General features: G+C 42.4%; 7 protein-coding genes across 8 annotated transcripts; 2 read left to right on the top strand and 5 right to left on the bottom strand.

The window, feature by feature from the left end:
* Positions 1-5,424: 5,424 nt before the first annotated feature.
* ANAPC7 (anaphase promoting complex subunit 7) lies at positions 5,425-22,307 on the bottom strand. 2 transcript variants are annotated; one of them, XM_016203063.2, is made up of 11 exons: positions 22,108-22,307; positions 20,488-20,674; positions 18,525-18,644; positions 15,439-15,550; positions 14,979-15,132; positions 14,074-14,216; positions 12,510-12,627; positions 11,607-11,803; positions 9,183-9,407; positions 7,974-8,124; positions 5,425-6,285 (listed from the first exon to the last, which is right to left on the bottom strand). In XM_016203063.2, the coding sequence occupies exons 1-11, from the start codon at positions 22,305-22,307 to the stop codon at positions 6,096-6,098; spliced, it is 1,797 nt and encodes a 598-aa protein (XP_016058549.1). In that variant the 3' UTR covers positions 5,425-6,095. The 2 variants fall into 2 exon arrangements, with proteins under 2 accessions (XP_016058549.1, XP_016058551.1); XM_016203065.2 differs by lacking the exon at positions 22,108-22,307 and adding an exon at positions 21,794-21,858.
* Positions 22,308-27,852: 5,545 nt separating this feature from the next.
* Positions 27,853-35,246, bottom strand: ARPC3 (actin related protein 2/3 complex subunit 3). Its single transcript, XM_016203066.2, has 7 exons — positions 35,144-35,246; positions 33,496-33,595; positions 31,688-31,764; positions 30,220-30,288; positions 29,302-29,428; positions 28,862-28,956; positions 27,853-28,573 (listed from the first exon to the last, which is right to left on the bottom strand). Exons 1-7 carry the CDS (start codon positions 35,147-35,149, stop codon positions 28,511-28,513), a joined length of 537 nt encoding a protein of 178 aa, XP_016058552.1. The 5' UTR covers positions 35,150-35,246; the 3' UTR covers positions 27,853-28,510.
* A 1,023-nt stretch (positions 35,247-36,269) lies between these two features.
* GPN3 (GPN-loop GTPase 3) lies at positions 36,270-42,054 on the bottom strand. The gene is made up of 8 exons (XM_016203067.2): positions 41,963-42,054; positions 41,341-41,449; positions 40,640-40,807; positions 39,491-39,615; positions 38,800-38,915; positions 38,554-38,650; positions 37,902-38,030; positions 36,270-36,822 (listed from the first exon to the last, which is right to left on the bottom strand). The coding sequence occupies exons 1-8, from the start codon at positions 42,008-42,010 to the stop codon at positions 36,760-36,762; spliced, it is 855 nt and encodes a 284-aa protein (XP_016058553.1). The 5' UTR covers positions 42,011-42,054; the 3' UTR covers positions 36,270-36,759.
* A 717-nt stretch (positions 42,055-42,771) lies between these two features.
* On the top strand, positions 42,772-51,370 carry FAM216A (family with sequence similarity 216 member A). The gene is made up of 5 exons (XM_087828713.1): positions 42,772-42,889; positions 44,256-44,296; positions 48,635-48,818; positions 49,377-49,459; positions 50,661-51,370. The coding sequence occupies exons 1-5, from the start codon at positions 42,798-42,800 to the stop codon at positions 50,774-50,776; spliced, it is 516 nt and encodes a 171-aa protein (XP_087684839.1). The 5' UTR covers positions 42,772-42,797; the 3' UTR covers positions 50,777-51,370.
* A 678-nt stretch (positions 51,371-52,048) lies between these two features.
* VPS29 (VPS29 retromer complex component) lies at positions 52,049-58,898 on the bottom strand. The gene is made up of 4 exons (XM_016203069.2): positions 58,870-58,898; positions 54,563-54,754; positions 52,421-52,656; positions 52,049-52,171 (listed from the first exon to the last, which is right to left on the bottom strand). The coding sequence occupies exons 1-4, from the start codon at positions 58,870-58,872 to the stop codon at positions 52,054-52,056; spliced, it is 549 nt and encodes a 182-aa protein (XP_016058555.1). The 5' UTR covers positions 58,873-58,898; the 3' UTR covers positions 52,049-52,053.
* Positions 58,899-59,163: 265 nt separating this feature from the next.
* Positions 59,164-71,730, top strand: RAD9B (RAD9 checkpoint clamp component B). Its single transcript, XM_016203071.2, has 11 exons — positions 59,164-59,200; positions 61,117-61,187; positions 61,688-61,837; positions 62,049-62,163; positions 64,120-64,219; positions 65,004-65,110; positions 67,220-67,326; positions 67,413-67,477; positions 68,009-68,131; positions 69,110-69,332; positions 71,602-71,730. Exons 1-11 carry the CDS (start codon positions 59,164-59,166, stop codon positions 71,728-71,730), a joined length of 1,227 nt encoding a protein of 408 aa, XP_016058557.2.
* A 2,027-nt stretch (positions 71,731-73,757) lies between these two features.
* PPTC7 (protein phosphatase targeting COQ7) lies at positions 73,758-107,021 on the bottom strand. Its single transcript, XM_016203026.2, has 6 exons — positions 106,790-107,021; positions 89,284-89,463; positions 84,004-84,202; positions 80,743-80,866; positions 78,887-79,016; positions 73,758-77,551 (listed from the first exon to the last, which is right to left on the bottom strand). Exons 1-6 carry the CDS (start codon positions 107,019-107,021, stop codon positions 77,493-77,495), a joined length of 924 nt encoding a protein of 307 aa, XP_016058512.2. The 3' UTR covers positions 73,758-77,492.
* Between the last annotated feature and the right edge of the window lie 9,112 nt (positions 107,022-116,133).

Raw genomic sequence — 116,133 nt, 5'->3', positions numbered from 1 at the left:
TCAGCCCTGAAGCAGGCAAGATCCGCCCTGACCTCGGTGCAGAAAACCCCGCACCCCAGAGGCAGCGAGGGCCGTCCTGGGGAAGGGGCACCAGGTCACGAAGGCCCAAGAAAGCGAAGGCAGGAGGGCCCGCCGCAAGCTCACAACTCCAGCAAGAGCGCGTGAAGTGCGAGCTTCCGAGTCTGGGAGCCCCCGGCTTCCCCTGACCCGCAGCCAGTGGAGGCTCCCCGGGCAGACCGGGCGGCCGGGGGAGGCCGGAGGGCAGCCTGGGCTTACGGGAGGGACCGCAGGGAGGGCCGCCAGCTCCCCTGAAAGCTCCAAAACAGATCATCGTCCCCTTTCACTCAGGTCCCCCTCCTGGGAGTTTACCCAAAGAAGGAAAAAGCTGTGAGCACAAAGGTCACCAGAGGGTTGTTTATAAGGAGACAAAACGGAGGTTTACACGGCCAGCGAGGGCTGTGTCCTGATGGTGCTGCCCTTGCCGGGTGGCTGGGCAGCCTTTAAATCCAGCAAACCCAAGGACACAGACCTGTGCCTAGGGCGGCCGCTTGCCCTTTAACAGACTATGGAGTTCTGCAGAGATCACACTTCAGGGCATGAGAAACCCCGGACAGATGAAAACAGCCAACGTGTCCCAGTCTCAGTTTGCTCATCTATAAAATGGGGCTAATTCCACCCACGCTTCCGGGGTGTGAGGCTAAGGATGTGATAACATAGGCAAAGGGCTCGCCTCCAGGGCCCGACCCAGAGGAGTGCTCAAGAAATAGCTCGATCAAGTCAAAATGATGGCGCCCTCATCGCATCTAAGGCCGGGAAAGAACAAGAATGGCGACACCAGCGTTGGCGAGGCTGTTGGACAGCCGCCTCAGCATCCTCGGAGCACGTGCTCTGAGACCCAGAGACTTCACCACAGGGAACTGGACCTGTGCGTGTCTTTGGAATATTAAGCCAGCATGTGTCTGTGACAGTGCAAACGAATGATCAGGTGCCAGCAACACCGGAAACAAATGCCCACCGAAGCAGACGGGTTACCGAAACTGCGCCATCCACAGAACGAGACTGGGAAATTGCCAGAACAAGCTAGAAAGAGCACATATGCATATCATTAGTTCAGAGCTCAATACCCTTTTTCTAAGGATAGTCTGAGAAGCTCCTTTTGCAGAGACACGGATTCGGTAGAGATGGGCAAGTAGATATGTTTTGAATTTCACGTGTTCATTTTGCAAAGGGAAAAACCACAGGCCCAAACATCACTTGCGCTAAAAGCCCATGATACTAAACCTAGATTTAATACCTGATCTACCTGCGGTTTCAGCCTCTCCCAGAATCATCATCTTACGCAGTCCGGGATTTTCTGGTTGAACACCAGTAATCGGTCACGTGGGCCCTGAACAGGAAATCTACATGATAAAATCCTTCCCCTTCTTTTCTCCCAAAGAAGGATGTCCCAGCCCTCAAAATAATCCTGTTTTCTTTTGTCAGTAGCCCCCTTGCCCCCCTTTCTGTCTATAAAAACCTTCCATTTTGCCCAGCCAGCAGCCAGTGTGGCTCAGTTGCTGAGTCATCAACCCATGAACCTGGAGGTAACGGTTGGATTCCGGGTCAGGGCACAGGCCCGGGTTGCAGGCTCGGTCCCCAGCAGGGGGCGTGCAGGAGGCAGCTGAGGGATGATGTTTCTCATTGTTGTTTCTATCCCTCTATCCCTCTCTCTCTAAGAAAAACCACAAAAAACCCTTCCATTCTGCACAGCCCTTCCGGGTGCCCTTCTGGCTGCTAGATGAGATGCTGTCCAATTCATGAATCGCTTAATAAGCCAATTAGATCCTCAAATTTACTCAGTTGGATTTTGTTTTTTAACGGTTTATATAACATATATATTACAAATATCTGTGTTAACAGGGTTATTTGGATGGCAGAATTACAGGCCATTTCTTTTTTAAAAAAAAATATATTTTTATTGATTTCAGAGAGAGGAAAGGAGAAACATCAATGATGAGAGAGTCATGGATCGGCCGCCTCCTGCACGCCCCCTGCTGGGGATCGAGCCCACAGCTCGGGCCTGTGCTCTGATGGGGAATCGAACCGCGATCTCCTGGATCCTAGGTCGATGCGCAACTGCTGAGCCACGCCGGCTGGGCTACAGGCCATTTCTTTACTGGTTTTTAAAGTATTTAACAAAATTTACCATCTTAACCTTTTTTCCTTTTTTAGAAATAGATGACTTATTTTTTAAAAAAATCCTCACCCAAGGATATACTTTCCATTGCTTTTCAGAGAGTGGAAGGGGGGGAGAGAGAGACATCAATTGGTTGCCTCCCGTGTGTGCCCCGCCTGCAACCGAGGTACATGCCCTTGGCCAGAATCGAATCCAGGACCCTTCAGTCCACAGGCTGACGCTCTCACCGCTGAGCCACACCTGCTAGGGCCCGTCTTAACCATTTTTAAGTGCATTTCAGTGGCATCAAGTACACTCACACTGTCGTGTCACCACCACCCACCTCCAGAGGGCTTCAGCACTCGCGGTGGGAACTCTGCCCTGTTCAACACTAGCTCCCCTTTCCTCCCGCTCCTTCCGGCCCCCCCTCCATGTCTGAATCTGACCCCGCGAGGGCTCTCACAGGAGTGGAGTCATACAGTATTTGTGCTTCTGCAACCAGCATATCTCACTTCGCATGATGTCCTTAAGGGTCATCCTTGCCGTTGCACGTGACAGGATTTCCTTCCTTTCTAAGACCAACCACATGCCATTGTGCGGAGAGGCTGCGCCTCGATAGCCATTCACCCCGCGACAATGGGCCTGGGGTGTTTCCACCTTTGGGCCGCCGCTCCGAGCGGGGGTGTGCAGTCCCTGTTCAGGACCCTGCCTCGGTTCCTTTGGGTGTTGCCAGATCACGTGGTAATTGTTTAAATGTTTGAAGACCTGCCAGACTTTTCCACAGTGGCTGTATCATTTTGCGTTCCCACCACTCTATTTTAAAATTGTTTTGTTTTAGTGGCTGCTAAGGAGACTGACTTGAGGGCTTCGGACTTGTTCCCGGTGCTGCTGTGCGGTTTCTAAAACCCGGGAGACGTTCTGTGCTGGCACCTGACGTCTTCCACAGCGACCTGGGGAACCCCTGGACTCGGCCCCAGCTGGTGGCGGCCCAGGTGCCGCGGGGCCAGGTCAGGAGCTGCCCCGGGTAGAGTGGCTCCTGAGAAAGTGGAAAACGTCACGAGGGCACTTACCTCCACAGGCCCTGCCAGCGCCAGGGATTCCTGGCGGCAGACGCGACCACTGTCCCCCGAGGCTGAGGGGAGGCGCCTGCTGAGTCAGGCCTCACTGCCTGTCAGCAGGGAATGCGGCCCTGGGCAGCAGGCGGTGCCTGCGGCTTGGGAGCTGCCTGAGCAGGCCTGGGCACGGGCTCCAGGGCCCTGGTCATGGGAGCGGTGCCCAGCCACAGGCAGCTGCAGAATGGGGCCTCCAGGAGCCCTTTGAGGTCAGGCCTGCAGCTTCTGGGGCCCTCAAACCCCCTCCCTTAGGTCTCTCATTTGGGCCAGGGAACACCTGTGCTGGGAAAGGAAGTCAGGGTGGGAGTGATAAAAGATGCAGATCCCTGGGCCCAGGTCCTGGATTTGGGTTAAGATGTGGTGCTGGGCCTGGAAATCTGCATTGCTGAGCACGCTCAGGTTTGGAGAGAGGATTTGTGAAACAGTTGGCCTCATTCTCTGAAGAATTCAGAGGTAGGGGTGTGGCCCCCCAACTAAGGCTGGCTAGGAAAGCTCCCGACATCAGCCCTGCAGGGGTCACGTCTGCCAAGCCCCTGGCACGAAGAAGGGGTTCGGAACTGGAGTATGCAGGACCAACGGGAGGGCAGGGAGCACCCTCCTTCAGGACCCTGCCTGCCTCCCTGCTCTGCCGGGGGGCCTCCAGGAGGAAAGGACAAGGCTTCAGTGATGCCGCCCGTCTCCAGTCCCCCAGGGAGGATGGACCGGCAGTCGGGCATTTACCCCGATGCCATTGGCGACGGGCGTCACGCTCAACTCCACTCGGGCTTTTTATCCAGCCCTCAGGCCAGAGGCAGATGCGGGGCGGCCGCGAAGGGAGGTAACCGCCCAGCCTGAGCCACAGTGCCAGGGTGGGAGAGCCGGGACTTAGCACCCAGCCCGGCCGGTTCCAAACCCGCACGGCGAGCAGCTGGGGGGAGGGGGGCAGAACGACAGGAATCAGTTAAAACACCCCCGTATTAGCTGTGTGAAGCTCCAGGCGCCAGAACGTACCCGGGAGGCCACGCCTTGTCAGGCTGCTTGGTCCCCTAGCAGGTGGCTCTGTGGGACAGCCAGGGAGCTGGGAGCCTGGCCCTCTCCCTGCCCCCAGGAGGTGGGTCTGTGGGAACCAGTGAGTGGTCGCACCAGCTGGGATCTTCAGCACCCGAGTCAAACCCCCCATCCTCTGATGCGGACAAGTGCTTTCAATTGTCAGGTGCTCTAAAAGCGGAGCCTGTTTGCCTCTTCCACCCGAACGCGGCAGTGGCAGCGCTGGAGCCGCAGGAGGGAGGGCCCGAGGGATCAGCCCAGGGGGACGCTGGGGTGGAGGGGCTGCAATCGGCAGATAACCCCGAGGGACTCTTCGGGGTCTTGGTGACGGGCCTGACAGGCAGACAGAAGATTGGGAGGCGGGGCGGGGCCCCCTCCCCGAGTCGGGGGAATGGCTGCTCAGAGGCAAGCTGAGGCTGCATCCCGGAGTGAGCACTAAGGCCAATGAGCCGTGTCTCCCCCAGGCCACACGGTCACCTGCCATGGCCCCGACAGCTTGCTGGGCTCTTTAGAAACTGCTCTATCAAAGGATGCTCCCCAGGCTTTGGTTTTCATACTGAAAGATACTTTAACAGTAACTTTTTGTCCATTTAAAATTGCAGTTATCAGATGTTCTGAGCTCCTAAACTATACACTTCCATTGTTTTACTTTAGAACTTTCCATTTACATCAAATTCACATTTTGTACCACCTTTGACTAATTTTGCTTAAATGAGAATTTGGGGTTAGTCGTGCCACCATCACCCCACTTCACTTCCTGGTTAACTACATTGTCAAAAGCATCACCTCTTAAACAAGGGGGAGTCTGAGAGCATCCAAGCCCAGGGAATGAACCCCCTGCTGACCCCACAGCAGATGCCAAAACCAGACACGGACCTCAGAGCTCCTGACAGCCAGACAGAAACAGTCTAAAATCTGGCCAAAGGCTCTTCCCCCAGGGAAATTACCAATAAAAATGCAAATGGATGAACCAGCTTAGTGTTACCTGAGGTTCCCAATCCTACTGGCTCCCAACAGTCTGAGAAGAAAGGGAGTCTATGGCAAATAATTCTGGGGTTGAATCAATGCATTGTGAGAGGAGGAAAAAAAAAGAACCTATAAAGAGCTTCCATTCTGATCAACCCAACACCATTACTGTGCAAAAAACAGTTTTATTAGTTAATTACCCAGGTGTACCTCTGGTTCATGCTCTAGGTCACACCTGTATCTCAGATCCGGCCCAGGCTCATAGGCAAGTTACCAGATTAGCAAATAGGAAAACTGTTCTGCAAAATAGCAACTGTCAGCTTAAGGCATTACTAACATTGCAGAAGGAAGCAAGGTTACTAGGGAGGTTTGGACAGCCCAGGATGATTTCTGGGACAGGAAACCCTCTCTGAAAGGGCCAACCCAGGCTGCTGTCCCGATTAGGAGCTGACACTCTTGCTCTGGGTGACAGGTCACTCCTTTCAAACCCATCCACATCACAGACAAAAACACTATTCCTTGGGCTTTCAGATTTGGAAATTAAGTTATATAAAAAGTACTCTGTCCCAGAAGTCCCAGCACATTTGTGGGCCTCCCAGGGGCTCACTCAGGCCTCCCTGGCTGGAGCGGGGAGGGTGGAGACATGTGGAGGTTGGTCAGGCTGTTCTAGAAAATGAAGTCAATACTAGAAATATGGAGCCAAGGGGCAGAAGGCCCTGCTGCAGTCACATGCTGAATCCTTGTCCTCCCAGAGAGCGGGCTCCTACGGGTTCTTTCGGTCCACAGAAGTGCTCAGGGCAGGGCAGGCCAGTGTGGCCACGGAGCTGCCGCCCGCCTCACTGCATGCCGAACCACTGCTCCTGGTCGGCCCACTGGGCCGCCTCACTGTCGCTGCCCTCCAGGTCCCCTTCTTCCCCACTCCCTTCCATGTCGTCCACATCCTCCTCCTGAGTGGCGTCCGTGGGACTCTCCTCCTTCTCCATCTTCTGCATCCCCTCTAGAGACTTCTGGTCATTGGGGTCCAAACTAGGGGACAACAAAACAAAGGAGAGGCCTGAATCTCTGTCTTGCTTCTTGCGGGCTGATGCGTCACCTCCCTGGCACAGCAGTGAAATGACCGCCCAGTCACAGAGAAACTGCTAATGCCTGGCCTCTCCGAACAACTCCAGTTCCACAGGCGGGATCAGGGGAGTCCACCACTAGAAGGAAAAACAGGCGTCTTGTCCCTAATTTTTAGAATCCTCCATTTGGGTTTTTCTCCATTTATTTCTTAAATCTTTCACACATTACCCCTGATGTTATGCTAGAGGAAGCTGTCAGATAACACAAATGAAAAAGTAGTAAACAATCATTAACAGGAAAATTCAAATGTAATTTCTAACGATATTGGGTTTTTAAGCTACAGGGTTACAAAAAATGCTTCTTCGAGCAAAACTGTTCCATGTTCTTAGGATATAATTAAACATATCAGCATTTCAGTAGTTAATCAAAACCATGCTTACCATGGAACAGATCTGTCAACTCTTAGGTTAAACCCCAGGACCCAAAGCAACCCCTACCTGGGCATTCAAGTCTAACAGCTAAGAGCCATTACACATGCAAAAGCCCCCAAAGTTCAAAAGCTCAAGAACATTTATTTACTTGGCTCCTAAGCAATCTTTCCTCTTTTCTTTGTGACCACCACCCAGGCCAGCAGGTATCCAGTCTCTAACAAATCCCACCTCTAATGAAAGTCTGGCATTTTATTTTCTCACTTGTTTCTGGGCTTCCTAAAAGCAAACAAAATCCACATGGGAATCCTGTTCCTACTTATGTAACTGTAGATTGACCTGTAGCATCTCCTCTTCTCTAAAACCTTCCATACAGCTCTCACCCACACCCGGGGCTCCCCACCCTCTGCACTCCCACCTTGCCTTCTAGGGACTGCTATGAAAGCGCTTAGCACGTGGTATCCATCAGTCTGTCCGTCTGAGACTGAGAGCAACTGGAACCGCAGCATCCCCAGTGGTTACTGAGATGCCAGGCACAGGCGTGGTCACGCTCAACTGCTGAGTAAGTGAATGAATGTGATCAGATTCAGTCAGAGACAGGCCTTTACCATGGCCTTAGACACACAGACGACCCTCAAAGAAATCACTTCTGCACTAAGCAGTAAGAATGCCACTATTTATTTAGTATTTACTATGTACCAGGCACAGTGCTAAGAGCTTTACATGGAATAATCATTTAATCCTCATTTAATCATTTAATACCTAATAAGGTAGGTAGATATAGACAAGGAAATCTGTTAGTAACTTGCCCAAGATAACAGGTGGTGAAAGTAGTATTCAAACTTCAAAGTGTAAGTTCTTAACTACTACAGTAGGTAGAAACATGGGAAAGTACTTATAATACTTTGATTTGAAAAAGCAGCATATAAAATATATACATTTAACCCTATAAAAATATGTATATGTGTGGTCAAGGCCAGGAAGATGACTTACACAAATGAAAACAGATGTTATAGTGGTGTGAGCTGGTTATGAGTGAGACGATTCTTTAATGTTGTTAATATACTTAAGAAAAATTTTTTAGAAGTCATAAATTCACAAATTCCTTTTCTAATATTTCTGTTTTCAACTGTGGGCACAATGTGTGTGTTTTCAGAATTCCTGTGACAGTGCCCTGCCTTCTCTACCCATCAGCCTTCCCCCCGCGGGAGGCTAGGTGCCTACCTTAGTGCTATACTATACTGGTCCATTGCTTCCTGATACTCATTGACAGCTACAAGGAAATCTCCTAGGATCCGATGCAGGACACAGTCACTCTGATTAGCTAGTGCGTTCCTCAGCAGCGCAATTCCATCTTCGTATTTCTGCTCTCTGCCTAAAAAAAAAAAATAACCCTCATTTCCCTACTTACACATTTTGAAGATATATTCCCATCTCAAGTCTTATATACAAAACCACAACACGGATCACAATCTGATAATCTATTTGTACATGTCCTCAAGAAACAGTGGTGTGGTAGGAAGTGAGAATAAGTGCATCTGAATTCTTATTCCATTAGGAAGTCTGGAGTTTGGGTTCTGATTTTTTAAAAAATATATCTTTACTGATTTCAGAGAGAGGAAGGGAGAGAGAGTTGAAACATCAATGATGAGACAGTCATTGATCGGCTGCCTCCTGCAGGCCCCCGACTGGGGATCGAGCCCACAACCCGGGCATGTGCCCTGACCAGGAATTGAAACGGGATCTCCTGGAGCCTAGGTTGATGCTCAACTGCTGAGCCACGCCAGCCAGGCTGATATCCCCCCCAGATATTATTCATCTAAATTCAAATAAAAAGCCAGCATGCATTTTATTTGCCAAACTAACCCAAACCCAGGAGTTCATCGTAAATTGGAAACAGACAAACAAACAAACAAAAAACAAGGCTGGCCTTGGTCGTCCCGGTCAGGGCACATATCCAGGTTATGGGTTTGCTATCCAGTTGGGGTGCATGTGGAAAGCAACCTCTCTCTCCCTCTCTCTCTCTCTAATCAAGAAAAACATGTCTTTGGGTGAGGATTAAAAAATAAATAAAATAAAAACCAAACAAGGCTAAACGGGAGATCGTAAAGAGTATACAGATGGGTCAAAACAGCTCAAGTTGGCTCAAACCAGTTATATTCAGTCCAAACTGGTTCAGGACAACTAAACCTGGTCAAAGTGAGCTGAACAGGTAGCAACCAAGTACAGCTCCACAACAGTCAGTTACTGCCAATCCAAGCAGGTCTAAGCCAGCTACATTTGGCTGTGCGAAACCAATTCACCTGGGCTCAGACCTACTGCCAAAGGAACACACTTGTCTGATCGCCTGTAACCAGCAGGACTGGGGAAGCCAACTGAGATAAGCTTTTATACAATGAAAAATGAACAGGGAAGTAAACGAAGTACACTTACTAAGTAGTTCTGCTTTTTTCACCACAGCCTTAATGTAATCCGGCCTTTGGTTCAGGGCTTTATCCAATAAAGTTTTAGCTTTTTCCTGTGTCACTGGGTCTTCGAGACAAACAGTGGCTAACAGGGTAAGGGTCTGTGCATTTGCTCCTAGAGTTTTGTAAACGTTGTTAGCCATTACCATTGCTTCACGAATACTGTTGGAAGCTAAGTAACACTCGATGAGACCTAAAAAAATAAAACACAGAAAGCTCAACCATATTACCATTCCAAGCCAGGCTTCCACTCTGACAGCCCTCCAAGTTATAAACCTTCAACGTTTCAGACAAGAGACAGGCCAGGGGAAACTGATGGTGAGATTAGACTGGAGGGTATGTTGATGGAATAACTAAAAGTGCTCCTCCTCACAGCACTATGGAGATGGACAAAGCCCACAATGCAAAGGCACCTGCCTGATAAACCAAAGCATGCATGCAGCTCAGCTGACTATTAGAGGAAAGAGCACTACACTAGTCATTAGCTGAAATAGTGACAGATGTTTCCAACAAACCGAGGTTTCACTGCCTCTTCACAAGCTGTTAATTTCCAGCTGCGTTCCATCACTGTTAGTTCTAGTTTTAAGCTCCTGTAGTCCAAAGTGAGTGTCCAGTCCTACAAACTAAATGCCCTTGGAAGCAACCCAAGGAGAAAGGAAGACTTTTTTCATTTGAAACATAAAGTTCTCTCCAAAAGCATTTGCTGAGGACTTCCCTAAACTAGATGAAAGCACTTCATCAGATGGACCAAATATACAGAGATTGGCAGCTCCTGCCTCTTTTCATACCCACAGCAAGACAGGCGCCCTATGGGGACACTTCAAGTAGTCAGCTCTCAATTTCTCATGCCAACAAGTCGAGGAGAACAGAGGAAGTACTTTTTGGCACAAAGCACTCATCAAAACAGAAAAACAGCTTAAACCCCAAACCCACACAATCCCTGGCAGATTTTCTCTCCATAGTCCTCCACCCTCGCAGCATTTATAACGTTTGTGCACATTCCACCACACACTATGGTTACTTAACCAGAAATTACCTAACTCTTAAGGGCAACGTGTTGGAGTCAGAATATGGTTGTTTGCAACTACTTACTGAGAAGTTCTACTTCCCTGCTAAAGCCCCACCGGAATGTCAGAAGGAAATGGAAAGAATGCACTTCAGTATCCAGGGGCCCCATCAGTAAAAGAAGCTGGGCTGGAGGTTGCAGGGAGCACCAGAAGGCACAACCAGAGTTACCCTGATCCAGTCTCCAAACAGTAGCTTGAGTGGTGGCAGCTCTTGAAGCCTCACTGATAGCCAGCTAGGGAATGGCCTATGCCCCCAACAACTGGAACCAGTCCGCGTCCAGCACTGTGTAGTGGAGAGATTCAACTGCACCCTTGGGCTCCGGTGAAACAGGCATGCAGTGCAAAGGAATTAGCATGATAAAAGCATCTGGGAGGTAGGAAGTTATGGTTTCAGGATTAAGAATTTAATTTGAAACCAAAAGCTTGGTTTGCTGGGGTTTCTTTTGGAATAAATCCACCATGGGCATAGCTTCTGGCTATCTAAGCAGGTTTGTTCTTTACCCCAACTTACAAATTTTATTTTTCAAATGTGAACTCATCTTCCTTTAACAGCCAATCACTCCTCGACGCCTGGGTTTATTTTTAAATTCTTATAAAAAAATGCTCTGGAGGAACTGCATCTTGTAAGATCTATTTTAAAGTCTGTGACTGAGTCACCAAGTATTCCTGAAGCTGGCACAGCTCCTTTGAACTCCTAGGGTCAGTTCACATGAACAGTACATAACCAACAAAACAAAGTCTGACCCTGAAGGTGCCGCTCTGGAGGTCACAATTAACCGACCAATTCCCACAACCAACACCATCACAGGAACACGGAATTACCCCATGAGTAATGTTGCTCGCCCAAGGTAAGGCAATTGTGAAGAATAAAGACATATAATAACCAAGTGATTCAGCACAGTGCCAGCAAAGGTTCTCATTACTGAGTGGGCCACGTTTGAGAAACCAAAGAAAGGGCCAAAGACTACCTCAACTACTTACTCCCTCACCAAAAACAAAGAATGAGCAAATGAGTTCTGAAAGTACAAAGTGAAAACTCCAGTGAAAGCCCCAGAGTCATTTAAAATGTCGAATGCAGTGATTCTCAAACTTGTCTGCACATTAGCATTACCTGGGATCTTAAAAAACCAGATGCCTATCTCCCACTCCCAAATATTTTGATTTAAATGGTACTGGAGTGCCTTAGCATCAGGATTTTTAAAAGTTCCCCCAGCGGACTCTAATGCACAACCAAGTTTGGGAACTGCCGGCCTAACAAAACCTTCCCTCTCAGTGCTGCAGCCACACCTACAGATTCACACTGTCATCTATAATTTTTATCTTACCTTCATAACAGTCTAAGCGACAAGGTGCAAGCCGTATAGCCTCCCGAAAGTGGATTATTGCTTCTTGGACTCTGCCCATGTTCCTGAGTGCTGCTCCCTTAAGCAGCAAAGCCTGAACACTATTACTGTTCAGCTGAATGGCCTTGGCTCCTAAATAGAGGGCCCGGGAGTAGCGTTTGCTATAGAAGCTATGACACCTGAAGAAGAAAACAACCAAAAGTCATCTGAGAGAAGACTAAAGGCATGCCATGTTTTCATTGTGCTTTGTTGTTCTTCACAATGCTGCGTTTTTTGCAAACTGAAGGTAAGACCCTCCACCAACAAAAATGTTATGGCCCACTTTACTGCAGTAGTTGGAACCGGACCTGCAGTATCTCCGCGGTATGCCTGTATAAAGAAACTGCATCCAAAAATCAGAGAAGGCCCTCCACACAATCCTTATTACAAACCACACTTAACCTAAGATATTAGTGAAAGAGCAGAACAAAAAAATCTACTAAATATTTATTTTTAAGGGGGAAATCTTGATATGGAAGGAGAAAACTATGGTAAAGAACCTGATGATCTGGGTATGTTATCAGATTAGAGACATTCAGAGAATTTATAAAGCCAGGTCAATAACAAAGCAGCAGCTCCTGCGTTGAGCACGAGCACTCACTATCTAGGTTAATACCTACCCCATGAAGCAGGGGCGTCACCCCCATTTTCCAAAGGAGAAAAGACTCAGGTAAATCACGTGTTCAAAGTCAAAGACCATAATTTGAGTCCAAGTCAGATTATCTCTTAAACCTGTCTGATTATCTCTTAAACCTGTGTTTTCAAGCTATATTCTATTCAAGAAGAACCACAATTTCCTAAAGAATCTGCTCGAAACTGGGGAGAAAAGGGAGTGCATAAACATACCCAGAGACTACCCAAGGTTCTGCATGCTGATCAGAAATATTGAAAAGGCGGCAGCCAAGATTCTCCACATCTTCCAGCCGCCCTTCTCGTGCCAGGAGGTAGCCATATACATCCATTCCTACAAAGGAAGAGGCCCTTTAAACAAAGCAGCAGGGGTCCTTATAAAGGAGCAGCACCATCCTCAGAGCCCACACTGAGCTCCTTCAGGGTCTGAGCCCTTTCCACCATCATGAGCGCCTTCCATCAGCATTCAAGTTCCCAACAAAATGACTTATAAAAAGAAAAAACACATCCAAAACTAAAGAAAAAGCAAAGGAGTAGGACCTACCTCACAATTGGAAAGCCTGTTATTTTCAGGAACTGTTTGTCCCTACATCCTGTGGCGTGATATACAACTATCCTAACTCATAACTAGAAAGGCCCAAAAAAGGTATCAAGTAAGTCTCTCTTCCAAGAGGTCTAGGCACAGTCAGGAATACACACTTAATATGCCAGTTGGTCTTGGAAAAATGTTAGTCTATTCCAGAAAAAGCATCTAGTTCTTTCTGGAGTCTAGAAAATCATCCCCCTCCCCCTTTATTCTCTTATGCTCTATAAAAAGGGCCCCATGCTCACCGTCACGTGTCTCTTACCACCATTTCCCTCCATTCCTTGCTACCCCTTCCGATTCCCAGGAAAATGTGTCTCAAGCCAAGATTACTGCAACACTCCCTGCCGGCCCTGACTCTGGTCTGAGCTTCTAATTCCAAGCTGCTGACAACTGCCAGACTAGTATTTCTAAAACACCATTTTCATCATGGGCATGGGTCACTTGGAGAAGAGAAATAAGCACTGGGCAAGAGCCCTTAAGCAAACAAACTCGTCTTTCTGAATCTGTTTCCTCCTCTCCGTGCTCTGGCATTCTTGTGGCTTAAGAGTCTACAAGACCATTTATTATAATAACAAGGTCATTCTGATGGCCTTTTCTGGGCCTTTACGAGCAGACCTCAGCCTTTCTGTCTGACCTTATTTCCCACGTTAGTCCTGAGCACACACCTTCACTTACTGCCCATCACCCAACAGTCACCCTTTAAGTCCCTGTGGCTTACCCCTTCAACTACCATCTTCTTTCAGATCAGTAATTTGTGTTATTTCCACTCTTAGTTACTTCCCTTAATTACCTTATCCCTTTTTCAGTATCTGTTCATTTACTCCCTTTTAACTATACTAAGGACACAGTAAAGCTAAATCCCCTAAAAGGGTATTATGGTTCTGGGGATGCCATCCAAACTGTCAGGCACATCATAAATCCATAAATCTATAAATCACAAGGAGAGGCTACGACTCCTTGCAAAAGAAAAAATGCTAAATAATGACCTGTGGTGAGATGACACTGGAATGAAGCAAAAACAACTGCTCAAGTGGAATTACAAGCGTTAGAGACATGTAGGGACCTACAGGCTACTGTAATACACTTACAAACGATTTCCATGAAAACCGGTATCAGATCATGCTACATTTTCTTCCTATTTTCTCTAACCTGCCCCTCTAGCACTACTTCCACCCTGCCCCGAGAATTACTTACCTTTTATCAGATAAGGATCCAACATCTGTGCTTGTTCAAATTTGAGGACAGAGTTTTTATTGTCTCCAGCTCTGAAGTACAGATCTGCTAAGCTTCCCAGTAGATCCACGTTATCTCGCAATAATGACTTTTTCTCTAGAGAACTTTAAGATATTAAACATTGAACCTTAAAAAAAATCTGTTATAAATCCTCAAAGTTGTTGAATCTATGGGTGACAGGCATATAGGCACTACTTTCTTTTGTGTATCTATTAAATTTTTCATAATAATAAAAAAAAAAACCTTTAAAAACAAACTGTGCACACCAGAGTTTCTTATTCTGAGCTTAAGATTTTAAAAAAAGTTATACAGGATAAGATAGCAAATATACAGAATAAAGCAGCAATCTCTCATTACCTAGAGAGAACTTTCTGGTTGCAGTTTTTCAATGGACAACATATGCTATATGATGTTAAATGTACGTTATTCAAGAGTGATAGCTCCTTGTTACTCAACCAAATGCCTGGTAACACAAATCCTAGGCTCTTGTCCTTGATTTTACCTGCCTAGAAAGAAAATCCCAGTCCTAGGGACACAACTCAGATCAGATGCTGCAATAAACTATGCTTCTGGGGTGTGCAAAAAGATGTCTTCCAGATTTAGACATGACACACTAAGGCAGTCTGCTTTGCAAGGGTCACTACTTTTGCAAGTGCAGAGCCAAACTCGGTCCAAGTTTACATTTAACAGGTGCTTAGCAGAGATTATTACATTTGGTACATTAAGAGACTAACAAAGCCCAGGGACAACTGGCTGCAACACCAAGAAATAAGCATCTAATTTTTCTGTTTTGCTAATTTAGATACATCAGATCTCCTTACAAGCAAAGGGCCTCAAGAACATTTAATTAATTTTGTGACTCTCACCAGATGGTATTGATTGCTCTTGAATTGTCACCAGTATGCACAAAAGCATATGCTTTGATCCACACAGAGAGCCAGTCCAAGTTAGGCACGGTCTGGATCACGTTCATGGTCATTGATGCCACCTCTGCACCTTTTACCGATAGCGACAGCAAACCTAACCCAACAGAAAGCAGAAGAAAGAAGGTGAGGCACGGCATCTGTCTTCCACAGTGCAAGCAGAACAGGCTGCTCTTTCACAGGCTACGAGGCAACCACTCCCCTATTCGAATCAAGACGCATATGACAAACATAACTTAATATTTCTTGATCAGTGAAATACATGACAACAGTAATCTATTAAATCACTCTCTAAAGGTGAAACTTTTAAAAAAATAAAGTTATTCTTATGTACTTCCAAGACTGAGAACTATTACATTAGAGAGTAAACACTCCATGAACGTAGGCAGAGAATGACGTGTACCCAGAATGGCATCGAGAGCTAATGGGCATTGCCTCAGCACTTCCTTATAGCTGGTGACTGAAGGGCGCTCCTGACCAGCTTTCTTGTACAAGTTTGCCAGCATCATGTTTATCTGTAATAAAAAAACAAAAGACAGTAAGATTAAGTGCATATTGCAAAGAAAATAATTCACCATCAATTTAAGTCCTGATTTTTATTACCAGCTAGTATTTTATTTTTAATGGAAAATCTATGCACAGCCCCATGGAAATAAACAAAGACCAACCCCATTCTTCAAACAGAAAATAACTACCTTTGCTTTTCCTATGTCCTCCCATTTCTAAAGGGAAAATCAAATTCCTTTCACTTACCCAACCAAAAGGTCCCATAATATCTGGACCAAAGATGCTGCCTCTGGAAATGGCAGTAACATTCATTTGAAAAATGTTACAGAATTTGAATTACCTTGATTCTTTCTTGATCTTAAGACAGAAGATGAACTACCCTAGAAGTGCTCAAGTTTACATATTTTAAATGCAATTAACATCAAGCCATAGAAAGTGAGGAATTCTTAACATAGCTAGTTAAAAAAGATCAGATGCATTTTCCCCAAAAAGGAAACGACAGACACAAAAGCACAATACTTGTCTTCTGACAATTAGCCTAGCAGCTAGACTCTATCTAGCCTTTCTCATGCTTAAAGCTTTGACCGATAGGTACTATCTGACTCATCAAAGTTATGCTACAAAAATCAAACCCTAACTGAGCTTTAGAGATGACAACAACCCAGAGATTAATTACACTATTTAAATAGCACAATTCAAATATGCAACTCCGGAAAGCTCTATTAAAATAACCTTTTCAAAAATGCAACAGGGAAAACTTGAAAAAAACTAAAAGTTCCAAAGACTGTAGAAGTTACAGGGAAGGTATAAATAATCTTAAAAGTTCAAAGGAAAAAACATATTAACCTAAGGAAGCAATCAACATGAGGGTACAAAAGAAAAAAAGCCAATCCCAATCTCTTCAATTATCTGTAGCTTCGTACACCAGATATTTACTCAAAAAAGTGGCTCTGAAGAGGAAGAACATGTTCCAATTATGGATGTACAGCATATAAAACAATCTAGTATGGCATAAGTCCATACTGATTCAAACAATGAAATAATACAATACTAGAAATAAAACTATTTTTCATTTGGCCTCAGGTTTTTCCATTTTAGGCTATGTTGAAAATGCGAAAGAAGGTACTTAAAGGAAAACTCCAGTATTAGTGTCAATACTTAAAAAGAATAAGAGCTTTAAGAACCTTTCCTGACCGCTTGTTATTAACAAACCATGACTGATGGGCCAACAAATATTAAAATTCCCTTTAAACTACCTGGCACTTCAAAAGAATGAGTTTTAAGTACTACCTAGTGAGAAAGTCAATTCTTTTTAAAACAGATACTGGGAACATCGCAAAGTCACCTTCCACCAGTTATAAACACAAGCAGTCATCATTTTCTAAAAACTGAGTGAGAAACTGGATGTTGGCATATTTGCTCTTGAAGTTTAAGATTTACCAAGATATAATAATCTCACACTGGAATTTTCCTTTAAAACGTGAAGGAATGTGTGGCGATGTTTACCATACATTAACAGACGTTCATTTAGACGTATTCTGACTCACTTCCTTGTCCTGTACACAGACTGAGAAGCCAGTTAACTCCCTAACGGACAAGAAAGAAAAACTGTAAATATTATAGGTTTATGTTTGAGGCACACATCTTTGTTTGCTCCTGGCTACAACAGCTCTACAGATGAAGGATATGTACTCCTAATAAATGCGGATTCCTCTTAAAATGACAGCAGTAAACACCAAAGTGCTGGATACCACAAAACTGAGCTTCTCTGTCATTACTCATTGCCCCCAAACTCCTTGAAGTCATTTTTCCTCCTTGAGGAAATAATGGTGTATTTCCAATAAGATAATGAACAGGTATAATTCAAAGTTTATAATCAAAACAGCAGCTTCCAAAAGGAAGGTATTCTTCACATACGCAAAAAATTATTTTCCGGGCAAGTCTTTCATAGGGAACCAGAACACAACTTGGTGTATAACATTCAAGCTTATTATGAGGCAGGATAGTCTATAATATGCTCCCAAATGTTTTTAATAGCAGCCACCACCATAAAATATACTGAGGAAATAGCTTAACTGTAAAAATTCAGAAAAAAGTAAATACATTCTCATTATGAGGAGATAAACACATTCTCATCAAGTTTGGTTACTTTTCAAACTCAGGAACATTTAGGTGGAAAAACACTAAATACACTAGGTCCTTACTGCTTAGATTCCTTTTCTTTTAATGATAGCAGGATGAACACAGCCATCTTATAGATAAAATTCCTCACTGTTAAGCACAAGTTACACAGAACAGTTTTTCAATGAAGTGAGACAGGTGAGAGTATAAGGCAGAATATTAAACACTGATAGGAATTCAATCCTAAGAGCAAGGATTTGCATTGGTCCCCTAAACTGGATTTAAAAGAAAAAAAAGTTCAGATTGGTAACTTGCCCAAGTACACATTACACGCCACTTGTACGCCCAAAACTCAGACAAGACACCAGGTCTTTTGATTTTAGTTAAAGGTGTTCTATTCACTATAATGTGTTGCCAAATCTAACACAAATACGTATCTCACACACAAATAAGTACAAAAGGCTCTTGTAGACTTGATTTTGAAATGAAAGGATTAATAAAACCACTCACATTATCAAATGGATACACCTACAGAATGAAAAAATAAGGGTCTAAAACAGTCTTGTTGACACCTGGAAGTGCACTGCAACTCATTCTTTTCTACAGTAAGAAAGACCAAAGACTAAGCACTTGTAGTATTCTCCAACTACCATTTTCATCAGCTGAATTTTCAGGGTCCCATCAGAAACTCACTCTTCTATCTCTCTGAATCCCTAACTCCATTAACAAGGGATCAAACTGAAAATTAGAGGCAAGAGTAAAATGTTCAGATGGACTCCCTAATGTGTAAAGAAAATGGAAGAAGAGTGGTGGAAGGAATGGGAGTTGAAAATGATGTAACAAATGGTTAATTCAACTTACTTTGGGAGTTCTTTGTCTTGAAGGGATCCCATCAAGTATAGCAATGGCATCTTTATCTTGTTTTAGCATTGTGTAACATTCAGCCATTTTGTATTTCACTTCAATTTCAGATGGAAGACACTAAGAGGGAATGAAAACATCTCTTCAAAATATTATTTAAACAGTATGGCGGTTCTTCAAAATGTTAAACATAGGGTTACCGCATCACCCAGCAATTCTGCTCCTACTTATACAGCCAAGACAACTGAAAGCACATATCCACATAAAAACCTACACACAAATGTTCATAACATCATTAATTATAAACAAAAAATGAAAACCCAAATGTCCAACAGATAAGATATGGCATACCCATATTTTATGGATATGCCATATTATTTGGCAATAAAAAGGAATTAAGAACTGATTCATTCTATAACATGGGTCAACCTTGAAAATATTATACTAAGAACCAGACACAAAAGGCCACATATTGTATGGTTCGATTCATATGGCATGTCCAGAATAGGTAAATCCATAGAGACAAAAAGGTTAGTGATTCCCAGGGGTTGGGGAAATAATGGGCACTGGGTTTTTCTAGGGTGATGAAAATACTCTGGAATTAGACAGTGGTGATGGTTGCACAATTTTGTGAATATACTAAAACTCACAGAATTGTGAATTTTATGAGAATTATATATCTCAATTTTTAAGAAAGTTCTTAACTAAATGTAGTTAATTCAGACAAAAGGTTTAGCATGGTGCTTGGCATACTGAGTGCTAAGAAAGTTGGCTACTTATGAATGATCCTATGTGGATGATTATGACTTCCATTCAGTGTCAGAAAACAGAAAATCCTGGCAATGAGCTCTTTAATAACAAAACAATAAAGGTTTTACATAAAGAGATATTAAACAAGATGAAGATCTACATGCTTTAAAAAAGCAAATACATGAATCTGTCTCTTTTTAATGTGGAAAAATACAAAGTAGAAAAAAAATGACTTATAGTTTCACTCCCAGTTCATTCTACTGACATTCCTTTTAAATATAAGTTGCATGTATAATTTAAATTTAAAGACAGGTTTAAACTGAAAAGTAAAAGTTCCCCTCTCCCTAAAGCTTTCAACCGCTAAATTTATTTCCTTCACACACAAAATCTTTCATGTATATTATCATATATATTTTAGGCATATTCCAGGATATATTTATGTCTCTATAAACCATCCCCCCTTTAAATAAGTACTGAACACACTGCTTCAAACTTTATTTTCTTTACTAATATGTACGGTTCTTTCCAAACCAGCACATACACTTCTATCTCATTTTTCATTTAATAGTTCCATTATATTCCATCTTATGGCTAAACTATAATTAACTAGACCTAACCAATGAACACTTTTGCTTCCAGTTTCTTACCATTATAAACAATGCTGCAATAAACAGCCTTAAGTATATATCCTGTAAATCTTTTGTGAGTCTACTATTAGGGTTAATTTCTAGCAATGGGATGGCTCCATCAAATGGTGAAATTACAAAACCCCCTTCATTTATTTAACTAATTATTAAGCAACTATCAAAACTGGCAGTAATTCTTAGATTTCCCATATATTTCCCCAGGTACTCAGTCATAAAATTTGAGTTACATTTTAAAGTTGTACTTTCATTAACATTCTAAAGACACTTCAGATTTTGAGTTCTGTTTGTATAAAACGGAGGAACAATGCATGACTGTGGTAAAAACCCAGATAATTCATGGTTCATTCCATTTTTAGATTTATCCAGAGTGAATTTTGCTTTTAGCCCTTAATGCTTGGTTGGATGCATTCTTTCACCTAAGTAGTTTTTCATCTTTGTTTCTCCAGTCAAGTTCCCTTTAAAATTACATTTTATTTTACCATCTTCTACATCTAATCATCAGTCTTGTAAATTATTTCAGTCTCTCTCACTGCCCCTCCCCCATCACAGTTCTTGTCTCCAATTACCTGACTTTGTGGAGTGGATGTAGAATTGCCAGTTGAAGGCCTCACTTTTGAAGTTTTACTTAGGGCTTTCTTCTGCTGTAAAGCCATGGTATACTTACTCACAGCATTGCGATACTCCTTATCATGGAACAGAGAATCTGCGTGATACACCAAAAGCTGGTACTTCTGAGATGGGGAGAATAACTCACTAGAAGACAAAGAAAGTATACCCCCTACGTGGGTTGTTTTGAAATGTCAGAAAGCACGTGCCCGCCCTTAATGTCCCTTCTTAGCGTCCAGCCTAGCACAAAGCCTATGTAATGACAGTTTACAAAAACGTAAAACGTACCAGACATCGGGGCCCCTCCGCTCCCTAAACGCCGCCTTCAGGGTGCGGGCACGCCTTTAGCACGCTCCACAAGCGCGCGGGCGCTTTCTGAACACAGGCGCCGGGCGCACTTCGCTGGGAGTTAAGAGTGATGGAAAATATAGACCTTAAACGTTCTCACCAGTGAGAAAAAACCAACACAACAAAAAACTGTAACTGCGCCCATAGTGAGGGGCGTTAACTAGACTTACGGTGGCGATCATTTCACAATAGACACAAATATTCGATCGTTACGGGTGTTCACCTGAAACTAATGTAACGTTCCATGTCAACTGCACCTCGATTTTTAAAAAATTCAGTGATGCCGACTATAAAACAGGGCAAAGGGGGCAGGAGAGTGAGGGCTGAGGGACAATCCCGGTGAGCGGAGGCGAGTTGAGCGGGAGAGACGCCGGCGTGGGAACCTGGGCACGGAGGCGGCGGGGCGAGCGCGAGCGCCCCGAGCTGAGCAGCAGCGGGCGGGGTGCGAGCACCGGACAGGACAGGCCGGGAGGGAGGCGGGAGGCCAGCGAGCAGAGGACACGGGAGCCGACCGGGGAGAAAAAGATGCCTGGCCCCGCAGGCCAAGCGATGGGGCTTTAATTTCAGCACAACGGAGGCGACGTTTAGGCCGCAGAGCGACCCGCCCGCAGGGCTGCCCAGAGCCCTGCGCCCCTTGGCTCGTGAGACCCGACAACGCGAGAGGGGCGCTCGCGACTCCGCACAAAGGCGCCACTCCCACCCATCGGGGTGTCTCCCGTGTCCAGGGCTTTGCCGAGGCGAGAGCGCGGGCCCTCCTAATACCCTCCGAGGGGAAAACGCGCCTCAGATGCGGGACGAAGGAATAAAACCAGGAGACGGCGCCTCTGAGGGAGGGAGAAAAACGTTCTTTCAGGGAGGAGGTGGGAGGGGACGAGTCCGCCCAGCGATGTGACAGTCGCTATGGCCGGTGACAGGTACCTCAGGAAACCCTACGCTCCCAACTTTCGGGGAACCCTCGCCAGGGTCGTCCTCAGAGCCTCTTCCATTTCTCGAAGCCGCCGCCGCCGCCGCCGCTCCAAACATCCCCCAGCGCCGGGCGCGACGCCGGGACCCAGTGAACTCAACTTGCGTTCCTAAGTCGGCTCCGCCCGGCGAGGCCCTCGCTGACCCCGGCGCCTCCGCCTGAGGCCCGCGACCGCTCCTTCCCGCCAGTCCCCAGGCCCCCTCAGCCCCCGCTCCCAAACAGGCGCCGCGTTCTCCTCAGCCCCAGGCCGCTCCCCGCCTCAACTCACGGGTTGTTATTACTCATTGTAAGTAACAAGCTGCTGAGGAGCCGCACGTTGGAGTGCAGCCCAGCGGCCGCCATGTCTCGCACGTGGTCTATCACATTCATCCTGCCCGGCAAGGCCGCGGGGAGCGGTGGCAGCGGCACCAAAAGCCGGTAGGAGAACCTTAGAGAAAACTCCAAAATGGCGGCTTCGCCGGGGTCCATCGGGTCCACATGTGGCTCCGCCCCCCTGGAAAATAGGCAACTACGGAAGTGCCTTAATAAAAAAAAAAAACACACACAAAAACCCCTCCGTTTCTTCCCCACCCCCTTTCCGGTGGAATGGTGGGGTTTGGGGGTTTTTGTTTGTTTTGTTTGCGCAGAAGCCACGTCGCCATTCCGAGTTGCATGCTTTCCTGAGGACTTGCACAGATGCGCCGGGGACAAAAGGCGCCTCCGCGTGAATGCATGCTCGAAGGAAACGAGTCTGAGAGGACTTTGTGTGTCTCAGAGATTAATAAAATGTATGAATAGTAATAAATACAAGTTAATACAGTCAGTTGTGTGTGTGCGTGGGGGGGAGCGATCCCTGCTGTATTTAAATATTTTAATCAGGCGCCAGGGGCAGACTTAACTGCTTCTCCGGCCACGCCTGCGCACTGGGCTGAGGGGCCACGCCCCTCTTCGGAGGCTCCGTGGGCACCTGGCGGAGTGAGGCTTCCTTCGGGCTTTGGAGGGGCGCCTTGGGGTCCGAGGCCTCGCTTTTTGCCCCGTGAAATGGCTCACCGGCTCCCCGCGAATTACGGCTAGGATGGGCTTTCGCCATCTTAATCTGTGTTGTTTTAGTTTGCAACTCCCTGGTCCACGTATTTTTTTTTTTTTTTAATTTATCTTTATTGCTGATGGACCTTCCTTCTTTGGTGAGGTTTCTGTTGAGAGCTTTTTTTTCCTGGTCTTTCCATCGGGTTGTGGTCTTACTATTGAGTTTTAAGGGTCCTTTGTATATTTCGGATAACAGATTGTTGTTGTTGGCTTTCTTTGGTGGTGGTGGTGGTGGTGGTTTTTAATCAGATAGGCGTTTTGCAGATATTTCCTCCCAGGCTGTGACTTGTCTTCTCATGCCCTTAACCACCCCCCTCTTTTACAAACAAAAAACGGAACAGAAAGAAGAAAAAACAACAACACTTCCCCCCCCCATAATCCTGAAATGATGACTACTAATGGCCAGGAAAGAAAGGGTGAAAATAACTATTTTATTAAACCTCATCTAAATAATGAGGTGAGTGCAATCTTAATGAAAAATAACAGTGATGTTACGGTACAAAAAGATGGATTAATATTTTTTTAATTACATTAACGCGTTGAAGAAAGACTTCCACCCTGCACGTTGGATTAGCGAGGAAATGAGTAACGCGCATGCGCGGTTTTCTGTTCTTGGCCCTTAAATTCTGCAAGTTTGCCAACAGCTGTCAGAAGTGATCGTATAGATGTGTCCAGTGAGCACTGCGGACAGATGTCATCGGTTGTCGGAGCACAGCCTTGGTGCTCCATGAAAAGACATGGAAGGACCTTGGGTGCACGGAAAGAAGCCAATCGGCAAAGGCTGCCCGCGGTATGAGCCCAGCCACGTGACATTCTGGAAAAGATGAAACAGTGAGAAGATCAGGGGTTGGGGGGTGGGGTGGAAGGAAGGGGTGGAGCATAGGGGATTTTTATGGTGGTGAAACTATATGACGCTATAACGTTGGACATGTCTTTATATGTTTGTCAAAACTCACAGAATGTACAACATACACCTGGTGGACTTTGGCAAGTTTATAGAGAAAAAGGAAAGAGGCAAAAGAGAATCTGCCTTCTCTGGAATTTTTTTTTTTTTTTTTAACAATCCTCTTTTAAAATCAATGACCCCAAAGTAGAATGGATTCCAAGGCTAAGTTCCATGAACCTCATAGAAGTCAGGTCATGCCGATTTGAATGTTAATCGAAGAAGAACATGTATAGCGATAAACTGGTGGGACGCACAGAGATACAGCCAGGGGGACAAGGCCTCCCTTTTCTCATGGAATCACCTTCTAAAATGATAAACTTTGGAGCTGGAGGGGACTTCAGAAGTTCTCTCACCTTCATTCTTCCTTCTATGGGTGAGGAAACTGAGGCCCATAATTGACGTGAGTAGACACGCAGCTGGCTGTGAACCTTTAGGTCAGTCACTGCAACAGATGCGCAGAATGACAGGCACCGTGGGGCGTTGAAGCAGGTACATTAGAGGAACAATTTATTAGTGTTAAATGTTCTGCTCCACTTAAGTTCATTTCTGAACGTCCAGCAGCCTCCTAAGAATGAAAATCTTTCCCAGCTGCATTAGGCATTTTTCTTAGATCTGTCTTTTGTACCAGGGGGAAAAACACAACACTTGTAAATTGCTCTAAGGGAAACATTACTTAACATCCCTTAAGTGTCTCCTGGCAGTGATAGCCTTCCTTTCAGTGGAAAGGAACTGCAGGACAAAGAATTTGCCAGAACGACTGGAGAAAATACATACGGCCATCTTTCTAAATGCTTTCCTCTCTTTGCAGTAAAAAGTGGCTGTTAACAGTTTGGTGTATGTGCTCCCACAGTTTTTCCTGGGAGTTTGAAGTTCTAAGCTTGGCCCTGCCTCTAAAAAATGTGGGGCATTAATTACCTGCAGCTTCTTCCCCATCAGAGTCTTTGCTCTAAGGCAGGGTTGAGGAACGTCACTTGGTCAGGCCCTGCTAAGGCAACCGCAGGCGGGACTCAAAATTCAATAAATCTAGCAGCTTTTTTCACAGCTAATTTTTAAGTTCATCATTTTATATGGCCCAGGAATGATATTATAAATATCCAAATGGCCCTTGGCAGAAAAAAGGTTCTCTAAGGTTTCCTTCATGTCAAGCTTGAGCATGGCACGTAGCTGGCCCAATTTACCCCTTTCCCATGTAGCCTGCCTAATTTGGCTCACTTGTTCTGATGAACTCAGTTCGAATGCCATCTTCTCCGACCAACCTCAGCAGTAACAGCCTGCCCTTTCTCTGGGCTTCTCCAACGCTGGGCAGTCATGTCAACCTTTCCATGTGTCTTGGTTTCTATCTTGATGTATGTATTTCTCATCAGATGGGTAAGGTCCTAGACAGCAAAGTTCGCATATACATTTCTCGAACATCCGTTCAACAGCTGGCATAGCACAAGGAACAGAGCAACCTCCTGATCCGGTTGCCTGAATGTGTCACTAAAAATAGCAATGTAGCAAAGTGACCACCTCATAATGGGCCAGAGGGCCAACCCTGGATTCAGAAAGACTTGGCTTTTGTTTTTTGTTTTTTTTTTTGATTGATTTCAGAGAGAGTAAGGGAGAGGGAGAAACAGAAACATCAATGATCAGAGCCATTGATCGGCTGCCCCCTGTACGCTCCCTGCTGGGGATCAAGCCCAAAACCCAGGCATATGCCCTAACCAGGAATCAAACCTTCATCTCCCAGATGCTCAACCGCTGAGCCAACCCGGCCGCGCAGAGAAAGACTTGGCTTTAATTGCCATTTCTGCCAGCTTCCAGGTGTGTGATATATACTATTATTTATATTAATTATACTATAGCAAGTTATTATTTCACTTCTGTAGGCCTCAGCTTCACTTGGAAAAGGGGATAGTACTTTTATCTGCCACAAAGGTTCTTACAAGAGTTAAATAGGATTAAAAATGTGTTTAGCTCAACTGCCAGATCACCTATAAATCAGAGCCACAGTGTTCAAGCAAAGTGGAAAATCATGATTGATGTTTTATCTCAAAATCAACACGGAGCAGATGCGGCCCTAACATTACACTCTCCTAATGGAATGGTCTTCCAAACTTCTATAAACAAAATGACGGGGAAACAGACCAAATGGCTTTTGGTGTAATAGGAGGACATCCCTTTCTGGACACGGCTCCAAACGTTCTGTTAAAGTCTTCAGTACTAGCAATTGTAGAGAAAAGGGAAATGCAGAGTAAAACAAATCTCGTAAGTCTTGTTTGAGTATTTCCATGTCCTGTAATCTTTCAGCACGTGACAGTAATTAGTGGCATATTAAAATGATAAACAGGATGCTTAAGAAAAAAAGAACAAGGTGACTGTTGTCCCTCAGCCTGGTTTTGGCTAATAAATTTTCCCCCCTAAAATTTGATTTTCTAGCTATCTTTTGTGACGAAGTTTTTTCCCCTAGTTATGAAGGTCACACATATCTTACTGAATTATAGCATGTATGACTAAGAACATACAAGTCTTTTGTCATTGTTCCTGTCCCAAGAAAATCACTGTTAACAGTCTGATATATATGCTCCCACTGTTTTTCCTGGAGTACCTACAATTAAGTAAACAAAGATGGAATCATATTAAATACTGTCCAACTTTCCTCACCCGAGGATATTTTTCCATTGATTTTAGATAAGAGTGGGAGGGATCAAAGCTGTACTTTTAAATCCATTACGTTATACTTCTTGTATAATTTATTCTCAGTCCTTTGGAAACTATTCTCTCAGGCGCATTAGAAAAGCAAAACCAAACACCTACATTGTACACCAAGGGGAAATGCCCTGGGAGCCAGGCTCTGGGCTTATTGCGGTGCTCCCCCTGCTGGCACTCCTGGAGCGGGCACCACAGAGAGCTCCACCATTAAAGACGGAGGCGTTTGTTAACCTTTACTTGTGATGGATCTCTGTGGCTTCCTTTTCTCCCTTCCTGACCTGTCTCACACAGTCTGTAACAGAAGTTCCAACCCAAACACCCAGGATCTGATTTGAGATAAGAATTTAAACTATAAAACAAAAACAACCCACCACTCTTGGTTTCAAAACTGCCTTTCGGGTATCTACAGTGTGTTTTGGCACACCCATACTCCAGAGTACGTGAAACGTGGCACCAAAAGCACAAGTGACCGAAGAAAAAAATAGACAAATGGGACTTCACCAAAATTAAACATTTCTGTGCTTCAAAGGACATAACCAAGAAAGTGAAAAGACAGAATGGGAAAACATTTTTGCGAATCATGTATCCAAGGGTCTAGTGTAACTCAAGTTAAAAATGGGCAAAGGATTTGAATAAATATTTCTCCAAAGAAGATATACAAATGGCCAACATCCACATGAAAAGACGTTCAACATTAGTCACCAGGGAAACACAAATAAAAACTACAGTGAGACACTGCTTGAAACCCACTAGGGAGGTTATAGACAAATAAGTGTCGGTGAGGATGTGGAGCTATGAGAACCCTCATGGCCACTGCGGAAAACAGCCTGCAGTTCTTCAGAAAGTTCAACATAGTTGCCATGACTCAGCAATTCCGCTTGTAGGTATACAACCAAGAGAAATGGAAATGTACGTCCACATGGGAATGTGTACTCGAATGTTCTTGGCAACGTTCTCATAACCGCCAAAAACTAGAACCCAGAAGTCCAAAAACTGATCAACAAAATGCGGTCTACTCATACAATGGAATATTCAGATACCTGCTACACTGCAGATGAAGCCTGAAGACATCATGGTAAATAAAAGCCAGACACAAAAGGACAAAATCTTGTTTGATTCCAATTATCTGAGGTGCTACACATAGGCAAATTCAGAAACTGAAAGTAGATTAGAGGTTCCCAGAGCTGGGTTACAGTTACCAGGGGTTTAATGTCAGAGTTTCTAGTTTGGGTAATGAAAAAGTTGGGGGAATAAACAGAGGTGATGGTTGCACAACATTGTGATTGGAATGTAATTAACACTGAAAAATGGTTAAAATGGTAAATGGTATGTATTTTACCATAAAAAAGAAAAACAGGGAAAAACAAAGGAACAAAGTTGTAACATGGATGAATCTTGAAAACATTATTCTAAGAGAAAGAAACCAGACACAAAGGCCATGTTATATGAACCCCATTTATGTGAAATGTCCAGAACAGGCAAATCCATAGAGACAGAAAGTAGGTCAGTGGTTGCCAGGACTAGGAGGAGGGGACTGGAGAGGAACGGGTGACTGCTAAAGAGAACAGGTACATCTTTTGGGGGCAGTGAAAATGTTCTGGAATTAGTGGTGATCGTTGCAAAACTGTGTATACACTAAAAACTACTGAATCGTACACTTTAAGAGGGTGAATATTATCTCACAAAAACATTTTAAGTGAATGCCGAAGATAAGGAATAACAATTTCCTGACAAAATGTTAGAAATTTCTTTATTACTTATTAAGCACCAGCTTAATATTGCAGAAAATTTCAAATCACCCTCTGACAACTCATTTTCCCCCTCCAAATTCTTGATAATGAACTTTTCAAGTACAGACACATTCTCTTCTCTCTTTTGTATAAAACTTTATGAAACAAAGGCAAAGAACTGTGTACATCTTGCTGTAAAATGCTGCCCGCCGCTGCGGAAAGTGCCGGCCCAGCTCTCTTTACTGTCCAGGTCCTGAAAGACTCTTGTTCATGAACTGTCTCTTCACAAAGCAAGTCCACCACTAACGAGAAGGGACAAAACAGAACGAACAGTGGCAGTCAAATCACAATGCAAGTTCAAAATAAGGCCAGAATATGAATTTACTTAATATTAAAATTTAGTATTAGTCTGGCAGCCCTTACGTTTAACACACTCCTTGAAAGCACATGTAATAATGTAAAATTCTTCAAAGTCTAGCAACACTGCAACGCGGAAACTAAGTTTTCTTGCAATGAAAGACCTTAGTGTGTTTCATAATGGAGGCTATGGGATAAAAGGTGAGTTATCAACTAAACAAAGAGGGTCTTACCTTGCTGGGTTTATCATTCTGAGGGTCAAACACCTTCTCACAAAGTCTCAGTCCAGTCTCTTGCCTCAGCTGCTGTAAGTAGGCCCGCATCACCTCTAAAATAAGGAGCAGGCAGAACGATACAAAAACTGTGTTTGAGAACGCACCGCGAACGCTTGCAGCTGATTTGGACGCTGACCTTTGCAATATGTTTCTATACAATTAGACAGGGTAAGAAATAAAAGTGACAATCCAGAAGGTTTTATTACTATACTCATTTTGATCCAAAAGGTTCTCTATACGCCATACTTGTTACCAAGAGTCTTTTGTGAGAGTGGCTAGCGAGACAATGTGCTAATGACTCCACTCTCAATTGTACAGCCATCAGGGTGGGGGGGACGGTAAAAAGTCACAGAAAACCCTGTGCCGCACGCAGAGAGGGGCAGAGGCCCTGTCCTTACCGTCTTCCTGTCTGTTCGCAGGTTTGGCGTAAATTGCGTTAAGTGGAAAACCAGGCTCTCCAGGAATGGGGAAATTAGTGATTCCCAGTGTATACATCTCTTTCTCGCCTTGGCTTTTGGAATTGCACTAAAAAAAAAAAATCACACACACACACACGCACACGTATTTTACGGGAAAAAGGATAATATCCAATATCCAATTTGCAACTTTTTAGTCTAAATAGCTATGGCTGGGGTTAATGTTTTTGGTGACCTTTTGCAATCTGGTGAAGCCTGGGGGCCCCTTCTCAGAATAATGTTTTAAAATACAATACATAAAATTACAAAAGAAACCAATGATACTGAAATACAATAGTGATAATATTAAAAAATCAAGTTTATGTTATAGTCATACATGTGCTTCTTCATTCACGCACTAAGCACAAGATCTTGCAGTGGCCCCAATGACTAAATTCTGAAGTAGTAGCGAGTGTAAACAATATTGCAAAAAACCTTCCACCCAAAACGCAAAGTACTGCGATTCCCACTCGAGAAAAAGTCACAGGGATTGCTAATAAACTGTGGGTTGTTGTCCACCATAATAATGGAAGTGCAAAATTTCAGTTACAGGTTAGTGAAGAAAAGATGGAATCTTTTCCCACTCAAGTTCATGGACCCCTGAATTCTGTCCCTGGGCTCCCAAGTTAAAATCCTCTGATCCAAAGGCTTAAAAGGACTTTTCTGCTCAAGATTTCTGCCTTGGGAAATTCGTGCAGTCAACTACACTGTAAGTTTAGAGATCTACATTCAAATTTTCTCCCCTTAAGTCCATACTCTAAGTCAAAGGAAGTATTTTCTACTTGCTCTTAAAGTCCCACCAAGTCCAAATACCTATTAGTAATTTGTTCTCCTGATAGATGATCACCCAAGTGTTATTACCTTTTGGAGTTTCTTTAGACACTCAGAAATGTAGAGAGTTATGTATATCAAGGTTCTATCAGCTTCATTCTACAGGGGGGAAAATGAAACTTAAAAACAGTCTCAGGACAAAATACAACAATTATGCGTGATAAATGAATTTAATCTTTGTCTTTTGGATCAACTGAAAACTGCCAAAGTATAGTTACTAAAGCATCAAAAATTCCTGTTCTCACCTGGCCGGGCGTGGCTCAGCAGTTGAGCATCGACCTAGGACCCAGGAGATCCCAGTTCAATTCCCGGTCAGGGCACATGCCTGGGTTGCAGGCTCGATCCCAAGTCAGGGGCATGCAGGGGGCAGCCGATCAATGACTCTCTCTTATCATTGATGTTTCTATCTCTCTCACTCCCTCCCCCTTCCTCTCTCTGAAATCAATAAAAATATATATAAAAAAAAATTCCCATTCTCCGAATGCAGTCTTCTAAGGCCCCTGAGCTGTATGGCTGCCACTGCTGTCCTCAGCTCCTCTTGCCCCTGGGTTCCCAAGGAGCTGTGCCAACAGTCCCTCGCTCTGTGTAGGAGGCAGAGTTCACAAAGCTGCCGGGGAAACCTGAGGCGCACCATATGGTTGGCTAATTTTTAAAAACCTTTTCACTTTAGGATCTCTGCCGAGAACAGAAACATTCATGACTCTAAAGGAGGAAGCAATTATTTCACATGTGACTTGTTCCTGAAGAGCTCCACAAGCCCAACTCTAAACCTAACTGAAAAGAAAAGGTGGAAAAGGCAAATGGGTGTTGATCGAATGTGGCACGTACTTCAGGTCAAACTTTACTCAGACTTATAGTTTAAAAAACAAACTAGCTACACATTTCCCTGTATTTAAGATCATATGATATTCAAGAGAGAATGAAATGTGGCAGAATTATATCACAGAATGTTTAGACTATAATTTGCAGGCCAAGAGTCTGGAAATAAAAATTTCAGAACCTGTTTGATTCCAAAAGGTTAAAGTTTGGCAAGGAGTTGAAGTTCCATTTTCTAGAATATTATCCATAAAATGTGTTGACATTTCTTGTAACTTGCTCATAGCAGGAGCTCTGAAGCTTTTTTCCATTTCCCCCTCTCCTTCTCTGCCACGTTCCCCTTAACCTGATTCCTACAAAACACTAAGAGAAGGGGAGAAAAGGTGCTTGAAAGAAGGGTCAAGGTCCCTGAAGTTTCTTTATTTCTCCACCATAAAACTTTATTTACAAAAAGAGGTGCTGGGCCACATTTGGCCCTCTGGCTGTCATTTGCCAGGCCCTGGTGTAGACTTTGGGAGAAAAACAAGAAACTAATATTGATATAAAGTCTAACATTAAGTACTGTTCTGGATTTTCAGAAGCCTAGAATCTCATGTTATTTACTCCTCGGAGCAACCGTGACTGCCAGCTAGATATTTTCCCCATCAGAAAATTATTAAATATTAAAAGCTCTGTACTTTACCTTAATTTCATAGTTTTTGAAGAAGACATTGGCCTTGAAGTAATAGATGGCTTCATCCACAATATCTGTATCTTTTGCTAAGCAGAACACAAGGGGAGGGGGCAGAGAACATTAACTTAATGTAAAACATAACATCTAAAAAAGCTATGAAGAAAAAAATTATCCAAGCTCAATGGTCAAGAGTTTTGGAGGTGAATAAAATACAGTGAGGCTACTGAAATACAGTCTTTAGAAACAATTTCTAGAAAAATATGTACATGATTTATTCTTACAGCATTATTGCTTTTATAAAAATTATACTTGCTAATTGGAAAAATTAATCAATCAATACCAAAAATATTTTTAAGTGTCACCCTAATCTCACTTCCCAGAAATTACTATTAATATTTGGTTAACATCATTCCAGACATCTCTCAATGCATTTATAAAAACAGACTGAGAAACAGACTAACTTTAATAAAATGATTTAAAAGGTATTCAATATAATTTTATTTGAATTTATTTGTCAGAGAGGAAAAACCCTCTCAACTGTCATTTAGGAACCCGTTTGGGTTCTCATACACATCTTTCTGTTTATAAAAACTATAACTTCAAACATATTTGTACAAGCTGTTCTAGGTGGCTAGAGACTGAAAAAAGCCAGAAAAACTGTTGTGACAAAGACAGATCTCATTACACAATTTCTTTGGCAATTTTTTGGGTTTTTTAATTTATTTTAAAGAGGTCTTGGTATCCGGCAGCTGGTTTCAGCAACACAGAGATAGTTATTTATATTTCTCGTCCATGACTACTATCCGTCTCACATTGCAGACGTGCAACGTAATTCTGAAGTTTTAATACTCTGTCATTCAGTTGTCTTTATCCCTGCTCATTCCTCTGCTAAAGAATTTCAATAGAATTTGAACTCTACACTTGTGTTCCCTGCAATCTATTTTCTCATCTGCAAAAAGGAAACTTCCTCAAAGGATTCAATAGTGTTTACAAAAACCAGCTAGTTCTTTTAAATGTCACCATAGGTGTGTGTGGTGGGGAGGCTACAGGATTCAGAACCTGGGTGTTTGGTACATAAAAGGTGTTCAAAGATTTTTGTTGTTGTTGTTCAAAGATATTTGTTGGGTGTAAATAATTGGATTAATGCTAACAGTTATTTAGCCCCAGCACAGCCTTATACACCTCCATAATTCCAATTTGGTTCTAAACCAGTCCCCAGGGGAAGAATAACAGGTCATTCCTTCTCTGTAGAAATCATCAGAGAATTGTAAAGCTGGTAATTAAATTTACTCCTTGGTCAATTGCATCTTTTCATATACCATATGGTATTTTGCAATGACCTGAAAGGGTTTTTCTCAAGGAATCTGAGCCAACATTGACTCTTATTTTTCCTGTGAACTATAATTCTTTTACATAATTTTTCTTCCTTTTGGTCTGCCTCCCCCCTCCCCCCCCAATCTGTTCCTTTTTCATCTCAGAATCAAGTAAAGACTGTGGTGACTCACCAGATTTATTAAGTTTACAGTTGAAAACTGGTGTTGAAAACAAAATTAAATCTAAAAAGGTCAAGTCAAACAGTCTGGCAGAAGGATGGAGATGGCCTCAGTACAAAACCATGGCTTTGCTAACAATATCCCAGGTCATGCCTTTCTGCTGGTCCAGGGAACACATTTTTAAGTAGAAAGACTGTAGATACTGCCTGGCCAGAGTGGCTCAGGGGTTGAGCAACCAGAGACAGAGGAATGAGCTAAGAACTTCCCTGACTTTAGATGTTTCATTTCAAAATCTGAAAATAATGGAAAGGGGTTTTGACTTACTTTCTCTAGGGGCAGGTCCTTTGAACTGGCTTCTGATGGGCAACAGTGCCATGTTTCCAATGAGTTTGGTGTCAGGGTCCATGAGAGAAGAGTGGTAAGCCTGTGGTGGCAAGCCAGGTCAGAATACAGAAGCAGGAGAAAACAAACGTTGGTGGGGCAGACAAGTACATTTCTCCAAAGGAATAGAAGAACAACCCACCAGATTAACTAGGGGATGTGGCAGAGGGGGTCGTGGGAGGGATGTGTAGAGCTGGCTCTTGCTGGCTCATGAAAACCAAATGTTAAATTTTTAGGAATTCTGAAAATTTTTGAACCAAGCTGGTTGTTGAACACAGCCATTATTAAAAATTAAATTATATAAATGTGCAATTATATTAAAAAGCAAAGGTAATACAGACTCAATATTCATTACTCCCTATTTTTAAAAATTATTTTACTGTTGTCTACGATCTTAAGGTTATTTATGTCTTCTGGCACATATACTATATAATGGGGTACTTCTGTGCGTCTCGTCCAATTCCATATCCTGTGACATCTGGAGCTGGTAACTGGTGGGAGTACTTACACTACAGAAATAGGCAAACACTATATAAACCAGGGCCTACCCGCCCATCAGCTCTTGTTAAGCCAGAACCCAAGCACTGGCTTTTCAGTTCTGCCACTTCCTGCCTTTATCTCTGACCTAAGACATCACTTTTCTTATCTTAGCCTGTTTTCAAATTTGTAAAGTGAGGAGATATATACTGCCTTCAGCGGGTAGGTGTGAGTTAAAGGAAGGGGGAAAATCACATTTATGAGAACAATTAGTATGTGATTCCTAGTTCTGCCTGTTAACCAAAAAATGTCTGGGCCCCATTCATACATTCATTCATTCATTCACCAAACGATTATTAAGCACCTTCTAAGTGCAAGGCATGGTGATCTAAAGGTATGCAAGACCAGGATGGTCTCCATCCTTCAAGAACTTCAGGGCTAATGGAGAAGACGGAGGTTAAATAAATAATCACTGAAGGCAAGTCCAGGGTGCTGTATGTCCAACTGGAATGACTGGCTGTCAGAAATTAAGGGAAACCAGACCGCCACCAATTTTACTCCTACTCTGACGCACAATAAAATCGAAACGCTTGGAGACGGGGCGCGGACCCTGAGTTTGCCCTGGGGGCCCTAAACCCAAAGGCGCAGGTGTGGCCGCCACCGCGAGGGCGACGGGGGAGGAAGTGGGGTCTGACAGACGACGAGCAGCGGAAGGGACCCGCCTCCTGGGGTGGAGAAGGAAGTGGGATTTCAGAGAAAAGGAGAAGCAGGACCCTCGACTTGAAAAATGAAAAATAAAAGGCGCAGCCCTTGGCTCTACTGAGGCTTTGGGGGCCCAGCCGGAGTCAGGGGGGTGCCGAAGGGGCCAAGACAGGCTCGGAGCTGGAGAGGAGGGCCCGGAGGGCTGAGGCAGCCTCGCCCGCACGCCCACTCCGGCCCCGCAGCCGCCCCCGCCCCCCGCGGCCGACACCCCCGGGCCGCCTCGGTCCTGCAGGAACCGGCTCCCTCCCCTCTCCCCTTCTCTGGCCCCCGCTTCCTCTCTCACCAGCTCGGCCCGCTCACCGCTCCCCCCACTTCTCGCCATCACCCCATCTCCCCGACTCGGGCTCCTTACCGGCATCTTGACGGCTCCTGAGTTTTCAGCCCAATAAGGAGGAACGGCTCAGTGAGAGGAGCTTCCGGTCTGGCGCTCGGGCGGGGCAGGCGGAAGTGAACCGGAAGGGGAGGGCGAGCACTTCCGGCCTTGCGGCTCGGCCGCCGGCTGCCGCGGCTGCGCAGGGGCGCCAGGGGGCGCGCCAGCCCCGGATAGGGGCTGAGTGTCGCGCATGCGTGAGGCCTGGAGCTGGTGCTGGGTGCTGGGTTACAAATCCCCGTGAAACGTTACCTGGGTCGCACTAGTTTAAATTCAACCCCGTTCCACACCCTGCCTTCCCTCTGACGATTATTTTCCTTAGTTTACTTTTGGCATTCATCTTCCCATCCATGTGAAGGTGAAAAAGGCAGACTTTTGTCCGTTTTGTTCACTGCTGGGTGTATCCCGTGTCCGTACATAACAAGCATCAATAAATTTTTGAATGAACCTAATCGACTGGTTTTAAAAATGGGGAAAGGAGAGCACAGTGACCAGGGACTTGTGCATTACTCTGTACTGCACGTGTGTCAGTTTCCTCACCTGGAATTGGAGATAACAGTCCTCACTTCAGTGCTGTGAGGATCAATCAACCGCATGGAACATGCTTAGAACTTAAATTCCTGGAACATACTAAAGGCTCGGGAATTTTTAACTTATTACTAGAAAGCACCTCATGTTAAAAGCCAAGTTCATTGCTGCTTTGGGCCATTTCTTCTGCCAGTCCTTTGGACTGGAACTACTTTGCCCCATGTTCCCACAGCTGATTGCTCATTTAGGTCTCTGGCCAAATAGCACCTTTTAGGAAGGGCCTTTTTAGACAATGATCCCAAACTAGCCTGTTAGCACTCTCACTTTCATTATTGTTTCTTCTTCCCATTCCTTATCAGAGGTTTCCTTGTTCACCATTAGTCTCAAGGGCTCAACATGTCAGCTCCACGAGAATAAGGTTTTCTCTGTCCTGCTAGCTCCCATTTTATGCCCAGTGCCTGGCATCCAACCAGTACATTAAGCCATGTTAGGCTCTCCTACTTGGGAAAATTTACTATTTCAAATTCTGAAAGAACAGAGTGTAATGAAAGGTGAGTGCTGTTTTATTTATATACATACATGTCTTAAAACATCACTTTATTTTTTAATTATACAAATAATACATTTTCAGTGGTGGAAAACTGGAAGACAGATAAACAATCATCTTATCTATATTCTTACAGATGTTTACCTTTGGAAACACATATGTATATTTTGTTACAATAATTCCTGCCCCTCCAAAAAACCTTCAAAAATAACAAAAAATAAAGAAAAAATAAAGACTGGTTTTAACTGTAACACAAGTGCTAATTTACATTATATACAAATCTATATGCATTTATTTCAATTTCACCTTTTAAAATCTAAATTGATGCTGTAAAAATATAAGACTAAAAGATTCCACTTTAAACAGCAGCAGTTTCAGAATAACTAAGAACTTGATTCAGGTGTGCTGCTGATAAAGAGCCAAGTAGTATTTTTTTTCTTTCTAGTATTGCATCCTTTGAGGAAAATGTTTTCCAGTTCAGCCATAAGCTCTTCATATATATAATTACTTTTTAATAAACTCTTTATTCATTCTGATGTTCTTGAAAATATTCATCAAACATAGAAGAAGACTCATCTTCATGTTCCTGACACAAAGGAAACACAAAATAGAAAATACATTGATTTTTCCCTCAGTTAGACCTACTATGTGTTTGCGTATTTTTCAGGTAATGCTCTGCAAGGAGCTAACAGCCAGCACTAGCTCCTGGTGTTGCTCATGGGTAATAGTAAATAGCAACAAAAGGCATGACTAGCCCGGCTGGGCGTGGCTGAGCGGTTGAGCATCGACCTAGGATCCAGGAGATCACGGTTGAGTCCCGGTCAGGACACATGCAGGGTTGTGGGATTGATCCCCAGTCAGGGGCACGCAGGAGGCAGCCGATCAATGACTCTTTTGTCATTGATGTTTCTCTCTCCCCCCGGCTCCCTTCCTCTCTCGGTAATCAATAAAGATACATTAAAAAAAAAAAAGAAGTGTTCGAGTTCCCACTGTGGCCTCTAACTTCCTAAAATAAAAAGGCACGACTGACAGAATATTTCCAGACATGTGATAAAGTGCTCATTAGAAGCATTTATTTTTATTTTTAAATCCTCACCAAAGGACATTTTCATTGATTTTTAGAGAGAGGGACAGGGGAGAAGAGAGACAGAGAGAGAAACATGGATGTGAGAAAGAAATATCAATCAAACCAGAAACCTAGGTTTGTGCCCTGACTGGAAATTGAACCCATGACCCTTCCAATGCTCCAATCAACTGAGCCACACCAGCCAGGACTAGAAGCATTTCTTACACGACTTTACACTTACGCCAATTTTCAACTAATTGACTGTGATAGTGCCCCACTGACAACTATCATTAGTCTTTCCACTGACATATGTGAGGGCAGCCCAAGTTCAATTGGATTTCACCTCCTCTTTGTATCTACCCCAGGCTCTGAGGTACAAAGAAACATAAATCAGTAACATTGCCTCAATAAAAGGTAGAGGAAAACTGGTATTGCTCTTTGGGCCCTGATGTCAATTTCAGAGATCATCCAGAGAAGCCCAAGTTACTGCCACCACTAACACAAAAATTAATCTGAGTTCCTGGGGTTACGCAGGAGACCGAGGAATCCCGGTAAACATTTTGACTAAAAGCCAATAAACACCCTAAGCCAGAAATTACCTTTGGTTCTTTAAATTCCAAGTCTTCTCCATACTGAATGGCAAAATCAATATGCTGTAATACAATGTTCATGCTTTCTTCATCTGACTGATCGTAAGGCAAAAATCGAACCATGCTGTAGTCGTCAATCTATAAATTAGGGATTTCAGAAAAGGTCATTCTGAAATTGTGCAACATGCTTAATTTTCAACTTATATATTTGAGGTTTATAACCATTTATACTGGTTAAACCATTTGTGGGGGAAGGTAGAAATAAACAGAGACAGAACAGAAAATCAATATTCATTCATTTTTCTGGTCTGACTTACTAGAACACTCAGCTTACTACTTAACTAGATACTGTTTCCTAGGCATTTATCTGAATTCAACAACCACTGGAAATTTCAACAGGGCACAGACAGTTCTGAACTCCCAAAATGGCTTGGAATAATGGACATATCAGTTAATTTACTGGCTATCACTAATAACTGCTTCTAAATTAAACTGTTTACTGGCCACCCCACAGCCTCTTACCACCGTCTCCCCTTTGCAAGGAAATAGGGTTGGACTGTGGTTTCCATAACAGTGGCCACTGACTGGACATTGGTGAACACCTGATCAGGTCATTTAAAAAACAACACACATACACCAAAAAACAACTTAACAGGCTTACCAGTCCACATACAGCTTTCGTCAATTTTTTGAATTTTTTGCTTCTTAAGTCACTTGTAGAATCGTCTAATAAAGAATACATGTCTGGATCTAGAAACCTTTAAAAGTGAGAATGAGACTGATGAATAAAAGGAAGAATAAATCAGGAAACTGGATTTACAATTGGACAGAACCTCACACGTAAATAAAGTTCAGAAGGTTCATCTCTGCAATTGAGGTCTAATGATAATGGAAGACATGAACTCACTTCTCAATTTCCTTTTTAGCTTTCTTACTCAGCAGGTCCATTTTTGTCATGATGTTAACTTGTGGAATTTCTAGAGAGATCATAGCACTCAGGGCAGCCAAGATGCCAGAAATAAACTGACGGAGAAAACAGGAAAGGGAAGATGGATGAATCAATAGGTGCCAACAAAATTCCCTGGTCTCTGCATGAGAGGCTTCTGCTCCTCACTGGAGCAGAACTGGCCCAAGGCAAAGAAACACTAATCCTAAAGAAAAGACAGTCTACTAAGCAGATGGTTGGCCCTTGGTTTCCAAAGGTTAAGAGAAAAAAGATGTAGATTTAATCTACGGTGATCACAAATCTCAATTTAGACGATATCTTTAACCTTTCCTATTGAAAATTCCTTACGCACTATTAATGACAAGTGAAGTTTTAGACAGTTCATAAACTAGACAAACGGGCCTCAGAAAATTTAAAATACACATATATAATGTACATCTGCCTCATTTTTCTTGGTAAGTAGTTCTCCAAAATCTATATAATATAATTTACCATTTGAATTAAAAGTACATTATTATAATAATTTAATAAGGGATACTAAATAACTCTAGAATATATCCTGTGAAATGTCCAGAATCACACAATGATTAAAGGAGACTGTCATCTGCTTATACCCGTAACTGAAATACTGACAACAGATTTATCCTCAAACCTTGAACGACTCCACCATAAACTGGGAATCAACCAGGAAAACTCCACAGACTCGGAACTCCCACTGTTCTAGCTGCTGGACCAGTTGTTTCATCACGGGCAGGTGTGTATACAACTCAATCTGACCTACACAAAGAACATCACAAGACTATTATGATCAGGAAATATGTTACATCATCAAGATATAATAGGAAAAACAATTTTCCTTTAAGACAGTTAAACAAACAAATAAAAAAACACAAAGTCAACCCCTGGTAGTAATATATTCAATTCTAAGGGCCCTCTTGAAGCAGATCACAAAATCATGAAATCATGAGGTTCATCACACCTTAGTTTTTGCCCATCAAAAGTGAGTGCTACAATTCTGTTAACCGGTGTCACCCCAATAAATTCAATTAAAAGGAAAATAAAAAAGCAAGTGCTACAGAGGTGTTGCAGTTTGGGAATAGTCATCAAGCTGTCCACCGAGGACATCTGCACTTTTCTGTGGGTGTGTGTATGTTCAATTAAAAGCAAGGGGGAAAGTGACAGTTACAGATGATCAAAGCTAAGTTAAGCTCAAGTCTAAAATTCACGATTTGGCTTAAGAAGTCATGTGCAATTATCTGTCCCCTACCAGTGTCACTTCACGACATTTCCCTTTGTGCACTGTGTGTTTCGGCCACACCAGCCCTTTTGGGGCCTCAAACCCACCTCATTACTTCCTGCCCCTAGGCCTGCAGTGTGCTGTGACTTCTGCCTGGACCATGGTCTCCCTCATCTTCACCCTGTGGCCCAGCTTACAGGACACTGGATTAGAAGCCGCCTCTAACCTCCCTGCTGCGTGATGGTCTGTGCTACTCCTGTGGGGCACCTGTCACAAATATTAAATAACATTTGGGTGATTTTTGTTTATACTCTCTAGCGCTGCCACCTGACTGTGAGCTCCACGAGGGCAGAGACCATGGCTGCCTGGCTCTCTGTGGTATACCCAGGGTACAAAGTTAAGCACTCAGTAAACTCAATGAATGAAATAGAGCCAACGAACAAGAGCTTCTTGCTTTACTGCAGTCTGCATAGTTCAGAGTGACGAATGCTCACCGTACTTTCTCCCACTGAGGACAGAACCATCATGACTTCAAGGGAAATTATATTCAAATTTCTAACCTACCCGGACAGTCAAAAAGGATGTAGTCATCCTCTACGTGGCCAAGACAGCTCTCTAGCCAGTCAAAATTATTGGCAAAGTACTCCATGCAAAATACCAATCCTCCATTGGGACCGAACCGCAGAGAATCATCCTCCATCACGTCATCCACCTCGATCAGTTCCCGGATGTCTGAAAAGGACAGGCAGGGCCCAGAACAGAAGAGCATCCATTTGAAAATCAATTATCTAAAAATTCACACATATGAGATTATTTCTGTACATGGCTGGCCACTATAGCAGTGTCCGTGGGAACTAATTAAATTACTATACAGCCAGAAAACTGAATCCTATGCAGCCATAAAAAGGAAAAGCTGTTTAAGTATTTGTACCTTTTGCATTCTGAACCATGTGAATATATACTACTTATTCTGTAACAAGTAAAACCAAACCAAACCAAACCAAGAAAATCAATTACTGTTTCTTAACACAGTGAGCCCAGGGAAACTACTTAACCTCCCTATGCCTCACTTCCCTTACTTATAGGTGGGGCGCAAATCATAGATCCTGGGTTAGAAGAATGAGGACCATATGAGATAAAACAGTTAAATCACCTCTACCAGCGGTCACATGCATCGACATCAGTGGATGCCATCAAATGACATCCAGCCCTCATGCTGTTCACCATGAAAGCAGGGGACCCGGAAGGCTCTGCTCAGGACTCACCAGCCATGACTGGGTAGTTGAAGTGTTCTGCTGCAGGATCAAGGTTCACAACTTGGACAGACCGATTGAGGGCTTCACAGTGCTGGACCATGGTGGCACAGTAGGTGCTCTGCAATGGCACAAGGCACAAGGGATCAGAGCAACAGCAACGCCGTGCTACCTCCTGCACCCCACAGAAGGACCCCCACGCCCCTTGAGCAGTGTCTACTAAGGACAAAACGAGGCCTTCATCAACCCCTGGGAGCTAGACAGGCCTGGATGCTGGAACTGGACAGAACTGGATTCCAGCCGCCGCTTACTAGCTGTGATCCTGGGCAAAGAACCTACCTGTGCCTTTTCCCTTATCTGGAAAATGGGAGTAAGAAGGCTTATTTCGGAGGGTTGTAGTGGAAATAAATGAGGCTTTCAGAGCAGTATCTGGGGCATAAGTATACAATAAATACGAGCAACTATCATTACTCCCCTTTCAAAACAACAACAAACAGGGCCCTGAAGCCCAGGCTGCAGAAGCGAGCCGCCCGGGGTCTTCAGGGTCCCCAACACAAACACCCGCCGGTCCCCTCCTTAGGACGCGAGCCTCCCTGCCTCCCACGAACTCCGACTTCTTCCGCCGCCTCCTCACCTTCCCGCTGCCCGCGGGGCCCATGACCAGCTGCGCGTACCGAGGCATGGCGGCTCCCTGGGCCCCCCCGAAGCCTCTCGCCCGGTAGCAACTAAGAGTCACGCTGCCACACTCCCTTCAGCCTTCGCGCGACGCCCCGAGCTCCGGGAACGCGAGGTGCGAACCAATCACCATCCAAATTCCGCTGACGTGTTTCGTTCTGCCACGCCTCCGACTACGGAGCAGCCCGCGGGTCAAATCCCGCGAGAAACGCGTCCAGAGAAAATCCCCGGAAGGGGGGGGGAATGTTGTTTGCGCGTGCGCACAGGTAGTAGGAACCCGGCACTGGGGAGGCTGGCGGAGCCTGGTTGCCGTGGTGATAACTGTTTACGGATAAAGGCTGCGGCTCCGCGTTCCGGCGCCGGGTGCTTTGGTCCTCGGTTTGCGCACCGATGTCGGACACGTACGGTGACGCTGGAGATTGGCACGTTTGCTGAGGGTCCGGGATACTGAGGTGGAAGGCGCCTCCTGTAACGGGGGACATGTATGTTTCCTTTCCGTGACGCATCCGTTCCCGCAAAGAGATGCAAACGTGCGAACGCGTAGTCAGTGGAAGAGTTCCCGCTCCTCCCCCAATTTAACTCCGGGATCGGGGATCTGCCCTCCCCGCTCTGCCGAAGCTCTTCGGGCAGTGTCCGTAGCGCGCCCGGGCGGGGGGGGGGGGCTAGAATCCGGCGTCCGCCTTTCCCCCCACCCCCCCAATACCGCCCGACCTGACGCAAGCGTGCTGACCCGGGAGGGAAAGAGGGGGAGGCTTCTCCCGGACGCAGCTGGCGGCCCCGGCAGCCGGTGGGAGATGCTCGGCCAGGGCCCCGTGTCCGCCTGGACGGACTGCAGCTCTTCCGCAGAGCCGCCCGCAGCGGCCAGGACCGAGGGCGGCGGCGGCGGGTGAGGCTGCGGGGCCCTGAGGGGTGGGGGGGGATGCGAGCGGCCCTGGGTCGTGATCCCCTTGGTAGAGGAGGGGTTGGGAGCTGGCGCTGCCGTCGACGGATCCCCAGGGCGCTGAAGGCAGAGGGGGGAGGTCCTTTGTTGTGGCCGGGATGGGAAACGAAGCCGACTCGCTGTTTCAGCAGAAGGGGGTCTCCGAGGAGGAGGGTTTGGGGCAATGACAACGCGGTGACTGCGACAGTCTCCTGCGTGCCTCTGTCTTGCCCCGAGGGGGCGCTGCGCAACCTGCTGGAAAAGCAGCCGGGCCGCCAGCACCTGCACTTAAAACGCAGGGGGGGCGGGGGGGGGGGGCGGCTGCGGGAGCAGAGTCCTTGGCTCAGCCCAGGGCTTCCGAGTCAGTGAATCAGGTCCCTGTGGGCCACCTGAGCCACCTGTGTGTCACCTGGGGATTCAGAATCGGCGGTGAAGCACGACGGTGGATTTCAGAGGCGCTTGATCTTGGACGTTTTCTTTACACACAAGTTCCTTTCTTCGTAAATCTCATTTCTGTCGAGCAGGTTTTTACTGTTCTTGCCTGGATGCTGAAGACAGTCAGTTGCTCAAGTCGCTGCTGAAGGCGGCCGCTCCTCACCCCTTTCTTCCGTTACCCCTAAAGCAGGGCTGCTGCTTGTGCCTCTCCAGTTCAGCTCGCAGCCAGGGCTCCTGCTGCGCCCAGGGCCTTTTTGTTTTCTTTTCAATCCAGGGTGGCTCGAAGACTTCTTAAAGATGGGATGGGGTCTTGTGTTTCTTTCCTGTTCATCTCAGTGCTGGATCCTAGTATGTCAGGGGGCGAATGAACTCGGGAGTTGGAAGGAAGGGAGGGTGTTTTGTCTTTAATTTGCCAAAGGAAGAAAACTTGTACAAACAAAACTAGAAATATCCCAAACCAACTTCGCTGTAGGACGCCTTAATTATATATAATAAAAGAACAAGATAGTCTTTTCCATAGTCAAATTATTTTATTAAAAATAAAGGAAACAAGAGAACATTATGGATAGCACTAACTAGAAGCCCAAACTACTTTATTGAACTGGGTGTAGGAATTCGATTAGGAGGCTATAAAACTAAGACGAAATCTGGCTTAAAGTAAATCCTGTCTAATACGGTAAAAATCTCAGATAACTCGCTTTGAATAAGTCTGGAGCCATTAGGATATAACCAGAATTACAGGAAAAAGTTTGCAAGACAGAAATTCTAAGTCTGATGGAAACATGAAAAGTATAAAGCATGTGCAATACTGTCCTTTTTTTTCCATTTAAAATACTTTCTTTAATGCTTATAAAGCTGTCAGTTATTACCTGTCCCTTTTTTTTTTTTTTTTTAACAGATCAGCTGGACATTCTTATTACCAGAATTCCAAAGGTACTGGTGAGTAGAGCATATAAAGCAGATAATACCTATAAATGACATGGTTCAGAGAAGCCAATTTTGCTGTAACTACTCACACAATGGAGTTTTTAAAATAGATGTTATTACCCTCCTTGGTGAACTGAGTCTTTAAGATTTTTCAGAGAACAATCAGCAGGTTCTTTGTCTCCCAGTAAGATGTCTTACATCAAGCATTTTAAAAACAGTACTTGAAAATAGCAATGAATCGGAAAACTGTGTCTATAACTGACGTTGGTTGAAAAGCACAGAGCACAGCCTGGGGTTTATACACAGATTGAAAGAAAAATTTTAAATTGAGTAACTTCAAAGAACCTAAAATATTTCTTAATGCTGCTCTTTTCCTCTTCCTTGGAGTAAAGGATAGAGCTGCTGGAGTTAAGAGGGTAAGACCCAAAAGGCATCTAATGTTGGGGAGGGAGCAATTTCAATTTAATGATATGTGAACCTGGATTCACTTTGCTTTTCCTAGGAAATTTTATAGTCTTGACAGTTACCTAGGAAAAACACACACATTTTATACACAGATATAAAAATGCACACATACACATATAAATATACATATTAATTAATGTGGTTTTCAGATGGAATTGCTGAATCATGGCCATCTATCCTATGTTTAATATTTTGAGGAACCGCCACACTATTTCTATAGCAACTGCACATTTTACATTCCCACTGGCAATGCACAGGGTTCCAGTTTCTCCACATCCTAGCTAACACTTATTTTCTGTTTTTTTTTTGATGATAGGCATCCTCATGGGCATCTCATTGTGATTTTGATTCCCCTAGTGATTAGTGATAGTATCTTTTCATGCACTTACTGACCATTTGTGTGTCTTCTTTGGAGACATCCAAAGTCAATTCACATCCTTTGCCCATATTTCAGTTGGGTTGTTTGTTGTTGAGTTTAACAATTATTTTTATTTATTATTATTATTTTTAAATGTTGCATTATCTGTAAAGAAATGCTAACAAGCTTTTGAGAAACTAAATTTTAGACCAGGCTATTATATGCATTTCAGAAACATTAGCAGGGACACAAAATATATATTCTTAGGTAATCAGCCCACATTTATGACTTGAGAAAGGATTTTAAAAAGATAAACTTTTGAAATGTCAAATTAGTATTTTATTATTACAGTTTCCAAATTATGATTTAAGGGTCATAATAACAATTTCCAGATGATTTTCTATTTGTTGGCAAACTAGTCTGTCTTTCAGTATGCCATATATATTTGCTCAAATCTTAAAGAAATAAATTTAAAGTTTAATATGTAAATTTATAGTGGCCTTTGTTATCAATAATAATAAAAACAAAACCGTGCTATTTAATTCACTTTACTAAGTAAAAACTTTTAACTTAAAATCTGTCCTGCCAGCTTTATTTGTAATAGCCCCAAAGTGGAAACAACCCAAATGTCCTTCAACAGGGGGATGTGTAATCAAATTATAGTTTATATATACATGCAATGGAATATAACCCAATAAAAGGAACTATTAAAAGGAACTAGTTCCTAATAAAAGGAACTATAATAAAAGGAACTATTGTTATAATCACATGGATGAATTTTAAATTAATTATGTTGCATGAAAAAGCCAAACAAAAATAAAATATGTGTTTCCATTTATATCACTCAAGAAAATGCAAACTAATTTATCATGATAGCACATGAATGGCTCCCTGAGGTGTGTGGGGAGGAGGGAGGTGTTACAAAGAATTATTTCCTGATTAAATTTTGCCAGATACGGCTTTTCCCCTAACTGCTACTGAAGTTTATAGCCTAAATTAAGTTACTGGTCTCAGTATGTCGGAAACTGAAAACTAGTTTCCATTTTTCTGGGAATATGTCTCAACTTTTATTTTCATTGAAAGGTTATTCTTTTCATCTACCCATATCAGTATTTAAAACAATGAAGTAACTGAAATTGTGTCAAAAAGTAGTTTTGATAAATTTCTGCAAAGCTTTTTATTTGAACGCTGCCTCATTAAAGGGATTACATTTGTGTTATTTTATCTAGTCTAATACAGAATAGAATTTTTAAACTGTATACTAAAGCCGAATGATAAAATTTCATTGTCAATCTTTAAAGTGCAAAGCCTGCATGTATATTCCTGGTTAGTATGATCTGACATAAAATAAACTAAAAAGAAGTGTGAGCTTGTATCCCAGCTGAGTTCAAAATACTGTCCATATATAATGGTACATATATGGTAAATTTATCTATAAATATCTTAGATTTTTGTGGTCTGAAACCAAATGGCAAATCATATAGTCTCTTCAGATTTGCCCTGGCCGGTGTGGCTCAGTTGGAGCGTCATTCTGTAGACCAAAGGTGGCAGGTTCGGTTCCCTGTCAGGGCACATCCCCAGGCTGCGTGTGGGAGGCAACCAATCAATGTTTCTCTCTCACTTCGATATTTCTCTCTCTCCCTTTCTCTCTCTCTCTCAAATCAATTAAAAATTTATCAACAGACTCATGCTACTACAGAATAATCACTGACCCTTAAATACATAGATCTTAATAATTAATTTGAGCCGGTCTTTCTCATGAAATTCACATAATAATGTCCTTGCCTACAGATGGAATCAAAGATGGACACAAAATGAACTCACACATAGCCAAGCTACCAAAATTATGGAAAACTCCTCAAATTCAAACAGTTCACATCCCTAAATCAATGACAGATGTGTCCTTTCTAAAGGTATGCCAGCTACCTACCAATACTTTATTTACATGCCAGTACTCTTTGTATTCAGAGCTGAACTTTTTATTGAAGATAAACTACTTAGAGCAGTGGTTTTCAACCTTTTTCATCTCATGGCACACATGAACGAATTACTAAAATTCTGCAGCACACCAAAAAATATGATTTTTTGCAGATCTGACCCAAAAAAGTAGATATAATTTTTATTCATTCACACCAGATGGCTATTGTTGGGTTGGCTGTTGTCTTTTTTTTTATTTTTTAAATTTGACAATCTAAGGGAAAAGAGGTCAGGCCCTGGCCAGGTAGCTCGGTTAGGGCATCGTCTCTATACGCCAAAGTTGCGGGTTCAATCCCCAGTCGGGGCACATACAGGAATCAACCAATGAAGGCATATATAAGTGGAACAACAAAATCAATGTTTCTCTCTCTCTGCCCCCACCCCAAACAAAAAAGTGCTTGAGGAAGGTTCCATTCTAGAGGTGGAAACCTAACCTCACAAAGATTTTGCTCAAGGACGGCATTAGAAGCGAGTAGGGAAAATGGCAGTAAGCCTTTCACACAACTGCTGTCCTGTGTTACCCATTAAAGATCAGAGCTGCCAGAGTAGCCTCTCTAGGGCAATGCACATCAGGCTTGCTAATGATTTTCTGGCCAAACTTTTGAGTTTTCTCTGGACTATTATCTATCCAGTTCAGTAAACCGTGTGTGTGTGTGTGTGTACGTACGTGTGTACATGTATATGTAGTGGAGTCTTGTGTTTTAAGTGTTAACTTCTAAAATCAGCAAGTACAGTGAAAATCTTAGTCGAAATTACTTATATCAAGAGACCATCAGACTCTCTCTCATTCTGTCCAACAGTTATTTTTCTGGTGCTAGAAAAGACTGTTTCTGTAGTTAAACTAAGTAGAGGAATTGGGTTGCTTTTAGATACTACACTTTATAGAAGGTGAGAAGCCCACACTCACTGAGAGGCACGTGGGAATTAAGATGCACTGACTGGGGTGGTGAACACACAATACAATAGATATTGTATTATAGAATTATACACATGAAACCTATATAATTTCATTTACCAGTGTCACCCCAATAAATTCAATGAAAAAGAAAAAACACACCCCCCCCCCACACACACACACGACTCACTGGCTTGACAGTGGATTCATATTTTCCTTCTTCGTCTAGGGCAGTGGTCCTCAACCCTCCCTGGGCATCTGAATCACTTGAGTGGAAACGCCAAAGCAGAGTCACTTGTACAGTTTAAATGGCCATTTCTTTCTCTCTCTTCTTGGCCAAATTAAGACAGTTGACTTTGCTTAAGTAAAATGTACAGATGGTCCGACTCTGCTGAACATTCGTCCTTTCAGATAAAAGCCTATGAACCTTGTTCTGTCTTTTAGCGTCCAGACCTCACCATAGGCCAGGAGCATTATGTGTGCAGCATTGCTGAGATCTGTCATGTGAACTATCTGAGGGTGTTAATGAAGAGGCAGTACACGCACATGGTCCAGCACAGCTCGCACAAGCCAGGCAGGTGCACCTGCAATCAGTGTCCTACTGGCCGTCACAAGAAATGAGAGGGTCCTCTAACGGAGGCGATCTGTGTGGCAGGTGTCCTCACTCACCCCAGGAGCCGCCTCAGCGCTCGGCACTCCCAGAAGCAGCATTACCCCTGCACTACATGGCGACACCAACTGGAGAGAGAGGACTCGGGGCCTTCCAACGTCGCAGCTGCGTCTGCACCTGAAATGATCACACAGCATTCCCTTTGGCGACCAGTGAGAAACAAAGGAGGGTCTGTTTCTTATTGTTCAAAAGGAGGGAAACGTACCCCCATTTATTTGAAGGGCAGCTATATGATATTAAAGCTTGTGTTCCCTGATATATTGACTTTGCCAAGTTCAGAGCAGGTGGGACACAAAGCACAAAAGGATGTTATCTTATGGCCTCTTTACTGAGCTGGCTGGGATACACCACATCTTTTAGAACTTATTTGGGGGAACTGTCAACATTTCTTGATCAGCCAGAGATACGGAAGACCACCCTTTCCAGTGATGCCCACTCAAATTTAGAAGGATGCAAACCCTCACAAAAGGAGAAGCGTATGGTTGCTTCTGCACAGGGGAATCCATAAACAAAACAGGAGGGAAAAAGAGATAAGAGGCCTAATTATTCAGCCCCCACAATAGTTAGCTTTGCATGTCAGGGTTAATAACTCACAGGAGAATTTAGGGGCTGAAAGGATCTCTGGTGATATCTGCAGCTTAATAAAGAGAATTTGTGTAGTCTTCCACATGCATTAGGCAGCTGTTCACTTTGCTGGTTCCAATTAAGATGCTTTTCTTTCTTACAGTTTAAAAACTGGATATGTGTCTAAAACAAGATGTAAGTCGCTGAAGATTTTTAGAAAACCAGGCAGACTCTTCATGCAATCAGGTAAATGTGAAATTTAAAAAATACACATTTTTAAAGATCTTATGCTTAAAAAATATTAAACCCAATATAGGTTAATTTCTATTACAGAAGACATTGAAAATTTAGACTGTAACTTGCTTTTATTCCTCCAAATAAAACTAAACATGAAATATATTTCTGCTTTCGTTTAAAAGAACACACTGCTCAGAGTAAGATTCGAGGTATTTCTAATTCTAAATAAAGATGTAATATCAAGGCCAGAGACTTAACAGAGAATTTATCAGAACCCAGATTCACAAAAACATGACTTTTTCAAGCCATAGCACTTATTTTATGAGGTAGTGCCATTTTTGGATGGACAACATAGTTTGTATAGCATCAAATGGTTTACAAAGGGCTACTGTCACCAATACTATTTTAATATTCAGCAAACCAGTGGAAGCAAGCCAAGCAGGCGACAGAGCAGCTCAGACAAATCCAGACTTGGGAAGGATCGGCATAAAGGATCCTTGTACAATTGCAGACGAGCACAACATGAAAAAGGCAAAAGATGAAGACCAAATGCTCAGTATTCCTCAGAATTGATAAAGTGGAAAGGATTAAGTGGAAGTTAAGTAACTTCCTAGTCGCCACCACAGCGAGTCGGGAAGTGGACAGAAGTAGGGAAGTTAGGCCTTCTGAACCCGTATCCCTTTGCTGGGTGACAGCGCCACTCGGCTCTGCTCCAAATACCACTCTGCCTATCCGAGAAGTGAGGGAAACGGCAGGGGTGAAGGTTTAAGTCTGATTCCAAAAAGAACAGCTGGAGGAAACCCCAGGTAGGGGGAAGGTCCCTAAGACCCCCAAGAGAAGAGAGGTGAGAAGGAACTTAAAGAAAATGGAGAACGCTGAAACTGTAACTTCTGGGGGTGGGGGAGCATGGGGACATCCGCAATAGTGTCAACAATAAAAATAAAGCAAAGGGGAAATAAGACTTAGTAACAGAATTTGCTGTACAATAACTTGGCTAGAATACAGTACTGGGCATCTTATTTTAAAAAAAAGATTTGGGGGAAGGGGCAGTTAAGTTTTTAAAATGGTAGGCAATCTGTTTTTGCTGAAGGTTTATTAATAAGGTAGGTCACTTTGAAGGTGGTTCTTACATACAAATCTTAATTTCCAGGATGAAATACAATTTTGTTTCCAAAACAGACATTATAAACTCTTTTTCTTTTGTCTTCAGTTTCCACAAATGACTTTGAATCATACATGAATGAAGAGAAAAAGGAAGATCTCCTCAGTAAGTGTATGCAGTCAATGTCGATCGAAGAACAGGGAGAGCATCTGATGTTAACCTGACAGTCTGGTCCTGTGTACTGATGATGTGCCAAAGGTAGGGTAGGGGTTGTGAACTGTGTCATCTCTACATCTAGGGCAGTATTGTTAGTCGCCATTCAGTCATTAAGTAATTTTGGTCTGTTCAGAAACTTTTATAGCAATGTAATTGGTTTGATGTAGTTCCACGTTCCAATGATATTTGTGTAATAAAGTCTATGTGTAAATATATGCTTTTCTTTCTGGCTAAATACGATTAAAATTTTTGTCACTTAAATTGAATCATTTTTTCTTTAAAACTGGCCAATACCATGTGTAATTCTCTCTGTTTACAGTAAGTCCTAAAACAGCAACATTAGAATATCCGACAAGTGTTTTCTTGATTGGGCTGAGGAAAACTCTTGAAATATCCTAATAATATGGCATAGCATTTAATAGAGAACACCCTGGCTTGCAAAGATGATGCCGAATAAATATTTGCTGCTTGAATACAACTTTTTAAAAATCGAAATGTCAGTTTGTCCTATTTTATGAAAATTGCCACATAAACACTTGGCCTCTCAAACTAGACTAGGTTGGGAGTAGCCGTACTAATGAGAGGATTCTTGACATTATATATTCACTCTACTGTGCTTCCCTTCTAAACATTAGTGCTTAAAAATTTTTTTGTTAAAACTTGGAAAATAGGAATAGGGCAATTTAAAGCAACAGTGTGAAGAATCTCTAATTTAATATGTCCATCTGGCATATTATTTAGAAAATGAAATCCGAGTCCAACATTATGACCCAGGATGTTCTAAGAAATGAGAGGGCTCTGACAGGTCATCTCATCCATCTCATCACTTTAATCCTTGCCCACAGTTCCATTTGGTCTCTCTGCTTTATGGTTTTTAAAAATTAAAACAGTTTATCAAGAAAGTATAAATGAAAGGTAATTTTATTACTGGATAAGAGAAAAATGTGTACAAGAGAGTCCAGATTCCTTTCCTCATGCACTATTTTTATAATAAAGTTCTAAATAATCAACTTTGAAGATATTTACAAGGACAAGTTTTTCTTAACATGTGACCATTTTACTGTGTGGTGGACATTTTTTCATAGAAATCATATACTTAAACTAAATAAATTCTTCTAGTTTACAAGAAGCTCAGACATTGTATTAACAGATGATGATACATTTTACTGCAAAATATTATAAAAGTGATACAGTTTTGTGGCTCTTAAATGTTTAATTACTTGATTTGAACAGGGGAATTTAAAAAAACAACAACAACAACAGAAAAAGCAAGACAGGCCTGGCTTTAAGATTTTTTGTATTCGATTCGTTCTACTTTCACATCGTCTCCAATTAGCTGATACACGTAAGTGACGACTGTAGAAGCCTGGATATCCATCAACACAAATGAAGGAATAATGTTTCTGGAAGAAAATATAAGTAATTTCAGTGTTTTGTACTAACAAGCCGCAGCACAACAAATTTCAGTTTAAGATGACAATCTGGATTCAAGGAGGAACCTGGTGGTTACATATTAAAAGAATGATCACCAAAAGAAGACGGCCAGAAAGGCTCTAAGTATTTAAGTGCCTGCACTTCTCTTTTGTGAAATGTTACACATGCAATTATTAAGTTGATAAAACCCCCGGATTCCCAAATTACATACTACTCACGTTTCCAAGGCATTATACGCTCCAGTGGCAGAACCTGGGTTGATGTAGAATTTATTTTCATGCTCAAATGCTTCAAATTTGTGCGTGTGTCCTGAGATAAGAATGTCCACATCAAACTGCCTCTGCAGCAGGGCCAAGCTGGCCATATCTCCCCACGGGATGACTTGATGTCCGTGGATCAAACCAATTTTGAACTGCCCAACAGTCACAACTTTCTGTTCTGGATAATTCAGATTCTAAAATAAAGAGACATACCGATGTTTAAAAAACCACTGGCTTTTAAATATTTGATCCCATATGGATGTCTTGCTCCACAACCAACATATTTATTAAACATTTGATTTCTTCTGTCTCTAAGGCTGCAGCTATGCTCCAAACATAAATGGAATTTCTCAGGCAATCCCTTCTTGTGCTTATTTTTATAGAACATGGATTCTTTTGGGCATGCTGTAGAAAATTATTCCCCCAAATTTGTGAGTTTCCTCTACCTAAGAATCCTAGGCATATGACCTGTAAGCTAGGGTGTGTTTAAATTATACCCCATGCTTTAATAGTTATATAGATGGCTTAAAATAATTATAGTTAAAACACATAGTACGTGGTATGAAAAAGGCATTATTCTAAGGGCTTTATAAATATCAACCTACCTAATACTTACAATCCTAAGAGGTGGATTCTCTTCTGACCCCCATTTTATGGATGAAAGAAACGGAGGCATAGAGAGGTTAAAATGACCTGCTCAAAGTCACAGGTTACTAAGTGGTTGAGCCAAGATCCAAACCCTTGGTAGCATGGCTCCAGGGTCTGAATTTAGCAAATTTGTAACAAAAATGTGAATTCTTGCTACTGAAACTGTCTTTACTATAACACAAACAGAATCCCTAATGTTTTTAACAAACCAGACCTATATTCTAATTATTGACAAGAAGTTTGCCCCTTCCCTTCTCATCCCCATGCCTTTCACCTCGGTGCCACTTCTAGTTTACCCAAACTCTTCTTAAAATCCACTTATAAAAAAAGGATACTATGGCCATTCCATTTGGTATAAAGGAGCCCCATGAAAAAGCACCAATGAAGTTAAATAATTCATGAAAAAGCTTATATTCCCAGAAACACAAAATAAATTTTTCATACTAGAAGGAGATTTATCATTTTAAATCCTACAATGTTAGTAATGGCAGGAGGGTCTTAAATCTATTCCAGTCTATCTACATAGAAGGAAACTAAGGCCAGAAAGGGATGCAATCTGCCTGAAATCTCCTTGCTAATGGCAAAGTTGGAACCCCAGAACTTCAAACTTATTTTTTTCTATTTTAAAGTCAGGCTTATTGAGGTATAATTTACATACAGTAAAACTGTCCTTTTTAGTGTACAATTCAAGGGGTTTTGACAAATGCATACAGTCATGTGAGTACCACCATAGTCAAGATATAGAACAGTTCTATGACCTCCTCAAAACTCCCTCATGCCCCTTCATAGTTAACCCTGGCGACAGCTAGGGTAGGGTCTTCAACAGATCAGTGATGTGATCTCACTTAAAAAAGATCACTCTGGCCTGGTCAGCATGGTCTAGCAGTTAAGCACTGACCTATGACCCAGGAGATTGAGGTTTGATTCCTGGTCAGGGCACATGCCCGGGTTTCGGGCTCCATGCCCAGCAGCGGGCATGCAGGAGGCAGCTGATCAATGACTCTCTCATCATTGATGCTTCTCTTTCTCTCTCCCTTCCTCTCTCTGAAATCAATAAAATATGGATCACTCTGATTGCTACTTGGAGAATAAACTGTGGCCTGAGTCAGGGAGGTGGAATGCAGGAAAGTGATATGGTCCTTGGAACACGGTAATTGAGGTGGTGGTGGTGGTAAGAAATTCGTAACAAAACCTTTATAAACTAAATGATAGTACTACAAAAAATACTGATAAAACCACTTTTACTCCACATCAATTCAGTTAGAACAAGTATTTTTAGTATGTTTATTGAGCAGTCTAAAATCAGTGATTTTCAAACAGGAAGGGGTATGTTTAGTAATTTTATATTTGGGGGGGAAGACCTTAGCAGTTGAGATACTGGTCTAAAGAATAAAACTTTATAAGTGAGAATCAAGAAAAGGAAATATTGGGAAGGAAAGGGAAATACATCACCTCATCGAAGTCTCCTCTCACAATATGAACATCACCGGCCAGAGTCTTGAGATAATCATAACTCTCTTTGGTGCAAAGGTTTCCAGTACAGAGAATATGCTGAATCTTTCCTGGTACCAGCAGCTTTTTGAACTTGGCTGGCAAACTGTTGCACCGGTGGGGGATGTGCAGATCTCCTAATACCAACACCAACTTGAAAGTGTCAAGGTGAGACAAGGTGTAATGTTAACCACAGTGTCAAAACCAGATACTCTCCTCCAATAACCCTCCTTTTAAATTAATCAGGGATTCAAGAACACAAAAGAACAGAAGTTATTCATGTAGTTCCTTATCATGACTAAACACACATATCACACATATGGTAACGTACTTTGTCCTAAATCAATCTTTTTTAGTTTGCTCACCAACAGATATGCTACACAATACAGATCATTCTATTTACTAAGAATAAAATCATGCTTTCTAAAGTGATTCATTCACTGAATAACAAAATTGCAAAATGAAAAATATACTACTGGGCCCTATGGAATTTGGAATTTTGGAAGACTGATATGGAAATTCATACTTCTGTAGTTATAATGTAAAATCTCATGTATTGATTCCAGGAACATTAATTTTAAAAAAGTAATGATAGAGAAAAAATTTAATTCTATAATTTACGTTTACTAGACTGACAACTATTTGGAGGAACAATAGCCAAAATTTACAATATTTGCTACTTAAAACTATTAGCTACACATTACAGAGGAATAAAAACAGCTTATGTTTCACAAAGTTTCAATAGGGCAAACATTTGCTTTTGAATTATAATCTTGATCTTCTCTTTCATTATTAGAAATCCTCACTGTCATATATTTATTGTCTAGATTAAATTGCCTATGTACCCTCAGTTTAGTTTCCAAACTTAAAATAACATTTTCACATAATCTTTCATGTGTATTAGAGCATTAAAAAGATCAGCTAAATAAGTGATGAATTTAGTAGGAGGTGGTTTAGTGTTGCAACATAGTCTTAGATGACCAAAAACCTGCCCTTAATTATAAAGGAATAAAAAAATCTCAATCCTGTAAAATTTTAATTTTAAAGATTTTACATATAAACATTCAGTCATTTAACAGACTACTGTCAAAAAGGTCATTTAAAAATATCTGCCCTCCAAAGGACAACAGTCAATTTCTTCATGTTGATTAGTATAAGCACCTTCATTCTGTGACAGCAATGTTTTCCCACACATGTCCCATCCATAAATGTACATGTCCTTTAACTCTTTTTAAAAAAGGCACAACTATTCCTGATTATCAAAGAAAACATTAAATATCTAAAATAAGATAAAACAGAAAATAGTTTCGTCACCACTAACTTTGTAAATTGAAATAAAAAACAATGTGTGAAATTAAAATTATTAAAGCAAACTTGATTCATCTTGCAACAAATATCAAAATGATTATAAAGGAAAGGAACTTAACAGGATGTAGATTAACTGCAGTAAAATTAGCGCACTTTTAAAAGAAGTTGTTAAATAAGTTTCTTCTTTATAAAGAGTAGATCCAGCTGGTATTTGCTCAAGGACTTATGTTATTTCAACCCAGATGGATAAAACATCTGTAAAACTAAAAACCACATGAAGTTTCAACCTTCATTGGTAATCAATACAAAAGTACCTGGAGATAGAACACACTTCATCTTTAGAGGGGGATCCCTTCAGATATGGATTGAAGCGCATAGTTAATGTGGGAAGCTGACATTTGAGAAAAAGGTAAAAAGTAGATTTAAAAAAAAAATAATAACCTCAAACTCATAAAAGGGTATATCCTATAAAAGGTTGAAAATGTTTGGGGCTAATAATGAATAAGCTGTTCAATCTGAATGAACTAGAAAGAACATTAGTAAGACCTGATACTTTATAATGACTGATAACCTAAATTTTATAATGTACTGTGGATTAGGCCTGTGTGCCCAGACCATCAGCATTCTAAAGATGTAACTGTATGATTGACCACACAGAAATTATTTCAAATTAGTAAGGATCCTAACTAAGACTGGTTTCCTGCAGGTGACAAAGTTAAAAGGGAAATAGTGTCACACTACAAATGTCATACTTTGAGGAGTGTCCTTGTCCAAATTCCACACTTTGACAGTTCAGGTTAGACATGGATTATAGAGTCTTTTAAGACAGCAAAAGATCCTGGAAATGGCAGTCTTGTTAAATTCAAATAAAGACCCAACCCAATCAAAGCATAGGATTTGGTTATTTCCTACTTGGTAGACTACAAAAGTAATCAGACACCCAACCACCATTATTAGGAGGAGCTAAGAGAAGAAACTTACTCTGTGCCCAGCCTTAGTGGAATGAAGAAGTTGATTGCAGACAGGGGGAATGAAAAAAAAGGGTGAAACATGACCAATGTTAAAAGAAAGCAACAAAAAGAAACCAACCAAAAAAAGAACAAAAAAAACATATCAAATGAATATGCAAACAATTGTTAATGATTTCTGAGTGTTATGAAAGAAAATGTTAAAAATCAGCTTTGCTCAAAATACCAAAAGAAGCATTTGCTGTATTTTAAACGTGACACATACACGCATGCACACATACTTCGTCAATTTTTTCTTTTCCTAATCTTAATCTCCATATGGACGCTCATCATTTTCATTACCTGTTTGTTTAGATTTTTATAAGAGAGTTTAGAAATTTCATCAGTCATAGCTTAAATGAAAGCTAACGTGTTCTAGATTCTTATGGCCTAATTATTCCTCAGTCTACTGATTTTAATTCTCTGTATTCTAGTTGTAAAACTATGTTGCAGTTTGGTCGTTACTTTGTACAGACGATCTAACACAGCACTATGAATACATTATCAAGTGATGAAGTCACCAAATAAAGATGAGAAAAACATATCGTTCGAGATAAAAATGGACCTTCCCCACACCTGAATCTGCTGCATGCAGACTTCTGGATACTTCTGAGTGTTGAATGTTTCTAGTCTCCTTTGCCAAATAAAATACTTCTACTCATAAAATGATGGGCTAATGCTAAAGTTTGCCCAGTTCTTTCTATTTGGCATGAAAGGTGATGTGCCAGTACAATTACCCTAAAAAAAAGTGTTCACCTCTCAAAATAAACTTCAGAAACATGTCAAGAAATTTCTTCTTCTCCCAGGGATCACTGTCTCAAAATTACGGTAAAACGAATTGCTCTAAACTGGAGTCTGTTTAGAAGCAAAAATCAAAAGTGAGATCAAGGTTTTTTACATTATATAAAGAAGTATTTTCCATAAATCTTTGTCACGTCTATAAGCCACCTCGAAGGCTATGTTTGTCATCGAATAGTGATAATCTTAAAAATGCAATCGATATCCCTCAAAAAGAAAAGTTCCTTTACAGTTAAACCTCACCAACACAAATACCAAGAGAATCAACTCCTTTTGATACGGTTCTTTACTTTTTCGGGGGCCAAGGGCGCCTTTGAAAACATTACAGCTATGAGTCCTCGGCAGCAGCAGCTCTCAGAGGTGTTTGTAGGAAGGTCTTAGGGGTAGCAGCCTCCTGGGGGTGAGAGGGTGATGGTGGCAGCCTGGGGCGATCTCATGAATGACTGAAAGTAAAGCTCCCCAGACTACCCACTAGCACCAACACTGGCCCTTTAACCCAGAAAAACGTACAGATTCTCAAATTTTTCCACACAATTTCACGGAGTTCACAGATCATTAAGGAACCCTACTCCAAAAGGCCGCAGCATCCTAAGTAAACAAGCAGTTCCAGCAATTCGAAGAGCCCAAAATGCAGTCCTCTGAGAGCCTGCTACCACACACAGTGCAATGGCAGCTGCAACGTTTCAGGAGCGAAAGGGATCGTTTTTTATCCCCTTTCCCTAGACCGCAAACCCAACCGGGCGAGGGATTCCGCTCGCCACTTCCCGTTTCTGCACCCGAACACCGCAACCGGCGGGAGGTGGAGACGCGGGGCACCGCGCTCCTTTCTCGGGCACGGTCGGAGCACAGGCCCAAAGGCCTCTCCCGGCTCGGGCGCGTGCGTCCCGTGACAGGACCCGCAGTTGAGAGGGGCCCCTTTCCCTCCCGGATGCCCTCCGGCCCCTGGGGCGGGGGTGCGAGGCCAGAGCCGGCCGCATCCAGAAGTGGCCGCTCCCTTACCCTCCCCCTGGGCCTTCCCCAGGCCCGGCCTGGGCCGCGCCCACCCCTGGGGAGCCGGGATCGCCCAAACCCTCGCCCAGAGACTCCCAGCGGCTCCCTACGACGCAGCACCCCGGCCGAGAGCCAGGCCTCGGTGACCGCAGCTGCCATCCTCACCATCCTGTCACTGGGCTCGGCTCAGTCACCAGCACCGCCGCCGCCCTCTTCCTCAGACTCCTCGGAGGCCCTCCCACTTTGCTCTCAGCCAATGAAAAACGAGACCCAGGGAGACCGCTCTACGGTGGCCCGCAGAGGCCCTTTCCCTCCTAAAGCGAAGCAGCTTCCGGCGATAGCGTGGAAGGGGTGGGGAGGGGGGAAATCTCGAAGTTTCTAAAAGCGCGGGCAACATCCGGGAACCTGGGGCGTCGAGTTGAGGCGCGCCTCGCGAGCCCGCGTGTTAGGCCCGCAGCCATGCTGAAGTGCGGGATGAGCGGCAGTCAGGTTAAAGGTGGAGAGGCCTTTGTTCGGGCGGGAAAGAAGGGAAAGCCCCGGGTTCACCGGCGCGCTCCACCAGGGTCCTCTTTGCCCGGCCACAACCAGCGCTCCCCCCGCCCCCGCCATTGCCCTGTCGGCTTCAGAGGGGAGGGCAAAGGCCCACGTGCTTTGACTTGGGCATAATATTTATTCTCATAGGTGTCTGTGCAATTGAAGCTGTGCCATCGGGACGGAGATTTCGGGAGTGCGGGCCTCAAAATCGGGGTGGTACTGCGTGGGGACAAAAAAATAGTAATAATAATGCTAGGACAGTTAAGTTTCAGTGTCACAAGGAAAATATAAGCCAGGTGGTTTTTTTTTTAATTTTAGATCCTACCGGTTTAAAATTTATGACCTGGGCCAAGCCCCGGAGTCACCCTGGGGCTCAGGGCGGCCTCACGAGCAAGGTGACCCGCGGCGCCCTAGTCATAGGGAGGAACCGGACACGCGTGAGGAGCTCAGAAGTGGGGCGGCGCGGGCGCGGTGTTAACGACGGCGGCGGGGGTGGGGCGGGGCGTGGACGCCGCCGGAAAGCCCGTGCGGAAGGGCAGGGGTTCCCTGCAGGCCGCCGCCCGGAAGTGGGCCTGGAGAGGCGGCCGGCTTCCGGTGCAGAGAGCTCCTGTGGGACAGCGTCAGGGAGTCCTCTTTTGCAGTGTATACCTCTATTTAAATTTTTTGAAATTTTTAATCTTCCCCCAAGGATATGTTTATTGATTTATTTTTATTTTTATTTTGAGAGAAACCTCAGTCAGTTGCCTCTGGTACTCGCCCCAACCAGGGGATCCAACCCGCGACCTGGGCATGTGCCCTGACGGGGAACGGAGGGAATTTTTGGTGTCCAGGGGGACGCGCCAACCCGTGGAGCCACCTTGCCCCGGGGCTGGCCCTCCCTCAATGCTTAACAAGCAGTTATTTCTATGATTGATTTTATTGGACTGGAAGCACTGCACGTGCATTGCTCATGGCTCTACCCCCGCGTGGCCTTGGGGTTGCATTTGGATCATAGGAGGTGCTCTGTAAATATCCACCGGATGCATGGGAGGCCCGCGGGAGGCAGCGCCGGGGGACAGGGGCGACCGACAAGTGGCCAGAAGGGGCAGAGGCCTCCATCGCACCCCCGTCCCGCCCTGTCGTCCGGCCCTTCTCAGTTCGAGGTCCTCACTCCCAACTCGCAATACTTAGGATTCGGAAGCCTTATCATCTGGTTGTATGTCCTAGGATTAGTCTCCCTTTTTTCCCTACCTTTCCATAACTTGATACGGCCGTCTGTGTCTGTGGCAGCGTAGTATTCCGTATCTGCTTGCCGCATTGTTTACTTATTTGTAACTCGCAAGAACACTGTCATGCCGGATCGGGCCAGCATGTCGTCCCGCCCTGGCCGCTCTTTCTGAAGGGACGTCTAAGTGTGTTTGGTGGGGAGACTGGGCATCTGTCATGCAGCCCTCCCGCATCAGAGATGCACCTCGCGTGCCTCTAATTTCTCTCATGACGTGTTTTGACTTTGCCACCAGTCAAGTTATTAAAACCCTTCAAATCACCCAGTCTGTTCTTCGTTTTTACACTTTTTCCCCGGGGGGCGGGGTACAAGTTTTAGAACACATTAGGAGGGCTCTTGGTTTGCCACAGTCGCTCCATGCAGCACTGCAAACACACGGGAAGAATTTTGTTGCATGTTATTTCACACAGTCATTCATCGAATTTATTGAACTCCCACTATGAGTCTGGCATTTTGCCGAGGGTATCATACTATATTTCTTAAAGCAATTTGTAGTACTAGTCTGTAAGCACTGTTCTTCATGAGTTTAAGTGCTTGTGAATGCTGAAGTAGTCCTATGATTTGTTTTTATTGTTTGAAAGGAAGAAATGTAAGCAGCTCCTTTTTCTTCGTAGTGTTTGGGAAAGCAATCCAGGCCCTATCACGGATTAGTGACGAGCTGTGGCTGGACCCGTCTGATAAAGGTGTAAGTAAGAAAGTTAACTCAGCCCAGCCGTGGTGGCTCAGCGGCTGAGCATCGACCTACCACCCAGGAGATTGAGGCTCGATTCCCGGATGTCAGGGCACATGCCGGGGTTGCGGGCTCGATCCCCAGTAGGGGGCGTGCAGGAGGCAATCAATGACTCATCATTGGTATTTCTCTTTCTCTCTCTCCCCCTCTCCCTTCCTCTCTCTGAAGTCAATAAAGACATATTAAAAAAAAGTTAACTCATAGACCACCTATTAAGACAAAAGAAGTTTAAGATTCCAGCCCAGATTGTATGTTAACCAGGAAATCCAGGAATTGCAACCGCCCTTGTCACTGTTCACCTTTATTGCACATATCCGAATACCTTTAGAGCAGTGATTTTCAACCTCATGGCACACATAAGTTACTAACACTTGGCTGTGGTAAACAAGATAGAATTTTTAGAATTAATCACTTGAAGTCTGATTTTCCCGAACAGCTGCGGTTTTGTTTTGCAGCTTGCTCTGAGGGCTGTGAATTCTTGCCGGTCAGCGTACGGCTGCGTTGTCTTCTCTCCCCTGTTTTTCCAACATTACCAGTGGTCCACCTCCGTGGGAATGACTGATGACAACACAAAGGCAAATTTAAATTGCAAACTGGGAATGAAGGTAAACATAAGTGGCCCTGGTTTTCTCTTACATTGTGGAAATATTCAGTATATAAGACATAACGTCTGTTCTGTACTTAATACTTGGTTTAAATGGCATGCAGGACAAACCTATTCACTTATGAATATACATACTCTTCTTTTGTTAGTTTTTAAACTGATTAAACAACCATACTGAGTATATGCTGTTTTATAACCTATTTGTATTGCAGTCAATTCTGCCCATCTTTAGATGTCTGAATTCCCTGGAAAGAAATGTGGAGCTGTGCAAAATATTCACCAGATCTGATAAGTGCAAAGTAGTCTTTCAATTCTTCTGCAGACACGGTAGGTACAATTAAAACTACTTTACTGTATTATGTGTTTTTTTGTTAATATTTTTTCATGTTAAGGATATTCAAACCGCACATCAAGAGTTCCCATTGCATTGCTGCGTAGAATTTGTATAGTTTTGTGGTAGCGCAGTCGTAAGTACTTGAAAAGTATAATCTTACTTGTCTCTCTAGATGTATTGAGAGATGATTGGCATTATTTCCCTTTTTTACTTGTCAGTGACACAAGCTTTGCCTGCAAGAAAACCAATTTTTAATTTAAACAATTGGTGGTTCTCAAATTAACTGGCTGCTTGATATTCTGCAAGAGTGCCTTGGTAACAGTGTTCCTTGGTAAGAGCAGAAAAAAAAAAAAATCCCTCTAGGCAGATAGTATTATATCTGGGGCTGAAAGAAGCGTAGTAATTGGCCCAAGGTCACAGACCTAGTAAGTCGCAGAGCCTGGATTTGAGTCCTGCCCCACAACAGTAAGAGCCAAAACTTTTCTTCATTCTCTCTGCCACACCAAGCTGTAAAACTGATGTCCTGCCTCCCGGCCTTGCACAGTCAATATTCAAATGTTGTACTCATAGGACTTTTACATGCTTAAATATGGATAGCCTGGTGATTAACAGCATGGGCTCTGGAGGCCTAAGGTCTAGGGTGGAATCCTGCTCTGCCCCTTCCTTGCTGAGACCTTGGGCAAATTATTTTATATCTCTGTGTATCAGTTTCCCAATATCTTAATTGGGAATAATGTTAGTACCAGCCTCCTAGGGTTTTTGTAAAGATACAGTGAGTTCTAGGAAGTTATAATTCTAAACTGTTTAAAAGAATGCCTGGGCCCTGGCTAGGTAGCTCAGTTGGTTAGAGCATCTTCTTGATAAGCTAAGGTTGTGGGTTGGATCCCCAGTCAGGGCACATACAAGAATCAACCAATGATGCATCAATAAGTAGAAAAACAAATCTCTCTCTCTCTCCCTCCCTCCCTCCCTCTCCCTCTGTCTCTCTCTAAAAAATCAATCAATAAAAATTAAAAAAATCTTGTACTTGTGATATTGGTCCGATTTTTTTTGGTAATATGTACTCAGTAAATATTTATGAAATTAATAAATGCTGCTGAAATTACTTAAGTAAAAAAAAATAAGTTGAGAAATGTTGTCTCTAGTGAGACCTTTTGACTCACACTGCGACATTATTCTGCTGTAAAGAGTTACAGCCCACCTGGATTTCATTGCATGGGCTCTCTATTCAAACTTAGGTTCAGATTCTAACTGTACAGTAAGTCCCCACGTAATGTCTTTGGGAGGCGAAAAACATATAATAAAACCAATTTTACCATAGGCTGATTGTATAAACAAGATTTAAGGTTGAACGGCATCTCATCGTTATAATGAAATGACTGTGAATGAAACAGCATCATTCGAGGACCTGCTGTACTCGTTCGTTAGAAAAGCATAGCCTTGAAAGTCTCTTAGCCTCGCTGAGCCATTGTTTCCTCTTCTGAGATTAAGTACCGACCCTGCAGGGATATTGTGTGGTCAGAGGCAATGTGTGTAAAACGTATACCGCAGTTCCTGGCACGCAGGGCCATAGCCGTTATTGCCCCATGCTTCTCCCCTCCTCTCAGAGGAAAAGAACCCACAGCTTTATACTCCAGAGGTCCCATCCGGCCCTATCAGTGCCGTATGACAGATACCGAGCCATCGGCATCTGAGCTGTGCGGGCAACCGCTGTCTTACACTCAGTTGAAGAACAGACCTGTGTCTCAGATGTGGGAACTCTATTGCCTGCTGGTGGGAGGGTCAGCCATGCTGCCCGGTGCCCACTAGGGGGCGACAAACACAGCAAGGAATAGTGCTGCCCCACGCTACGTGCACCTGCCAGGGATTAAATGTAACTTTACTTGTGTTATTTTAACTTGTGTTATTTTAATAAAGCAAAATTAACAGGTTGCTGTATTCTTTTTAAGGTATCAAAAGGACTCATAATGTGTGTTTTCAAGAAAGTCAGCCTTTGCAAGTTATTTTTGAAAAGAATATGTGTACTAATACACTGATGATTCAGCCAAGGTAATGAGTGCTCTGTTGTTTTTTTAAATTTTTCTGAATATAGTATGGTTACAGATTAAAGATTAATGTCCTAGAGTTTTTAAATCAGTTATATATATGTTTTTAAACTAACACTATACCTGGAGAAATAATCGTACAGGATCAAGAAGAAACCTTGATAAAGATAATAGATTGGCGATTTTCAACCTGTTTCATCTCATGAAATACAAATCAACTTGAAATCTGTTAATTGTGTAGTAGGTGAATTATATATTAATAAAGTTGTTTTTAAATGGAGAGCACAGGATGAAAGGGCACTTGGGATGTCAAGACAACCTTGAAAGTAATAGTTAATCCAGGACAAGTAACAAAGGGCAAGAGAATATGGGCAGCAGGCTGCTGGTAAACCTCCACCACTCAGCCTGGTTCCCGGCATAGTTCACCCTAGTTTATCAGCACAGCTGTTTTCCTACTCTCTCCCTTAGGAGTATGATTGTAGGCCAATTAAAATATATATTTGTTACATAAAAAAGGAATGAAAGACATTCTAGTGTTTGGTTTATCCTATATTTTTCACGTTTTACTAAGAATATATTTTATTATCCTCTTGGCCTTTAAATGAAGTTACAATTTTAAAATATACTAAAATATAGCAACTCACATAGAAGAAAGAAGGTAAAGTCTTTTGGGTAAATTTTTCTAAATCCAGGCCAACATTTATTTCTAGGTTAAAGATTTGAGTCTCATTAGAAAGCTGTTCCTTTCTGTTTTTCAAATAATGTAAATTTTTTATTACATTTCCCAGAGTGCTTGCTGAGGCAGTTGTTCTTTTCACGTCAAGTCAAGAGGAAGTTACTCTCGCTGTTACTCCACTGGAAGTTTGCATTAAGAGTTCTAATGAGGAATCAATGGGTAAGAATTATACCTGCCATGGTGCTTTAATGTAGTATCACTTCCTGGTTTGATGACTAACCAGTAAATATTAGTGGCATAATATTTACTTTTGTCTAAAAAGCAGTAAGATGTAGAAAGATCATTAAAAATTTTAAGAGACCCAGGAAATTTACACAATCAGTAATTAAAATACTTGGCTTTGAAATTCCAGTTGTTTTAAAATTAGGAGAATGGTTACTGAGAAAAATATTTTTAAAGTCAAGATCTTAAAGTCTCTTTCTCATCCTTTATCTTATTTTGTGTTTAGCATAAAGAAAAATTAAGAGGCCAGCAATCCAATTGAGATGACCTTTGCCTATATTCCAGGCAGCAAATATATAGGGCAGAAAATGTGAATATTCTTAAGTCAGCTCGTCTAAGAGTTACCTAGATGGAATGGAGAAACGAAGGCATGCTTAAATCAGGAGTTCTTGGATCAAGAAAATTTACTTGGGTCTTTTTGGCATATGTTGTTTAAGACTCTTTGACCTCGGATAATTTTTTTTTTTTTTTTAGTGATAGCGGTAAAGGAAGAATAGAAAGGGAGGACCTGTATTATTTTAAAGTGAAAAATCAATAGAACCAAGGATTAAGTTGGTCAGATGACTTTTGTAGTGTTTAGTTTGTGCCAGGTTCTGTTCTAAGTGGTTTTCATTTCCAAATTCATTTGATCTTCATGACAAGTCTGTGATGTAGGTACTATTATGATCCCAGTTTCCATCTGAAGGATATGAAGCACAGAGAAAGTAAGTGACTTCTCTGGTGTCACACAGTTAGTGGTGGATTATGATCTGAGTACAGGGTTCAAGCTCATTACCTTTGTGCTATTACTGCCTCTCTCAAAGCTCATCTACTGAGGAGTGCATGATCTGGAAAATACACGCCTGACTAGTAAAGGGGTCTGTTTTATATTCCATAATGCCATCTCTGAATAAAGATGGCCATTTAATAACCAGGAGACACTGTCCTTCATGAACAACTTTCTAATGAGTAGTTATAGTTATGTTTGGAGACTCAGTTTAATTTTATTATTGAACTTACTCTCTGCTGGCATCCTGGGAGTGACATGAGCCTTCTTGTTTAAGATGCATGTATTTGTAAGGCATTGTCTGGTCCTTTAAAAAAATGTATACCATTTATCCTTTGTTCTTATACTTACATAATTTATGTTTATTGAAGAAAATAGTTTTTAAAAAATATATATCTTTATTGATTTCAGAGAGAGGAAGGGAGAGGGAGAGAGAGAGAAACATCAATGAGAGTCATCAATTGGCTGCCTCCTGCACACCCCCTAATGGGGATCGAGCCCACAACCTGGGCCTGGGCCCTGACTGGGAATCGAACCTCGATCTCCTGGATCCTACGTTGATGCCCAATCGCTAAGCGACACCGGCCAGGCGAAGAAAATAATTTTTTAAAAACACTAATAAAAAAAAGTCACCTGAAATCCCACTACCCAGATTCGAGCACTTTTAAAACCTGCTTCTATACTTCAGATCTAACAACAGGAAATGAGTTGAGTGAGAGTAATGAAATACTGTGAAGCTATTAAAAGTAATCTCGTATGTGTGTATACACACTCCTTGCTCTCTGAGTGTACATGAGAGATACTTATGAAGCTAATTTGTAGTGGAAAACACAAGTAAAAACAGGCAAGGGGTTTGGACAGACACTGCATGGCTGGTAACTGATGCTGGGAGCTCAGCTGGATTGTCACCCAGGGCACCTGCACATATGTAGCCTCTTCATGTATGAATAGCATGAAGTCAGCATGGTGACTCAAGAGCAGGTGCTGCAGGATAGAGGAAGTGGATAGAGGATAGATTTGGAAACTACTAGTCCTTAAAGGCCTAGTCCCAGAAACCAGGACCAGGTCACTTCCCTGTGTCCTATTGGTCAAAGCAGGCAGAGAGCCCGCCCACCCAGGTTCTAGGAGAGGGGCGTAGACACAGAGCCCGCCTCTCAACCAAGGATGTCAGAGAACTATGGCTGTGCTTAGCCTACCGGTTAGGTTATACTTTTATACTAAAACTTAACAAATACCTCTGGAACTAATTTTACTCTTTATTTTTCTACAATATTGAACAGATTTGAACACTTCTGTATACAGTGAGATGTTTGTGGGTCCAGATGAATTTGACTTCTTTCAAATTGGAGTTGACACTGAAATAACATTTTGCTTCAAAGAATTGAAGGTAAAGAAAAATTTATACCAAATTAAAATTTCCATTGGTAGTTTTTTAAGAAAGATTTCACTTTTTTTCTCTTTTTTTCCTTTCAGGGAATGCTGATATTTTCGGAAGCTACACATGCTCCTATATCCATGCATTTTGATTTTCCTGGCAAGTAGGTCCTTGGGAACTTTTCTGAGTTTGTTTCTTTTTCTTTTTGTTATATAATAATAAACCTCTGTGACTCATTTTGAAATTCATCCACACCTCAGGAATTCCTTAACCTTACTAGCAACAGTTACCAACTAAAATTTTGAAAGATGCCATAACATGGTGTTTTTTAATTGGTAACTTGACTGAAAAAAATATATGCTTCTGCAGAGTGAAAACATTTATAAATTTTATATGAATAACTTGCCTAATTAGAAAAATAATACATGGCTTAAACAAGTTAAATCTCTGTGAAACTTTGATAGGTTATTTGATGGTTCAGAACTGAAATTTCAAATGAGGCTGGGTTTGGATAGATGTGTTTTATGTAATTAGATCTGATGAGTTCAGCTTTTAGAACTGTGTTAATTTATGAGAAGACTAAAAGGACTTCTACTTTTCTGTTTCATTTTACTCCTGAATTAGAATTTTCTCGTGTTTTCCCAATGTCCATCAGAAAATGATTGTGATGTTTGTTCTGACTTTGCCTTTTTAGACCTATGGCTTTAAGTATTGATGATATGTTGTTGGAAGCTAACTTCATTTTGGCTACATTAGCTGATGAGCCAAGTAGAGCATCTTCTCCGCAATCACTGTGTCTTTCACAGAAACAAAAAGGGTATGGCCATGTCTTAATATCTTTGTTGTTTGGGAAAAAGCCATTGCAGTTTATTCTGAAATAATTCAGTGGCGTTCATTCAGGAAACAACTGAGAAGAAAAACATTAGATCAGAAATGTTGACAGAATCAGGAGGAGCTATAGTAAGACCTGCCTGTAACATAGAAATATCACCAATCTTGCCCTAGATATTTGCCTTTTCTCTTCTGATCAGAATTTAACAAGACTCTTTGACTTATCTTTATTACCCCAAACTCATTTCCATTTATAATAGTTGCTTTTTAGGAGTGGTTATAGTGTTAAGTAAGGTTCACAGGAAAGTATTCATACCTAGAACTCTCTTTCTCAGACATAGGGACAGCCATTGTCTTTCTTTCTTTTTTTCTTTTGTCTCTTAATTTTCTTTTGGTGGTGGTGGGGGGTGCTTCAACTGTAAAAGTAACATAAGGTTACTATGGGAAATTTGGAAAATACAGAAAAGTACAAAGAAAATGAACATGGCCCACAATTGTACTGCTGGAGACAGCCATTGTTACTGTTTGGCTCATCATGTTTCCTTTCCCACTTTTTATTAGCATGTACAGTTTTATATCCTGCTCTTCCCCAAAAAATATTATATTATGAACATGTTCCAATATCACTGATTATGACATGGAACCGTGATTTTTAAGACTTCTGTAAATTTTGTTATATAGATACATAGTAATTTACTTGACTTTTTTCCTAACTTGGTCCAATTTCCATACCACAAGATCGCCTCATGCACATTAGGTTGTTTACTGGAAAATTCAGATCTGTAGAGAGAATTTCTCAGTAATCATACATGTAAATCTTACCTCTGAAAACAGCTGGCTCCATATTACTTCAGCATATTCCCTAAACCGGTGTTACTGTCATCCCATATTGCTCCATTAGTTATATAAAAATATGTATTTCAAAGTAAACAGTCCATTCATTTAGTCCCTGTTAATACCTCAGGTCAGATCTGATATGTTCAAATTCAGAGGCTGGTAAAAAAGAGAGCAAGGCCATGGAGGCCATCGCGAGAAGAGTAGCACCCAAAAGGCTTTACCCTGGGGGGACTCCCACCAACGCCAGTCCCACAATGAAAAGAGTGAACGGAGACATTGACATTGGTGAAGTAACCGAAAACAGTGTCGGCAACACGGAGGAAGAGCCGGGGTCACCACATCTCAGGAAGGTAAAAGGACAGCGCTGAGCCGTGTCCGCCCCAGGGGGGATTCCCAGCCTCCTCCCCCTTGCAGCCCCCACGCCCTGAAGTTAAGTCCCTCGCTTTTCGACAGGAGAGGAGCGAGTCAGACGGAGAGAAGGCTGATTTATAGAATGTTAATACGAAATAGTGAAATTGCTCAGAGTAACCTCCTTTTTCTATGGTGTTTTGTTTTGTTTTCTTAATCCCTTCATCTGAGTAATTTCTAACAAAGTATATTCAGGTAGAGATTTGGGTCACATAAATTATGATCACTTATAGCACACTTACCTTTGAATACAAATAATATGCTAGTCACATAATTTGTTTTCTAAAATAAATGTTCTTCTAATTTATTTTTCAAATCTGTTTGGAAAATCTTTATTCATAGTGGTACAATATAAATTTTATCCCCAAACAGCACAAATTCCTTCATAGTGGAGTCACAGTTAATAACATATCAAAATACCAACATTTTACTAGATTGATGATAAGCTTCACAGAATGCTAACATTAAACCTTATGAAATCTATTGAATTGAAGATAAACACAATTTATTAGAAACAGAAGTATCTCAAATAATGATTGTTCCAATTTTATGTTTACATTAATATTTTATTCAAGCCTGTTTTGCTATTGCTATTATTATTGATTTGTAAGTATGAGTTTCTTAGTTAGAATTAGAAATTTGGAAGGAGGAATATTGTTTCTAAAGTCACTATCTTAAGCTGTATAGCACTTTTTAGGATAGTAAAATTGGGTAGTGGGCGGGGAGTGTTGGGTGGGTATGTGGCGCGTGCAAAGGCCCTGTGATGGACAGAGCATGGTGGTTTTAAGGAACTGAAGGCTGGCCAGTGTGGTTAGAGAGCAGATGGCTGGGGGGGAACAGTGGCACAGGGTGAAGCTAGAACAATTGATGAGTGCCAGATTGTGCCAGAAGAGCCCTGTGGGCCATTCAGACAACCATATGAAGTACCTGACAGAGTTGAATTTTTAAAAGATAACTTTAGCCGCAGCTACTATGTGAATGGTGAGCAAAGAGACAAAAATGGAAGCTCAGCCGTAGCATCCAGGAGATGAGATGGTGATTCCTTAGAGATAGAGAAAGTGGCCGAAGTAGACAGCGAATTGAGGAGGTAAAAGTAGCAGAACCTGGTGATGGGTTGGTCATGGGGGTTAAGGGGAAGGGAGGCACCGAGGATGACTTAGGTTTGGAGAAGCAGGTTCAGTGCTCGCCAAGATCAGGTACTCGGCTTTGGGTATGTCAGATGCAGAAATCAAGTAGGTAGTAGGGTGTGTGGACTGAGGTCCAAATTCTAGCCTGAGACTCCTCGGCATATAGATGGTAATTTCAGCTGGGGTGTGAAGGAAATCTGGGAGAGGACCGCCACTTACGGCGGTGCTTCTTAACCAGGGCTGATACGCCCCCAGGGGGCATTGGGTAACGCCTGGAGACACTCTGGATGTCACAAGTTGGGAAGGGGCGATGCTACTGGCATCTAGTGGGTAGAGGCCAGGGTTGCTGCTCAGCATCCTCCAACGCACAGGACGGCCCCCGCCACAGAGCACCAGGCCCCAAATGGCAACAGTGCTGAGGCTGAGAAACCCACTCAAAGGCTGCGTAGAAGGCAGGCCGGCTGCGCCTGGGAGCGACCAGGACGTGGCATGAGGCCGGTACGAGAAGAAAGTGTCTAAGGAGCGAGGGGGGTGAAGACTGAAGATGGCCACTGGCTGAAGGATGTGGCGGTTTCTGGTGACCATAAGAAGGGTTTCTGTGAGGGGGGGTCAGGAGCTTTTAGATGGGACTGGATGGGAGAGTAAGAAAATGGGGGCACCAAGTGTGGACAACTGCAGCAGGGGCAAAGCGGGGGCGCTTTTTATGGATTTTAAAGACGAGAGGCATCCCTCTACAATGCTGGCATTCCTGTCCAGTGAGCGGAGGCATGGGACGGGCCACGAGGCAGTGGGGGGAGAGGGGGGACTTAGCTGGGAGTGGCAGCTTCTGTCACAGCCCTGGTGTCAGTTCAGATGGCTCAGGCAGGAGTCAGAGGCAGATTACTCACGGATCCCAAACTGTGTGCCTTTGGGGAAGGGTGTGTTTGAGAATGGCCGGTCCCAGTGGAGAAGCCTCTGGTGTTCCAGGAACCGTCCCGTCGAGGTTAGGGAGACCACGCTGCCAAGTTCTAAAAGGGGCTGCTCCCGGGACGCTTACTGAGGACTTTTGCTTTGAATAAACAGCGCATTACTTTCCTCCCGCCAGTTTTCTAGCATGTTCTTTGGAGCAGTTTCCTCCAGCCAGCAAGAACCCTGCGACAACCTTCTCGACAGCCTGGCAACAGGAAGTGACAGTGAAGAGGACATGAGCTATGGCAGCCCTTCCATATTCTAACATTTAATGACAGCTGAGCTGCCCCCGCCCCATTTACTGACTCACGCCCCGAACACGCTCCACACTTACATCGTCTTGGACTCCCCTGAAATCCAGGATGGGCTTCTGCTTCCCAAACACAATCATCTCCTGCCACAGCCATACCTAGGAATAGCTGCTTGTCAAGTGCACGTAATTTGCTTTAAATCCGTTATACGGCTTGGGAGGCAGGAGAGTTTTCTGTGCAGGGAAGAGGCTCGTTAGAATTCTTTTTAAAATTTTTTTTTTAATATCTTTCTTGATTTCAGAGAGAAGAAAGGAGAGGGAGAGAGAGAGAAACACCAATGATGAGAGTCATTGGAGATTGAGCCCGCAACCTGGGCATGTGCCCTGACCGGGAATCGAACCCCGATCTCCTGGATCCTAGGTCGACGCTCAACCGCTGCACCACGCCCGGCCGGGCTCGTTGGAATTCTTAAACTCAACGCACGCTCCCACCAGAGCTGTAGCATTTTCTTTGCCAGTTTTAAAAGGCACCTGAACTTCCTTCAGCAGCCATTTGGAGCCATCAGTACTGCTTGTCAAGCTCTGTGACTAGTCGGGCATCTGTGCACCATGGCAAACATCTGAGTTCTGGTGCTTTGAGACAGTAGAAAGTTATGCAGCCTTTCCTCATGTAATGCCACGACCTTTTGCCCATTGCTTTTTATATTTTGTTAAGATTTTAAGGAAAATTAATCCCGGGGGGGGGAGGTCAAGAATAAAAATATAGCTACTCCCCCTCACTTTGGAGTCGTTTTATATAGTGTAAAATTTTGATAGCTTTAAATTATCCTGATTTTCAGATGTGATTTTCTGCAGTGTGATACAAAAAATAATTTAATGGAAGTAATGCCAAAAAATTATTTCTGTATTATCTGACATAGAGCACTTACCTCCACTGTCAAGACAGCCTGGGTCTGGAGTGGAGTGAGGTGGAGGACTTCTGTTCTTGGCCCCTTTAAGAATTAGCTTGTTACCTGCATAGACTAAAAAATCTGGCACAAAAGCATTGTTATGTAATATCTAATGATGCAAGCCTCTCCCTCCCCCAAACCTGTTTATAGTCAATTATAACCTGACAAACTAGACTTTTATAACATCTTACTGTTAAGTCTTTGTGAAACCATCAAATCCCAGGGAAATGTTATGTGGCAAAGTTGTACTTTAGATTTTGTGAGGGATAAACAAAGGGTGTGTGGATCAGTCAACTTTAGAACTGTGAACAGACTTCTAACTAAACCAGAATGAATCTGGCTCTTGCAGCTCAGTAATGAGTCAGAGCTACCCACAATTCCTAATAAAAACTCAGGTTCAGCCCGAAACACTCCTCGGTGAATGGAAATGGGCTTGCACCAGCTTTTTGTGGAAACTGGTGAAGCCCACATAACTTCAAGCTGTCTTTCACAGGAAGGCTAAAAATGTACGTATCTTACGCTTACACTGGCGACTGACAATTTCATGGATCCCTGACAAACGCAGCTGACCACAGAGAACACTCCTACGCGAGGAACTGTGGGTCGCCCTGCCGAGGAGGAGTTTCTGGTTCGCTCACGGAAATGGGCAGGGGGCTTAGGCTGTGGAGGCATCATCAGCAACGGCCTGGACGCAGCACTAGCCCGTAAAAGACTGTCACACTGTCCTTAACTTGGATTTTAGAATTTGGATACAGAATGCTAAATTTAAATGACACCAGATTCCTCTGCGCTTCACTCCACCCCATGTGGAAGATGCAGAAGCCTTCTCAGTTAGGAAACCATGTGTATTTTACATTCAGTTATCAGTCCACGCTGATGAATTTTTCAGGAAGCTAAACTGATGTAGTAAACCAGCTGGTGAAAAAGAGCTAAGGCAGGTGAGCTAGTAAAAGACAAAATAAAAAGCTACGAAGTACAGAGTCACCGCGAGACTAAGAGCCTTGGAAAGGAGGACTTGATGGAGACCAACAAACTCAATGTCAGGGGCTGGCGTCTTATCTGTTACTGTTCCAATTAAGAGAAGTACACAGATTAGTATAAATACTATATTTATTAAATATCTTTACAGTTTATTTAAATGTATTTACAGAACTATTCCTGCATAAGTTATATTTCAGACATCCAATTCAGGTCATTGCCTCTTGGGTAAGACACATAATGATAGTCTCAACAGAAAAGAGCGGCTCGTTAGCATACAGAAGTTCCAACCTGCTTCACTACTTAGCCATCTTCGCCACAAACTACCTGCTAACAGTTAAAAGTTTGACATGGACACTGTCAATTTTTAGTTGAGAAGTTCAATTTTACAAAGAATTTGATTTTTTATGAATAAAATCCAAATGTTTTTTGCTTCATATTTTCAGTTTTATAAGCAGATTTTGGTTTTTTGTTTTTGATATTATAAAATTTGTTAAATGCAAAAATGTGATCGTTTCCAGGGAAATTGGATGCTGTAGCTTCTACCAAAGATAGTTGGTATAAGGTGACAAGGAACCAAGAACTTATTCCCAAGTACAGACACTTATAGTTCTAGTCAATCCTGTTTACAATCTCCAAAATGCTCCCAACTGACTCAGTAAATTCCCACATTCCTGCCTTGTTACTCGACGTGGTAGGCTGGCGGTACTGAAGGTGGTACTGAAGGCTACTGTTCTGTCCAGAACAAATGCAGCTGACGGGAGGCACTCCCATCATGCAAAGCTTGAAATCTAGTTGCTAATCTAGACGCAGCCCGACCCCCAGACATGCACACCTGGAATGGATTCTTTTGTGACTTAGTACCCATCGACCATGTCAAGCCAGTACAGTAATTCAGGACAAATAACCTGTTTTTCTCCCTCATTTCTTCTTTCAGTTTTTAAAAGCCCATGGGCTCTACTGCATATCCGTTCGGTAAATTATTTTTGTGCGCAGGCAGCTTAAGTTCACAGGAAGAAATAAGGTTCTGATATGTTTAGAGTGCACATTTTAAAACAGAACAAAATAAAAATTTCAAGCATGTGATAAAAATATTGATTTTTTTATAATACAGTATTGCTTTATAAATATAGATGGAAAAGCTATAAACTTTACTGGTCTTTGGTGCATCCAGAGAGGGATAAACAATTTGCCATTTGTAAATTAGAAATCCAAATTCTCTTTTGTTATATAAAAATCCATTACATGAGGCAAGTGTGTGTGTTGTTATTGTTTTATACTGCTTGATTTTAAATACAATTAACACACACATCAAGTTCAGAATCACCAAGTGGTATATCCCAGTCATACCCCACAGGGACTTGGGTCCTGCGATCTGGAAAATTCCAGCATGGGTCCAACACAGCCTCTGACCACTGAGAGTGGGAGGAGAGTGACTTGATAAGCAGCACTCCAACTGACCACCGGCAGTCATAAAATTAAGTGCATAACACAAAAAGGACAGGGAAAAGAGAAAATATTTTATATCACTAAATTTACAGGCCAGGTCCAAAGTTAGTCCCACTGTGAAACTCAATTCTTGTCCCACTAATTTCAACGTCACTGGAACAAACATACTGTCGATTTCTAACAATTATTTCTCAAAAAAGATGAGTTGTTAAAAGAGTTGTGTTAAAACGCCACAATTTAGCTTTACAAAGATTGTGTTTGATGGGTTAAATGAGAGCAGAGAAAAGCTAGTGACTTAACCAGCACTGCTCTACCAGGAATCAAATGTAGGCATTGGAAAATTAATGCAAAATACATCCAGATCATAGGCTACATACCTCTGACCAGAAATAATTAAAAATCCAATAAAAGAACTAACGTCAGCCCAAGTATAAATGTATTCCTTCCAGCAATACCCTTCTGGATGCAACTTTCTTTACTTTTTAAACACAGAGACTGCAAATAGTTTGTGCAAAATAAATACCCCGCCACTTGCCACACTGGCTTCCGTGTTTTATCACAGCACAACAGGTTCTCATTATTTAAACAGTCTCCCTCCACCCCCCATCTCCTCTACCAAAAAATTGTTTCATCAAGTTAGGGTAGTTAAGGCATTCCGACATGTAATTAAAGGTGATTCAAAATAGATATCTAACATTATGCCAATTTAGGAATAGTAGATAAATTACTGAACGGCTTACAAATGAATAACTCATTCTTATTATAAATGAAATGCCTGTTACAAGCATGATGCATTGAAATATAGTAATGACATGTACATGGTACATGTTAAACAATTTTAAATAAAACAAAAGCTTGACAGTTACTCAAATATACAGTACAAATTCACAAAACAAAATCTTTTAAAACAAGTTGAGGTAACCTCAAACATAAATTTTAATGCAATAAACCAGGAAGTAAGTATCTCCTTTAGAGAAAGAGACTTTCTAGACTCTCCTCAGGTAGATTCTCATCAGGTTTCATTGCATTCTCATCTATACACCAATGTTACCTGACTTATATATAAAACATGGCTTTAATTTAAGGATTGCTAAGTATATATATTTTTCTACCACCAAGTTAATGAAGGAAAAAGACTGACCCAAAAATATATATCTTTACAGCAGTTGACTTGTACACAAACCTTAAAAATAAGTTTGAGCTTGCAGATAATGGGAAACTGAATGCGGGACAGTTTTATAAGGAAACTATACACTGCAAGATGGCTATTCGGAAACTGTAAACATTAAGCTTGATTCAGAAACCCCTAAATTTCTGTGTAGGGCAAATGCAAATGTCAGATCATCACTAGTTTTCCTCGTGGACTTTTGTGCTCCTTCCACGTGGACCCCCTGAATTTGGTGCATGCTCTACCGAAAGCAAGGCTACTAATAAAAGATCTGAGTGAGACTAGGGGTAGCATGACCATCAAAAGCCCCCAAATTCAAAAGTAACAGCTGTCCCATTCTAAACCCATTAGGCCTATGGGCCTAGAGCTCCCACACAGGGGCATATCAGACAGCTGGGAGGAATTTCAGCCATAACATTCAATTTCTTGGCTTTGAGGAGCTCTACCATTTGAGTAATATTTCCATTAAAAAATTTTGGTAAAGAGTCTCCCCTACCCCTCCTGCAGATCAGGCCACCAGCCTATAATTTGGACTAATCAATAAATTGCCAAAACTTTGATCACAGGATCACAATTAGCATCTTTTAAAAACCATGAAACGTTTGCATCTACAGAATTAAACTGAAATTTTCTTCCAATGTGTAAGAAAAAAGCTCCTGGATCAAGATTTCATAATCCAGAGCAATGTTTTAGAGCAGAATTATAAGCCCCTGAAAAATAGGAGTTTATAATGAAAACACAAAGCCACACCCAATCATCATAACAAAGACGATATAGTACACGTGTAACATTTCTTTTGATGGATAATGTATGTTTCTAGTAGATGTACCATAACATAGAATTTGTGTTAGGCTTTAAAAATCCCTTTTACACACTGTAATTCTGAATTCACTTTACCAACATTTCTCATTTTCTTCAATACTTCAAGCATTTTTGAAAAGTAACAGCCACTTTGGCTTTGAAAACCTCCATCCCACCATGGAAACGACAACGAGAAGCGAAGGTCAATCTCCAAATCGTGATTCTCTCCATAGCTGCTGGCAGACAGGAGCTAGTGTATGACAGTAGTGGTTCTCAACAAAGATCTCAACGGGGTCTCAAGAAGACAGGCTTACGTCACTGGCCATTGAGATCAGTGGCAAAGAAACGTGGTCCTGCCAGCAGGATCAGCACACACGGCTGGGGAGAACTTGGGGGGACAAAAGGACAGGCCGGAGTTGACACCAGGTGAGTCAGTCTGTATACTCAGCCACTATGGAGAGGAGGACGGTGATGTCATCCGGCTTTCCACCTAAAACGAAAATGAAAACGTATTCATGGATCTTAAAAAGAAGTCCATCAAAACTGTAAGCCTACATAAGCACTAGGGGACAAATGCTTGCCATGAACGTAGGTTTGGTTTGTCAATATATTCTAGCACAGAAAAGAAAAAAAAATTGTTAAAAAGAAATAAAAACACGAAGAAATTACAAGTAATTTAATTGAAGCTTTAAAAAAACCTTCCCTGCCCAACTGGTCGTGGCTCAGGGGTTGAGCATCGACCTAGCATCCAGGAGATCATGGTTCGATTCCTGATCAGGGCACATGCCCAGGTTGTGGGCTTGATCCCCAGTTGGGGGCATGCAGGAGGCAGCTGATCAATGACTCTCTCATCACTGGTGTTTCTACCTCTCTTTCTCCCTCTCTCTTCCTCTCAAATCAATAAAGATATATTTTTAAAAACAAACCAAAAAAAACCTTCCCTCCTCTTTAAAACAGTAGCTCTGTTAAAATGGCCACTACATCTTCTGTTTATAGCAATCACAGTAAATTCAAAATCTGGTTAAGATAAATTCTGCCTGATGAACAAAGTTACATGCTTCTACCCACAATTCTAATTTGGACAAACATACCCACTGTTTTGAAATTAGGAACAGTCTTGTATTCTAACCTGCCAAACAGCTATGGCATGTGCTCTTTTCTATTTTAATATTTCCTGGAAGGCTAAGAAATGCTTTACAAGTCACAATATGTCAGCAAGAAACTGACCAACTTGACTAGTTCTGATAAGCTACCACCAATGTGTCATCCCAGCTCTAAGACTGAGCTACTGGCCTGCTCCCAAAGTTCCATCTTACTCAGTAGATAGAAGGGCTCTTCAAGCAAGGACAGGTTAACATTACGTCCACTCTTCGAAACCTGCTGTGGCAATTTGGCAGGCAAGTACTGTCAACGAGTCCCACAAAGCCAGAGGAAGGGAGAAGTGAAATGTCAGACCCATGAAGGGCAGAATGTTAACTGCTGGGAATGTCCAGTCCTTCCAGGCGGAGCTCAGAGGCCTTTTGGGCTGAGGTCCAAGCAGTGCAGTGGCAGCAATAAAGGGCTTCGGGTTCCACCTGCCTCTGCAGCCTATGAAGCTCAGTTTTGAAGGGTGTCCTCTGTGGGGAAGACATGATGACATGCACTTGCTCTTGTCTTCCAGTGTTAAGGCCTGATGGCCTAGCTCAAAGCCACTGGCTCGCAGCTGGGAGAGGACACCTCAACAGTCTCACCCCAGTGCTCTAGTTTACCTCACCCCACAGCCCAGAACGTCCCATCTTACTACGTCCCCAATTAGTCCCCTGTGACCTTCCTAAAGAATGCTTACCTCTCACATTCAGTCCATTGTCACATGCAAACTGTGCGAAAGGTGACATATAATTTGGGTCATAGGCCAGCTCATGAGCTTGCTCAGCAATGCTTCTTGCTGTCTGTTGTATACTCTCGTAATTTGAATTCTAAGATAAAGGATGAGGGAGTTATTTTTACCATAATGTCTCACATGATTTCTGTATTCAAGTATACTTATAAATATCACGTTTTAAGACAGTAACATTTATCTAATCACAGTTTCCATCATTTGTGCTTTATTCCAGTTAAAGAAAACAATAAAACATTACATCCTGACTAAAATGAGTGAGACCACCAGTGCTGCCTACACACAATGTGAATCAAAAGTTTTTGCTAGGTGGCCTTGAGCCCTGAGGTTTGGGTTTTGATTTCTGCTTTTTTCCCCATTTGAAATTCTTAAGGTACTTTTGCTAAAATGGAATGAGACTGAAAGGACAAATTTTGGTAACACTTTAGGGATGACCTCAAAAATTTCCTTGCTTACAAATGCACTCTTGGCCAACACCAGTATGCTCTCTAAGAGCTGCCAGTTACCCTACTGAAAATACCTCTAGAATTTTATATCATCATGATATATGAAAGATTCTCGTCTAGCTGTATAATCTTGAGCCACTCCTTTACCCTTTCTGCTTCAACTTCCTCATCAGTAAAATGGGATGGGAAACAAGGTCCATTTTAGTTCTAACATTCTAAGATTCAGAACAGTTTCAATATAAACAACACTAGGCCTCTGCTTCCAGGTTACCTCGCTGCGAGGCCTTCCTGAACCATCTTTCTAAAACAGCAGCCCTCTCTATTCTCTATACCTTCAGCCTGCTTTTTTGTCTTCTTATTTGCCACCAACATTACAGGGCAGGGGAAACGCAGGTTTACATGGTTCGTATGGAAAATAATACAGTAATTAGTAAATAATAATACAAGAATAAGCTGTTTTGAGTACTCACAACTATAAACCTACTTTTGCCCCACTCTGTATATCATCTATTTCTTTCTCTATTAGAGAATATAAGCTCCAGAGGGCAGGGAATGTCATTTCTGTTCACCACCCTGTCACCACACAGAGTACAGGGCCAGTACAGGAAGCACCTGGCCTTTCCTGAACCCCACAGGTGAGGCTGGTGCTAAGGAGTCCGTACACACGGTCTCAGTTAATCCTCACCATAACCCTATAAAACAGGACCTTTTGTACCCCCATTTTACAGGTGAGGAAAATATTGCTTTAAAAATTTAAAAACTTATTGAAAGTTATAGTGGTTAGTGATAAAAGCATGAGAAAAGACTAACTTTCCCCAGAGTTAAGGGTTTTTACAAAGCCAGGAGAATATGGAAAGACGGATTTCACTCCCTTCCACTCTCTTTATGGGTCAAGGCTGAACTGTTATTACTGGTAACAGCTCAGATCACATCAAGGCCCCTGGCTGCCTGCTGCCCTTGGCTGCTGCCTTGGCCAGCTCTGGGATGACGATGTCCTCTCTTTCCCAGCCGCAACACATGCTGGACTTGTTATGAGAACACAGGAGAAAAGGACCAGCAGGCAACACCATTAAGTACCATTAAAATACAATGAAAAACACAAACAATAAATTTCTTATCTGGATTTTTCCTACCATTACCACTCTACTGAAAGCTTGGTAAGAAGTCTTTTCCCTCAAGCTCTCCATTTGTGAATATTTCCATTTCCAACTGCTTGAAAGACTAGTAATATTATTATTTTCCTATACTCACAAAATAGTCCTTTTCAAAACTATAAAGAGAAATAATGCAAGTGAATCAAGAAAACTCAACTTCCAGAGAAGGCCACTGTTTCCAAGGGCCAACATTTGAGTTAATTACCTTTAACTTTTTTAGCTCCTGCAGGATCATATAATCAGGCATGTTGTCAAAGAGTCCATCTGTCGCCGTCAGGATAATGTCTCCTAACTGGACATCAAAAGATGTGCTATCAGCAGCATCCGGGCTGTGACAAGGACAGGGAAGGGGCAAAGTTAAGAGAGTTCTTTAGAGATACCTCAAAGTTTCCAACAGGCACTATGTTACAATGTAATGAGGCTTTAAGAAAAACTAATTTATAATAGGACTCAATAAAAAAAGCCAGTCATTCTGAAATTCCTAACCTTGAAAAAAATTGAAAACTCTGATATAAATATTTCAAAATCTTAACTGAAACTACCATGTAAAACAGAATGTGGTGATTAGTCAAGTGGTTTAAAAGAAGGGAGGGTTCTTTTCTGAGTCAGAGACTAACAGGCCTCTGAAATCCTAGTGCAGATGAGCCTTTCCTTCCTCATTCTGTGGAGCCACATTCCATCCTCTTAGTCATCTCCCTCTCACCAGTCTCCCTGCAGCCTTGCATCTGGCTCTCGGGAGGCTGTGACAGCAGAGTAACTGAGCACTGTGGAAAGCATACAAATCCTCTACGAATTCATTCGTAGGAAATACCTGCAATACCACAGCACCAGCAATTACTAGTGTATTCCTGGACATCCTATGCTGGTGTTGCTAGTGATACTTCCTCTGGCAGAGTGAGGACTGTGTAGCTCCCAGGGCTTATAAAGTGCTCCCCATGCGTAAGTATTTATTAGTGTGCCTGGCACATAGATTTTCAATAAATGTTTGTTGAGTGACTAAATGAATGAAGAAACAAAGTAACTGACCTTCCAAATTGTGTAATAAAACACACACTAAAAACCCTTTGTGATATAATGTTAATGAGGAGAGGAAGGCGCGAACGGTGAACAGGCAACAGTGGCTGCCTGTGAGGAGAGAATGTGTGACTGGGGGCCGGGGCAGGAAGTAGATTTTGCACTACATCTTTTTGCATAAAATTTTTCAATAGATAGATAGGAGATGTTTTTCCTCTGACAAAACTTGTTGAAAGCAGACATAAGAATGGGGGTGGGGTGGGGGGACCGACACACAAACCCAAGTGGGGAAAAAAAAAGAGAGTTAATGGCCCCCTGAGAGGCCGACTCCACAGTCCAGATTCACTGCTTCCAGGCCTCCAAACTGAGGGCCAGGTGAGATAGGTGCCTGGTAACCTGCCTTCACCTGCAGTTAGTGAACAAGACCCATGAAAGAGTTCACACCTTGACCTCGAAGGGAGGGGCCAGAACCAAAGCACCCTAAGCTTGACAGAAAAACCCCCAAACCTGTGTAAGCAACATGTTATAAAATTTGTGAACAGAAAACATAAGAAATTAACACCACACCCATGCCTGCTGGGGAGACACAAGGTACAGAAAATTTCTGGTTCATCTTCTGACTGAGGAAAGAAACGGCACAGCTAAAACTTCTGTGATGGACTTTGTCAAGGAACAAACTAACTTATACATTTATACAATAAATATTTTGCAAAAGCAGCTACTGAAGGAAACCTGCAAGTTAAGGTTAAAATAGTTGTTTATAAGTAAGATAGACTAACAGCTAAGGAGGTAAGAAACAACAGGGGGGAAAGACTAAAACTGGTGGAACCAGGTAGATTTCTTCTGTGGAATAAAGAGTAACTACAAGACACTTCACATCTGCTCAGTCTCTGGAAGCTAATCAGACTCCAGAAGCTTAGATTAATGACCAGGCTGGCACCGAAGCTCTATTTTATGCTGAGGTTTTTCTTTCCCCAGGAGTGTCCTTTGCTGTTCTGCCTGTGAGAGACTCACTCCCATTGGGCAGCTTGCCCTCTTCTCCCAACACTCCCACCCATGAGCTTGGTGTTCCGCCAGCTGCAGTCCTGCCCATTTTGATTGAACACACTGTGCTGCTGGAAACTTTTGACTGCACTGAAACACGAGCTGAAATCACATGCTAGCAAACTGTCTCTGGGCTCCAGGGGAAGCAACCTCCACCTCGTTGGCAAGCCAGGCCGAGCGCTGCCCTAACCAGGCTGTCCCAAAGGTAGCGCGTGAGGTACGGCAGGGCTGCTCCAGCACTCAGAAGCCCAGAGAAAAATCAAATACAGAAAAGTTAACACACTGCTCTCCAAAGACTGTCAGCTGAACTTGCTGTCCACCAAGAAGTGTGCCTCTAAGCTCTCCACTCCAATATAGGTAACGTCACCGTGTACTACAGCCACCTGAAGAAGGGCCCACAGTCAAATATTCTTCCAATTATGGTAATCTGTCTTAATCTGAAGGTAAAAAATCCTTCCCTCTCTCTAGGGGTCAACAGCAGGCTTCAGATGGGCAATGCTGAACACCTAACAGTGCAACACGCTCACTCCAGTATACAAGATGGGAGCAATCATCATTTTATCTTAGTTAGGGCTTCGGATCTGATTTTATAAGAACTATTGGGCAGAGACAACAGGTACTTGCTAGAATGCTCCTATTTTTACAAAAGGTTTATTACTCAGTTAACAAGGTTTATGAATCACCAACACTGTCTGTGCTAGATCTTATAAGGTGCTACAGGCGGTGAGATCTGACTATCTTACCCTTATTCTGTACTCTGGTCTTAGAAAACATAAACTAAAAGTTTATTCAGAAAAGTACTGATTGTCTTGAAAAGTTCTCTTGACAATTTAAAAATGAACTGAGGGAAGGTGTCATAAGAAAAAGAGAACCTCAACAGCGCCATTGCTGAGGGTGTCCAAGGCCACTTCTGACTCCACTGCCTGCAAGTTAACTTGGCCCCACGGGCCCTGCGTGGACTGCAAGTTCTACCTGCTGCTGCAGGAGGCCCTGGGAACTAGGAAGTTATTCTGATAGATAAAGCAGACGCCTGCTTGCACTCTTCCCTAGCAATGTACACAAAGTCTTGTACCGGTAATGGCGTGCGTGACCAAGGACTCACTTCTCCAGAGCAATTCAACACAACTGTGCGTAGTCTTGGTATGAAAAACTAGTATTTTGTAAGCTTGAAATAGTTTGTCAAATTACTGGGGGTTTATCAGAATTCAACATGGCTGCAATATCAAGTTTAAGCAAAATATCTTTCAAAGTCAAACTAAAAGGCCCTCCTGATGAGAACATTCTCAATGTGCCTTTTTTCTCACATGAGAATAGACACTGCCTATCTCCACTGTGGTTAAGGGGGATAGGAGGGAACCTGTGAGTGAGCCACATCCTATTCACACTTAATGGCGAAAGGGAAGATCACCTGTCACTCAAGACGACTCCTTCGGCTTCCGGTGGTGCAATTGAGAGCTGGAATGGAGTGTTGAAGTAATGCTGCTGCTCATCTGATCGGTGCACAACTTCGCCACCCCTGACAACCAGAAAGCCTGAATCGCCCAGGTTTGCTGTGTGTAAGCGGTGGCTTGTTCTGTCCAGCACCACGATGCAGGCAGTACTGCTACCTAGAAACAAAAATGGTCTCCATTTATTTTCTCTTCCCAGGCTGCCTTTGTATACACATTTTTATCAAATTACCCCAAAGAGCTACAGGCCATAATTTAAACCTCCTTTGCTTAAAAGGGACCTTTCTTAGTTATGTTCTATGTCACCAACAAATGTCATTAAATAACCTGATCAGGGTCCATGTGGTGGGAAAGAAAAAGGAATTTGTATGATACATAATAAGTGGGCTACTAATGATCTGAATTCTTCCACTTGCAGAGACAGAAAACAATAAAAATGGCTGGCATTTAACCACATTATTTCAATAGTGCTATTAATCTATGCCAAATGCTCAAAAGCATGTTGTTGAGATATTAAGCTTTAATACTTAAATGCCAGAATGGGAATGTTACGTTTCCCTGACATTTCTCATTAGTCACTGGCAGGAAGCCTCCACAAAATTCACTAGCATTTAAGACAGGGGCACATAACTACAATTTTTAACCAGATTTCCATCTGTTGAGGTCACAAAGAACTTTTATTGGGGACTGACTCACTATGAAGCAACAAGACAAATTTTCCCAGGTGGCTTGTGCAATCAACCTGTTCACTTTACAGAGACTACTAATGTTCGGGTGGAAGAGACCACATTCTAAGTAGACATCAAAAAGCTTCCGTGTATCTTTGCAGCATGCAGCTTGAATGACCTTCCCCAGAATGAAAGGCTATTACAACTAGTAAGATCACTTTCAAGTACTGAAATTTAAGCTTATACCTAAAGAAAAAAGGCAAAATAGGAAAATAAGCAGTTCACCAAGAAATACATGAAAAATGATCATCACGCTACTAACCATTCTGTCTATTAGTTTAATAAGAATCAAAAGAAGGTAATGCATGGTGCATGGTGTTGTCAGGAGTGTAGCAAACATGGTCACTCTCATTCCACAGTGATGAGAGAGTAAAACTAAACAGCCTTTCTAAAGGGCAATATAGCCCTAAAAAATGTGCCTATCCACTGGTGAAAATTTATTCTAAGAAAATAATTAGAGATGCAAATAAGACTTAAGCACAAAAACATTGTTTAATATCAGGAAGTACTGGAAGCAACCACACAACCACAACATCTAAAATTGAGGGGTTGGTTAAATAAACTGCAGGACATCCATGCCACGGCAGGCTACACACTGTCATGCAACACTTACAGAGTACTCTCTTCAGTCAGTCAGTCTGCCTATGTCTGAATGCTGGCTCTGCCACTTACTAGCTGTGTGACCTGTGGCAAATTACTTAACCTCTCAGTGCCTCAGTTTCTACGTCTAGGAAAATGGGAGGAACAGTAACTACCTCGCAGGGTTGTTTGCAAGGATAAAATTAAAGTGATACCAAACCGAAGGAGCTGTATATCGAAAAGAGTAACATTTATTTTTAAAGTTTTTAAAAAGCAATACTAGCCAAAGGCCAAACTGTTAAGATGACAGTTAAAAAGCAAAATGAAACAAAATAAACAGGGTGTGGGACTAGCTGTTAAATCCCAGTGCTCCCTCATTTTCTAGTTAGGTGACTGTCAGCAGGCAAGTCACTTATTTCTCTAAGCCTCAATTTCTTCCTGACAAAAGGGTGACTAAAAGTACCTATGAGCCCGGGCTAGGGTAGCTCAGCTGGTTGGATGTCCCATGCAACAAAAGGTTGCTGGTTGGATTCCTGGTCAGGGCACATGCCTGGGTTTCTGGCAAGATCCATGGTAGGGGGCGTGCAGGATGTTCTGCTCTCATTGATGCTTTTCTTTCTCGCTCCCCTCTCTCTTCCACTCTTGCTAAAAAATCAATTTAAAAAAAAAAGCACCTACGAACCTAGCTCATGGCGCTGTTGTGAGCATACAGGAGATTCAATTCCTGTTACCATTATTCTACGCACAAACATGCGCAGAAAAATAACAGAGAGCGTAATCACTAATTTAATTTTTGCTATTAATTTTTTTCTAAACGAAAATGTATAACTTAATAATTTAAAAGCACTTAAATATAAGCATTTGCCTTATCATAATGTTCAGAAATTCCATTTCCTTCTTTCTGCAGGATATGCATGAGTACTAATCTGGCACTAATGCTAAGCTATCTGGTCCCTATCCATTAAATGTCAAAGAAAAACACAGGCACTGTAACTAACTGGAAGTGCTGTCAGACAACCTACTCTAGTTTATGTTAGAGCTAAGATCGCCCATTACTCTTCCTTCCTAACTCAATACACAGAAAATCCAATCATTTATCATTAATAGAATCATCATACAAAAGATCTGAAAGCTGATGGAATTAACCTGAGAACAACAACAAAAATCACAGATGAGTAGCACAGCCTTGAAATTTTTGCGGCAGTAAGGACTCATGTGGATTTATTATTACTCACTGACAAACCCAGGCTATCATTTTGCTACTGTTATGGCAGTAACCCGCTGAGTTAGGATCAAAATGGTCCTCATGAGTGAAGGAGCTTTAATGTGCAAAGCAGTACCAACAAAGGCAAGTCCAGCCTTACAGAATCATCTGGGCATGGAGTGTACACTCCTCCTCTGCCTCTTCAAATTATTGATGTGTGCTCGAGGCTCAGACCCTAAGAGCCTGATACTGGGAGAAGAGCTTATCATTCTTAGGTGTTTGGAGAGGAACAAGCAGGCAAAGAAGAAAAAGATGCTGAGAACAGCAGTGACGAGTGCTCAAATGACTGACCAATCCAGACAGGCACCCCAGAAAACCCCTCATGCTGAAATAGAAATGTTTTTATAACCTGGCCCCTTATTTTATAAATTGTGACTAAGTCTGTTGTGTAGTAAACAGAGAAAGGAATACACTTATTAGGAACAACCCTTCAAATTCTTAAGATATGCTGGCTTCATAAGACCTAAATCTGCTTAAGGGCTTCTGAGGAAATATAGTCTCAAGAAATAAGCGGTTACTGCTATCAGTTTGCCCTTTATATTGGTAGTGTTACAGGCTTTTTAGCAATTGCTGGATTTAAAAAAAGATTACCTAATCTTGTAAGTTATCATTATTTGCAATTATATCTGAGGTTCAGTAAAACTCAGCAGTTTGTCTTTGCCAAAATATGCTTAAGTTTACTTACAAATAGCTTAGATATGTGTAGATTAGGTAAGAAAGAAGTACATGTGTCAAACATGGTAATGAAGGATTCTTTCAATGTGTCTTTTAGGGGGAAAAATTATAATAGTCAATGTAAGAAAACCTTTGATATGTCCTTAAATTTATTAAGATCTCCCTATTACATGAGGGTAAACAGAAAGGAAGTGGGGATAAGGGAAAAATTTAGCAAAAGAAAGGTTTCAAAGTGCAAAAACAGGACAGTGGCTGTTCTGTGACTGGTTATTCCAAGTCACGATACATGCGGGGGGGGGGGGGGAACACGACTCCTGGGAACATGCAATTTGTCTATAGGATCTCTGTTAGATGTCAGACTATTAGATGGTATTCTGCAATGTCATCTTTTCCCTCAACGACATGTTTCTGAGTGCTGCAGGAAGCTCTAAGTCCACTCCTTCTCTCTCTCTCTCTCTCTCTCTCTCTCTCTCTCTCTCTCTCTCTCTCTCTCTCTCACACACACACACAGAGTCTCCCCATTTAACAAATGAAGCAAGGGGTCAGAGGCTAAGTGGTTTGCCTAAAGTCATATGGCAAATTGACAGAGAGGTGCTAGAAATAGAATCTAGGATGTTTCACTGTGCCAGGCAAGCTCCAAATTGCATGTGCAAAACAGCAGATGAAGACAAAGTGGTATATTGAAACCTCAAGGCAAGATTCCTCTTCAGTTAGAAAGAAAACAAGCTGATTAATCACAGCATGAAGAAGAGAGAAGAAGGCAGCATCATGAAAAGAACCCCTTCTTAAGGATTTAAATTGAAGGCAAAATTCTACAATGTGGAGCTCTCCATTAACACTGAACAGAGGCTGATTTTAAATGTGGACGGTGACTGGAGGGAGGGCCTTCTAGTAACCAGAAAGATGCTGGCAATTAGCAGAAACTTAATACCACCCTTTCTGAAAGTCTGCTTAGAAGGCTGGGTAAGTTGTTGGGTAAGTTTCCAGGACACCATTTAACAAACAAATGTAGAAGCTTGGCCAAAGGATGCTCCATTAGTATACCAGATAAACACTAGGTATTTGTATATTTTCTAATAACAAGATTAACAGGGATCTATTTTGTGCCCTGCTATTTCGCCTACTAATCAGCTGCTATTACTCTGGGGTACCTATCTGCAACCTGAACTCCCCACTGGTAATCAATGGAATTTTATATGCCAGCCCTCATCCCTTTCTTCCTCCCTTGGAAAGAACCACTAGCCTGAATTATACAATCACTTGCTTTTCTTTCTTCTTTTATATTTTGGAATCCCTAAACAATACAGTTTTACTTTTTTATTTTTCTAAACATGAAACATATGGAATCAAATTGTTAGGTGGTATTCTACAATGTCCTCTTTTCCCTCTGTTCCTAAGTATTTTTTAAAAATATGTTTCTACTGATTTTAGAGAGAGGGGAAGGGAGAGGGAGAGAGAAAGAAACATGGAGAGAAACATGGAAAGAAACATGGAGACCAATGGCTGCCCCGATCAGGAATCGACCTTTCTACACGGGAGGATGGATCAATCGACTGAGCCACACCGCCAGGGCTGATCCTGAAGACTGCGTGCAGCTTTACATCATTTCTTTTCTAAATGTATTTTTCCACTATAAATGGACTTCTAGGTTGTTCCCAGTTTTCTATTATAAACAATTGCTACTATGAACATTCTTGCGCCTACTCTTTGATATACAGATGAGGAAGCTCTAGTCTAAGGTATAGATAGATCTAGAAGTGAAACTGCTGGGGCATACGATCTGTTCATGCTTAACTTTATTCTATGATTCCAAATTATTTTCCAAAGTGGTTGTGCCTATCTACATTCTCTCCAAGCGGTAGTATCTGATAAGTAGTTTTTGACAGCTTCGCTATCAAACTCTAATTAGAGCTAGGCTGGTTAATGTCTTGGTCTGATTGTTAACCATCTCCTGGGCATCTTCAGAGAGGAAAGCACATACGGTATCTACTTACCAAGCAAAGGTACTTTATTCTGCAGCAACTCACAGTAGCTTGTGGTGAGGATCCCGATGGGGTTACTCGGGACAAAGCGTCCTTCTTTCACTAACCGCTCACACGTCCGCATCAGAGTCCCCGAGAACTGCGACGGGTCAACTCCATAGTCTCTCCATCCTCCCACGCCATCTGCAACCCCTGAGGGAAAAGCACACTTAAGGGCTGTTCACCAACCTCTCGGATTCCCACCCATCCCCTGAAGTTTACCCTGAAAGTCAGGACAAAAAGGGCTCAAGTTCAATGTATTACACGCGAATCCTCCTAAGCTCTACTTAGAATTTGGCCTTTCAGATATTGATGAATGAACATGTGAGCCACCGCAGGGCGGCATTGCCTCCCAGCCAAGAGTTCAATTCAGCAGGATTATCATCTTTGTGTACAAGTATCTGTACTATTAATCTTTGTTGTATTTTATACGAATGAAAAGTGATTTAAAAAAAAGTACTGATGCTAGTGACAATACAGCTAACCCAGAGCTGGCAATCATTAAGAACACCAAAAGCAGAAATTTTTTAACTTCAAATATCAGTCAATAACTGTAAAATAAAGAACAAAATTAAGGATCTATCCCATTCCCTTTCCTCCTCTCTCAGACAAACAACTACCTTGTCTAGGGCTGAGCCTTCCAATATATCAGCCACTACCACATGTGGCCATTGAGCACTTGAAATGAGGCTGATCCAAACTGAGATGTGCTCTAAGTATAAAATAGACATTGGATTTTAAAAACTTGGTATGAAAAGAAGGGTCAACTACCTCATTAATTTTTATGCTGATTACATGCTGAAATAATATTTGGGATATAATGTGCTAAAGACAACACATTATTAAAATTAATTTCACATTTCTTTTTATTTTTAATTAATGTGTAATAGTTAAGTTTAAATGATAATAAGAAAAAAGATCCTTCTGCCTGCTGTGGAGAGCAAGAGTGGAAAGAAGGGATGAGTCAGGAGTCTCAGCAACTCAGTCATGAAATGGTGGCAGTGCTGTTAGACTGCAGGGATTTGGGATCTGGTGAAACAAAAGGACTTACAGGTGAACTGGATGGGGTGGAGGGTGGGGGCAGCAGTGGGAGGGGAAAGAGAAGCATGGAGGATGACAGGTCTAATCTACCTTGAACAAGTATCACTTTTTCCCCCCTGTGTTTTTCAAGGAGTTGAAAGGATACTTGGAAATTCTTAAGAAAAAAAAATTTTTTAAATTTTTTATTGTTGACACTATTGCTGATGTTCCCCACGTCCTCCCCTAAGAGAATTTAAGGTAGTTTATTTAAAAGACACTTCTTTTGAGGAATTCTTCTATCAGTAGAGGTAAGATTTCACCATGGTTTTAAATGCAAAATTTGTGTTAAAGCACAGAAGCAATTATAATTCTTGCAACTCCATCTGATGAATGATTCATTCTTTCAAACTACTGCCTGCTCAGGGAAAGAATTTCTTCTTAGCCAGTCTCTGATCTAAGAGCCACAATTAACTTTATATACAAACTTGTTTCATCTACAAGTGCCCTTCACAAGAAAACTATTTAAATCTGAGATAATGTTGAGAGTTGATCCTGGCACTCACTAAATAATCTGTGAGAAGGTTACAGAGTCTGACCTGACACAGCCCTTCAACATTAATCAGATTTCTCCCAGAATAGAGCACAACCTTTCAGGCACCTGTTTGCTTTTATATGGGAAAAATAACTCAGGCAAAATTCCATTGGCTAAATCTTTTTAGGGGAAAAAAGATTCAAAAAGCATATAAACTTTGCAATAAAGCTGTGTGTGGGGGGAGCCTTAGCATACATATATACAATTTACTTACAAAGAATAAATTATATAATATTAAGAGTCATATTTGGGATTAGAATCAGGCTAAAAACCAGAATAACCTTTCACATGTACATTTGAAACCTAGTTTAATTCATATCAGGCAATTATTTCTGTAAGGAAATGAATATTTCCTCTTTTGTGTAAGCAAAAGCTTCAATCCACAAAAAGAGAGAACAGTGCAATTAATCCAGATATAAAGGGAAATTTCAGTTAGAGGTAAAGGAAACAAATGTTAAAGGAGTGATTGCTTAAGATACCAAAGATATCAAACAGCGAAGATAAATAATATCCCCAAGAACAAATGGAGGCCACAATGACCACCAGGAAAGAGCTGAGGGAAACATATCGTACCTCTGAGAAGCTCACCTTCTAGTGGGTAGCTATACCACTCACTCACAAAAGAGCTAGACAACATGCTCCACTGACGCTGCTACAGAGGGTCAAGAGCACGCGGGCAAGCCCGGCCAGAACAGCTCAGCTGGTCGGAGCATCGCCCTGTGGACTGAAAGACGCCAGTTCAGTTCCCAGTCAGGGCACATTTCTGGGTTGCTCTCACACTGATGTCTCTCTCTCCCTCTCTCCCTTCCTCTCTCTAAGGATGTCCTCAGGTGAGAATAAAAAAAAAAGAGCAGGTGGTTCATGCCTATGGCACAAAGAGAGCGGAGCAAGGCTGATTCACTCAGGAAGGGCATTTATTCATACTGGCCTGGAAGGGAAGTCAGGTTTCCACAGGCAGGAAGAGTGACAAAGGGAAAGGACGGCAGACGGTAGGTGCAGTGGGGCCGGGGAGTGGGGAGAAGCTGAAACACGGAGCAGCAGCTGAAGCTGTGGAACACCTAAAATTGCAGACCGAGAGCTTTAAGCTTTATGCTAGTGACCTGTGCTGTCCAATATGGGAGCCACTAGCCACATGTGGCTATTGAATTTGAAATGTAGTAAGTGTGGATTGAAATGTGCTGTTAAATATAAAACACACTCTGGATTCCAAAAATATTGTACACACACAAAAAAAGGTAAATGTCTTAGTAATAGTTTTATACTGAACATGTTGAAATATTTTAGATATATTGGGTTAAATAAACAAATTGAAACGAACTGTATATGTGTAATTTTACTTTTTTAAATGTGGCTACTAGAACATTTAAGATCACATACGTAGTTTACAGTATATTTCCACTGGAAAGCACTGCTATAGGTAATAAAAAGCTAACAAGGTTTCTGGGTACAAGTGACAGAATCCAATCTATATTTTAGAAAAATAATTCTGATAGCAGTGGAGAAAATGGGCTGGGAGAGGTCAGCTACAAAATTTTAGGTGAGAGGTATTGAGAAAAGCAGGATAGACAATCACTGGAAATACAAAGGAATAAATATAAAAGACACGTGGGCTCTATTATCAATAGGTTTATATCAGTAGGTTTCTGAATTTCAGGAATGACTATTGGATAAATGATTCCACAGTTGGGAAGGAGGTGGAAATGCCTTCAGAACATTTTGAATTCTCTCCAGTGTGTGGAGTTTCAGGTGCCAGTGGGGCATTTTTGAGAAAATGTTCTGTATGAAGTCAGGAACTATGTGCCTGGCACTGGGAAGGCAATCAGAGCCAGATCTTTGACAAAGATCCGGACTTGACACCAGAGAGGTAGATGAGATGTCCTGGGAGAGTAGAGAGGGTAATAAATTCAAGGAGATCTTATCTTAGGAATGAGAATTCCTGGCCCAATAGCTAGTTTGTGAACTTCATTCTTACTCTAGGCATCGAATTACAAACACAGATATGATAAATGATTAAGTTCAAGGCCAAGTAATCCAGTTCGTCAGAATAATATAATTCCTTTAGAGGTGAAGAGAGGTGTAACTGAAAAGGTGGACTGAGTTAACTGGAAAGGCTCTGAATGCCTAGAGTTTGCACTGAATATAGAAGCTATTTCCTTTAATTCACTGCAATCATCTTATGTCTCCATTAATAACATTCTGTCAGCACATAGTCTAGCTTAAGTGTTTCCTTTGACCCAAAATCTAATTAAAACCATTATTAGATTAAGATAATGGTTACACATCTGAAACAGCTGAGCAAAAGGCTGAGAGAGTATAGGGCATAGAAGATTCCTTTAGTTGTACCATTTATGTGGAAATGTCAGTTTTATGAAGTGGGAAATATTCAACTAGAAAATATTTATGATTTTCATATAGTATTTTATATTTTCCATGGACTGCTTTTCTAAATTAAAGAGTTAAGAGAGGAGAAATAATAATTCTGGTATATGTCCCATCACTTAAATGTAACTTTTTGTAAAAAGAACATTTAAAAAATTATCTTTATAGTTACACGAAAATTCTTAAAGTAACAGCCAACTTTCATTTTTCTAATTAACACATTTTTTTGTCTTTGCCTTAGTTATAACCATGTAAAAACAAAATTTTGCTGTACTGAAATCCTATCTTTCCAATTGCACACAGCCACCTAAGTGTGTAGTTGCAAAAGGCTCTCCTTAAAAGACTTTAAACTAAGCCAACATCAGCCTGAGTCTCTCCAGCATCATCATGAGGTTGTCATTCTTCTTGAACCCTCCAGACTACACTGATCTTCAGACTGACACGCAATTAGTTACAAAGCCAGCATTTTCTGGAAAAAAGTGATGCCCCAAAAATAAATACTCAATTTCAATTGTAATATAAGCATCAGTGAAGAAAAATTTGGCTCTGGCATAATTTCAAATATTAAGTAGTACTCTAAGGTAACAACTTTATTCCTTGCATCTTTGATGATCTTGAGGCATTTTATATCGAGCCTCGCCCCCTAATGAAGCACGATGGTTCTACAAGGGTTGTTTTTCCAGCAGCAAAACATCTATCTACGAGGATGGGTACTTGATAGTGAACTGAAACTCCAGAGGAGAAACTGAGTAAGAATCTGGTTGGATCACAAGAGTTAAATAATAAAAGTAGCATGAGACCCTTTGTACTAGGAGGGATAAGGATCTGGTTTTACACTTTCTGCAGGGACTGTTGATCTGATGAGGCAGCTGTTAGGCAGTATTTATTGCAGCACTACAGCCGGCTTCTTCTCAGATGCAGAGGCTCTTCTTCAAATCTATCATCTAGTGCTCTCAAAGTCAACCGTATCTGTCTAGAGGCATCACAACATGAAGGTGTATAACTAGAGAAAAATAAGATCAGAGTATAAATTCAATATCTATCCAATGGAACAGATCACATTTGTATCAACATTTCTGAAGCCTCAACTATTTGGGCATTAAGAACATTCCCCTGTGATTCAGGACTGTGAAATGTATCTGCAAATAATTATCCCAAAGGGAACAAAAAGCAGGATTACTGAAAAAATATATCCAACAGTTGAGCGATTCAGGAAAGTACAATTTGCTTTGACTAACAGTTCTTTCAGTTCTCTAGAGGTTAAATTATATAAATTATAATGTTCTTCCTGCTGTAACAAGCAAGTGATATATTTCCCTTTGCAAGAAGTTTCCCCAAAGCAACTACTCTGCATTAACAACAATGAAACCTGCATCTTCTCATCCTCCAGAGATCAAGCTTACCTCAAGAACTCAAGATCTCTAAGCACAACAGCTAACTCAAAAGCTGAGGCAATGAAGCTGAGAGGATGGAAAGAAAGAAAGGTTAAATCAGCCCCGTGATAAATGGAATCTATAAACAAAACTCAAATTCTGCTAAGAAAAAAAAGGAACTGTCCAGGACAGTTAACAAAACTCCAATATGGGCTCAAAGTAGGAATAAACAGTTCATTTTATGTTTTAGAGTTTTAAACAAAATAGTGAATCCTTTCTAGCTTAGTAAACATGAAATTACTTAATAATTAATCAAGTAATAATTAAATGCACATGCATACATATACACACTCATACTTATTGTCCAGAATACTTCATTAACTAGAGAAGGTAATTTCCAGAATATTCTGGGCAGTTGCTTTGTCTTAAAAGCAGTGAAAATGCTGTAAAGAGGGTTAAGAAACGATAGTGTGAAGGCCAAGAAACTCAAAGTCAACCTTTGAAAAATAAAAATGTCCTTCCTCTGACTTTAGTTTAAATACCAAATACTTAATGTGGAATGGTGTGTTTTGGCTCAACTGTGCCTTGGGAACCTCGGGTATCTTACAGACTTGGGTATGAATCACTGCCTCCCTGCCACACAAACTAGAGTTGAAGGTGAAGTCACAGAAAAGGTCACTTCACTCCTCTGAGCTGCAACAGTATCTTCCTGAAAATTCTAAATGCTGTTAGCAAGGTTTTTTGGACAGGAGGAAGCAACAGACAAATCATCCGGGGGTCACACTTATGGTAAGTTATGAACAACAGAGGTAGGGCCCTCAGTGTGTTACAGAATTAAGGGCTTCTATTAATGCAGAAGCTTGTTAGTTTCTAGATATTGGGAAATGTTATATAACACCTAGTAATTTAACATTTAAATAAGAAAAGTAACAGCAATTTAAGTCCAGCTATCTGATGGGTGCCTATTTGTATCGGCCCTTTAGGCTAAGAGAAAATTTTTCCTATTTATAAGATTAGATCTAGAATTCCGGTCTTAAAGGTTAACCTAATATTTATAACAATTAAGCTGTATATCCTTGACTTAACCCTGAAGAGGGTATTATTTAACCCTTGCTTTTTTCACCCCTCTATAAAAATAAGAGCTGGCCTTTACTAAAATACCACCCTCTGGAAGAGGTTAAGAGTCACATGCAGCCCTGGCCCCAAAACTCCTTTTTTTAAAGATTTTTTTTTTAATTAATTTTTTTTAGAGAGATAGGAAGGGAGAGGGAGAGAAAGAAACATTGATGTGAGTGAAACGTCAATCAGCTGCCTCCTGCACGCCCCCTACCGGTGATCGAGCGTGAAACCTAGATATGTGCCCTGACGGGGAAGGGCACCTCCACCTTTCTGTGCACAGAATGCTGCTCCAACCAACTGAGCCACACCAGCCAGAGAAGGACAAGTAATTTTTCTCCTTTTTCCCCCCCACGCTGTACCATTTTTTGGTAATGAGTATGTTTTTTCATGAAAGGGGTGACAGAAACTATAAATCCAGTTAGAACTACATTTTACACTTAAATTCAGTATTAGTTATTCAACTTATTTTACTGAACATTTTCTATGTGTAAGACATTGTGGCACAAAGCAGCTCAGGGATTTACATATAATAAAATATTTCCTGCCCACAGGAACTTATAATCAAGTGTTAGTGATTGTGGTAGGGAAAGGGGGTTTGGAGAGGTTCAAAACAAGTGGCTATTATAAACCAAAGTAAATATGCATCAATAAAAACAAAAGCAAGGAAGATCAGATTCCATCCAGCTGAAAGAATCAGAAGAGCACTGCAGGATAAAACTTGAGTTGTGGGGGAGGAGGCTGAAGAGCCGGGCATTTCCGGGCGTTCCCTATGATTGTGACTAATATGGATACAGTACAAATCAAGTAATAAAGGTGAGGTTAGAGCTCTAATAAGAGCAGAGAAACCTGACCTCCAGGTAAATGCCTATTACACCCTTACCAGGAACTTCTCACCAGCAATCACCTCAAACAATGCACTGCAGGAGTTAAGGTTTTTAGCAGGTCCCCAGAAGGAAAGGGCTGGCCTAAGGCCACCAAAGTCCTTGCTGCCCACATACTAGTTCAACAAGGTTCAATGAGGCCTTTATTTGCTATAATTAAGGGGCTTTGCTAAATTATTAGCCTAAGAAAGCTAATAACTAAGTAGTATTCAAACTCAGCAAAGATCACCTCAGTAAAACAAAGTTTAAAATGGTCCTTTATGACTTGAAACACAGTGTATACACACTGGGCAAAAGCACAGCAGACAGATTTTGGAGTTGTTATAGGCAGTTAGACAGACATGAGGAGAGCAAGGATGACGGGTCAGGTACAGAAGGTCACCAGGGCAGAAAGCCCTGGGTGCCTAGCAAGGTGCAAAACTGGGAAAACAAGGACCATGCCCCCAGAGTAACCTTTCCTCTCTTAGCATAGTGCTGGTCATGTGGTTTAGACCCCCAGACCTTTTCTCCCTAAAGGTAACATGTAGGCCTCAGTTGTATTTCAGCTCCAGGCCCAGAAAAGCAGCAAAACCAGATCATTGACTCTGTGGCTAACCATTTCCTTAGGTCACTACAATGATCGCAGCACCTCTATCATGACTTTCCTGCCTTTCTCCCTCTCTATATGGTGACCCCCTTCAGAGTTGAGTCTCTTTCACACTGCTAACCATCTTTTTATCCCTGGGTGCTGGCCTGGTACCTGCCACAACAGTTCTCAATTCTTGCTGCACACTGCGATTACTTGCAGGACCCAAGCCCTACCTCCTGAGTCAGAATGCCCAGAGTGGGCCCGGGCCTTTTAGCAAAGTATGAAAACCAAACTGCACAGGAGATTCTAAGGAGCCTCACTGCTGGAACACTCAGGACTTAGTAAAGGCCAACTGGACGCAAGCATTTCAAAAGCCAGGTGATTCTGTCTCTGAAAGCCTCTTGCACCAAGCAATTTCCTGTTTTCCATTCCTTCTCTTACATTTCCTAACTCAACTAATGGCAGTCCAAACCACCTACACCTCAAGGCTAGAAACCTTAAGGAAGCTATCAGATTCAAAATCTCAAAATCAACTTCAATTCCTCTTTCTCTTTCACCCTCAGACTCTATGTCTGCAGACCAACTACTTTCCACTCCCCTAGTTAAAACCCTTTCTAACAAAGACTATTTCGGTAGCTTCCTAACTGGTCTTTCGCCTCTGTTCTCCCATTACACCCTCTATCATTTTTTAAAACAAGACTGCTATGTCCATGTTACTCTTCTAGTCAAATACCTTCCATGTATATATACTTACTTACTGTTATATATAAAAACACTATCTAGAAGGATACACAAGAAATTGATAACATTGGTTCTTCTGGGATAAGAGCTTTGTAGCTAGGAAATCAATGTGACAGCAAAACTTTACTTCACCCTTTTGAATTTTGAATACCTCTTGCATTCTGTACCATCTGAATATACTGCCTCTTCAAAATAACCAAACCAAGCCCAAAACAATAAAAGCAAAAACATCTATAGCTTCCTACCAAAAAAAAACCCACCAAAAACACAGAAAACACACAAAAAACAAAAACGACAGCCAACTCCTTAACGTGGCAATTGTGACCTTCAATGATATGGTCTCAATCTATTTTCTAACATCACCTCTCAAATGATACCTTCCCATCCCCACCCTACCAGTCCAAACCATTTTCTAGCCATAAACATCTATAGTTTGGGGAGTCTTCTGTGCTGTTGCTGACCCCTCAATCTGGAGAGCCTTACCATTCTCCTCCTCACTTGCCTCAATTTACCCATCTCTCAAGGCTTGATTCTATGTTTCCACAAAAACCTGATGTGTGTGTTCTTTTATACTATTCCTGTGTACTTGTGCCTTTCCCACCAGCCTATGAAACTTCAGGGCTGAAATCTCTTTTGTTCTTGGTCTTCTCCACAGCACCTGCCAGGGACTAACAGGAAACAGCCAGTAAACAATGAATTCAGTTGACTGTACTGGAAAGTTAGAATACCAACACTCTGGTATATCAACTATCACCAAGAACTCTAAAAAGAGAATTAACTCATTATCTCATCCTAGGGCTGCACGAGGTATTGTGCCCTGGGTTGAAGCTGGCTACAAGATGCTTCTCTCGTAGTCAAAAGAAGACCTGATGGAAAGAACCTTGAAAAGCAGTATGGCAATGAAACCACTACCAGCCAAAACACTTCTCTAAGCTTTAGTTTTCTCATCTGTGAAATAAGGGGTGGGGGACAAATTCTCTCAAGAGTTCCTTTTCTAACAACTAAGATTCTGCGATCCTAAGTCACACTCCAAGAAAAAGAAGCCTGTTTCAACCACCTAACTTAGATGCAAATGTTTCTCTTCTTTAAGCCTGTAACAAAATGTGAGGTTAACCATTTTTCAATTTGAAATTTTGATAAAAGTTATAGATTAGTATTAACTGACTTCAGTGAATTAAAATAATCTGTACATAAATTAAATTGTATGTGTAAAATGTATTCACAAAAAACACTAACCTTGTTATCCAAAGGCCGCTAAAGACCGCTGATTGACTGTCCAGTGAATTCAGAGTCCATGAACAGGAAAAACAATGATAAGATCAAAGCTGCCGCCAAAGAACCAAGGAAAGTGGATTTTTTCAAACACACACATAAGACATCCCTGCTTAGACTTTCTCATTTCACAGAAACACTGATGACCATATTAACAACTAGTGGTGAACACAGAGGCCACGAACAGTTTTCTAGCTCTTATGCAAATAGCTCGAATCTCCTTTCTTACTCAAACACTGATGTGAAAACAGAAGCACTTTCTGTTTGCTTCATTCAGCACAGCGAACCTTTTGCATCGACCTCAAATTGCAGCACAAACTAATCCCGGTAAGTCAAAAAACTTGCTGGATGATGGAACCCTTGAAAGATCAAAATGTACAGTCACAGTAGTATAAAAAGACAGAAATTCCCTTTCTTTTCAAAATAGTCTGTTAATGAGTAAAAGAAGAATCTGTGCAAAAATGTGTTGGAATTGGCCTGAGTCAAAATAGTACTGGATCCTTCCACAGAAAGCACTCTTTGTAGTAAGTCACTTTTATAGTCTCTGGCCAAGTTTTTGCAGTCCTTTTGTAGTCCTTGGGATTCATACCAACAATTCAATCAATTCTAGAACTATTCACCAGCAACCAACTTATTCACCTCAAAAACAACTGCTTAAGAACCTAGTAAATTTATAAATTGTCAAATGTGACAGACACAAAATCAACAATAAGCTTATCGATGAGAGCAATTTCATAGTAATTAGAAAAGTATAAATTAGCATACCTTTCTGGAGGGACCTATGCTAATATATATATATATGAGAGGCCTTGCGACTGTTCATAGCCTTTGACTCTCAGGAACTCCTCCTTCAAGGAATTTATCCTAAGGAAATATTCAGATGCAGACATATTTACTCTAGTGTTACTTATAACAGAAAATTGGAAATAATCTATATAACTAAAAAGAGAAGGCTGGTTAGATAAATTATGGACTATACTGCAGTGAAGTATGATGCAGTTATGCTTATCAGTATGGAAATACACTAAATTTACATTACGTAAGATAACATTATAGCGCAAAGACATTAACTCAACTTCATTTAATAATGTATGTATGTACAATTGTATATACACAAAGGCTGAGGAAACCACACCAACTATAGCTGAGTTATGAGTTACAGGTGTTTTATACTGTGCTTTTCTGATTATGCGTTACTTTTTTTATACTTTTATACCCATAAAACAAAACCATTTATTTAAAAGCACTAGAGCCCAGCCAGGCGTGGCTCAGCGGTTGAGCATCAACCTAGGATCCAGGAGATCGGGGTTCGATTCCCAGTCAGGGCATATGCCTGGGTTGCGGGCTGCAGCCGATCAATGACCCTCTCATCATTGATATTTCTCTCTCCCTCTCTCCCTCTCCCTTCCTCTCTCTGAAATCAATAAAGATATATTTAAACATAAATAAATAAATAAATAAATAAATAAATAAATAAATAAATAAATAAATAAATGCACTAGACATGCAAGCAGGAAACCTGGGTTCAAGTCCCAGTTATGATCCTAACTATACTGACCTTACTGATGAGTCAACTTTATAGATGAAGAAACACACAGATTAAGTGGAGATAAGGGCAGTTATTTCACAGTTAAAAGATTAACTAAGTAAAACATAATGTGTCATAAAATCTAAAGCACTATATTAAAGCACTGGTAAGATGAACCATATTTTGTGTCAGATACTGAATAAGTGCTTAGGAGAAAGAGTGAAATATGTTCACTGTTTAAAGAAAAGCTTCTCTTGCCCCCCACGCCCACCCCAATCCACCCAAAATCCTCTTGGAGATCTTATTCCAAATCATTTTGCATCTTTTCTTTTTTTCAACTTTTAAACTAAATTGGAAGAGCTGTGCAACTTGCCGACTCAAGTTTAAATAAGTGTGTATTAACAGCCCCATGCCCTCTGCAGTGGGTCAGCTTTTGCAAAAAGTCTTGATTTATGATGCAATTCTGTGAACTGTGTGAATAGAGGGGGAAATTTTTGGATCTTGGAGAGGCAGAAAACTATTCGATTTTTAAAATATTCAGCAACTGCTAACCAAGAGAGAACACTAAATTTTACTACTAACTACATTAAAAAGAATCCAGGGCACCAATTCTTAAAATGAGACCAAAAGTTAACACTAACTTTGAAAGGGAAAATCACAAGGCACACCGGTTTTCAACTGGCTAGAATTTCTGGTTTGAAATGTCAAATTTATTTGGAAAGAAAATATTTAACTTACTATTTCAAAGCATTTTCCTGAAAATTCTGAACCTAAAGCCCCGGATGAGACCTCTCGAAAAAGCAGAGAGATCTACGTAAAACAACTTTCGACATTTAGCTTGAATTTGACATAAGCATTTATTCAAAGGACAAGGTTGTAGGTCAAATGCTCTGACCTGGTGTAGTGCCTCTTGAGTCACACAGGAGTACAAACTCCATTTGGATACTGTTGCAACCATTCAGGTTATGTATTGCCCAGTTTCAAAAAGCAGTGCTAAAGTTCAGGGAACGGCCTCCTCCCATCCAGGTTCCCTCCCCTCCACCAAAACCCTGGTCCCACCACAACCAGCTAACATCTGCTTCCTACCTTCTGCTACAATTTATAACCCTTTCACAGAAATGTATTTTCTGAAAAATAGAAAAAGTCATGCTTTTACATTTTAACTTGCTCTATGAAAACGACTCACCTAGAATCCTTTAGGATATTCACAAACTGAGAGAGAAGCTGGAATTTAGGAAAATTTAAAACTAAACTCAAGAATCTCTCGATTAAAGATTGTGAACAAAAACAAAAACAATATTGAATGTAAGCTGCAATCGAAAAAAAATTTTTTAAAAAGAAAACTTGCAAAGGGAATAAATCTCATTCAGAACACACTCTCCCCCTTCCTTCCTCTCTCTAAAAACCAATAAAAACATATCCTTGGGTAAGGATTTAAAAAAAAAAAAAGATTGTGAGCAAAGGAAAAGTAGTTCTGACATATCCATACAGCAAAATGAGAAAAATATCAGGGAACAGTTTAAAAAATAACAGCAAACTTCCCCTTATCCATCAACACTGTAACCTTATTTATTACAGAATAACAGAACAATCAGAAAAGTCAGACAGCAACTAGTCAGAAACTTTCTTTTTTTGGGGGGGGATCAGTGGCTTCTTAAACCCTGCTGTCTCTATGAATTCTAGAATGCTCTTTTACTAAACCCATAACTCACACACTTCCTTAATATTCCACAATTTTCTCTTGAAAGCACATAGATTATTATGAAATCAGGTATATTTAAAGTACTGCTGATCTTAGAACTTACATACCTGATTGTCGCCATTAAAAAATATTTCCCTTATAGAAAATAGTTACATTAGAACTATATAAAAATGTGTTAAAAAATATATTCCTCATAAAGCTACAGTTACAATATGACTGGACCAATTCCATTTGTAGGTATATACCCAAGAGAACGGAAAATATGTGTTCACACAAAAGCCTATATAAGAATGTGTCACAGCAGCACTATTCATAACAACCAAAAAGTGAAAACTACCCAATATCCATTAATAGATGAATGAATAAAATGTGGTATATCCATACAACGGAATATTATTCAGACATAAAAAGGAATGAAGTGCTGATACATATAATGTGGGTGAACCTTGAAAATACACTAAGTGAAAAAAGCCAGACACAAAAAATCACATATTATATGATTCCATTTATATAAAATGCCCAAAGCAGGCAAATCTATAGAGTCAGAATCTACTTTCTGTTGCCAGGAGTTGAGGGAAGAGAGACTAGGGAGTGACTCCTAACGGGTAGGGAGTTTCTTTTGGGGTGATAAATATGTTTTGAAACAGTTAATGATGATTACACAACCTTGTGAATATACTAAATGCCAATGAATTTTTTACTCTGAAAGGTGAGTGATACGACAAGTGAATTATATATCTCAATTTAAAAAAATTCAATCAGGATCATGTCTACTGTCAACAGGTAGATCAGGATAAAATTTTACTTTCAAAAAATTATGATTATATACACTTGGCCACAATCCTGGCCACAATCCAAATCAAATCTAAAAGCTAGAATAAGAAATTGTTTTCATTTTTTTTAATGTTCCAAGTTAAATCAATCTTAAATAAACATCCCAGTTTTATAAGAATTACTTTACAACTCAATATTCAGAGGTCAGAATTTTCATGGCATAGACCAAGAAGTGGTTTCAGTAAACTGTGGTTTAGTATGAAGGAGCTTTTGTTCATTTTAATTATGAGTCATAGAGTGAATAAAGGAGTTATAAACACACACACGCACGCACACACCCTTAAGCAGAAAAAGCATTAGAAGGACAAACAGTAGCAGAAGACAGACTGGTTTTGAATTCACCTATCTTGTAAAGAAAACTTAACCACTGATGTAACAGAAAGGACTGGAATGGGGAGTCTTGGTGCTAGCCCTAGTTCTGCCATTAACTAGCGGAGTAACCTTGGCAAAGTCATTTGATCTTCTGTAGGCCTCTGTTTTCTCATCAGTAAAATAAAGAACTGGACTCCAAGGTTACTGAGTCTTACAACTCTCAACAGGCTTTGAATCCATTGTTAAGTAGCTGAGGGCTGTGGGAGGCCCAGCAATTACACACGAGGCGGCTCTGATACTTTTGTGAACTTAGGCATCCATACCATACACAGCAAGAGAACTACATGGAAGAAAGAAAAAGCAAAGTGCACACAGCTCCTGCTGGCTTTGGTTTACTCCCGCTGGACCTGATAAAGAGAAAGCACCTTGGCCAACTTTCCAGGGGATAGGAGTGGTTCCTGTGTCTCACCCCACCCATCATAGTTGGTTTTTCCTAAAAGAAACCCAGTGGGACTCTACAATAATGCTGTAAAGCACCAAATACTTTTAGTCACTGCATGAATAGGACAGATCAATTCTAAATTAAAGAAATAAAACAGCTTTCTCTTTCTAATACAGAAGCAGTTTTCATTCCAGTCAAGTAGCCCTAGATGACCAGTGAGTTCCACAGATAATTAGCAGTTAAGTGTCAATCCAAAAAAAAAAAAAAGAATTATCTATAGAACTAGAAGGTTCAAAACACTGAGGTTCAACATAACATTATCATTCAACATAACCTTTTAATACAATTCAGTTTAAAACTCCAACTTCTAGAGTAAAAAGCAGTATTGAAGACTCACTGAGACTCATCAGCTCTTTCACAGCAAGAGATAATCAGGCCTGTGATGACAGAAATCACCACCATACATTCTGGTTTGTGGGAGTCAACGAGCAAACAAATGAGGCCGACAGAAGTTGTTTCAGGTGGCTCCCAAGATGGCTTTCCAGAAGAGTGCCTCCAAAACAGGCCAGTCCTAGAGAATTTGTCTCCCCAATTTGCACACAACACACAAATACACTTTTAAAATGGTGCTTTGTCAAATACAGCTGAAGAAGTCTGGCAGGATTCCCTTCAGGAGGGGTACAGAGCCATGTTTTTTAACCTGGTATCCATGTGTGACCTCCAGACGGTACGTGGATACAATTCACCGAATCGGTCAAGTCCCTGAATAAGCCCCTGGGCACTTAAAAATTCTCAGAGGCTATAAACTAAGGAAGGTTATGAACCACTGGTGTAAAGCCAGATAGAAAACAGAAGAAATCGACCGGAGGTGCCCCTATGAATAAGACAGGAAGTAATGCCTGTTATTTGAGGTGCAAAATAACAAAGGGTGCCATCATTTCAAAACAAAACAAAACAAAACAAAAAAACATGAGCTGATGGTCAGAAGCCCTTGAGTGTCCACTCCCTGCATCCTCTGGTCTAGATGCGGGAAATGAGCCGAGAGACTAGCCAAAACCACAAATCACAGGGCTAGGGACTTGCAAAGCTGAGCACCAAACTAGGCCGGGTTTCTGCCAGGGTGACATGTTTATGCTTTTTTCAGACTGGGTTTGACCAGAATTTCACAAATCTCTCGTAAAAGCCAGCACACAGCAGACTTACAACGGAGAACCTCAGCGGCTCCTTCTCCCGTCCTGTTGCACTGACGGCAGTTTGAAAGAGCAGCACTCACAGGCTCACTGAGTGAAGCACTTCTACATGGGATGGAAAAAAGACAGCCACCGACAGCCCTTTTAAAAAGACACCAAGTCCGGGGTCCAATGGACTTCAGGTTTGCAGGCTCCCCGACCTTCTCGGGGGTCTGTCTGAGTCGCTCTCTTTTAAAGTCCACACCTAGAGTGCTGCTTAGGCATTCAATGACCTCTTCAACCCAGGTAATGGGGTCACTCATAAATTAAATCGAGAGCAACCTTTCCAGTTCCATGTTCACAAACGTTACACGGAGTAGAAGCAAAGATAATAGGCAGTTACTCTGAGATCGAATTAAAAAGTAATTATTGTCATAAAAAGTTACAGGACCATTTGTTCCACTGCCAAACTCTGCTGCAGCGTAGGAAGCTTCAAGTAACCAAAACCTCAGTCTCACCTGAGAAGTGAAACCAAAGTGACATTTGAACCCAAGTTCAATGACAGCATGTCCTTCAATTTCAAAGCGCTTCATTAAAAGACACCTAAGGGCCGTTGGTTCCACGGCGGCGTAATCATTGTCTCTAAAGACGGACCTTACGGTCAAGTTTGTGGGGCTGTCTTTCGCCCTGTCTGCAGGCTCTCATCCTAGCCTCCCGCCCCCAAGGGTGTCACCGGAACAGGCCTTGGGAAGCACCTGTGGCCTGAAAGGCTGGAACCGGTTCTCGAGGCTCCCGTGGCTGCAGCCTGGGGGAGGTCTGACCACTCTATTTTGGGTCAAGGAGACTCTTCTCCACCCTCGGTGACCTCCAGTGGGCAAGATCAGTACGGAATAATGCACTGCGAGTGTTTTTTCCACCAGGCCAGCGGCCCCCCCCCCCCCCCCCCCCGCGAGAGACTCGGGGAGACTCGGTGCAAGGATGGCGATCTGGTCACAATCGAGGCGGCGAAGGAATGCGGCCGGGCTGTGTCTGGGGCTCACGACAGGCTGTCTGCTCGGGATCCCGCAGCCCCTGGCTGTGCGTGGTCAGGAGGAGCACGCGAAGAGGCGGGGATCCCCGGGACACGCGGGGGGAGGGAGGGAACCCGAGCGAGGTCAGGAGCCTGCAGGTGTCGCCGGGGAGGAGGAGGGGCGGGGGAGGGGACGAGGTCGACCAGGGCTGGCACAGCCCAGTGACTAAGAGTGCGGCTCTGAACTCGACCCAACTGGTCCCATCCTCGCGCTGTGTGACCTTGAGCGCGTGGCTTGACCTCTCTGCGCCTCAGTTTCCTCATCTCTACAATGGGGGTGGGTCAGGCAGAAAACGCACCTCGGAGCGCTTGGCATGACGCCTGGCACTTAAGGAAGCGCTCCCTACAGGTGAGCCGCTTACTCCTTGGCTCTCGGGCTCCTCTCGCTGCCCAAAGAAAAGGGGGAAGTCCCGAGCAAGGAAGTCCCCAAAAAGGCGGATCCCGGGCTGCGGTGGGAGACCGGGGCCCGGGGACTCACCGAGGACGTCCGCCGAGCGGTGCCGGGCCACGAAGCACGCGTCGTCCCCGTAGCACGCACCCTTCTTGAGGAGGCCCTTACGGAAGTCCTTGCCGAAGCCGCAGCCGGCCGTCACCAGCCCGTAGTCGCCGCCGCCACCGCCGCCGCCGCCGCCGGCCCTGGGGTCGGTCTGCGAGAGGCCGCCGAGCACGGCGCGGGCCACCAGCCGCCCGTACGAGAGGACCGAGAACATCGCCGCCGCCGCCCCCCCAAGGAGGCGGGGGGCCCGGGGAGCAGGAGGACGCGGAGGCCCGGAGCCGGCTCTCTCCTCAGCCGCAGCCGCACCGCCGCCGGGGCGCTCCTCAGGGCGGCGCGCAGTCGCTGCCGCCGCCCGTGCCCGACGCGCGGAGCCTCGCACACGCTCCGCCGCGCGCACCGGAGCCAGAGCGAGGTCAAAGCCGGCGGCACCTCCGCCTCAGCCCGACTGGGGTCCGGGCTGCAGCCACCGCTGCCGCCGCCATCTTCCGCTCCACTAGCGTGTTCCGGGGCCCGCCGGGAGCACCGCCCCCTCCGTGACCACGCCCCCTGGACACGCCCATTATTCGCGGCTTAGGCCCAAGCCCCGCCCCTCGGGCTCGGTGCCCCGTACGGTCACGGAGGTCGAGTGTGCGCAGAGGGTGTAGACGCAATGTCTTCTGGGAGTTGTAGTCTCTCTTTACTTCCTTGCCTAGCATCCAGGACTTCGAGGATTTCCCCGGACGTGGAACCTAAATTATTGAGAATTAAGGTGGACTCTTTGAGAGTTTTATCTCCTCTTTTTACCATGTATTTTAAAGGCTATTGTTTTAAATAACGCCACCATCTTTAAAAAGAAAAACCTCAAAGAAGCTAGGATCAGGTCATGAATATTATTCTGCAGTATGCATAGTAAAGAAACTGAAGTACACAAATCTAGTAACACCTTCAGAATTTATATCCTGGGAGGCTTAGAGGCGGCAGTCTGGAAAGAAGAGCCGTTTTGCATAGTATTTAGGAAAATTCGAGAAAATGTGACATGTCCCTGTTAGAAGGGGGGTGGGGGAGTGGGGGTGGGTAGTAATAGAGATCCAGGCACAGCTACTGCAAAGTGTTTCAGACTTTGTCGATGGTTCTGCCAAACTGAAAATAAAAAATTCCAGGCCCCAGATTTATTTGCCCCAAATCTAATTTTCTTTAGGACCCACCTGCTTAGGTGGCAGGAGAGGTCACGCAGTACCAAAGACTTGCAAAGATGACGTCTTTTCCTCCCTCCTTCCACAGCTCCACCTCCTCTTGTCCAAAGGACAGCCCTTGGCAAGAAAGATAGCTCCCCTACTCTTGCTTTTTTTAAGCTCTCGGCTCACCCCTGACAAAGACATCACAGTAGCCTTTTCCAGCTTTTGACTATTACTTAAAGCAACCTTCCTCTGAGATTATTTAGGTTGAATATTAACTAAATTTAGTAAGGAGTTTGTAATCTAATGAGAAGATGCGCTCACCAAATGTGTGTAACATGTTTGTATGTGTGTGTGAATGTACATTCAGGTTATACACCGTGCCGGGGGTGCTGTACCTAATCTAGCATTTGCATACCTCTCCACCCGCTTTGGTACCACGGCCCCTTCACTAAAGGCCATGCTCACAGCTGCCTTGGGGCCTTAGCACTTGCTCTTCCTTCTACCTGCTAGGATGTAATTCCTTTATCTGGACATCTGGGCACACAGTAAAATGAATGAATGAAAGAATGAATGAATATCTCATTGGATCCTAAGCTCCCCAAGGGCAAGGATCATTTGCCATTGTATTACTAGAATCTAATGCAATCCCTGGCATTCAGTAGGGGACCTCATAGATGTTTGTTGAGTAAAAGAAGGAATAATTGAATAGGAACCATGAATAATATAAAAAGTAATGCTTTTTGAATAAATGGGGTTCACAAATAAAAGAAAGTTGAGATTTGAGGCAAATGATCCAATTTGGAATAATTTTTAGTTTTGTTGAAACATAAACACATATCACCCAGAAGCACTGGTCCTTTTCAGTTCACTTTTTAAAAAAATATATGTTTTTATTGATTTTTAGAGAGAGAGGAAGGGAGAGGGATAGAGAGAGACATACCATCAATCGGCTGCCTCCTGCACGCCCCCTACTGGAGATGGAGCCTGCAACCCAGGCATGTGAGCTGATCAGAAATCAAACCAGTGACTTCTTGGTGCAAGGGTTGATGCTGGACCCCTTGAGCCACGATGGCCCGGCTCCAGTTCACTTTTGACAGACTGTAGTTACTCTTGGGATTCCCATCTCATTCTTTAAAATGATTCTGTTTTTATTCCTTTCTTAACACATCTAAAGTCCTGCCAACCATCCACTCCAAGCACTTTATTCTATTATCCTAACTACCATCATCATTAGACACTTTTGCAGTTTACAATGTGCCAAGTACTCTGTATGTTTCTGTCCTTAAGGGTTTTCATCAAAATTGGACGGAATAAATCATTTCACGTAGCAGGTGGCATTTTGTCAAATATGTAGACCAAGAAAAGGTCATTTTCGAGATAGAAGAGAGAGTGATCCCCAAGCATGCAATCACGCCTTGCTATTTTTTATGGCCCACAAGAATTGGACAGCGCCCAGAAGCGGGGGTGGAGGCTTGCGGATCCTCTGCTTGGCATTTCTGCCTGTGCCAGCTGTGCTAAAGGTTGTTCTCTCAAGCACACACACACCACTATCAAATCCCAGCCAGGCTGTCAGGTAATTCTACCCCAAGGACAAACTTTTTAAAATAGCATGTCAACCCCTATCCCTTGCCTCATCAAACTTCTTCAGACTGCTCCTGCCTTTCATTTTCAGGGCATATATTATTAATTTCTGTGTCACTCCCAAGGACAGGTTGGATGAGATGAGCAGGAACTTAGGACATAGCTCTGAAGCTGGTAACCTCTGCTCTGATGGGGCTGTTGTTGTCACAGTTGAGTTTCTTGCAAATGAGTTTCCTGCAGATGAGTTGCTCACCAAAGCACAATGTGAACACAATCCTTTCTCAAAGCTCCTGTGCACTTTTTGGAAAGCAGAGGAGACAGGGCAGGGCCGCAGGTTCCCTTTGAGTCATTTATTCCAGAGCCAGCTTTGAAAAGTTTCACCATGGTGGGGAAGCCAGGAGAGGGTTCTTTGGAAAAACAAAGCAAAACACTTTTTCCTGCCCTCTCCAGGGAGCACAACTCACTTTTGACATTTCACTAGACTTCAAAAGCCCTACGAGAGTTCTCTTCCTTAACAGAGTTACATTCTTAACACTACAAGGATTCCTGGGAGGTCAGTTGTCACTCTCAGAGGCAAAGAAGTTGTGAAAATACCATTTGTGTTCCCAGGGCACCTCCACAGCATTAGGAAAGAGCTTTGCACTGGAGTTACCCTCAGCTCCTAAAAAAAGACAAAAAAAAAAAAAAAAAAAAGACATGAATTCCCTAGTGAGATTTTCTGCCAGACGGGTACACCGATCTTGTCTGATGTCTATTTGCTAACCTATTCAAAAGGAGCACTAATTAGTTTATGGCAAGTTTCTCAAACCTTGGCTCTACTGACATTTTGGGCCAGATTATTTTTTGCTGGGGCGAGGAGGGGGGTGTCCTGTTCATTGGAAGGGGCTTAGCAGCATCCCTGGCCTCTACCAGGTGCCAGTAGCGTGCCTCACCTCCCCGGTTGGGACAACCGATAAAGTCTCAGGTATTGCCAAAAGTCCCCTAGGGAACAAAATTGCCCCGGTTTAGACCCACTGGGTTGGACCAATGCCATGCATATAAACGGTCGTTGGTGGAACACTTGTTATGTCTGAGGCTCTGAGCTAAGGACAAAAAAAGCAGTTGGTGCCTTGGTGGCCATCACAGAGCAGTAGAGGGTTAAAATTAAGTGATTCCACAGAGAATATAAGCGCCACAGGATGAAACAAAGGAAGAGTGTGGGTAGGAGAATGGGACCCACTGGGGCCAGAGAACACAAGGCACCTCAATGAATGCAGAGTGTTTGCAAAAAAGCATTAGCCTAATGCAGCTCAACTTTAGGGATGAATAAAGAATAAAGAGAAATGAAGCTAAGCAAATAGTTTAGGAACTATTAGTCCATAAAGAGGAAGAAGTATTGCCCTAGCCGGTGTTTTGATACCAATCAAAGGCACGTACCTGGGTTGCAGGCTTGATCCTGGGCCCCGGTGGGGGAGCGTGCAGGAGGCAACCCATCGATGTGTCTCCTTCACATCGATGTTTCTCTCTCTCTCTCCCTCTTCCACTCTCTGAAAAGCAATGGAAAAAAATAGCCTTGGGTGAGGATTACAAAAAGAAAAAAAACAAAACAAAAACTGCTGAAGGAAAACTTCTGACCTCTCCCTTTCATGCTTTCATGAGGTTTGGGAAAAGATGCTAAGCCTGTTGCTGTGGCCTGACCTTTGGTTACTCATGTTTCCTTCTTCTCTACGGGGAGCCTGTCCTTATGGAGGAGGCTTGCAGTCCCCCAGCCTGTGACTGGGTGCATCAGTGTGACCCAGGGGGGGACTGACTGCATGATGAAGCCATGTTCTCCAGTCAGCTTTATCAATAAAGCTGAGACTTTAAAGCTCCAGCTGCCTGATCCATACATCTACTTCTCAGTTGGATTTCAAATGTGGAAAGGCTGAGAAGGGTGTGATTAATTATTACCCCCATAACCCCCCAATATGTTCATTTGCTCTTAGGGGAAACTTTTGAGAGGCAGGCATGAGGACTGACACCTGGGGGCTAGCACAGCACGTGGAGATCAAGTTTCTGATGTAGTCAGGGCTCTAGGCTTAAAAGTAATTGTGGGCCAAGTGGGTTCTTGACCCGGGGCAGTTTGTAACAGCTACAGTTATTCAGCAGGATTTTAACTGGCAGAGGCCTGAGTACAAGGGCCTCTGGGGCAGGCCTTGACCTAACCCCTGTGGGTACAGCTGTGACCTCAGCAGGTGGCTGGAACAGGGATTAGGTTATTGGGAGGAAAGTCTTTCTGTCCTAGGGAAGGCTTACCTTAAAGAGGGCAGAGCTTTAGATTACAGACATTTAGGTAGAAGGTTTTTGCTCCTTGTAGAATATCTTTCAGCAAAGCTTTAGGCTGGGCTTTATACAGGAAAGACAACTAAATCATTCATATGTGACAGAAACTGGAATAGAATGATTCCTTCCATAGTCCATTTTTTTAAATATAAAGAATTATACCTACTTGGGCTGAGGGGAGGGGAATTCCGGGGGAAGTCATATGGGCTTTTCTTTTTTACTTCTTGTCAAAGGCACAAATATTCTGTCCCCACCACAGGGGGTTGTTGTCCACTGAGTATGACAACAGAGTGAGTTGCGAATCAGAAGTTCCTTCTTTCACCCGGCCGGCGTGGCTCAGCGGTTGAGCATCGACCTCAGATCCAGGAGATAGAGTCTGATTCCTGGTCAGGGCACATGCCTGGGTTTCGGGCTTGATTCCCAGCAGAGGGCATGCAGGAGGCAGCTGACCAGTGACTGTCTCATCATTGATGTTTTTTTCTCTCTCTCTCCCTCTCCCCTCTTCTCTCTGAAATCAATAAAAATATATTAAAAAAAAATTTTTTTACTGTCCTCTCTTGGTCTCATATCCAAATTTGGGGCAATTTTTTTTTTTCCAAAGAAGATGTTTGGCTTAAAATGTGGGGGACATTTTGAGAGTTAGCTCTGGCCTATAATTCCTCATTCTCCTGCCCCACCATTCCAACACCCCCTTTCTGCACTGGCGACTATTTCAGTGCCCCTTGACCTCCCCAACTCTTTTCTCTGCATGGGGAGCTTATGAAAACACCCTTTTAAGTGCAAGTAAGCTTGAAAAATTATTGGTATTCAGTAGCGATCTTCAGAGAGTCATTTTTGCTCAAGAGGGCACTCTATTTTTGAGCAAGGACCCCAGCTAGGGCTTGTGCCTCGCACTAGAACATTCATATCAAAGATCTTTGAGGGTGTGCGGGGAGGTCCTCTCAGCTTCCTTGAATGAAGTCCCAGATCTGTTGCAAACTGTTAAATTCTAAGAAGGCAAATGACAGCGTGTGCTTGACCACTGCTGTTTCCCTGGTTCCTGGCACGTAGGAGATGCTCAGTAAATATTTGCAGAGTGAATGATAGAGCCAATGAAAGAATAAATAGAGATAAGGGGTTTTTTAATCTCTTCAGAGTCAGCTGTGTGACTTTTTGGTGAGGAAGGCTGCCACCTGCAGGACGAAAGTGAAACTGCAAGACTCAGCCCTGAGGAAAACAGGGTCAACTTCAAGGCCAGGCGACCTGAGAATCCATTGCCTTCCCTTCACTTTAGGCAGAATTAATCAACATCATTTTGTCCATTCCAGTTAAGGAACCCTGCACCCTTTCTTGAATAACATTTTCAAGCCTTTGGCATGCTTTATAAGTGCCTAGTGTCATGCCACGCACACATACAATTTTGTGATAGATACCAACCCATATTATGCCCCATTTTATAAACAAGAAGTCGGGGATTCTGGGGATTTGGAGATTGGGTCCGTTCCATCCATATTTTTCACAACTGTGGGCACAATAACTCTGAAGTTTCCAGGACATTCCAATTTTTGCACTGTCTTCATAACTACCTGCATTCTTGTCACATTAGGGGCTCCTTTTGGGGTATGGAAAACATGCTTCAGCAGTGTGAGGTTGATGCTTTTGACATATGCTCACCCCATCTTGTATTTGCTTTTCTTTGGTCTCCACAGCCTTTCCAACCAACTTGGGTTTAACCAAAGGTACAAGCTGTAGCAGAAGCAAGCTGTAGCAGAAGTGCCTGCCCCCATGACAGGGCAAAAGGAAGCAGGTTCAGGCCTCGAGTAAGGGGTGAGTGAAAGCAGAACCATCTAAGGGTCCTGAGGACAATGATGAAAACATGTTTATGGCACAGAAACGGAACTAGAAGGGGGTGGGGGGAGCAGGGCTCCTCAGTGGTACCAGGAGGCCAGCTCACTTCCATATTTTGAGGCTCTTTGTCTACAAGAAAATGAAGAATTCATTTCTCCATTTAATATTTAACAAATGCTTTTGGCATCTCGGGATTAAAACGCAGTGTAAATGTGCCGTTACAAGATGAATCAACAGAGTGAAAAGACAACCTATGGAATGGGAGAAAATAATTGCAAAACATGTATCTGATAAGGGGTTAATATCCAGAATATATAAGGAACTCCCATGACTCAATAACAACAAAAACCCGAGTTAGAAATGGGCCAAGGACTTGAACAAACAGTTTACTAAAGAAGATATACAAGTGGCCAGTAAGCACAGGAAAAGATGCTCCGCATCACTAATCACCAGGGAGATGCAAATCAAAACTGCAGTGAGATATTACCTTACAGCCGCCAGGATGCTACTCTCAATAGGACCGAAAATAACATGTTGGTGAGGATGTGGAGGAGTTGGAACCCTTCTGCACTGCTGGTGGGAATGCAAAATGGTGCAGCCATTATGGAAAACAGTATGGATGTTCCTAAAACATTTAAAAATAGAATTACCTATGATCCAGCAATCCCACTTCCAGTAGATATCCAAAAGAATTCAAAGTAGGATATGGAAGAGAGGTTTGTAAACCTATGATTCTTAAAAAGCCAACTAGTTTATTCAAGCTGCAGTACGGTCCGATAACAGGATGCAAGTTTAAAGTTGTCTGGTAAACAAGGAATTCTCATTTTATTCCTGTGTGTACATGTCTGCAACCATATTTATTATTTCATTTTCAGAAAAGGTCAAGCTTGTAAACTGGAGACCTTTCAGGAATGTGAAGTCTGTTCAAAGAGTCCTTCTGCCCTCATAATGTTTCAGAAAGCAGTTGAGGCACCTGGTAGCTGTCAAGGCACACGGGGGACGGGGAGAGGAGAGAAGTTGAGGATTATTTTCTTCTGGGTGTCGATTTAGGAATCCATGACTGGACTGCTCACTTCAGTCAAAACGGAGAACCAACCCTTTGTCCTTGCACAGCCTTGAATTCCCTGTGGCTCTAGGCAATCCCTCTATAAAACTTGATGGTTCTGCCTCCCTATTTGTGAAATGTTTGGCTCAGATGAACAAAGATGGATGGATACACTTAGTCATAGGAAAAACTGGACACTTAATTTTAGACAGGTCAGAGGCCACGACGTTAGCAACAATAACAATAGTAACAATAAAAAACAATTCACCCCCAACCACACCAAAGACCTAGACCATGGTTAACGCTGCCTGGTAAAGTCAGCCTTAGCTATTTTTCGTCCTAGCTACTTCTGTCATTGGTTTTCAGGCCCCTCGTGTGCAGCAGCTTCCAAGTGCAGAATTCCAAAACGCTGAATTGTCTTGACTGCTCCCAACGTTGGCACAAACTACAAGAAATCGAGAATGCCAGTAATCCTGGAGAAACAGATGGACATCTTTAATCACAAACATTTACGCACGACCCAAATGCTGCAGTTTTGGACAAAATATGGAAATCTTAGCCCTTCCATCCCGATGAAGGAACCTACCAAGGAGAAGGAAGGGAGACAGGATCATCTGGGTTGAAGGGTGAAGATATGGGTCACCTGTGAAGTGAAGTTTCATTGTCCCCAAGGTTTGCAAACAGGTCTGAGTTGATGCAGCCCTCATTTTGATTTTGTAAACTGTCACAAAATGAGTTTGGAGTCATGTGCCAAGTGTTTGAGATTGATCAAAAGGGATGGTGAGATTATTTCCTAAACTGCAAAGCATGAAGATGAAAATGTTAGAGCCAAAGGGCACTTTATCAAAATCTAATCCAACAGCCTAGAATTTCAAAACAGAAAATAGGACACAGTGATGCACAGATATTAAGGGATGGAAAAGGAAGTACCTGGAAGTAAAGAAGAGCTTTAAAACAACAACAACTGTTGGACTTAGAAGTCATGAGACGAAGGTTTGGAAAATATAGGGGTTTTTTTAAGGGCAGCCTTACATCAGTTATTAAAAGTGGTCCAGATATTCTGTCAGATGTGAAAGTAATCCTTTGGGGGGGGGGGAGAAAAAAATATATCTGTTTACACATTTGATACAAACAAACAAACAAAAGATTAAGCATGAAAGGCTCAGCCAACATCCCTAAGTCTTGTGGTCCCCATGCCATTTTGTAGATGGACGTTGTTTTACCTTTTAAGACCTACAAGCCATTCTCCTTCATTATGGTCAATGGTTTTTTGCCTGTAAAAAAGTTAAGTGTTCCTTTGTCCCCCTGCTATCACAACGCGGTGAACGGAAGTTATCTGGCGACCGCAGGCGACACATCTAAAACAAAAAAGGCAAAGCAAGGTTGACAGAGTGTGGGAAAGCGAAGATTCAAGG

This window comes from Miniopterus natalensis, chromosome 20 (assembly GCF_054644295.1).
Source record: "Miniopterus natalensis isolate mMinNat1 chromosome 20, mMinNat1.hap1, whole genome shotgun sequence".
NCBI lineage: Eukaryota > Metazoa > Chordata > Mammalia > Chiroptera > Miniopteridae > Miniopterus > Miniopterus natalensis.
This window is presented reverse-complemented; position numbering and strand designations above follow the sequence as displayed.

Bases quoted from the DNA above. Each gene is read 5' to 3' on its own strand.
- VPS29 (XM_016203069.2), bottom strand. The intron at 52,657-54,562 runs GTGATGTATTTC...TCTTTATTTTAG, and splicing joins TGAGAGGAGACTTCGATGAG to AATCTGAATTATCCAGAACA. The intron at 52,172-52,420 runs GTGAGTAGTATG...ATTTTCTTCCAG, and splicing joins GCGTATAATGCCTTGGAAAC to AAACATTATTCCTTCATTTG.
- RAD9B (XM_016203071.2), top strand. From the start codon at position 59,164: ATGCTGAAGTGCGGGATGAGCGGCAGTCAGGTTAAAG. The intron at 65,111-67,219 runs GTAAGAATTATA...AATATTGAACAG, and splicing joins TTCTAATGAGGAATCAATGG to ATTTGAACACTTCTGTATAC. The intron at 68,132-69,109 runs GTATGGCCATGT...TTAATACCTCAG, and splicing joins CTTTCACAGAAACAAAAAGG to GTCAGATCTGATATGTTCAA.
- GPN3 (XM_016203067.2), bottom strand. From the start codon at position 42,010: ATGCCTCGGTACGCGCAGCTGGTCATGGGCCCCGCGGGCAGCGGGAAG. The intron at 38,916-39,490 runs GTTTGAGGATAA...TTTCTCCGTCAG, and splicing joins TTATGGTGGAGTCGTTCAAG to TTTATTTCTGGCATCTTGGC. The intron at 38,651-38,799 runs GTGAGTTCATGT...TCACTTTTAAAG, and splicing joins GCTAAAAAGGAAATTGAGAA to GTTTCTAGATCCAGACATGT.
- PPTC7 (XM_016203026.2), bottom strand. From the start codon at position 107,021: ATGTTCTCGGTCCTCTCGTACGGGCGGCTGGTGGCCCGCGCCGTGCTC. The intron at 80,867-84,003 runs GTGATCTTCCCT...TCCTTGTCACAG, and splicing joins GGAGTCGTCTTGAGTGACAG to CCCGGATGCTGCTGATAGCA. The intron at 79,017-80,742 runs GTAATTAACTCA...CCTTTATCTTAG, and splicing joins AGGAGCTAAAAAAGTTAAAG to AATTCAAATTACGAGAGTAT.
- FAM216A (XM_087828713.1), top strand. From the start codon at position 42,798: ATGCTCGGCCAGGGCCCCGTGTCCGCCTGGACGGACTGCAGCTCTTCC. The intron at 42,890-44,255 runs GTGAGGCTGCGG...TTTTTTTAACAG, and splicing joins ACCGAGGGCGGCGGCGGCGG to ATCAGCTGGACATTCTTATT. The intron at 48,819-49,376 runs GTCTGTTTCTTA...TCTTTCTTACAG, and splicing joins CCAGTGAGAAACAAAGGAGG to TTTAAAAACTGGATATGTGT.
- ANAPC7 (XM_016203063.2), bottom strand. From the start codon at position 22,307: ATGGACCCCGGCGAAGCCGCCATTTTGGAGTTTTCTCTAAGGTTCTCC. The intron at 18,645-20,487 runs GTAATTGGAGAC...ATTCCCTCTTAG, and splicing joins CATCCACTCCACAAAGTCAG to TGTCTTCCATCTGAAATTGA. The intron at 8,125-9,182 runs GTAAGTGTACTT...TTTTTTTTTTAG, and splicing joins GAAAAAAGCAGAACTACTTA to GCAGAGAGCAGAAATACGAA.
- ARPC3 (XM_016203066.2), bottom strand. The intron at 29,429-30,219 runs GTAATAACACTT...TTTTTTTTTTAG, and splicing joins GTCTAAAGAAACTCCAAAAG to TGCAATTCCAAAAGCCAAGG. The intron at 28,957-29,301 runs GTAAGGACAGGG...TCCTTATTTTAG, and splicing joins TGCGAACAGACAGGAAGACG to AGGTGATGCGGGCCTACTTA.